The 144,179-nt window shown below is 41.7% G+C and overlaps 1 protein-coding gene across 1 annotated transcript; it reads right to left on the minus strand.

The window, feature by feature from the left end:
* Positions 1–18,830: 18,830 nt before the first annotated feature.
* SRGAP1 (SLIT-ROBO Rho GTPase activating protein 1) lies at positions 18,831–90,793 on the minus strand. The gene is made up of 22 exons (XM_014963329.1): positions 90,703–90,793; positions 90,236–90,431; positions 87,273–87,435; positions 78,894–78,956; positions 70,153–70,335; positions 69,635–69,763; positions 62,910–63,131; positions 62,035–62,136; positions 60,187–60,384; positions 59,983–60,067; positions 55,275–55,302; positions 52,643–52,745; positions 48,120–48,180; positions 47,880–47,957; positions 46,229–46,363; positions 36,509–36,614; positions 33,234–33,458; positions 32,454–32,533; positions 24,843–25,023; positions 24,124–24,258; positions 23,652–23,997; positions 18,831–21,865 (listed from the first exon to the last, which is right to left on the minus strand). Exons 1-22 carry the CDS (start codon positions 90,791–90,793, stop codon positions 21,488–21,490), a joined length of 3,288 nt encoding a protein of 1,095 aa, XP_014818815.1. The 3' UTR covers positions 18,831–21,487.
* Positions 90,794–144,179: the final 53,386 nt, after the last annotated feature.

The following is a 144,179-nucleotide window of genomic DNA, read 5'->3' on the forward strand; positions in this document are numbered from 1 at the left end:
CTGGAGGCTGTCCCCAGTGGTTTTTATGGGGAAAGGAAAAAGGAGGCAACTGTTCAACAGACCTGGTGGTTCACTTCATGCTCCTGCCATGGTTTTTGGCAAGCGTGGGCTCTGGGAATGCGGATGGGATGCTTGGTCATGTTTCTGGGCAGAAGCGGGTGAAACTTGCTTTACCCCTTATCAGTGCTGGGGTGGTTTGCTGCAGTTTTCTTCAAAGGATCTCAGGGAAGAGGCCAGAGGAGCCATCTGACTCACGGGTAAGAATTTCTGAATATTTAGGTTGATGAAGAACTGAAGAGAGCCATAACCAGTGCTCTAGTGGAGTGGAGTGAGAAGGGAGGAAATGAAAGAGATGTCAGACAGATGGTGGGAGAGGAGAGAGACACTTTTGTGGAGCTGTCTCTGGGTTTCAGAGTCCTGTCTGTGGGGCTTTCATTTTAAGATCTCAGCCTTAAATTAATTATAAGGTGGGGAGCAGAAAATCCAGGCCGTAGGAAGTGGCTTGGATGGAAACTGCAGGGGTGAAGCTGAAGAGCAGTAACCACTAGAATCAATAGCAAATAGTTTTGCAGAGTGCTTTGACCAAAAACAAAGTGTGTGTGTGGGTGTGAGTATGTGTGATGAATGAATATTTATAGATTTGTTAGCCCTGTGCAGTTACGGCACAGTTTGGTGCTTTGATGAGTTTGTTTTAAACGACACATGAGGTAATGGGGAGACTGGAGTTATCTACGATGTAAAATTGCCTAGGCCAGTAATGAAAACCTGCATAATTAAGGGGGTTGGTGGGAACATGTCTGTGGAGCAAGTAAAGATGACTAGAAACTCAGTAACTGGAAAAAAAATATTCCATACTAACTTCAGTAGTGGAAAGATTGATCAGTCTCTTTACTGTAAGAACTGGAGGAAAGCTGCACTTTTTGCTGAGCTGGGTGATATCCCACCTGCCAGCTTCTCTCCACCCATTTAGCTAAGCAAGATTGAATGTACTAATGTACTTTAAGAGTCTTGTATAAATGACTGCTTTAAATGCAAGGTGTAGAGATGTTTATGGTAACATAATGAAAGCCACTGCTTCCAGACACACATTAGAGTTTTTAAAACAGGTACTGAGATTTGATATTCTTGGTACCACTCAGATTGCTTAGAATAGCAGTGTGGAAGCTTATCTGTAGCAGATTTCATATACCTCATCACTTACTTGAGTCCATGAGGATTTTGGCAGAACATTTAATTTAGTATCCTTTGCCTGGAATGTGAATTTGACGGCAAATGTATTCTCAGATCTCTTACATATTTTATATTTATGTCTTGTAAGCTGTTTTCTTTCACATGCAGTGTTCAGGTTTTTTCCTTGAATAAAACATCTTTCCTTTTCCCCCCTCTGTGCATGAAGACAACACAGGGAATGGAAACTACTAATATATTTTGTATTGTGTGGCAAAGGACTGCACTATATGCATAATGCACATCTATAGTCAGGTTTTAATGATCTAAAAGCAACGTAAATTCTTGATATTTATTTGACTACTAACACTCAGTGTTTATCTAATTCACTTATTAAAAAAAAAAAAAGTCTTCACTATAAGTGGAAATTATTTTATCTCCCAGTTAATTATTGCTCTGGTCCATATATGGGTCTTTCGAGACACTTGTGATCATTCTAGTGGTTGTTCTTTGTTTGATATCAGTTATCTGAGGATTTCTTGTGTATGTGTCTCGGATACCTGCTGCCTTTTACTGCACTGGGTCCTCACCTTCTCGTAACCATGCTTTGCTTAAAAAAAAAATCAGCAATCTGCCCCTCATCTTGCAGTAGGAAGAGTGTGGCACGGCATGGCTGGTCCTGGGCTCGTGGGTGGCTCTGCGATTGCTTCCAGAAGGGCTGGCACTAAACTGACTAGCTTGGCTGAAACTTTGGTATTTCTGCCCTATTTTCTCCGGAATTCCCGTTTTCAGATTCCCGGAGACATGGGCCAGCCCTGCCCAGGTGGATGCAGCTGAGGCCAAGCACTGCTTGTCTGCTCGGGCTCTGCCTCAGCCTCAACAGTTGGTGTCCTGCCTGCTGGGGACAACTGTTGTGCTGCTCAGCAGGGGTGGCCTCCTGGCTGCAACTGTGCAAAGGCAGGAGCTGCTTGTGGGAAAAGCAGGAGAGGCTCTGGAAACGCAGATGCTGACAACAGACAACAATAGTGTAATGCTTTGCAGAGCAGGCACACAAGATAAAGAAGCCAAATGCAAGATGGAATTGGACTTGGATTTCCTTTTCCTGTTAGTGAAGGATTGATTTAAAGATAAAGTATCCTTTGGAGGATAAAGGTAGTGGATTCTTTTGCCATGAAATTGTTTAACTGCTTGATCATTTTCCTCCAGGAACTGCCTCTTTTCCTCTCCTGTGCATGTGTGCTTTCAACACATTGCCTGACTTATTTTTTAATTGCTATGGAGCTTTTTTGGGAGAATTTGCCTGTTTGAGTTCCATTATCTCCTAACTTTCCACTCAGTGTTGCCGCTGCTGGGTTTAGGGTAGAGTAACAGAGCTCTCCACCTTCCAGCTGGGACCTGACCGTGCCCCAGTAAGAACAGCAAAGTGCAGAAGAGCAGGGGAGTCACTGCCAGATGGGCTGGGGCAGGGGACAGCTCTGGGACAGGCAGGCAGGGAGAAAACAGGCGTGAAAGGACTGCAATGCAGACAGACCCTGAGCCAGAAGGTTTTTGTTGGCCCCTCTGCATCACTGGCCTAATTTTGCAGGAATCTATATAAATTTTATATCCTGCAAAAGCTGTGCTCGACCCCGCCTGCAGTTCCAGCTGCCGGGTGTATGTGACTACTGTAAAATAACTACACTATTTCCAGGACGACAGTGTTTAATCTTTAGGTACCAACAGTCTTGGCAAAGCAACTGGTTTTGGACAGATGCTGAGGAAAGGCTTCACTGTATTCCATTATTAACTGGGATATGCTGCCATGATGTTACGAGCCCTCATCCAAAGCTTCAGGGCCGCGCAATGTTGTCCTTTATTTGTGCAGCTCACTGCTGATCAGATAAAATATTTAGTGGCACTAAATTTTGGCTCTGTGGTGTGTACATCGTTTGCTACAAAAGTACTGAGAAGTGTTTTAGTGTGTGCAAGTCAGATTCACCGTATCACGGAATGATATGGGGTTGGAAGGGACCTCTGGAGATCATCTAGTCCGCCTCCTGTGCCAAAGCAGGTCCACCTAGAGCGGTTGCACGTGTCCAGGTGGTTTTGAATGTCTCCAGAGATGGAGACTCCACCACCTCTTTGGACAGCCTATATTCCTCAGAGTAGAGCCATAAAGAGGCAGCGTCGCCATGCTGGGTTCTTATGATCCCATATGGGGATGTACAACCCTGAGCCAAGACCTTTAAGTGTCCTGTGGAGAGGATGATGTGGTCCTCATTCATACTGGTCAGAGGCAAAAGGGGAGGGCCAGTGGTAGATGCCAAGGGAGACGAGGGGCCACTGTGTCAAACTGAATTCCAAGTCTTTGATTCTGTCTTGGAGTTAGTCCTCTCTGGCAACACAGGCAGAGGAAACATTGTCTCCCACCATATGGACTAGCCCGATGGTCTCTTAAGCATTTACTTAATCAGACCCAGGTTCAATGTTGTCTTTGACCAGGGGAATCCAAGTTGACATCTCCCTTCTCTGCATTTCTGTGCAGGTGTTCAGCAGAGCCTCCAGGTATTTCTCTGCTCTCTCAGGTGAGAGCTGGGTTTCTTCTTCCTGGGCCTGTCACTTCAAAGTTTTGCTGGAGGGTGCCACAGCCTCAGCTGCATGGCAGAGGTTTACATTGAGCACCAGGACACGTTTAGGGCCACTCTCTTGAAAAATGGGGGATGAGAGATTAAACTACCTGAAGAGGAGAAACTCACCTGTTTTCTGGGTGGGCGCAGCCACCACTGGGCTGCTGTGTGAATGGTGAAATGATGCTGTGTGAATGTGAAAGGACCACAGCCTTCAGGAGGTTCAGTGGTGGCTGCTGCAGCTTGGAGTTACGTGTCCTTGCAGTGTACTTGGTGGGTCTGGGAGTGATGCTTCTCCAAGAACAGCTTGGGGCTGCGTGAGACTCCAGATCACCTGGAGATAAAACTCTTGGAAGACGCAAGACTTAGAGTGAAAATTTGTGTATGAAGACCATGCTTTTCATCCGAGGGCTCTACTTTAGACTTGTAGTGGGACAGCTGCGGCTTCTTTTGCTCCCAGCAGTACAGTTGGCCCATGTCCCCACCCTGGGAGATGCCAGCACTTGTCACAGAGATGGAGTGAGGGTTTGGGAGCACTAACAGGTTTAGCCTTCTGCTTTTAACCTGATGCTGTAAATCTGTCCAAACCTTTTAAAAAATTTGCCCAATTAAGCCCCATTCGAGGTGTGAAAGCCTTTTTGTACAGCTTGGCTCCGAGTTAAGGGCCTGGAGCTCTGCTGAAGGCAAGATGTGGAAGCTGAGTAAAAGCTGTCTTCCCCTTCTCTTCATGCATCCCTGTGCAGAGAGAGCAAGAGCAAATTGCTTTCAACTGTCATCAGGTAATAGGTTTTTTGGGAAAAGCCTGTTCTTCATTTATTGTTACAGAAGCAGGGAATGAGCACGATGAATCAAGTCCCCACCCCAACCTCCTAAGCAATTTATCTAAAACCATTTTGCCTGCAAATTCAATGCACTTAGATGTAGTTGATCAGCCATTTCCACGCTGAAGTTACACTCTGCACACAGGCTGGCTTCACTTGGAGAGCTCCAAAATTCCATATGCTGAGTTTTTCCCAACACACTGGTGGCTTCAAGCTGGCTGACCTGCTGGCTGCACCCTGCAGCGAGAAAAGCAGGATGCAAATTTCTGAAGTTGTATGTGACTATATTAGGTATAAAAATAGATGGGGCCAAATCTTGGACCAGCCTAGTGGGATTTGTGGCACTGTCTAGTTTTCTTTGCTATCCCTGTGGACTGAAACGATATCCCAGATCCACTCATCCCTGACCACATAAAGCTCTTAATATTTAGGTATGCCATAGGTGCCTCAGGCCCATCTCTACTTAGGAATGATTTGTTAAAAAGATGGCTGCTAGATTAGGAACAGCTAATTCTAGGTGCTTCTGACTGAAATTGTAAGAAAACAGTAAAAAAAAAAAGTAAACAACCTACCATCACCTTATTGACGAATTTGTAGTATGTCCAAGAAGGAGGTGCACGTCCAGAGACTCAGCAGTCACGAGTTCTTGCCATATCTATCTTTAAAGCTGTCAATAAAAACATCTTTAGGGGGCTGATAAGATAATAATATGTTAAAAGCGCTTGTGTTTCAGAGTGTAATTTGCTCACCAAGCACTGAGGAACTTATCCATCTGGAAGGTTATTCTGCAAGTATGCATTATAGGGACTATTATTTTATGCTTTTCACAGTAGCATTTTCTTAGGCACTTATATTTATAAGTTATGTTTGAAATGAGCCAGATATGGCTTTTTGCAAAGCTGCAGAGATTCAGAGACTGCAGGGTGTGGGCAGTAAATTCAGCGCAGGTAAGCAAATTGCTATTTGCAATTTTTGTACCGATTCTTAATGCGTAAGATCAGTATGTTAAAGTTTTGCTTCAGTAAAGTAGCAAAACTACCACTAGAGGGTGGTATTAATACAAAAAGAAAGGTAGTTTTGGAATTGGTCTCTTTCCAGGATAAAATAATTTATACTCTCTTACACGTTTGTAAACATGGGATGGATTTTACTGCTCTAGACAGAGTTGTTTGAGTCTTGTTGGCTTTTTTCCTCATCAAGTGATTTATGTAGTTCTGTTTCAGCTGTAAACAGCAGTAGCAGGTATCTAGTCTCATACCTTAATGTATATATGAATACTAAAATAATGTTGTTTCATCTTCTTTGCGAGGGACTTCTTTTTATTGAATTGTAAAAAAACCTATAAAAAAAACTTTTATGATTTTTCTGTTGAAAACTACCCCTTCACTTAAAATTGCATTCTGTTTCCTTTTTTTTTTTTTTTCTCCTTGAACAGTGGGAGGACAAAATTAGTTTTTCCCCAGGCAGTGCAGTACGATCCAATGACTGTAAAAGCCCATTTAGGGAGCATTGGACTGGGGTCTAAGCCTCATGCAAAGGAGGAGGGTTTTGATAGTGTAATGTGGGCAGAGCTGCTGTAGGTATGTAACTATATATATATATATCTCTATATGGTATAATCATATGTTTTATGGTTACACAGTACCAACCAAAGTATGGTTATCCCATACCAACCCTGAGCAGTGGAAGACAGGGTGCAGGGATGGGGTGGCTGGTCCTGGGCTGGGTGGTTCAGGTGCCAGGGCTGATGTTGCTGTGCTGCTTTGGGCCATCACAAGCCCTGCAAGGTGTTCCCGGGTGTGCTCGGGCACAAGGGCTGCGGGCAGGTGCCTGTGCCACCCCACCACTGCCCTTCAGTGTTGAGATAGGGGATTTTTTGCCAGTGCTGCAGCCCACGTCAACCCTAGGGAGAAGGTGCAGGAGACAGAGGAGGGGTGCAAGAAATGGAGGGAAAGTGGAGGGGACACAAGGGCCAAAGCAGCGGCAGAGACATTTCCCTCTCTCATCTGTCCTCCAAGAGAACAAGCTAATTTAATGGCATTTCCAGAATGATTAATGCACACAGGGTGGACCTGTGGCACTCAGCAGGGCAGTGGGCTTGCTGTGCCCGGGATCTGGGTGGGAATGGTACCCCTGGGCTGTGGGGGTGTCCCCAGACTCCAGCCACAAACTGCTCCCAGCCTGCTACATCCTTCTGTGCTGATGGCCAAGCTCGTGCGTCACCCGTGCTTCACCCTCTGCCCCCAGGCTGGGTCAAAACCCAGTAATAATTGTATTTATTTTTCCTTCTTCCGTGTTGGAACATAGCTGGATGGAAGATACTATCTAGCCGTGAACTTTTGGGCTTTGATGTGATGTGGAAAGCTTTCGTGTGTGTTTCCCCTGCTGCTGTTTTACATCACCGCACACGATGAGAGCTCTGCCAGGCAGGCAGCCGCCCGGCCAGGGCTGGCGTATGAAAAGGACCATCCCACGGGTTTTGGTGGTGCGGAGCAAACACATTCTTTGGCCATGACGATGTTGAAATCGTGGCTCTTCAGGGGACAGGACGGTGCCTTTGAACTGATATTGCGGCTGCGTGCGTGGGATGCAGGCGCAGGGCGTAAAGCCACCCCGTGGTGCGCCGGTTTAATAGAGCACATTTTCAATGACTCAGCGGGAAGATGAAAATTTTTTGCTCGCGTTTAATCTTAGCCTGATAAATCACTCGGGGGAGGAAAGAAGAAGCAACAGTAAAATGCACAAAATTAGTGCTCTGGCGATGAGGTGGCCTTGGTTTTGGAGAGCCTGTGGTGGTGAGGAGCTTTGCCGGCGGCGTAGGGCTTGGACACATGGAAGAAGGTTGGATTAAACTGTGAAGATGGGTTGGGGTGGGACCGGCTGCAGGGCAGAGTGGTGGTGGCTCCTCCTCGTTGGCACGTTGGCCACTGTGCATGTGGTTAAAAACTAAGGGTGTTCAGCCTGTTACCATGGTAATGATGTAGCATGAGTTGTCATGGCGATGGAGCAGAATTTTTCGTCACGTTCCTGCAGGAGGGTGATGGATGCTGTCTGAGGGGCTCTGGACTTGACTGTTCTCCTCGGACCTTTTCCATGGTAGAAATGCTTGCACCCGCTGCAGTCGGTGAACGTACCTGTCCTCCCAGAACCGGTACCTGATTTTCCATCCGCTGACGCTAAATTTTTCTTTCACATTTAGAAAGTTAAGAGCAGCTCTGGTAAGCCCTAAGTTGCTAAGCCTAACCTAATTATGTGCACTATTATAAAAGATGTGTTACTAAACCACATTTCTGCTAGCGAGGCTGTTTCCAGACACTTCCTTAATCTTGTGTGTGCTCTTCACCTCTGCGTCTGCCCATAATAAAATTCAATAGGCCATTAGGTCCCCATTTGAAAAAATAATTTTAAGCTGCTCTGAAGTAAATTTGCTTCAAATACTCCCTTTTAGTGCAGAATGTATATTCTGCCTTGAAAACGGATCTAAAGAGATGCAGTTTTATGTAAATTGCCTTTGCTTTCTCTTCCTTCTCGGGATTTAAGAGCAATGCACAATCTTTTCCCCTTACTCATGAGCTATGCATCAGTTCCTCCTTGTCAGGGGCTGCTTTTTCATATAGATCATCCACAGGATAAGTACACAATACGTAAATTATCTTTCTTTCAATGGTCCTTTCCTTAGGAGAGCTGGTGTAACTCCTGTTTTACTCCTTTGGAAACTGAGAGCGTACCTATCAGCTATGTTTTTTCCATTGTGCAAGAAAGTAAACTCCTAGAGTGCAGAGTGTGTTCAACCATTTGGTTTTGTGAAGATAAAAGTCTCGTATTCAGCTTGATTCAATATAATGGCTGTTTTTAAAAAACAAAACATTCTGCTCTCAATCTACTTTCAAAAGTCCCTAAACCCTTCATTATATGTAAGTTTCTGTGCTAGGGTATACACCTCAAAATGAAGCCTGAAAAATAGTATTAGTGGTGTTTCCCAACAGGGCGTACACGCTGCTTTCATAAACTGTCATTTGCAGGCACCAGGAGTCTGGAAAACGGAAAATCTGAATTTGGAGCGTAGAGCTTTATAGCACTGATATTTCATATGTGTCTTCAATACTTTTTGTCCTGTGCTTTTTAGCAGATAAGTCTTGGGTGTGCCAGCAGAACTATGTTTATTGCAAGGGAGGATAGGAGCAGTATTGGCTCAGAAACATCTTGGGATTTGGACCTGTACAGTGCTGGGTTGGAATCTGGGTTACACTTGAGGCTGTGTAGCTTTGGATTTAGGAAAATAATCGCTGTGATATGTTTTAAATAATTTTTGCTTTAAAAAGCTCTGAAGGCTGTGTGCTTCAGTATATGGCCAGTGTGAGGAGCTCCCGTTGACTACATGTGCTGGAGTATTTGTTCTGGTTCCTCTAAGCAAAGTCCAGCCCTTACAGCATCACTATTGACATCTACAAAAGAGAATTTATTTCATTTTTTTCCCTTGTTCACAGGTTTATAATTATTTATAATTATTCCCATAAATGATGTTAAACTCATTGACCTAAGAAAGTTTTCAGAAATGCACTGAGCTCTGTGGTTCCCATGTACTAATTGAAGCCAAAAAAAATGCATCCTCTGGGTGCTCTGGTTGGCTTGGTTGGCTTCTTAACACAGGCCACTCAGTCAAGCCTTACTTGGTTGGCTTCTTAACACAGGCCACTCAGAGCCATTAGTTTTACAAGAAACTGTGTAATATATTGTGAAAATGTTGCTCCATCTCATTAAAGATCTTGCAGATGTGACATCTCTGCTGTACCATCTCATCTTCCTACCGTTTTTTACTTTTCATACAAAATATTCTGTGCTTTTACTTGCCTGAGCCTTTTAAGTACTGGACTTAAATCAAGCATCTCCTTGAATTGTCCTATCAACACAAAAAAATAATTGCAAGGTAGGAGGCCAGTGCAGTGCCCATCTTGTTCTTCAGGTGCTGCATCAGCCCTGGAAGCCATTCAGAACCTCCCCAGAGAGTCCCTGCTCTCCGCTAGGATCTGCTCAATCTACTTTTGTTTGGGTTAATGCAAGTCTGCGGTCATAGGGCAATTACAAATAAATGAAGTATGAAAGACTTCATAGGATCTTTATTTGGATATTTATTCAGGCATAAACTGTGATGTGAATCCAGCTGGGTCCCAGATCGGGTGACGCCAGTGAATGAAGATTTGTAAACTGCATTATTGTTCTGCAGGTATATTGTTGTGCATGGTTTTTGGCAAGTGACCTCAAGAAATCTCATACCACCGATTATTATTTTTTTTTAATACCTTATCAGTCTTTCTGATGATAAAAGAAAACTGGCTTTTAAAATTGTGAATAACTCTGGCGTTACACTGGTATAGATTAGAAAATGTATGCCCAGACTTGTTGAGTGCTCCTTCCCCTCTCCCTCCCAAATGAAAGACACAATATCTGTCACTGTATCCCAAGAGAGGTGGATTTAACTGTGTTCAGCTGCTGAAAGACTTTGAAGCTCTCTGAGATGAAGGATACTGTTTGAAGTCACACTAGTAACTTCTTACAGTGGAGGCTGCTCACAGGATTAGAGGACGTGCAAGCCTGCTAATGAGTAAATTTGGGGTTTATTAGCACTAGGAGAACTTTTTCATGATGTTAAACTAACTTTACTAGATAGTCAGACCGCCTCATCTTTTGGGAAAGTGTTTATTTACAGGAACAACATTGGTTCAGAAACACGTTCTCTTGCTAGAAGGAGGGTTTATGAAATTGCTGCTAATATTTTAATGGGAAGCTCTGAGTGAGTGTTTGTCCTAGAGATTTTTCTAAGATGTTCAACAAACTATTACCATTAGTAGATGAGTGGAGGCAATTTTAAACAGCAGTAAAGCTCCTCTGGTATGTACATCACTGCTTCTTTACGTGGCCAGGCGTGTTAATGAGATATTGCAGCATGAAACAAAGAACTACCAGAAGAAACCGGCCTTGTGGCCCAGACTTTTTCCTTCTGTGAACAAAGTCAAGGCACAGCGGATGTGCTCTTGATGCTCTGCCTTGAACATACTGCAGAACACTGCTTGCTAAAATGCAAAGAAAGTCCAGGAGGGAGGAGAAGGTGTCCATCCACATGAAGATAACTGGGTTGCTGGTGAGCTGGTTTTGATGGCGCGCTGCATCACGGAGGATTTCAGCTTGTGACATGGTCCCCTTCAGCCTTCCTAAATAGGTAAATAAATGTATATCCATAAGACACTTGGGGGGTGTTATCCCAACTTGATGCGTCTGTTGGCTGTGGAAAAATGTTAGGGAACTTTCCCAAAGCCTTGGGAGGAGGAAACCTCCTGTCGTCCAGGTTGGGGATGTGAAACCAATTTGTGTCTCTGTGTGTGTGTGTAATGGAGGCTTGGAAGAGAAACCAAGAGCTATTGATCTTATCCTTGCAGGGATCCAAAAGTAATTGGTTGCACAACAAATGGGAGAAATGAAAAATGATGTTGTAGCAGTTTAATCAAGTGGCTGCTAAAAAAAAATATATATATGGGGATTATTTCTCTATAAAACACTCTAAGAGCCTACCAGGGGACACCTGATGTTAACAGGTTCATTTAAAAGAAAGTAGCATAAAAAATGTAATGTCTGTGAAAAGTTGGTGGCCGCAGGACATTTACAAACCATGAATGATTAACAGCTGGAGTTTAAAAGACCACGAATTTCCATTGCTTCCCATGGTGTTTGTGACCTGCAGGAAAGGGGTAGGAAGCAGCTTTAGGTAGGTAAGAGCTGAGACTCTTGAGCTTGGGGTGAGACTTGCTGCTAATAGGAGTGTTACGAAAAACTGAATTCATAGGACTTATATTTCACTGGGTCCTATTATATAGGGCTTACATTTCTTTTCCTTGGGGACCTGCTGAGCCGGAGGAAGGGGGCACAGTCATGTTCCCGTGCCCTCAGACCACTGAGGTGAACTCCCTCGATATAACACCCGGCCACTGAAGTTTTCATCTGTCTCTCTCAAGCAGAGGTTCCTAGTCTGGCAGCTTTTCCTTTGCATTCCTAAATATTACTATTTTTTTAACAATATTTGGCCACCGCACCCCAGCTTGGGATTGGGGGTTTCCCCGTGTGCCCCAGGGGGTTTCTGTGCACAAGGGGGCCAAGGCATCCCCAGAACTGTTTGCCAGAACCGACCAGTAATTTTCCTGTAAGTCATCGTCCCGTCAGGAAATGCTGCTTTGTGAAACCCAGGGTATTTGCTGAAGACATACTTCTTAGCAATATTTCATTCTAGAAAGAGCAGAAAAAAGTATTATGCTTCTGCTAAAGCAGAACTGTGTGTGTAGATGATGTTACAATGAAATGTGTTTATCCTATAAGGATGAAAGAATTGCAGCAGAGCAATTCAATTAATAAAAAAAAAAAAGTCAAAACTTTCACTTAGGAACAAGTTACAGAGATTCTTTTGTCCATTTTTCTTATGGAAAATATATTTAAGCTTGTAGAATTTGCTGTGAAAGGGAAAATCCTGTTACAAGTCAGCTTTGTTTTCTCTCTCTGCGCTGCTTCATTTTGTTTTATGTCTTGTATTAACGAGGTGTTCGGCTGTGCAAGAAATAATGTTTTCTCAGTTTGTGGTTGACCTTTTGATTGCTTAAACTTATTTGCTGTACGATATTTTTACAGTCCAGCCTTCTGTCATTTATAACTTAGGTATACGATACTGTCATAAAGATGCAAAGTAGAGTTAATGTCTAATATACGGAGTGAGATGCAGTTGTAAGTCTTGAGTCTGCTCAAGGGCTGTAGGACCCATTGGGTTGGTATTCAGGTCTGGATGAGAGAGTGTCACTTGGGAAATAATTAGTCAAATTACAGTCAGGGGCTGTTGGACAGTTTGGTTTAGGCCTTTGGGGTTTTTCCTTTATAAAAATCCAAACGATGTATTTTGGAGGCCAAGCCAATAGGCTAAGCCCTGTGTTTCCACCGGGGTTCACATGTTGGGGTGGGCTCTTGCGCAACGTGGTGGGGGCTGCACACCAGCGCTCCTGCCATGAAATAAAGGCTCAGGTCTCCTTAAAAGGGAAAACTTACAGAAAACCCACACAAAATTTTTAGTATTTGGATACCCTGACGTACAAACTGGACCTTAAAATAAATCACTTCATATTTCATACTCCAAAGAGTGCATGTAATGATACACAAAGGGAACTGAAGTTTCCAAAGGACTCTCTACTTTGGGTCGAACGGGGCAGTTTTACAAACAATCATCCTGGAGACAGGTTTGTACCAGATTTGTGCCTGGGGAAATAATCCTGCTTGGTCAAGAGTTCTTGCGTTGCCTTGGTGGCCCCACTGCAGTGTGAGCTGTCTCTTCTGCCTTGAAACAAGGTAACGGGCACAAAAAACCTTGTGATGGATAGGAAGCTTGACAGGAGTTAAAGCATCACTTTTAATCTGAATTACAGTGATGATTTTTTTCCTCCCTGATCTTTTAAGTGCTGAAACATCAGAGAAAATTGGGCTTGAATGTCCTGCAACTTCCCCTGTCATGGCAGAGAAGAGACCCTGATGCAAAGTGGCTCCTGGCACATTGGGTACACAGGATTAAGTCACACCTGGTTCGTTGCCTCTTTGTTCTTTTTTTTATTTTATTTGCTAAAAAATGAAAAATTCTTTCTGAATGAATGTATAGCCACAGAACACCCCGAATGCTTTCATCAAAGTTTTTGTTTCACCTACCATACAAAGCAGAAAAACCTCCCTCTAAGGAAATGCTGAGTGATCAGCAGTAAATCAGCAATGTGGTCTGGAATTTTTATTTTTGTTGTCAGGGCTCCTGTGGCATCAGAGGCCACAGCAGAAACAGGGAGTGGGGTCTGGGTCTTGCGTGAGAGCTGCCTGGGGGGAATGGTTGCTGCAGTGGAAAGCTAAACTGGGCATTGCCCAACATTGCAGCGTTTGAGCATTTTCCATTCATTTTACCTTCCCAGATGTCAGCCAATGTGGGACACAGAGGAGGATGAGGGCAGGGGGGAGAGCAGGGGTGGGCATCCAGCTGGGACCCTGCCCAGGTGCCATTCAGCATTCAGGCTTTCCCATATTGCTGTCCCAAACAGCCGTGTCTCACTGAAAGTGGGTGATTTTGGCTGCAAGATTATAATTTTGGGCTACCTTGTTAGAAAGTGGCTTCTGCTCCCCTTTCTCCAGTCCCTCTCTTTCCTCTTCTCTGAGAAGAGACGTAGCCATTAAAGAGGAAAAATCCTAAACCTCGGTGGAATAAACCAGCATATAGGAAGGGATGGCTTTCACAGTCTTCAGCTTTACCAGCGGGAAGAAATGTGTTTGGGTTTCGGTGCACCTCCCATGCAGATACATTTTGATTCTTTAAATTTTACGTTGATATTTGTACCAGTTGAGGTGCTGTATTTTTGTTTGCACAGATATGTGGGTATTGTCCTGTGAGTTACAGCTTATATTAGTCTCTCTGTGTCTCTAAGGTTTTGTCTGGGGAGAAGCAGAGCTGCTAAAAATAATAGTAGGGCAGGTGGCTGCAGACAGGTACCTGTTTTATTGAATGCTGTAGGAGTGATGTGGAGGAGAAGACCAAGGTGTGGATTGACTCCTACAGCATTTGAATGACGCTTTACTTGGACTGTGCCACGTGGGGTCCAGGCTATATGAGGGGAGATGTATAGATCTGATCACTCTCATGAATATTCTCACTCAGGTTAACAGAGAGGGAAAATGTCCTACGGATGTTGCTATGACCACAGCTGTTGGTGGGGTGGGCGCTGGAGATCATGGTGCAGGGACCAGGGTAGTGCTGCCACCCAGCACAGGCACCTCAAACAGGGCACCTTGCTCAGCTGACATCTGGGGTGGCCAGCAGCTGCTGGCAAGTTGGTAAGGCCTGAGCAGAACGCTTTTATTTTTTTCACCCAAAAAAGGAAATACTGGGAAAAAGTGATATTATCTGCAGGAATTGCTTTTCCATCAATTTTATTTAACTAAGAATGAAAAACCACATTAAGCATAACTGAATTATTCTATGCCTAGCATTGCTAATAGATCACTGGAAAAACTGAGTTTACTTTAGAGTATTAATAAATGTACCTGATATTGGAGATGGAACTGTAGGGCGCACAAAAATTGCATTTAAATATTCGAGCCTGCTGGTATGCCTCTAAAGCAGGACAAAGTAAAGCCAATGAAACAGCAGACACCAACACTGGTGATCCATAAACAGAAAATCAAGTTATTTCTGTAGAGGTCAAACCAGAGCCCCAATATTACAATGCAGGTACAGAGGGAACTTGGGTTTCTATAGAAAAGCTTCTAAATCAGCTGCTGCTTCACTGAACACATACATTTTCATGTGCACACCTCGTGGATGTACACAGATGTGAATAGCATTTGGGTGTACAGTACATAGGAAATTATATTATTCCTAAACTTCTACTATTTGACAAAGTAAGTTCATTTTTAATGCTGGGGACATTTCAAAAGACTGAGGTGTAATAACAGCACTGAGGCGAACGTTGCTCTGGGTCTGGCTGGAGAAACAAAGCAGACAAAGCAAAGATCTGCGGGCAGGACCCGCAGAGCTGCTGTCCTGGGCGTGCAGGGGAGGGGTGGTCCTGTGGGGGGGTGAAAATGGGGGTCCCTCTGACAGGGCTGCACCGTGTCCCCCACGCTGCTGCCTGCCTCCGTGCTCCCCTCTCACCTGCCTGGGGCATTCCCCCCGCAACAGACCGCATGACTGCATTTTCTTAACCATAAATAAAACACACAGCAGGAATTTTGCAATGTATCTGGCTCTGTGCTTTTGAGAAACTATATGGGCTTTTTAAAATGTTTTATTAATTTGTAATTTTGGAAGGGGGATAGAGGAGAGTTCAGAATTAACTACGTGACTTGGAAGCCCCAGATTTGCCACGTTTTAATCCCCAATTGTAATCTTGTCCCTGAACCGATTTTGTTCAGAGTAACTTTGATTTAGCCCTTGTGGTGTGTGTAACAAATGAAAAAAAGGTCTTGACACTAGGTCTGAAATTAAGTTTTGACATGTTCTTGGAACAGTGTTCGGGGAAAAAACATTTAAAGAGCTGAGAGAACCATCCAAATGAAATTCAGCTTAAATCTGCAAGTATTGGTGGGTAACCCTGTCGCGTTCACCTTGGTGCTGGTTACTGGGGCTGCTGGTGTGCTGCTGTAACAGCTGTCTCTGAAAACATGGTAGGCAGGGAACAAAAACAATTAAAATACGTGTTGCACTGAGTCATCTTACAGTACTCAGCAGTTCTTGGTCAAAGTTGTGAAGGATTTTAGGTATTTTCCACCTTTAGCACACTTAAATTCACTGTTCATGGCTCTCATAACAGTCTCCACATTAATGCTATTTCAGGGCGATCAAGAAGTCACTGCCAGAAAAACGACCATATCAATGACCATCTTATTTCCCCCCAGAGCAGCACTGGGCCCTGGGGTTTGTCCCTCCTGGAGGGTAATTCACTCAAATAAGTGTGAACCACTGTTGTGTGCTGTTTGGTCAGTGTTTACAGATGTCAGTGCCCGCTACTGAAAGTGCAGGCGGCAGATATTAAGGGAGGAATCGATGCGCTCCACAGAAATCACACCAGGCAGGGTTTGGGTTTGGGTTTGGTTTCTGTGTGCTGCCCTGCCAAGAGCAGCTGCTATTGATTTCAATCCCACAAGTGTCTGACCTCCTTTGTACAGCCCAACTTCTCTATCTTCACCTTTTGCAGCTGAATTCGTTTCGCCTTGTACTTCCCACTTTTACTCCATTACTATGCTACTTGAAAAAAAGTAAAATCAATACAGTTTGTTAATTAAAAAAAGGAAAAAAAAACAACAAACAATCTCTAACTCTGGACCAAAAAAGCCACCCTCAGGTGTGTGTGGTGATGGGGGTGGCCTGACCCTGCTGGGGGATTCCAGCAGCACCACTGGGGGGGCACAGGCCCAGCTGACCGCAGTTAGGCATAAAAGCTGTGTCTCTGCTGGTTTTGATTTGCAGGTATGTACTGGGAAAGGTGGGAGAAACCCCACCTGATGTGTCGATTCAGCTGAACCTGGTTTATGTTTTTTAACAGGATTTAATCCCTCATTCAGCATCCAATTCGGCATGTCGCCTTCCAGCACGTGGGCCTGATGACTCTCTCCGTAACTGGCTCAGGAGTGAGAAGGTAAGGAAATATATTGCTCTTTTCTCCCTGAAGCCTATCTTAGTGCCACCATACAAGTTTTGTTCTCCCAACCTATTTGGCCTTTCATTATAATATATCATAGAGTTTGTTTCCCCCCACACCCTCAGGGCCAAGATCATGGAACAAACAAGATTCGCACTTACAAGAATGGTACTTTCATCCTGTACCAGCACTAATTAATACTGGGGTCAGTTTCAGTTGTCCCCTATGTATTAGTACCAGCCAGACCAACGTAAAGGCTTGTCCTATGGGGTGGCAGTGATTGAACAAAGTGACCGTGGCTCCATCTGGGCCAGTTAAGTTCCCGTGAGCCTCAGAGTAAGTGATAAATTGTGTGTCTCCACCAAGGGGAACTTAAAACCTGGGCTGAGCCTCTGTGGTTTCCTGACGCTGGCTGAGGAGGTCTCTGTGCAGGCCGGGCAGTGCTGCGTCCTGGAGATGCAGTTGGCTTAAAACAGTGGTTTTCAGCAGTGGCCTGGGAGCTAAACATCCTGCTGCCACTGCTGCTCATCTCCTGTTCAGTTAATAAACTCTTCTCAGCAGAACAACTCATCACCCCTTTGCTTTTCCGAGTGCCAGTAAAGTCAGCGGTTCCCCAGTCACCTGCCAAAACCTTTGGCTGGCTCCATGAGAGCCGGGCTTTCTTCCACTACAAAACCTGGAAGCAAGCTAAGAAGTCAGCGCAGTGCAACACGTTACACAACAGGAGGGGACCCCCCTTCTTGCATTTTCTTATCTATTTTAAGATGGATTAAAAGCCACCAGAGAAGCCTCTCTCCTCAGCGGTGTATGGGCTGTGGGAACTGGGTTATGTGTCCTCTGGGCTGTGCAGGGCCTTGAATGAGGAGTGACCTTTGCTGTCCCCTCCTGCATGTCTTAATCGGCTTTTGTGCAGTACGGGACAAGAAGAAATACCCAAAGTAGGTCACTGGACACTGCAGTACAAAGGCTGCCACCACGGGCTGATGGATGAGCCCAGTAACCAACACTTGCATTATGGCTGCTTTCCCAGCATGAAGAATGAAATCCCTGCTCTGAGCTGGGGTGGCCAGTGTCTCTGTCCCCCTGTAATCGTAGAATGGTTAGAGTTGGAAGGGACCTTAAAGCTCATCTAGTTCCAACCCCCCTGCCATGGGCAGGGACACCTCCCACTAGAGCAGGTTGCTCAAAGCCCCATCCAGCCTGGCCTTGAACATCTCCAGGGATGGGGCAGCCACAACTTCCCTGGGCAACCTGTTCCAGTCTCCCACCACCCTCACAGGAAAGAATTTCTTCCTAATATCTTATCTAAATCTCCCCTCTTTCAGTTTAAAACCGTTATCCCTCATCCTGATAAAGAGTCCCTCCCCATCTCTCCTGTAGACACCCTTCAGGTACTGGAAGGCCATTATAAGGTCTCACCAGAGCCTTCTCCAGGCTGAACAATGCCCAACTCTCTCAGCCTGTCTTCATAGGAGAGGTGCTCTAGCACTGATGCCCTCTAGCACCTAACATCCACCCCCTTTTTCCCCTCTGGGCAGATGGGGGTCCTCAACCCCAACCAGGGATGGCTTTAAAACTGGCCCCTTCAGCTTTTAAGCAAGGATTGGAAATGGGTTTCCATGTAGCTCTTCTTCCCATACATGTGTGTAAGTTGGGCAGCATGGTCAGCTCCTGTGGGGAGTGGGAGGGTGGTGGCGGGGAGGTGGTGGAGCAGGTGGCAGGGTACAGGCAGCAGGAACAGAGTGGCCACCTTCAATGGTTGCTCAGGCAGAACCACACCAGGTTGGTGGCTTTTTGTACGGGGGGTCTTCAGGTATGAAGGGACTTGGGTGAGCTTTCAGGGATGGTGGTCTTAAAGTTAGGTAGCGGCCTGTCTGGGAACATGCACTTCTTCAGGCCAAGATGGTGATGGAACCTGCTGCAGGGTGGAGTGGATGTGGCTGGGGGATGCTGATTGTTTCCCCTTTATGTGGAAGGTAAAGGTAGCTTGACAATCCACGTTAGAAAACACAGTGGTTCACCCAGCAAAACTACACACACAGACAGAACTATCTTCTTTATTATAAAGATACACTATGAGGAACAAACCTGAATGTATACTGAAGCTTGTAATGGTACATGCCAAAAATGTACAGTACTATACATAAAAGTGCATTGTCACAACAGATTAACAGTACATTTCTCTTCCAGAACCGTGAAATTTCCATGTTTTTATTTGTTCTTTGAGAGTGGAAGGAATGCGATGGGAATGCAGCCATACACAAACAGGGAAGGATGCAATGGAAATGCAACAGTACAAGAGCAAGGCTAAAGCTCCTCTAAAATTTAAAGGCACTTTCACATGTACATACTACAGATGTACATTGACACAATTAGGTAACAGTCAACAAGCAGGAAGCTACCAGTACTGCAATTTATCAAACTTGACAGTAAAGGACAATACTGATTGGATTAGGTGTGCAGGAGTTACCCTTTAGTACGTCTGTAGTTGTAGCAGTCTTTCCTGTTACATATCCACTTACTATACTTTTAAGTATCTATAATAACCATCAAACTACACATTTAACTGCGTGAATGCACTAAGTGGATGCATTCACTAAATGCAACTGTTTCTAATATTTTCTTTTGCTAAACAATTTCTAATATAAGCATTATGGAGTCCAGTACAGTTATTTAAACATACAAAATTCCCTATGCAATTTAAAGATACAGGTATCCATCTCAGTTATGCCGGGTGGGTTCATTTAAAAACGCTAGACTAAAACTGCACGGAAATGAAAGCTGAAATTCCAGTTTGTTCCGCTGATTCTACTAAACTGGGGGAGGAGGGAAACTACTGCTTGGAAACATCTCTGGTCCCGACCAGGCGAGCAGCCCCTATGGCCCAGCACCGGCCTGCAGCTGGGGCCAGGCTGGCAGGAGGGCCCGGGGGTCGCTGCGCCGCCGGCCGGGGGGGGATTAAGACTTTGCCTCTAACCCAGATGGGGGTGAAGGCCGTGGCTGGATTGAGATGGGTTTGCCAACGCCAGGAGCTCTTTGACTCTCAGAGGCGGTTCATGGGGTGCTTCTCACACCCGGGGCCTGGCGTCACCTACCCATGGGGTGTAAACCAGAGCAGGAGCAAGTTGCTTCCCAATATCAACAAAAAATTACTCCTGTCGCCTCAGTAGATTTGTCTATCAGTTCCCTCACTTCTCTTCCCCTCCCAAACTCAGTTGTTTCTGTGTAGCGAGTGGTACAACCTCAAGCTTTCCAAGTCAGCTTTTAAAAATAACATGTGGAAAGACAGATATTACTTCAATCCTTGTACCCCTCTAGGTGGACCACAATGGATTTATTCCCCCCACCCACCCCCTGGTCTTCTTCACTGAAACTTATTGTATTGATGGGATGTCGGAAAACATATTGACAGAAATACTATTATGGCTTACTGTTGGGATGTGCAAAGCAGCTGTACATTTAGTTCACGCCGCAGAGAGCGCTAAGCCAAGGCGACAGGCGTCACTCGCAGGGACGTGAGGAAGTGCCGATTTCTGGCATCTAACGGAAAAAGGGGAAGGGGAGCGAGGGGGTGGAAAAAGTGGTTATGGAAAACTTTTAGTCAGCTTGAATCCCGGCGGCAGGAACTCGTCTGCCTGTCCTGCAGGAGACCCCTGCCTGGCTGGTCCCTCGTCACAGTCCCTGTCCTGCTGCCCTCAGCATCGCTGAGGGGGCGACGGAGCCGGGTCAGGGCGGACACTAAAATCGTGTCTTTAATTGGACACGGGGCAATAAAGTCAAAGGGATACTTTGCTGAATTACTGTGTAGTTGATCCTTTTAATCACCTGTCAGCCGGCCTAATGGACTAACAGGTTCAGGCACTCCCCAGAGCCTGGCTCACTCAACGATGAATTTTAAATGGATTTAGCTTTTGTGAAAAATGCGATATCAGGGAATGAAGGTCTAGCTTCACGGGAAAAGGTACACTGTTACAGAGGACAGCAAAAGGAGTTTCTGGAGATGTGCTTTAGCTGTGACCTGGAATGCTGCTTTTTATTGGTGAGAGCCATGTGATCTCCAGATCCGTCCGGCGCTTGTCTCTTGTGAGACTGCCGACAAGAAAGCAAAAACTCGGTGCCAACTGTGAGAGTTGTGAGGGTTTGGTGGTTGGTTGGTTTTTTTTTTTGTGTGTCTTAAGCAATGTGGCCTGAGATGACTTAGACATTCCACACAGACACTTAATCCTCACATGCTAGATTTCAGCTCTTACTAACCTGCTTGAGATTTGGTTTGGTGACCCAGAAATAAGAGGTCCCACCTCCCCTGACCCCCACCCCCACCCCTTAGTTTTGTGCGGGATCTGTTATTGTATAGCTACAGTAAGACTGTGAAGTATGGTACGACGTGGCAAGCTGTTTGTGATCTGTGTTGGTTTTATTACAAATGGTGCAGCATCAAGTTTTCAAGTAAGTCTATGTTTGTTTTTTAAAAGGATGCACAACTGTCCAGTTTTTCTTTTAATTGAAACCATACAAAATACAAATGCCCATGTTAATGTCGCTACTTTCAGACAATACATTCAAAAACACTGAAAAAACAAAGCCTCCTCTCCAGTTACAAACATGAACAAAGGGTGTTATGGAGCCCTGACTTCTATCGTTAATCCATCCCTTCCCCTGGCGTACCCCAGCCGGGCACCGTGGGTGGCTGAGCTGTCTACATTGTGCAAGATTTGTCAGCTGGACCCTGGGAAGGCGGGGAAGGCCCGATGCTCGGGTTTGTTTTTGGAAGAACAATAGGTTTTGGCCTAAGAGCGGGAGGTTTCAGCTGCACTCCCATTCTAGGGGCCACCATGGGCTTGAAAGTACTCATGGTGTCACTGGAAGAACTAGTGCTACGGCGGATCTGAGGCTCGGAGCTCCTTAAAACCACGCTGTGGAGAGGGCTGAGCGACTCGGTGGAGGTGGCAGGGGTGGGGGTGTTTTTCATTTGTTCCAAGGTGTCCAAGACGACATCGGGGGCGTGCTTGGCCGAGCTCTGCCGCTCCAGCTCGCGGAGCTCGTTCAGCGCCGTGTTCATCGTCTCCTCGATGTCCTGGGTCAGAGCACAGAGAGAGCGGCGCGTCACTCCCACTGCTACCCAACGCAAAGCACCAGGGGAGGGGGCGAAAAATGCGCCAGTTAATTTGCCAACCCCCCTCCCTTTAATGAATATTACAGTGCTAAAGCCAATTCCCACCAGATTTATTCGAAAGACACTACGATTGACAAGACGGCAGGTTTGGCTGGACATTACAAATATCTAACTTGTTCACATGAGAGAGTAAAAAGTCAGCTAAAAATGCTACAAAAATTAAGTAAACTAAACCCTGCAAGCTGTTTTATCAAGTGATTCTCAGGACAATGGCTATTTGCTTAGCAGCATTTTTAACGGTGAAGATTTCTGTCATCTCTTGGTACTGACAGCTGTAAAGATTCCAGTCCATTTGCTCTCTCTTAGCTGACTGCCCCCCTCAGCTACTGCCCCAAGGGTTCAGGATCTCTCTTCCCTCACAGGGATTATAAACCAGGTTTTGTAAGGAAATAATGCTTGCGTGTCTGTCCGCTCTGCTCTTCTCCTGTTTCTCTGAGTTAAATTTGATGCAGAAAAACCTGCAAGGCACTGTTCAGTGAGCTTGCCTAAGAAATTTTTTTCATCAGGATTTCTGGCACAAACGCTAAAAGAACGCACCAAGACACTAGTTTACTATTTTTCAGTGGTATTGAGATAAAAAGGGGGTTAAATATCTGGTGTCCCCTGCTTGCTTACAGTAACTCATGCAGTTTCATCAAAGTTTAGGTTCTCTCAGTGCCAAATGACCGCTCGTCTATGCATCAAAAAAACCAGCATAAACCAAACAGCACTGTGTGTGGTTCCAGGAAAGTAAATAAATAACTTACAGTAAAATAAACCAGTAACAACCTTTACACTTTCTAACTCTCTAATACACGGTTCAGCTTTCTAACCCAAACATGGCAGAACCTTCTATCCTTCATCGGAAGCAGAGCTTCAAAGCAAGCATCTACAGTACATTAAATTTTAAAACATGAGTGCCAGCGTTATTGTAAAACACTTGTGCAATCATATTGTACCCTCAGGGTGCCCCTAGCAATCCTGTTACACTCCCCAGACAAAACAGGAGTTCTGAAGACAGTGGTATCTATTTGCTCAAGGGCTGTTACCAGCTCTGTACAACAGACCAATCTGATGGTTGGGGCGATCCCTATTCCATCCTTCCCACCTCTTCCCTGCAAGGAATGAGCCTGGGGAGTGCTCACACAGGGATAAGACAGCCCCTGGCTTACGCAGGTGTAATGTCTCGCACCTCATGTTCTTAGGCAGAACTGCAAGCATCACGTCAACATACGGTGCGAACTACACAAAAACTATGTAAAATGCACAAGACTCTGGAATGTAAATCTGTGCTTAGAATGGCAAAGGGCACTCCTAGCCAGTCAGAGCACTTTTCTGCAAAGCATAATACCAAGAAATAACGGAACACTAATTACATGCAAGTAATTAATTACATGCCAGCCTTCATCAGAACACACAGTTTTACATTGCCGTTGTACTCGTACACTGTCCTAGGGTTCTGGGTGGCAGAGGCAATTTCATTATGGTTTAACAGGAAATAATTGCTTTTTTACTGCTCCTGCAACATCTATCCCCCCCTTGTGCTTCTTCTCTCCAGGATCCTTTAATGCTCCTTCTTTCACATGCACTCTGTTTAAAAAGCTAAGTAGGGTATTCTGCAGCAGTGTACGTGCTCTGTGCTGTGCTATTCACTGAGACTCGCTCCTCAGAAAATCAGAGAGTGATATAAAATAAAAAAGACACAAACCTGAGCTATTGATTCTGGGTCCAGTGGCTTATGGTCATTGAAACCCGTGTACTGACCAGATGATGTAGATCTTCTAATGGGAGGGCTATCGATCTTCTTCAGAGAGTCGTGCCTACTGATGTTAGTGAGACTGCCGTGCCCAGGTCTGCGCCTCCTTTCCGGGCTGTCAGCATTGAGGTTGCGATTTTGAAGGAGGGCTCTGGGGCTGCAGTGAGTTGCCAGGTTGGGGGAACCCAGCTCCATGGACGAGTTGGAGAGAGGGTGAGGTGGGTGTACTGGGCAGTGACCATCACTGCTCCTGCCGGGGCGTCTCAGAGGAGGTGGAGGTTCTGACCTCTTTCTTTGCCTGCACCAATGAACAAGCGGTTAGAGGACATGCTGTAGTGACCCACCATAAGCATGTGGAGAAGCCACTGCTGTGTCACCCGATCTGTGAGCTGTACTACTGAAAACATGTAATGCTCAAGCTTACCTTCCTAAGTACATGTCAGAGTGACGGTCAGTGGGAGAGTTCATGTCCTTTGATGACGACTTGTCCTCAGTTATGGGTCCGCTGCTGGCCTCACTGTCTGCTTTTTGGCTCAGTGTATCTGAGAAAGTATCATCCCTGAACAGAACACACATGGTGAGATGAGAAGTCAGTGAGTTAAGTGTGACAGAGAGCCTCTTGGTACTCCCAGATTTTAATCCCCTTAAGAAAAGCAGGCATGTTATAATGCACTGCAGCCCCTCCACATCTCCAAAAATTGCTTATAATCCTTCTGTTTACTGAGCTCTTTACATTTTGAGTGTAACCTTTCCATAATGTAACAAAGAACTTTGTCATCCTCGGCAAAGCACATCTTAATACTGTAAAACAAGAGTTGAGGGCTGCATTTCTCCAGCCCTTGCTACTCTGAAGTTAAATGTCAGCAATTGCTGCAAAGAGACAGTCAAATTAAAATAGATGCAGCATCATCCATCTCAATGTACTGGGAACATATCCATAAACAAAGTGGCTTAGCCTTGTAGTAGTTTTTGATTAAGAGCCGTCAATTCGGGACAATAAAGACAGAGGCATCCTGCATAGAAAGAAAATGTTTAATCTATCTGAGCCTTCAAACCACTGTCCCATTTGGAAATCACTTTGCTAATTGCTTCAGCATGTATTTACACCCCGCCAAGACCCTTGTCACACCAGCCACTGCTTACATATCCTGCACCACTATGTACTGGTGAGGGACAAGGCCATCGATTCCGTTGTGCCTCCCTTCCCACCAGTCTTCAGATGCTCGGTGATAGAGCAGAAGGGAAGCTCCTTTCTTGAAAGAGAGTTCTCGTGCAGATCTTCCAACGTAGTCAAACTTGGCTATAGCTTCTATGGGCTCGCATTCTGGGTAGGGATGGAAGAAGAACGGATATCAGATTCCACACTGGGCTTATCTGCTCACTTTGGTTTCATAAAACCCATTTATTGCATTTTCTCAGCGCTCATTCATATTGAGCAGAGCTGACAGAGATCAACTGAACTAAGGCAGACTGCAGGCAGTAGTTATGATATGACCCTTGCAAAGAAACATAATCAATCTGTGTCCCAAGTGTGAAACATCTGGGCTGCTTCGCAAACTGCAGAAAACACAACAGCATATTCAAATGCTACAATAGCTGCTGCTGGGAGAGGGGCCTCCGCCTCCTGCTGCAAGGGCTCCCTCTTGGCTGGGGAGTGGGATGGAGGCCAGGCAATGAAGATCTCCGAAAATAAGATGAACAAACCCAGATGAGTAATCCGAGGTCTGAGGAAGCAGTGAGACAAAGGAAAAGTAAATGGGAGTGCCTTTAACTGCTGTGGTGGCAAAGGAAGGAAGACAGGATTTCCCTGTGCACAAGTAGGGATGCGCTGCCTAATTGGGTGAGGGTCCCATCATTCATGTGATGAGTGTGCAGACCTGGTGAAAACCTAGTGTTTTACACAACAGTGAAGCCTAGGGCTTCAATCTGCTTCTTTAACACCCTTTTTGAGTGAGGCAGACAGCTCCAGACAGCCTAAGGATGACTCCTCCACAGGGGCAGTCCCTGTGTGGCCTGAAGCTGCCTAAGGCAGCTCTGCCTGCTCCAACATCCCAAGTTCCTCTGGTTTCTACAGGGGAGGCTGGTATTTTCTGAAGTCACACATTGTTTCCAGCAGTCCTGGCTAATCTTCCCTCGTAAATTCAGCCTTACACTAGTAATGACTCCATCCTGTAATCTATGCTTGGGTCAGAAACCTACTGATGTCAGTGAAGAGCCCCTGCTGAATGTCTGCCTGCAGGTATCTTCAGAGCTGTGCCTAGGCATCGGGGAAACAGCTGTGATTTTAATGACCTCTAGTTTCTTCTGCACAAAACTAAAAGCACCTGAGCTCAAACAGGCTAAAATTCGTTAGCGCAGTCTCAAAACATAAAGAAAAACCTGCAAAATACGGGTTTAAAAGTCACACACTTTGTAGATTCCAATAACCCAGAGTCCCTGAAATGACAAATTTCTTCACATAATTAGAGCAATATTTAGATGGAAATTAACATCTGGGGTAATGACTAGCATAGCAGCTTTCTGTCTGGTGCAAATTAAAATTGCTGAGGTTGTAATTCCCCAAAGAACCAGGCTTGTAATGAAATCCACTGTCCCTTTATGACAACATTTTTTGCAGGAATGTCTTTTTAAAATTAACTTCATCCTGCAGCACGAAAACATAATGATAGCACCTTTATTGAGGTTATAGTTTGCAGCTATTTTTTTTAGTAACTTGCCCAGCCTGCAGAAGGCTGTCTTGCTGTTCGCTGCTTCTGCAGTCACTCTAAGAGCACCCATCAGTGATGAACTGCAGGGTGCTTAGGACTCACAAACTCAGAAACTTTCCAGAGATGGCACACAGTGGGATGGGGAATTCCCTGTTACAAATGCAAAAGTAAGGTACGCTGGCAGAAATGACTTTGATTATATAAAGGCAGATAAGAATCTAGCAAGAAGAGTATTAATCCCTGAAAATGCATCGCTACTGGATGGCTTGCTGGCAGGCATTCCCTGGTGGGTGGGCAGGGGGTGACAGGCTTCTTGGTTTCATGTTTTTAAGCAAAGAAAATGTAAAGATAACATAGAAAGAAACATTCTGGAAGACTAGGAAAACTTCAGTGATACATTCTAATACACAATCTTGTTTTCATTTCTAGATACTCTATCTAGAGTCTATCTCTAATAGAAAAGTACAGATGTGACAAAGCAACTACAGGCACGGAAAGACACTGTTGCCAAACAAAAAGAAATAAAACTAAACACACCTGTTTATCTTGCATGGTGTTTAGGAAGGGGATAGTAAACTGAATGGCAATAATGTCACACTGACAAAAGAACACAGTTTTCACCCGTATCATGCACGTTGCGTGTGGAATTCGTTATAAAAAGGTATTACTGGGATGAGGTAGGATTGAGAAGGAGCAGACGTTTGTATGAGCACACTGTTCCCAGACTGCAGGTAAGTTACGGGCTATGAAAGAGTGGGTCAAGGATTCAGAAGGAAAAGCTCCCAGATTTCAGCTAGCCAGATGCTCACTAATGGGTAATACTTTAAAATTCAAAAAAACCCCCCTCCAATCAAACAAAAAAGCTTTACAGTAAGAAAATCCCAAATTTCCTGTGCATATTTTCCTTTGACATCCTCTGAAGCTAACTGATAATGGGTTTGGGTACTGGATTGATTGATAAACTCCTACACTGATTAGCTATGGGACTGCCCGTTTCTCTGCTAATTTCAACAGACCATATAGTATCCCTCATTTGACTACACAAGTTTTTCTATTTACAAATTAATGGACTAAACTAGAAATAGTTCTCCCTCCCTCAGTGGAATTACACTAATCTAAGTGTGGTGCACGGTGGGAATCTGGTTTTTGTACCCTTCCATCGCCTGGAAGACTCACAGACGTTCCCAGAGGTCTGAAGGCAGTTGCCCCAGTGGAACCAGCTGCATGAATTGGTAATGTACCCGTAATGGATGTGACTTTTAGACATGTTCGTTAGATTGCCTGGGCAACAAATCCTACCTCCTCAGGGAGGGGTGCCCAGTAGATCTCACGCAGTTTTCTTAATGGAACCAGAAATAAGTGCAGACAGGTTTTACTGTTTTGAAAGGGGTATTTTCTTTGCTTGAACGTTGCTTTTACATGGAGAGAACCTTCCTATAGCAAACAGCACTGAGACTGTACTTAAATGGTAATTCACCTTGTTACAGGTCAAGCCTTAACAGTTAAAACCAAAGTACCATGGCAGTTGCTCCTGGAAATAAATGCATTTTGAAAAGCTAAGCCATTTAATATCAAGGTTACCGAATGGCAGACAAGCATTTCCAGAAAAGCAAAGGTGATGAAAGCTAAATTTGGGATCTGTAACTCAAATTCTGTGTGGTACTGAATGTCTAACAGTAAAATTGACAGCTCAGAGGGAAATGTAATTGCACTGCTCTGTCCATACCTGGGGGCATTCACCCACAATAGCAAGAAGTATTTGATGACATACAGGCTCTCACCAGCTATCATCTCTAGTGACTCAGGCAATGGTATGGAAGTGAAAAATTAGGACAAACTGAAGAACTGTGGGAAAAGCTTTCGGGACTCTGTTAATCAGCCAGCTCTGTTTTCACTTTTTTACTCATGACCCCCAAAGTTTGTGATGATTACTACTGCCGTTTGAAGATGCATTATGTTGCAGTGGGCTTAAAAATCAAGGTTTGATGCCAAGTAGAGCTGTCCAGATCCAGATCCAGATCTGGAGCACCAGATGTAGCACCAACCTCCCTCCAGAGGGAGTGCATTGAAGTGGCACTGCGCTGCCCTCCATGCCCCCAGGGCACGAGGAGCTAAGAAAAGAGGGGAGACCATCCCCTGCACTTCTTGGGGGGTTTTGCTGCTGCTCTGCTCTTCCTCAGCTCTCCCGGATGTACCCTGGCTGTCGGGAATACAGTATGTCCTTGAACTCCCTGGGAAGGTGCCACCTCCCGGTGTGTTTATCCTCTTCTGCACCCCATCAGAGAAGAGCAGCTTCACAATTTCTAAGTCCTGTCCTCAGGACAGCAGTGCTCGCAAAGCAAAGCAATGCTGCAAGGTGTTGACAGAAGAGAATTTGGAAAAGTGTTGATCACAGCATGTGCTGCTGAAAAGAAGGAAAATTACTATGTGTTGGGGGCACAATAACTTACAGTCTTACGTGTCCCTGTAATTTTTGTTTCCAGCAGAACTACCACCTCAATTTTTACCCTATGTTTATAAGATATCTATGAACAGTATGATATTAATTGTATGTATGTTTTCCCAGGAGAAACCCATCTGTTTAACTTCCTCAGGAAATTCTCTCTTACTTCCTTTGAAAACAAACATAGTCACCGTTTTCCATATGCCTCCAACAAGAATAAAAAATCTCCATCAAACTGAAGGTAAAGGAAATACTCTAAAAATTGCTTCAGCAAAACATGAACAATATCCTTTGAATCTTTACTGCAGAGGCACTTTCAGGTAAAGGTTCTTCTGCAGCAAAATTACAGATATTATTTTGTGCCCCAGCGTGAGTACAAATGTTCTGAACTTCACAAATCAAATTTCATTTCCAGATTCAGGAGAATGAAGACACTTAAGTGCTTTCCTTAGTAGGAATACTTTCTGCACATTTAAAAAAGACTGAAAACACTACAGTAAAATGAATCTCCTTCCCTTTTCCCTTTCCAGTGATCAACAGAAATAAATGAACACTAGTAACTTTAGAAAGAAACGATTATTTATATGCTTAAAATTAAGCAGTTATGAAGTATTTATATGCTCAGTTATAAGTTCCAGCCTTCTTTTCCCCAAGCTACCAGATTTTACTTCTGCAGACATAATTTCTATTTTAATTTTTAAAAAGTCTTGTTGTTTTCTAAATTGTAATTAGACATTTCTAGTGCTACTGAGCCAGATCCTACAGATGGGTTTATTCTAGTAGGCACAGAGAGATTCACTTGTAGTTTAACTTTATACAAAAAGTAATTCTTATAACAACAATAACTAAAATAAAAAAATAAATTCTTTTGCTTTTGATCATAGCTTCTGGATTATGTTTCAACAACCCTGTAATTCCTATGCTTGGTCTTGCATATGTATACAATGTTTTAGCATAAAATGAACCTGATTTTCAACATTAAAAAAAACAATTTACAGTTATAGAATCTGCTTCTTCCATCTTCTAACAAAGGGAAATACGTAAGTACCACATGTGCGATCAATACAGCAGCAATGCTGCGCCTCCCTTTCTCTCTCTCCACATACAGCTGGCAGTGATGCATCCAGCTTATAATCAATGAATCAATCACATTAAACCCCCAAAGTACTCTTCAGTGGAAACTTTTTGTTTTGTCCACCACAGGTCAATCAGTGACTCTCATAAAGTTCAATATGCAAACTGAAAAATTTTCACCTACTGTCACATTGGTACTAAAAACATTTTATAAAATGAATCGTCTGAAGGACAAACATAAATATATGTGCAAAGAGATGGTGAACGCATGTAATTTAAAGCCTGGAATCTACATTACAAAAATGTGCTACTGTAATGAAAAGCCACATCCATGGAAAAAAAACGGGTTAGAGCTCGCAGGCTGAGAACCAAAGGCTAACACTCTTCTGCACATGATGCAGGCTTCCCAATGTTTATCTCTGCAGCAGTACTTCCCTAGATTACAAATATTTTTGTGCTAACAATTATTTCACTGTAAATACAAATGTAAACACTTCCTTGTGGCACTGAATTAATTAAAAAGGTGTGATAGGGCAACTTGAATTAAATTGCTGGCCAATCTGGTGAACAAAAAGCCAGTTAAATCTTTTAACAGAACTCTGTCCTGTTGACAGCTATTCTCTTTAGGGTTTGTCTCCACCAATGACACAGTCGTAGCACAGGTAGCACCACAACAGGAATGTAAAACTGTTATTAGAACAAGACAGTGATGGGGGAGAGCCCATGATTATCAAGGCACAAGTGATGCACTCTGTGATGCTATGGTCCTGCTCTTCTGGATCCTGCTGATGTTTTAATCTTTCCTGAGCATGGTTTTGAAATAACTGCTTTTGATTGCTGATGAAAAGCTGCACTTCTTTTTCCATGCCCACTTGGGCCTTTATGTCTCAGTTTGGCCATGGGACCCCAAAGTTGGCCCCAGTATATTGAACTGGTGTGTCACCTGCATTTCACTACTTCACTTGTAGTGAAGTAGAGAGACAGACAGATTTCTTCAGCTTCTACTCTTGCTTTGCACCTCCAATGGAAGAAGGAACTCTTATAAAATATAGCTATACTGTCTTGGAAAAATAAAGTGCAATTATGAGTTGTTCACACCATTTAGTGGAGCTGTGTTATAAAAAGACAGTGGATTTAGCTCTACAGAGCTCAGGAAGAGGAACCTACATACAGGCTGACTTGTAAATCTATCAGTATTCCCTGATGCGGGTGCAGGCATGGGTATACATCCCAGAGAGAAGATTTACAATTATTTCTCTCCTATCCTCAGTTTTTCCCCATTTCTGTGATGCCTGCCCACCCAACTGCACTGATAGACTCTGCCTGCCCCTTCTCGCTGCGGTGAAGGGGAAGAGACAGGCAATCTGTCACTGGCAGCTTGTCTACGTGACAAAGCGAACAGGCACAGCTCGAGTGGAACTATTGTTTACATTGTTCTGTGTGCAACGGGACCAGCGTAGCCAGGTTTCCTATAGATACACCTTCCTGTTCCCCTATGGCAACCATCCCAGCTCCTAACCAGTATCCCTTCTGATATCTTTTTTTTAAAAAAAAATAAATTTCCGTCTCTGCTGGAGCTCTTTTCCTCCCCTTTCCCCCTCTCTGCCTCTTCCTCTTCCTCCTTCCACACGTCCTCTGAGATGGACAAGGGGCAGCTTTTGTTTCTGCTTGCGCTAAGCGCACGTGTGCTGGCTTCTCTGTCTGGGTTGCCTGCTGGCCACGTAGGGAGTGAGCTCACACCGCAGCTCTTCTCTACCGATATTCTTAATCCTTCACCTCTAACTGGCTACTAATTGCCAGCAAAATGGTAGTTATTTAGCAATTTTCACACCTCTTTCCATCTGTTACATTTGCTTGAAACCGGGCAGAAGTTATTGGGAGGGACATCTGGAGGATGGTGCAGCTGAAATACGTCACAGTCAAATACACCTTTAGGAAATTTGGCTAAAAAGAATTGATATAATAGGGATATATCAAATTTTTCATGGATATCTGTTGTACCCAGAACTGTCAGAGTATATATGATTAATATTTATAGCAAATGACTATTGTTCAAAAGTTTCACTGTGCTGAGTACACACACGTTTTTCAGCATTTATAAATCCTTTAGACGGAACAGCTTTTAAATTTATATCAAAACACAGCCCACTGAATGGCAAATATCCCTCAGTTGAAATATTTAAAGACATACTTTTGGTAAGTTTAGCTTTTGCAGACAAAAGATAAAGAGTCACTAAAAATGTAACATTATATCAGAAAATAATATGTGCTGACTGAAATAGTTTCTTTCTTGCCCTTCCTGTGACTGGACAAATCAGGAGAGAACAAGGAAACAGCTGGTCAAACACACATGAATCAGAGTGAAAAAGCACACAAACAGAGATTAAAGAAGTCGGCTTTGCTACAGACCACCAGGACTGAAATCCTCTTCTTTCAAATAAGACACAATTAGGAAAGGAAGGAGGTCTCCTGCATGAAACACCTGTAAAACTTATTCTTATCAAAGGCAGAGTAATGTAAGAGACATACCATCTTCACTGGTGTGGGGCTCTGTACTGGCATCCTGGTCCACTTCCTCTAATGTACCATGTTCGCTGTAGGGGCTGTCACTGAGGGAACAAAAGGCCGTGCAGAGAGAGAAACCACAGCATGAAAAGGATGGTTCAGTGGGCATTAAATCCAGAAAAATTAAATTAATCTTTCTTCCCCAGTCCACTGGGGGTAACTGACGTCCTCTATGCATATCAAAAATGTGCCCCCCCCACGAGATTATATAAAGTTATTCTTACAATGTTATAAAGTTATATGCAACATAATTCTCATGACATGCTATGAATACACAACTACTGAAGAAGTATACACACCTCTCTTTCAAGTATTTTCAGTTATTAAGAAGTTCCCAGAACCTTTGAATCTTTTGACTTATGAAAAAGGTCTCTGTGCTGCTAAGATAGGGAAGGAGTAAGGGAAAGGTATCACAAGCTGAGATTTGTTAGGATTGTTCACAGTCAGAAAGCCAGTTTCTGGCTGTGTGCTCTGCATTGTACACCTGGAATTCTGGCTGTGTCTGGCTGAACACAAGGGTAGCTTCCTCCACAAAAAGTTGTAGGGAACCTCATTATAAATGCCTTTGCTTCATGGCTTTTACAGCCAACACTTTCCTCTATGAACCTAAACGTTCTTCTCATTTATCTTCATACTTCTATTGTGTGCAAAAGTCATTCTGTATCATATCTGTATCAGGATTTATCCGGACAACCAGTCTAATGATTTTTGTTAAAGAGACAGAAGGGTAATATTCTGACTTACCAGTAGTCATCTCCAGCCATGCATTTTTCATACACTGGGCCATCAAGTTCTTTAGCATCTGGAAAAATAGCCTCATGATGGATGATGATAGTTTTGATTATCTCATTCACGTGTGCCTGACAAGACACCTGGTCTTGTATGTCTGGAACAGGCATCAGGGTTGGCCCAAAACAAATAGCCAGGTTGTAGGGATCCATCATGTTTTCATCACTGTACTGTGAAAGGCTGTTATAAAAGAAAAATCAAGAAAAAATGACTTTTCCACTGCAACTAACCTTATTCTGAAAATCAGAGAAACTTTATTTTCCATCACAACTTAGAGATTTCCTGTTCCCCTTGACACTTAATCCCAAATAACACAACAAACTAAAAAAAAAGGGGATTTCTTCTATAGGCTATACACATTCTAAAGTGAGCTTACAGCACATGTATGTACGTAGATGGATGTGTTCCTACACTTCTGTGTTTGGTGTACACTGACTTAATGGGCTACTGTAAAATGCATCAACTGCTGCTGCTTCTATCCCATCAGTGCTTATCCTTGGAGGCCCAAGTGGACTGGATCCAAAGTGAATCATGCTTATCATTTCTCATCAGACCCTGATGCATCTCTGCCATCAATCTGCTATATCACTTGGGCAGACTGAACTGTTTTCTGGAGGTAGGTAAGTTCCTGGATCTTGCAAAGGCTCTTGTGACTTCTGGTTTCTGTTTTTCACCATACAACCTAAAATGGCCCAGCACCTTGCCTTCTGCCCGTGAACTTCCACAGGGGTTTCATTTTAGAAGCAACCAAACAAAAAGCTTTGGTTGTTTTTATTAACCAACTTCTACAAGGTATTCTTTCCTCCAGGAAATTCAACATTACTGGTTTTCAATTTTTATTTTAATTGAGAAGTTGCTCCTTATTCACTTGTTAAAAAGCATTAGCATTTCTAGTGGAAATCCTGGCTTTTGAGTGGTTCTGTGCAGGGCCAGTCAAACAGAATCTGAAGCACTTTAGTGCAGTGTTGTTATGCGCTCTGGAGCAGCATATGAATTAGTATGGCTGGTTGTGTTTAAATACAGCATCGCATTCCCTTTAGAAAGGGAATTTTATACAGTGTACATGTACAAACTATACAAACTGAAGAGGCAAACCTTCTAAATGACTCACTTCATAACTAGCTTGTAAAATTAATCATGCTCTCCTCTTTTTTATGGCATGATTTGTTATCATATCTTGTGTGTTAATTGGAGACATTTTGTTCTACTGATTTATAAGGTGGTTCAGCCTTTACTATATTTGTACAAGAATGTGTAAAAAAGATTATCATCCTGAAACATGTGAAGTTCTGCTGGTGGCTGGTAGTACCATGTCATGCTCCTCAGCGCTCAGTATTGGGGCTGATACTACTCAACATCTTCATGAATAGCCCAGACAACAGGAGGGAGTACACACTCAGCCAGCTTACAGATGATGCCACACTGTGAAGGACAGCAGATATGCTAAAGGGCAGGGTTACCACTTAGAAGGACCTTTAGAAGATGGAGGAATGGATGAACAGGGATTTCAACAAGAATGAATGCAAAGTCCTGCCAGTGGAATGAATTAATCCCATGTATTATTACAGTCTGGAGCTGACTCTTAGATATCAGCTCCCAAGGAAAAGCATTGTACTTCTTGGACAAGAACTTGGATATGATTCAGCAGTGTGTCTTCCAGAGATGAAGGCTAGTTACATATGTGTCTGCGTTAGGAAAAGCAAAGCCAGCAGGTCAAGGGAATTGATTATTCCCCGTCCACTTGGTGCTCATGAAATCAAGACTAAGCCTTGAGTGATTTTATCTGACGTTAGAAACTTTGAGCAGTACACTAGACCAGATGAGGTCAAGCCATGAGGTCCAATGACTTCATGTGGCCAAGTTGGCCTAACTGCATATGTGAAAAGCAGAACTGGATTTGTAGAAAGTCCGACTATGGGAATGTTTTTCCTGTGGATGCACATGAGATTTAGCCTGCTTTCTGAATTGCATTCCTGTGGAGAGCACAGATGGAGCTAACATGACCACGTAACAAGTACAGTGTCGCACAACTCTGGCCAATCTGTATGTCTAAGTAGAGGAGAAGCTGCGATATAAGCTTATGAGACATTTACACAGTGTCACTACTGAGGGATGAATTAATGTTTTCAATGAGTGGTTATTTTCATAAAACTTCAGATCTCTGCCCCTCTTTTAAATATTGCTTCAAAGTGGTTCAGAAATTACTAGAAGAAAGGAAAGGGGAGCAGCTGTGAATACAGGCATGCACACGTAACCTGGCTGCAAGGACCTTGTTTCTATAGGAACAGACAGGACGGATGAAATGGGGAAGGTCACAAAGACAGAATGAATCAGCAGAGGGAAAATTTAGAAAAAAAAAGGGGAAAAGGGCAATATGAAAACAGATATAACAGGAAACACACAATATAGCACCAGAAAGAGACAAGCTAGAATCAGGGCAAAGTGCACAAGAAGCAAAATTTGCAGTGAAAATACTGGGGTCAGCAAAACTGGAGAGGGCTGTGAAGGACTAGAGGGAGAAACACAAGCAATTGCCCAACCTGTCCTTTATTGTCTCTTTGAGAATGAAAAAGTTTTTCTGGGTTGACGAAGACACAGACGCCACTTTCCCTTTTTCACACAACCCTCCTTGCAGCAGCTGCCTATGTTTTGCAATGTGAGAACCAAGCTACTTTATACCAAAGCATACACAGGGGATATTGCCAGTATATTCTCTATACTGGTAGCCCTATTACCAGAAAATAGACGCAGCAACACAAAGTCTCACCCTAGCAGTGCCTAGAATCAAATAGGTAGCATGTAGTGCCTGTGCTGCTGGAATATACTGTTTATTTTTCCCATCAGGAGATTAAAATCGGCTTAAGATAAGGAAAAAAAAAATCTACTTTTAAATTACCTAAATTATTTTTAATATAGTTACAGTTTGTATTTGTTACTTTTCTTATCAGCTTATTTTGTTATCAGCTTTAATGCTGTATCATGCACTCCCCATTTCAGACAACACGTTAATCTGTCTTATTACAACCTCGCTCAGTTTTGCACAACTGGAATTTTAATTTGAATGAAAACTGGTGTTTTCCTTCTCTTTTCATTGCCAATTAGAAGATCAGCTTTTGCATGGAGCTTAAATGTAAAGTCTACATAGAGTATGACTAAACCCAAAGAACTTCAACGCCAGCAGAGGAAGGCAGATAAATATACAGTAGCTTGGGGAATGATAAAGGACTTACTGGTTGAGGAAGGCGAAGAGGTATCTCATCACTATAAGGACCGACCTGGGCAAAGTAAGGAGGAGTTTGCGGATGTGAAGAGCCCTCTCATAGAGATTGTCTATTCCTGCAAGCAGAAGAAAGTATGTTAAGTTCCCTTTCATACGATGGTCTAAAATAGCATTCAGTCAGTTTACTCAATTTACTTCAACTCTTTACCATCACATGTCCCTAGCAAATATCTTCTCGCTTTGGCCTATTAGAAAAAAAAGATCTAAAAGATCCCTGTCATTAAAACCACACAGTTTAAAAGCAACATCTTTAAATATAAGAAGTCACAAATCTGCCCAAGTCAAACCCTCTGCCACTTGCTGAGCTACACAGCTCACCAAACCACAATATCAGCACCTAAATCCAAGGAACCAAGGAGAGACGTTTGCCATCAGTTTCATTCATTCTCTTTATTTGAATGTTCATATCAGATATAATATTCCAATCACTGAGCTTCTCTAATGAGTTTTCTTGATCAAATAGACAGCTGTAAGTCTCCAAATGTCAAAGCAGGAGAAAGGCCTTACGTTTTACAGCATGTAAGCAACAAACACAAAGATCACATGTGTTTTCCCAAAAGATTTTATAGTGGTCCACCAAAATTCTTCTGAAGCAGCAAAACAAGGTCAGCTTAATAAAAGCATCAGCTCCTAATGTCTTATAACAAGGATGCATTATCTTCTATGCTGGTCAGAAAGATTGTGTGGCTCCAACTAGTGTAGTGATGGGATAAAAGGATAAATTGTTTTTCAAAATAAGTAATATCTCAATTTTTTACTCAATGTGTTTTCTGTGTAAATGATACTGTTAATAGCAACCTAAAATTTCAGTAGTGCTTTTTACATCAGCCAAGAAAGAATGCTGCAATGAACAAAATCTAGGGGAAATCTTAGCAGACTACAGAAATACTGTCTAGTGGCACTGAAATGGATATTCAAAAATCTGGAAATGAGAAACAGGAACTGATTCCAATAGCTGAAAAGCCATTTGTACCATAAAATGGGATATTTAACAGTGCACATTTAAAGTAATGACTTACATAAAAACATGACCACTGCAAACAGAGTTCCTAGTGTTTATTCCTGCTCTTTGGTATGGCTACTTCTACCAATCAGCATTTATTTGTAGATGCAAAATGTGTGTTGAAGTAGTTTCTTAAAAGAACAACTGGTGTCTAGTAATTAGTATTTTGGTATAACAAGACCTAAGCGTAACAGAGCATGATGGCAGCAAGACTTCTGTTTACCACACAGAAGAGCTGTACTTCATTGAGAAATGCCACTGGAGTAAACTAAGGGGGAAAACCCTGGAAGCGCTGGCAATCCCAACGCTGCAGAAAGCTGGTTGCACCTCCCCTCTCACAGCACGTCTGCTGGAGGCCCTCTTTTCATTACTCTGATTTTCAAGAACTGTCATTAGCCCGACCTCAACGCCCGGTGGGGTATTACCCATTTCTCAGCTAAGAAAACTGAAGTACTGATATTACATGACTTGTCCTAATAATGCAATTAGCTGCCAAGCAGAAATAGAAATCAGGGGATTTGAAAACTGGTTCATTACTCTAATGATACGATGACAGTCACATCCCCAAACACGAGCAACAGGACAAGCCTCTGGCAAGGCCAAGCACACTGAGAACTAACGTGGTTTTTTCTGACTGTGGAGCAAAGGAGGGAAAGGAGATCTGTGTGAAGGACACATGAATATCAATCACAAATCAAGACCACCGTCAGGTAAATACCACAAATATAAATGGTTATTATTTTCTAGTTCCCCGTTCTCAGAGCAGAGCAAAACTTTTGGAGCTCTGGTCTTATACACCTGCCTTCCAGGCACATTTCAGCCATGGGGGTCAAACCCACAAGCAGGAGAGTTTCCTGCCAGCCTGATTAGAAGGTGTCTGGCGTGGGAACACTGTGCTCCTGTCAAAGTGGAGCCACAGTGCACCCTGGAGCACAGGAGACATTTGTGGGGTGAAACAAGAGAAGTGGAAGAGGCCAGCTTCTGGGGCTTCGTGGCTATAGCACTCTGTGGAAGAGCCAGTTACCTGTGCCCAGAACTATTAGTGCATTTTTATCAGACAATAATGGAGCAAATCACCCTAAAAATATAAGGAGCTTGTTCTTCTGTATATCCATAAAATTATCTAGGCATCTAAGCATCAGAGGTGTTTAAGATCTAAGGAGCCTCCACCAGCTTCTACAAAAAATAAAAAAAAAGAGAGCTTGGAGGACTCTTCAGAGATAATTTAAGTCTACAGTCTCACCTTTTAACTTCACCTTAATCACCTCTGAGAAACGTCTGTCCAACCTGTTCATAAAATCCTCCAAAGAAGCAGATCACAACTTCCACAAGGAAATTTGTTGAAAGCAATCTTGCATTGCTCTTGGAAAATATTTATTCATTGATCTCTCACAGACTTCCTCTGCAAACATTCCTTGTCCTTGAACTGGATGAATGAATCCAGCTGAGACTAATGTCATTGCATAAATGAAAGAATTACTTATCAGCCAGCTGTCTCCCTGTCAGCCACAGGCTAAGGACCAGTTTTCAATAGCATGAGATAGGCATAAATCCTAGCTACTCAAGCCTTAAAAGGTGTGATCTTCATCCTTCAAGAATACTGGAACCCATTCTGGAGAAGTGGGGCCGCCTTTCCATACTGCAGAGACACACAGAATCAGTAAATGTCCACTTTTCTCTACCATGAGAAATAACACATTTTTACCACATGGTGACTCACGATGAGATTTTTGCAAAGGCAGACTCTAAACTGAAACAGATCAAAAGTGAACAATCTGCCTTAGAAGAGTAAAGGAAACCTGAGAGGGGAGAGAACACAACCCCCAAATAGAAATAAACCAAAACTAAATTATAAATGAAGACATGGATACATTCATCCTAAATAACACTGGGAAAAGGTAAATTGAAACCTAATTAAGCAATAATCCTGAAGTAGTGGAGCATGTAAAAGGCAATAAATATTCAAATATATAAATACAGCGCTTTGGTGATGGAGAACAAAAGACTTTTGCAAGAGAGCAATTGCTGGTGGTTCTGAAATGTTGTGGGCCAAGTGGACAGCTACATGCCTTTATCACTCTGGTTTAGTTGAAAATGCTACAAAAGCATTGTACTTTTCCTGGTTGTGGTTCTACACACGGCCTCTCCTACACTGGTGGAAAGACATGGCTATCCAACAAGGAGAAGACTCCACCTGGGAGCAGTTAGAGTTCAGAAACATGAGTTCTGGGTTCATAGAATAGTTTGGGTTGGAAGGGACCTTAAAGATCATCTAGTTCCAACCCCCCCTGCCCCATCCAGCCTGGCTGGGTCATATTCTACCACTCTCCGTTAACAGGCAGCCTCCATGGGCTGTTCTCAGAAGTAACAAAAGAAATGTAAACATTTTGCAAAGGGAAGATATTATTGATCAGAACATGTGGAAGGAGAAACCTGGTGTCAGCAATGAATGAATTGTGCTACACTAACAGCTGGTGCTGTGCAAGCTAAGCATATTTGACAGCCAAGGGTAGCACAGAGGAGGAAGAAGAATGCAAACATTGATCTCTCACAGACTTCCTCTGCAAACATTCCTTGTCCTTGAACTGGATGAATGAATCCAGCTGAGACTAATGTCATTGCATAAATGAAAGAATTACTTATCAGCCAGCTGTCTCCCTGTCAGCCACAGGCTAAGGACCAGTTTTCAATAGCATGAGATAGGCATAAATCCTAGCTACTCAAGCCTTAAAAGGTGTGATCTTCATCCTTCAAGAATACTGGAACCCATTCTGGAGAAGTGGGGCCGCCTTTCCATACTGCAGAGACACACAGAATCAGTAAATGTCCACTTTTCTCTACCATGAGAAATAACACATTTTTACCACATGGTGACTCACGATGAGATTTTTGCAAAGGCAGACTCTAAACTGAAACAGATCAAAAGTGAACAATCTGCCTTAGAAGAGTAAAGGAAACCTGAGAGGGGAGAGAACACAACCCCCAAATAGAAATAAACCAAAACTAAATTATAAATGAAGACATGGATACATTCATCCTAAATAACACTGGGAAAAGGTAAATTGAAACCTAATTAAGCAATAATCCTGAAGTAGTGGAGCATGTAAAAGGCAATAAATATTCAAATATATAAATACAGCGCTTTGGTGATGGAGAACAAAAGACTTTTGCAAGAGAGCAATTGCTGGTGGTTCTGAAATGTTGTGGGCCAAGTGGACAGCTACATGCCTTTATCACTCTGGTTTAGTTGAAAATGCTACAAAAGCATTGTACTTTTCCTGGTTGTGGTTCTACACACGGCCTCTCCTACACTGGTGGAAAGACATGGCTATCCAACAAGGAGAAGACTCCACCTGGGAGCAGTTAGAGTTCAGAAACATGAGTTCTGGGTTCATAGAATAGTTTGGGTTGGAAGGGACCTTAAAGATCATCTAGTTCCAACCCCCCCTGCCCCATCCAGCCTGGCTGGGTCATATTCTACCACTCTCCGTTAACAGGCAGCCTCCATGGGCTGTTCTCAGAAGTAACAAAAGAAATGTAAACATTTTGCAAAGGGAAGATATTATTGATCAGAACATGTGGAAGGAGAAACCTGGTGTCAGCAATGAATGAATTGTGCTACACTAACAGCTGGTGCTGTGCAAGCTAAGCATATTTGACAGCCAAGGGTAGCACAGAGGAGGAAGAAGAATGCAAACAACGGCAATGTAAGCTATCTCTCTCCTTTAGGACCACTGTTTGGAAGAATAAAATCCAATGTGGTATCTCTGCGTGGGGGTCACTCACTACTTCCACTTGGAGTGGCGCCTACTAGTAACAGAGTGAATGCCTAATGCATATTTTACACACCCACTGAATGTCAAATGGGGTTGAGTTACACTTGCAGATGTAATTTTTATGGTCAATTTGCAGCTGACAAGTAATCTCCATGAATATGTATTAGTGCTGAAGTTAACAATTTGTGCCTCTTTCCACTTTGGTAGACGGGACCAATCCAACTCAAAGATACATTAACTCAGCAGAGCCACTTAACAACTCTTTCAGATCTATTTAAGAAGGCTTTACAGGAGGGCAAACATAACGGTCTCCACTGTCACTTAGGGAAAGAAACAGTTATCATTTTGTTTAAACTTTTTCAGGAAGATTTGACAATTGAGAATATATGGGGTTTTTTTACTTTTTAAGTAATGGGCAACAGTCTGGAAAAGCAAAAAAATAATTTCCTTTCATAACATTTACGCCTTTAGGTAAACAGGCACTGCTGGCAGCAAGGGACTGAAATGATGAAAATCAGAAGGAAAAAAGATGTAAGTTTTCATCCATCCTGGCACCTTAGTATATCAAATTTAGGGCAAGAGAGATGAAACTGAGAAGAATTATAATGGCCTGAGCAGAAGCTAAGAGGTGTGGGTAGCTGAGATGTGTCTGCTACTGGACTGCACAGCAATGTACGTATAAGTGAACTGTAATTCACACATATAAGAACTCACACCAGGAAGGGAGCTGCAGTCCCCCAGCAGTGAAGGTGAATTACGGCCAGCCCCTAAGCCCAGCTTCAGTACCCTCTGCCTCCAGTTAACTCCTGCTGCAAATATTTCCCTTGTGTTTGGCCCTACCTGTTTCTACAAAGGGGCAGAAAAGAAGTGCAGTGCAACTCTCCTCCCACTTACTCTGCCCTCTGGATTTCTGAGTGCTGCTGGGAGCAACAGTAGCCACTTGTTTTGCTGAGAATGCAGATTTATGGCCCGTAATCAGATGGATTCTTTACGTTCTGTCTTACCTTTCATGCTTGCTCTGCAGAAGTCATAATTTGGCCCAAATTTTATCTAAAACAGTTCATAAGCTCAAACAGAATAACGTTGTTCTCATGAGGCTAATTAATACAAATTGTCCTAAAAGTCACAGTCATTTTACACTGTTTCCACTGTATTTGCAAAAGGAAAAGCATTAAATCACAATGCTCTATTTCATTTGGAAATATATGCATAAATGCAAAGGAATTCCTCAGTGGCCGTACTGAGGAAAGGTTCATTTTGCAGCTGTAGCCTCAATTATGCTTGACATCCATAACTAAGTACTTCAGTTTCAAGGGGTTTTTCACTGGCAACATTACATTTCCATATAAAATGTGTGACATTCTGCCCTTTTACAGTTTTATGAGAACATTAACTTTATGAATTTGCTTTCTCCCTCCCCCCTTTTATAACAATTTCTGCCAACGATTAAAAAAACCACACTGACATTTATCTTGACAAACTATTTGAAAACAACTTAATGTTTATTCCTTTCCTCACTGTTTATCAGACAGTGAATGTAATACGAATTAAGAGTATTTAAACCCTCTCAATTAAAAATATGAAAGCTTTCTGGACTTTACATATCAATTGTGATCTAAAGTTAGAGTAATGTGTGTTCTCACAGAGGAAAGGGAGTCTGACCCTGCTCCCATTAACATGAAGACCAACATGCCTGAAAAAGAAACTCAGGAAACTATGACAGATTCAAAGTTTACAGCGGGGAAAAAATATCTTGCCTATTCTTATTTTTTGCAAAATATACAAAGTCTTAAGGTGAAAACATAGCAATGGAAAGGGTCAGAGAGTTTTTGATAGTACGTGCCGCATAGGTGCTACTTAAACTAAACCGTGACAGGTAGCATATTCTGCAATGCTGATTGTTTTGTTTTTTTTTTTAAAAAAAACAACCTCAATGTCTTATTCCCTGGAAGTGATCTTATTCCCAAGAAGTAGTGTACCACTTAACAAAGCACATAGACTAGGTACACAGCTGTAAAACCACTCCACCTCAGGCTTCTCAGATAATCAGAAGATTTAGACACACTGTTCCCAACATGTGGTTCTGGGGTTGGTTCTGGCTGTTGGTACAAGGCACAAGAGCTGTTCCTTTTTCTCCTCACATCATGTGCAAAACCCCCACTCCGACAAGACAAAGTAAACCCACCTTGAGGTGCTCAAAGAGAAAAGCCCTTTTGTCCTGTCATGTTCCAAATTTACCTCTCCTCCCTCTGCCGAAGGCAGGCATTGAAATGCCATTTCAAAGTGCCCTAAAGATAACCTTGTGGAAACCAAACCAAACAACAACAAAATCATCCTCCCCTGGCTGCCTCCACAACCTGCCAGAAACAGATCTGAGGCACTTACAACACATTATCAGGCAGAAAATCATCTGCTTTCTTCTGTTACAGCAACAGCAGAAGTCAAATCTAGCAAAACTACTCAGTCATTACACCTTGTTTTGACAAGCTGTTGTAGAGATGATAATCCAGACTATGACAGCCTCAGAGAACAGCCAGTCTAAAGCAGGATCAGATGGCAACACCTCTTTCCCAATAGCTGTCCCATTTAAAAATGTGGCTGGGAAAAGCAGTGACTTTGTTCCAGGCTACTGACTGTTACTGATTTCATCTCAGCTGGATGATACTATTATTTAAAAAAACATAGGTTGTCAATTCCTTTGCAAGAAAATAATCCACTGCCTACCTTTAATATGCATAGATGGGTATCCTCTAAGGAAACTGAGGCCTAATGCTAGGGATCTAGTATTCATTGCCACTTTTCTTGAAGTTCTCATGAACAGAAGACCATTTTAGGATAACTAAATTGGATCCCTCTCAGACAGTGATGCTCTGAGAGGCTGGTGAATCTCTCCTGCCTGTGCAGGTGCCAGGGACACATACTCAGTCCATTGAACTTCTACCCCTCCTTCCGAATTCCCCATCCTGTCTTCAGAAGTTACAGTGGTGAACAGAAACTTTTTGAAATCACCCAGGTTCCTCTTCTTGGAACAGATTTAAAAGGTTGCTTTGGGCAAATATTTTTTTGCATTTCCTAAGCACTCACTTTAGCACCTCTGTAAACTGAAAACTCCTTCTTGATATTTTACAATTCTATTTAAAGCTCTCTAACACAGCTGAGTGCAGTACCATCTCCACATACAAGAACCACCTTTTCTATTTTTCTTTATGCTTAGTCAAAATAATGGAGTCATAAAGTGATCCAATGGGCAGAACGTGACAGCAGAAATTTTGAGAAGGAAATCTGGTACAAATGTTTAATGACAAAAGTGATTAATCATTTGAACAGTTTATCCAAGAACATGGTAGATTTTCTGTCAACTGAAGCCATTAAATCAATAAATTTTTCCAGCAGACATCCTTTAATTCATCCAGAAGTTATGGAAATCAGCACAGGATTATTAGGTAAATTTCCATCATCCCTGTCATGCAGAAAATCACTCAGTCAAAACGATCCTTTTTTAGATTTCAATTTCTACGACTTGCAGACATTTTCTGGGCTGTGGCATCACAGTCAGTTAAAGCTGAACTCAGGCAGAACCAAGGTTATGCTTCCTAAAGAGACACTGTCCCCCTCAGCATCCCCCTCTGTGTGGGATCAGACTGTTAAACTGCAGCTTAGAGGTCCTTCAGGAAACCTCAGTACCACTCAGTCTGTAAAAAGCATCCGCTGCCGAAAACCCCGCAAAAAAAAGGAAACACGAAGTATTGCACATAAACCTGGTCACAGCTATCCCGGTATTTGTAGCCTCCAGGCTGAACTACTGCAATCCTCCCTATGTGGAAACCACACAAGTTGGGTTCCCCTGGCCAGGAGCAGAAAAGCCCATCTGCTGGCCAGCCCAGGACACTGTGTACACATCAATCTGCGGTCCTGACTGCTGGGCTGAGACCCTTTTGCCAAAATAGCACAGTTTGAAGAGAGCCTGCCCTAATTGATAGCCCCAAAGGACTGGCCCTCGTTACCTGTGAAACTGCCTCTCTCTCTCCATTCATCTAAATCAGGCAAGTTACAAAGGAAAGGTTGCAAGGAGGAAATTCTTCCACAAAGCCAGCACCTCCGACCACTTCTAATGGACCCACAGGGAACAGTAAGCCTACTGATGGTTGGCTTGGCGTCACCCCTCCTCAACATCTGCAGGGATCTGTGAAGTGGAAGAGGTTTTCTGCATGCCAGAGCAGTTCACTCATCCACCGAGAACTTCCTAAATTACTGCAACCTCTCTGTGCCTGGCTATGAAGACCAGCAGTGCACAGATGTGTGCAACGCTCCTCCTGGGCATCCCATTACAGCGTGGTCATGCTCGTGTGTTGGAAGGCAAACTGGGCTCTTCTGCAGACAACCAGCACTCAGCTGCTCCCCTCTGCTCCTGGGCTGAAGGATTTTCCTGCCGGTTGGATCAGGGGTTTTGAGCTGAGCACAACAAAGGTCCAGAACCACACAATGTTGAGCAGTTGGTTACTTATTCACCAACACTGACTCCAAGCTGCAGGGCATGTAAACCTTTGTGGAAAGTATCGTCCTCTGTTTGCACAGTCATGACTTCATCCTCTTCTATCTGCCCCCGTGCACGGAGGAAAATAATAATAATGCCTTTAAATTTAACTCTCTCTTGTATACAGGAAGATATTCTTCCTGCCCTGTTAAACAAAGGGTTGTACTGTACATTAATCCCACTGGAAAAAGGGAACAAGCACAGCTGCAAGTATGACTAATAACTGACCCAGACTGTTACAGATGGCAATAAAATTGTCTCAGATAAATCGGTGAAGTTAGCTCTTTTTTTTTTCAGGCGCTAATGTATATATGAAAGTAAAATTCGATTAAGAAAGAAATAGAGATTTCTACTTACTGATACAAGAAATAAGATCATTAAATCTTTCCTTAGGAAAGACGGGATTTTCCAGCCCTCGGAAATAGAGCTTCAGTACTCCAGCAACTGAGTTAATGTCATGGTTACTTTGGTCATCTGCCAAAGGATTTTCACCTTAAAAAGTAAATAAAGTGAATGAAACACACAGGCAGGAGCATTCTTACATGTAACAATTTTATGAGTGAGTGACATTTTTGGGGTTTTCTGTTTTTAGTGTGTGGGAGGTGGCAATGCAAGCATTCAAGTAAGATAATAAACACTGATTTAGAAATCCCAGGCTATGATTAAACTAAAAACAGCAGCCTAAATAAAGCTTCCCTTAAATTACATAGCGATCTCTTAGGTCCTGAACTTCCAACTAAGTATTTATGGACACATTATGATTTACACTTAGTAAAAATAAAATAAAAAAAGCCAAATATTCTTATTGGATAGGGTTTCTCAGACTGTTCTTTGGGAGCTTACAGAAAGCAAATCTAGTTAGACAACTCTTTGAAATGGAAATCTGTCTTCATTCTGAAAAACTAAAACATTCAGAAATATGTGCAATCATTTTGTGAAAACACCGTATGGGAATTGAAACCCTAAAGGCCACTGAACTACGTGCAATTTTAAAGACTTAATCTTTATTTTGAAATAGGTTAAAATGTATGTATCTTCCAGAATAACATTAACTAGGAGAAACAGTTAGCAATAAGGCAGATTTTAAAGGCAGAGAATAGAAGGATGTGGTCTCAATTATCATGTAAAGCCAACTACTTCACATATCTTGTCAAAGACAAGTTCAGGTTTAACATGATATATGGGGAGAAAAATACTGTGCATATTTTTTCATGCTTTTAGTCACAAGACTTATTGCTCTAAGGGTTCTCTTATTCACAGATGATCTGCAAAAGGTTTTCCTTTTGCAGGAATTTGCAGGAAGCAAATTAAAACAGCTTGTAAACCCCAAGAAAAGAGAACGTAAGATTTAAAAAAAAATTGTAACTATTTTTGTTTTAACACAATTAGGGGATTGCTGGATCCTGGGTAGCAGAGCAATCCTGGGCTGGGTGTTGCAAGCCACTCATGTTTAAAAAGCTGTTTTCACTTCCTGGGATCTTTCCCATAATTCCCCCTCTGGGAATCAAAAAAGTGGTTGCAAATGGAGTGACCTTTTCACAGCCTGTATTCTCATTGATTGTGATGCCACTTTGGCAGAGAGACCAGAAAGTTGAGCACTCCTATTCCAAAAGATCAAGTAACAGGGTTCTCAAATTGCATTAAGCAGTCTCTTGAATCTAATTAAAAAACATAATCTTTCCTTTCTGAGGGTCTTCAGAATAAAATATAGACAAACTATTATTTGCAGTTTATCATTAACAAAAGACTAAAGTTTACAGTTGATTCAAGAGCGATATGCCTTGTCTAAACAAAATGAAAAACAACCTCAAGCTCCTAGGACATAACGGGGGAAAAACATGCATGTGTCATCATTATACTTTATCTTTAAGCGTATGATGGTGCAAAGTTTTAGGTGCAGCATACAAAGTGCATACACACTGCTTAAAAAGCCAAGAAAATAATTAGAATTTAAAAGATTTTTAAATGTCAGATATTAAGGTGCTTGAATAAATTAAAATGCAATTACCTCTCTCAAATGAATTTTTAATATCATTGACTTCCACCTGGGAACCAGACACTCTAAAAATTCCCTGATGCTGAAGACCTGCAGCAGAGATGGGAGACACTGGTGAGAAATGAATCTAGTTTTTAAAGCATTTTTAATCTCTATTCTAAAAACAAAACTGTGGTGGTAAATGCGTTATGCAAAAGATACACAAAAAAGTCTGGGTAATAATGAAATGACATAGTATGTTTCAGAGCTTACCGTATAAATTGATAAATCTGATACAGCTTTCCACAATGAGAGGAATGACTTGTCCTGAATCCTAGAAAAACAAGAGCAGGAGTGAACTGCAGACCAGAGAGAGGACACCTCCCTACTCTGGACTGAATGTGAAAATGTGTTTTCTTGGTCAATCCAGATGGACATACAGTGCTGGCAAAAAAACACATAAGAAAACATTATTTCTAACAGAGTTGTCTTCCCATGTAGGGAGGGAAAGGAACAGGTGAAGAGAAAAGATTACAGTTCCTCATTAAAATAATTGATTTGGAAAATTCAGAGACTTCATTCTCTACCTCTGCCACTGTAGCTGGCTAACACTGTATGTGACATCTAAGCTCATGCATATGTTTTAGATTTTTGAAGCAAAATGAGTTAAAGCAGTGAATTTGCCTCTTTAAAAGTTTGTTAATAATAATTCTTGATGAAGACGGTCTCTCTGCATCCATTTAACTTACCAACTTACCTTTCTTTTCCAGGTGGAGAAAATCCTACATGGACCTAACTACACAGGACCTAATTTCTCAAGGTGCTTTTTTTTTTTTTTTTTGGGAAAAAAATAGCCCTGATGCTGAAGACCTGCAGCAGAGATGGGAGACACTGGTGAGAAATGAATCTAGTTTTTAAAGCATTTTTAATCTCTATTCTAAAAACAAAACTGTGGTGGTAAATGCGTTATGCAAAAGATACACAAAAAAGTCTGGGTAATAATGAAATGACATAGTATGTTTCAGAGCTTACCGTATAAATTGATAAATCTGATACAGCTTTCCACAATGAGAGGAATGACTTGTCCTGAATCCTAGAAAAACAAGAGCAGGAGTGAACTGCAGACCAGAGAGAGGACACCTCCCTACTCTGGACTGAATGTGAAAATGTGTTTTCTTGGTCAATCCAGATGGACATACAGTGCTGGCAAAAAAACACATAAGAAAACATTATTTCTAACAGAGTTGTCTTCCCATGTAGGGAGGGAAAGGAACAGGTGAAGAGAAAAGATTACAGTTCCTCATTAAAATAATTGATTTGGAAAATTCAGAGACTTCATTCTCTACCTCTGCCACTGTAGCTGGCTAACACTGTATGTGACATCTAAGCTCATGCATATGTTTTAGATTTTTGAAGCAAAATGAGTTAAAGCAGTGAATTTGCCTCTTTAAAAGTTTGTTAATAATAATTCTTGATGAAGACGGTCTCTCTGCATCCATTTAACTTACCAACTTACCTTTCTTTTCCAGGTGGAGAAAATCCTACATGGACCTAACTACACAGGACCTAATTTCTCAAGGTGCTTTTTTTTTTTTTTTTTTAGGTAAAAAATGCTGGGTCACAAACAATTGGTAAGGCCTCTTCTTCTGGACCTCCTGGACTATCAGAAAAGTTAAGCTCTTGGAGAAGAGCCACCAAATGACATTACATGGGGTATACCAGGTGTCTCCCTCCTGACCTGAGTACCCCTACGTGCTCTACTGATTTGCGTGTCCTAACCTAGGGCAGATGATGGCCTGGCACATTGTTTCAGGCTGTGCTAATTAGCTGGTGATACACTGGGTGGTGAACTGCAGTTGCTTGGAGCAGAGCATCTGGTTCAGTTGCCTCTTCTGTAGGCAACAAAGGTATTAGGAAAGGAAGGTCACAGCTTACACCTCCCCACCTGCAGCCGGCAGAGCTCAGGAATCAAAGGTCCTGGTCCCAGCCATGATAGAGCAGCAGGTCTATAGCTACATCTTCAGTTAAGTAGAGGTGTTTTAATAGAGGAGAAAAAAATGCTTGTGATGGTAGGGAGAGACGACTCTACACTAATTTTGAGAGAGTTATTTGTCTTCTTCTTTTAAGCTGCTGATTTTCCAAAAGAACTGTCACAGTCCTTCATCTGTGTGTTTTTAAAAAATGGATGTTTTACCCCAAGCACATTAATGACTACAAGTCATGGAATATCTATTAAGGACACAAATCATATGATTAAAAATTATTTAGAAAAGTTGGTGCTTATGCTGGAAAAAGTACTGTTTCATAAATAATAGGTACCTTTGAAATTCTTGTCTTGTAAGATATAATTTTTCTTTCCAAATGAATCTCAAATATGTAAGTGCTCAGAGAATTGACTAATTCATTTGGAAGTTTAATATAAAACCAGTCTGTATTACAAAACCATTAATTCAAAAGCACTCTGTAACTCAGAATACCCATTTCCTCTTACAAACTAGTCCTTCATTTTCATGCTAAATTACACTAATGGGAAGTTTATGAATTAAGCCCAAGTAGAAGAAAAGCCAACTACTAAAAAAAGTTTGAAAAATAACACACAGTGAGGCAATGAAACAATGCACTTCCTGAGATAACCTAACCCCTGATCTTCTGTGTGCTCCATGTTGTTTCAGTGCGGCTTACAAAAGACTGTATGGCACATTATGCTATTTAAATTGTGACTTGGTTGTCTTTTAGTTTAAAACCTAGCAAAGACTGGCTAGCCAAAAATCAGCAATGTCTGGATAAGCATTTTCTGTTTGAGTTGTGTCATGATTCAGTAACAGCTGCGTAAAAAAATCCCTGTGGGACAGGTCAGTTGCTAAAACCAGGAATACTGTCATCTTCACCAACACTGAGCATCCTGGCCCTCCGAAAAAGCAGAGTATTAGAAAACATGCATCACGTGCACCCATATCTCCTGTTAGTACACTGGTTCATGCAAAGAATATAAAGCCTCGGAAAAGATAATGTTTGCAGTAAGAAATGAAAAAAAACCCGAAAAAACTTTCATACTTGGTTTTGGAGAATCTATTCAGAACCACACACAACTTTGTAGTTAACTAATTCCCTGAAATAATCTAACCTAACAGTTTTGGATTTTGGATCTAATGACAGGAAAATAATTTGAAGTAACAATCTGTGTTGGTGAAGTGTCAAGAACAGTGACCTTACTGCTGCTGTGAATTAAATCTGATGTGTGTAGTCAGTGAATGTATGTTTGGGACTAATTATCACTTCTTATGATGCAAAATGTAACAAAAAGCAATTTGGTGCAGTATTTCTCTAGCTGTAATCCTTTAGAGCCTGTCAAAATGACTCACCCCTATCAGGAATGACATGGCCCTTGGAGAGGGATGCTTTCCTAGGTTAGCTCCCACACGGGCAAATCTGTCACCAGCTTTCTCTTCTCTTCCCTTTTGAAAGACTAACTATGTAGGAATCTCCGCTTCCACGTAAGCCCTGTCACACACACTGCCATGGAGCATAAACCTCTTCTTTGTGAGGGAGAATGACGGGGTACCACTTCTCCTGATTTGTTCTCTGTTTCTCTAATCCAGGGGCTTTTTGTTGTGGGAGTTTCTGCTTCTTAACTTACTTTCATCCTTGAGCAAGAAACTGTTCATGATACTCATCTCTTGCACCATGTGATGATTTCCTCACAAGTCTTTGCACCTCACAGCACTGCCTGCATAATAATAATAATACTTTTCCTTACAGTTGTACTAAGGGTTGCTGAAAGCTTGATTCAAAGACAGCTAAACCGGTATGGTGCCATTGAGCACAGAATTCATTCTGCAAAATAATATGCTGCTAGCCATGTTGCACAGGAATTAAAAAAAAATAACCCCTGTAGCAATCAAACCCAGTTCACAGAGGTTGCAGTCAGGAACTTCATGCACTCTGTTTATAAATGTATTGTTACGCATTTTTTGAAGACTTCTTTCCTTTCACTCTGTCAGCTAGCCTCCAGAGGCACTAATTGACTGTGATGGGCAGGTGCTTGCTAATGAGTAAGGAAATATCCATCATTTAAGACTAAAATCACTCCAGAGTTGTGCTCTGGTTCAGTTTTGCCTGCTGTACTCATACACTTATTTCTTAATGCAAACTTGTCTGTCCAAGTCTTTGAAAGAACTAATTTTGAGCCAGGTGTGAATGCAACCCGAGAGCGAGGCAGAGATGGTTCTCTTGTCACCAGAACTATACCTGATGTCTCGTGTGAGAGTTCCTTCGGCCTCGGCTAGAAGCATTATTAGAAATAAAAGTATGAGAAAGAAGATGATAGTAAATACAGCAAAGATACAAGATCCAGAATAGCAGTGATCACAATTTCACACAATATAATAAATTCCTAAAGTCACAGGAAATCAAAAGCTGGATGTCAAACCCAGGGCAATACTGCTTCTCCACAGTCTTTGAATACTGAATGTAGCAAAAACGGCAAGCAGGAAATCGTGCTAAATCGTGGGATGCTCTACATCCTATCTTCTATACGATGCTAAGTTTCCTAATAAAACCAGGCTGCCAATACTATCCCTACGTGATTAACAAAACCATAAGGAGGCTAACGTGAAAAATGAATCTTTCCCTCTGACTTCAGGAAGTATTATATTGACCAACCGGGAAAGAAAAGAGCCCCAGGACAGACTTAAACATAATGATCTGCCTCAGCTCACGTGAGGTGGTGACGTGAGGTGGTGACCATTATCGTAAGAAGTGTTGAGATCAGCCACTGGGGTGGCTGGTGCCAGTACCTTGATGAATGACTCCAAATCACCATTAAACAACTTAGCACTATACTGTGATCGGGGTCTGGGCTTCCTGTGTTTCTGGGGCTTAGGGGGAAGATTTGGAGGCCTAAGGGAAGGGAATATGATTACTGAGCAAGGTAGAATTAAGTCACACAATAAAACGACATGTCTGTAAGCTCATGGCAAAACAACAGAACATTGTAAGGGGAGAAATAAACACAATACTTAGCAAATAAAGACGTTCCATCAAATTTAAGTGTTACATAGCGATTAAAGAGTGGAGAACTCCTCCATTAAAAATGCATTATTTATGGATGAATATTGACATTCTTTATGAATCCCCGCTTTGCAGTTTTATCGTATACATTTATTCTAAACACTGCATAATCGGAATGGACTTTTTTGTTGCGGTCATGCATGAAATGTGCAGCAACTACTGGAATTCATCCTGCCAGCCGCGGCAGAACACAGGCCACTCAAAGCACCTCTTATCAAGCAGAAAACTTGCTTCATGCTGGAGAAGCTTCAAGTGCAAATTAAAGCTGCTCAGCAGACTCCTAAGGTGCTTCGGAACCAAACCGTCTGCATTTTCAACTAGAGCCAGGAAGGTTAAACAGCTTTAGCCTTCCACATCCAACCATCAACATCTTTGTACAGGAAAAGAAACACCTTGCAAATTAGCTAAAGGAACTAAAAGAAAAACATCAACTTTAAACAAATAACCAAAAGCAGCATAAAGCAAAAAAGAAAAGGAAGAACACACAAAACTTCGGTCTGCAAAACGTTTACCTAGAATGTTACACATGTGATGACTACAACTGAAAGAAATTACAGGAAATAAATATTGTTCTCTAGGTCATAATTCTGTGAATGTCAGGGAAGTCTGCAAGCCAACAGCTTCCCTAGCTCCCCTGCACCAGCAGTCCAATATTTCTAGGGTTTTTTTCTGGAATTAGCAAAAAATCAAATGTTTTAGGGGAAACAGTGAGGAACAACAATGCATAGAACATTATGTAGTAGGACTTTGGTCTGTTTGAGTACTACCTGCTATTTTAAACTCATATTTAAAGATATCCTCTTGCCTTCTACAATTTAACTTTGACCTTGAAGAACACTTCCAATTGTGTGTCTTACAGTTTGGAAACTTAACTTTGGGGCAATAGGCAGGTCCCAGTTGGTGCAGGGGAACTGGTGCCAAGGAACAGACAGGCAGGCCCAGCTACCTCAGACCTTCCCTCTCTAAGTGACCAGCTGTGATACAACAGGATGTAAGACGTCTTCAAGCTGGTCCCCCACTTTATTAAGGTAAAATCATTGCCTAAATCCATCATCTTCTTTCAGCTGCTTACAGAGGAGGGAATTTAGGATGATGTGAGCCTGATGAGTCACCTGCTTTAGAGTCAAGAAATAACGTTTTTTTCATCAGACATAAGCTTGCTGCCTTCCATGCATTCCTGGTAGCATCTGGGGGCAGAGTTAAAGGCACAGGTCTCAAAATTAATGGCAGCAATTGGGAAGAATGCGCTGATTTGTTACTGCTTTTCAACTGGAGTCATGTAAGAAGAAATAAGGTGACTTAAGTCCAGCTTTATAGAGCTATAATGGACCATAGAGTGGTGGGAGAAAGGGAGCTCTGAGTCTGTAGAGATGTCCCCAGGAATATGGAGGCCAGGCATAAGAAATTATACAAAACCAAGTGGTCCAGCAAAAGGCAGAGCCAAAGATGTGCCTTGGCTGGGAGGGCAAGACTTTGTTTGTTTGCATTTTTTTTTCAATGATGAGGGGTGGTGGCAAGGCCATCCTTGTCCAGGAAGTAAAAAGGACAAAGAGAAGGCAAGGATGAGCAATGATGTATTGCATGGAAAGGGAAGAGTGAGACCAGGAAAGCTGGTCTGGATGTTCCTGCTGTCACCAGGAGGGGAAGAGTGATCGCAGTGATGCACACAAGTGGCAGCTGCAAATCCAAACAGTTGCCATTGCTCCCCACAGTCAAATAGCCTGGGGGCTACTGCGTGCCTGTCTGTGTTTGTGTCTGGAGGCAGCTCGCAGGTGTGGCATTACACAACTGAAAAAGTATGTGCTGCACAAAGCAGGGAGATCTAACTCTGATTCCCTTCTCTTCTGGGAATACACAGACCTACTTAAGTATCACACACATGGATGCTGAGGGAGGTGGGCATTCCTGTCCAGAGCCAGGTTATCATAGATGCAGCCTAACCCCTAAATTCACTTCTATATCAGGTTCTTCCCAACTGTGTATCCTGACCAAGCGAATTACAAACCATGAGAGGCAAGGTATCTTTAGCAACTGAAAAAGATTTATTTTCCAGTACCAAAAAGCCCCCTGCAACTTCCATATTTGATGTGTGATTCACAAATAAGGATCTCCCAGCTTGTCCCACCCTTGACACTGGCCTAAGCAGGTCCCAAGAATGAGGAAGACAAACACTCTGATCCTTTATCCATCAGCATGCAGAAACAGAAATGCTGAATGTTAAAGCACCCAGAGTCTGTACATAATTTATGTAACAACAGCCACAACGTTATATACACTTACAAACTTGTTCTAAATTTGTAATTTCTATGATGTTATTACACTTGCAACTCTAAATCAAGTGAAAGAAAAATATCTTACCTTGTTGTCATGTATTCAGCCCTGTGACCTAGAAAAGTTCAATAAACAGGAAACCATCATTTGTAGGTTTTAGGTAGATTTTTTTTGGTATCTAAATTACGCTCAGCAAGTAACTTTTAACCCTAACTTTCATGTTACCAGCAAAAGATATATACTTTGACAACAAACAGGGCAGGGCAGTTATCTATCATCTCCACAGCTACATTTGCAATACAAACACAACCCATGTTACGGAACAACTTTTAAGAAGCCTGCTCATAGATTGAAGAGTCACTTGATACTGTAAATAATTTGAACTAAAACTCCAAACAACATCAATTGTTTGTGCTCATGTGTTTTAGTGGCTAAATCAGTATGGAAATAGAGCTGTGCCAAGATTAGATTACATCTCCCCTTGTGCCTAAACCTGTTCAGTGCTGAAAACACAGAGCTGTAGACACCAACGGCTTGCTATTGAGACTCTTTCCTCTCTTTTGTCTGTGTATTGCAGGAAAAAAATACAATGCTACCACTGGGAAACATCACAGAGAACTGCAAAGAATTGTAAAGAAGCAAATACTGTATTCAAAAAAAATTCCTGCAGAACAACAGACCAGTAAGTTAGGCATGTGCATCCTGTCAACTCATGATAATGAAAAGCAAAATAATGAAACAGTAGGAAGGTCATGGATGATAAGTTCCAACTAGCCTAGTTTTCCCAAAGGGACATTGTGCCCTATTAATTTATTAGAATTCTTTGAACGTATCAGTAAAATACTGTATAAAGGAGAATCACTTGAATTAATTTACTCAGACTTTCAAAGGGGCTCCTGATAAGTTTCTTCACAAGAGGCGACTAAAGCAACTAAACAGCCACGGATTGAGTGGCAAAATATTCTCATTGATCAAAAACTAATGAAGAAAAGGGAAACTGAGTGGAATTAAATGGTCTTTTTTCATCATGACAAAAGTGTAACAGTCATTTTACTCAAGCTTTCCCATTAGGACCATTTACATAATATATAATATATTTATTAAAGTCTTGGGGAGATCACAGCAGCTAAGGAGGCAGAATATTGTGCAGATGACTGAAATACTTTTGTATCAAGTCCTGACAAAACTGTGAAGCCCGTCAGAGACATTTTACACTGTTAAGGAACAAGACACACAATGGCAAATGAAATTCAGTATTGACAGGTTCAATTAAGATATTAGAGGAGAAAGAATTAAACATCTATGCAGCTAACAGAACAACGGATAGTTACACTGACTCTGAAAATCACTCTGAGCATCACTTGGCCTAGGTCTAAGTACACTGCTCAATTCGGAAGTGACACCAAAAAAACTTGTCAGACTGCAGAAAGAATGAAAAATGGCAACATGCAAAACATAATATTATGTGGTGATGTCCAAGTGCACCTGAAATACTTCACAGCACGAAAATCCTAATCTGAAAATATATTTTGCAGTACCAGAAAAGTGGGGATCTGCAGAAGATGGCACGAGGAATAAGCTCTGGGAAAAATTTCTGGCATTAATAAGACACGTAAAGACTGTTGGTATCTATTTTAGAGAGGTGATAAAAGGGATGAAACAAGAGTATGTAGAATAACCTACGACAGAAAAAGGGTAGGCCAGGACTTCTCCCTACTCATGTACCTAAGGAAAATTCACTGAGACTAACAATCCCAATAATAAATGCTAGTAAAACAAACTATGTTACAAATCTGAGTCTGGGGAATTTTAAATGCATCTCTGATATTTAAGAGATTAGGGAAAAAACTATCTGGGACACAGAGGCAATTTCTTTTACAACTGCTTATTCTCTTTCTTGCATTTCCCTTTGCTTTGTTCATTTAGTAGATGAGCCTTGGGTCAGAATTAATATGAGTATCAGTGTGCTTCCTATGTTTAATATCAATTTCATTTGAGTATTTCTCATTTACTTTTCCAAATTTGTAGATGCAGACTCAGCATAGAGCACTTAATCTATCTCTCTTGTGCAGATCATGAATATTTATTGGATGTGGGAGGGAAACATAGTGACAAAGGATGAGGAAAAGGCTGAGGTACTTAATGCCTTCTTTGCCTCAGTCTTTAACAGCAAGACTAGTTGTTGTCTGGGTACCCAGCCCCCTGAGCTGGATGACAGAGAACAGTGAGCAGAGTGAAGTCCCCCATAATCCAAGAGGAAACGGTTAATGACCTGCTACAGCACTTACACACACACACCGGTCTATGGGGCAGGATGAGATCCACTCAAGAGCACTGAGGGAGCTGATGGAAGTGCTCACCAAGCCACTTCCCATCCTTTATCATCATGGTTTAGTGCTGGACTTGGCAGTGTTAACAGCTGGACTTGATGATCTTAAAGGTCTTTTCCAACCTAATAATTCTATGATTCTGTGTATCTGCTGTGTCCATAAACAGCAACAAACTATAGTAGGCAGGTGATGAAGTGGAACAGAAGTCAAAATGCTGTCAACGTTGTGGATCCCAGACTGGAATCTGGATTTATTCAGCCTACATCCTACACTGTACAGGTTTGAATAAAAGCAAGAGTGGGTGCCAAAGGAAAACTCGCAGTTCAGACAATCCTCTCCACTCATTCTCCCCTGCATTACTTGATACAGCACCCTGTGTTACTTGTCTGCTGTCTTGCTGACATGAAAGTTTCTAGAAAAAGCAGTTTGAGTGGAGCAGGGGAGAAGCTAACTCCTTACAAATTGACTTCTATGCTAGCTACAGCAGTAAGGTTCATAGTACCAGTGTAATTCTATTCTTCCAATCATTCCCATTCAAGGAATGTACAGAATCCAGGTTCTCTTTCCCAGGCATGTGCATTTTAATGCAGGACATGCTTCAATAGAAAGAGGTACTTGAACTTTTTAACCTTTAAGAGTGATGGCTTTTGCTTCAAATATCAGCTTTGAATGTAAACATGTATATTTAGGGTACTATTTGTATGTGCTCTGCTATGATGATGTGACAACAACCATGTGCAAAACCACTGTTGGCAACACAGATTAACTATTTGGGGTTACAGCTGGTGGGTCGAAGAGAACTGTTCAAAGAGAACAGTTCAAACATGCCTGAGCATGGCAGAACTGCCCCGAGCCTGACAGCAATCTATCACTTAGGTCACCCGGATAAGAAGTTTTTATTTGGATTTTCTTTCATACAGTTCTTCCTCATTTCTTTCCAATATGCATTAGGCAATAGATTCTGTTGCCTTTTATCTTTCTCCCTTCAGTAAACGATCGTGTGTTTTACTGGGCTTCCAAATAACAAACATTCTCTTTATTTTTCCAAATACATTTTCTGTGAGCCTCTGGAGGAAAATTTTCCTCTTTTTCAACTAACATCAGCTGCACATTGTTTTGCGTGAATAAACTGCTCAACACACACATTAAAAAAAGTGAAAATTTCCATAAGAAAGACCGTAATATAGTTAGTTATCTAGAAAGAGCTACCATCTTCTACAGTTCAGCCTTGCAAGAAAATGCTGTTTATTTCCTACCCCCAATCTCAGTCACTCCCTGGGTAGGGGCTTTGTTTGGGTCATAACCACTGAACTGTTAATGGCTCTATAGGCACCTCCACAATTGGATTTGTGGATCTGGGCTTTTGTATTAAAAGCAAGAAGAGATCTAATTAACAACAGATTTTTGGCAGTAAAAAGAAAATAAATTGACACATCCTTTAGAGACACTCTTTAGAGAAGTTTCTTTTCTTGAGTCTGAACTTTGAATTATAGTCTTTAACCTTCAGGAGAGGATTTTTACTCTTTGTGGTGTAATTCACTTCCTCTCAAATCTGTAGCTCTCTGTGTGGCTAGTCCTCAAGGCTTGCAATGTGATTCTTCTTTTCCCTTTGGGCCATGAAGAAGTGCCTGTTGGGAGTGCTGCTAAATGGTGGGCTGGAATTGTGCATAATATCTAATTCATTACTACCCTAATTCAGCTTTACTTCATTTGATCATGGACATCTGCTGATTTGTTTATATTTTAAGATGTATTTTTAACAATTGTGGAGAGTATTCAGGACAATAATTTTTGTAATGCAATAATTTTATATGCACTCATGATAATCAATAGGTATAGAGCTACTCATTAAGGTTTTATTCATTTCGGTTGACAATATGCAAATACTTTGTAGAAACCTAACATCAAATTAAATCTATAAGGGTCTCACTACTGACAGTAGTGAGGTCAGGATTTCACCTTTTACCTTTCATAAATGCTCCATTGAGTTGTTAGGCTGCAAGAGGACATTCATGTCTACATGTCAGAAATGTTGCACTAGTGAGTCCATTGTCAGAGATGCATCCTGCATAATTCTGTATGCTTAAAAAAACTATCACTCTCCACCAACTCTTAAAGAAACCCCAAGTCAACAGAAACTGTTGGGAAGTAGAAACAGTACATTTGTCACAGCTCTGTGTCACGGCACTGACTGTGTCAGCTCTCCTTTCAGACACGAGATTTTTCATTCAGCAGTTCCATTTCCAAATATAGTAACTTGTCTAAATGTCTGCACAGTGGAAATAAGTATCTCCTGTAGAAATAAAATCAATTTATAGTGCGTAGTCTTAGCACTGCTCGCAAAATTCAAATCTGTGCTTACTGGGAAATTAAGCTTTGTAATTTTTTTCCTGCATACCTTTGGCATTTCAGTGGGTTCATTATATAGACTGGAATAATTTTTCTGTTTATTGTGTGATATTTACCTTCTCCGAGCGTCCTCTGCAGCAAGTCATGTTTTGCTTGAAGTTTTGTGATGAGATTACTACCTTCCAGATATTCTCTGAATTTCTGTAGAGATACAGATAAATCTATTACTATGTATGTGACATAAATTCCAGGAGCTCCCGCATAATGTTTACTTCAGGTGTTTGGTCTGTATCACATGAATGAAGAAGCAACCAACATACCATGAAATAGAATTGCTCTGTTTCCTGCTGGTTAGCTCTTCTTTTTGCAATGCTAGGCTTACTCAGGTATGTCTCGGAGACCGTGGACTTCACGGACTCCGTTGAGCGACTGTGCTGGAAACACTCTGACACATCATAGTCTTCAATGGTGACCATATCTTGTATTGTCTGCAGGGTAGCCTCTGTTGTTTTCTTAACCTGGTGTTAAAAAGCACAAATTTACCAAATGGGAAGATAAATACCTACCAGAATATCTTAGAAGGGAAGCTAATTACTCAAAATAATTCTCTGGCATGCTCTCCTAAATAAGCTGGCGTGTGAATGTGAAAAATTAGGTGTACTATAACAGATACCTATGTAACAGAAAAATGACATGACTGGGATTCCTACCTAGTTCTCTGCTTTACCAGACTACAATCCACAAATATGGACGTACTCTTGTGCTGACTGTATAGCACTCTCAAGCATTTGTTTCCTCAAATTAGGATTGAAATGTCACATGATCTGATTATGGTCCCCAATCTGGGACAAGAGGCCATAGAGATGATACACTCCTCTGAAGGGCCAGCTCTCCCATGTGTGGCCAACATGTTAGATTGAATGTGTACATCCAAGGATGTGGCTGCCAGAACAACATGTTCTTCCGAGATAAAAACCTGTGACACCATTCTGTGGAGTGCTATGGTGCGGAGCACAGTGATGTTTAGACTGCAGAAGTGGAATACACAGCTGGAGGAGGGGGTTGGAGAAAGAACAATTTACATTAGCCTCACAGCACTTCCTAAGAGCTACACAATCGCTCAGAGTGGAAATCAGGCCACAGAGGCAGTGGAACAGGGGATGCAGGATTCACAAGGATGCGATTTACCTCCCAGTTCTGCTTTGGAAGAGCCTCTACTAGAGAGACTGAATCACGTGCACTTCCACCACGCATCTCTAGTGTAGGCAAACACCCTTTCTGTGCCTGTCAACACGATTTCTCCCTCTGTGACCATGCACTTCACTTTACTGAAAGAAATAATCTTTCTCCTTCCTTTTGTCTTTGTTACCTTGAGATACTTTCTGAAGTGGGATTTTTTAAAGACTACTGTACATGTCTCAGGGACATTAATACCTTGTTCTAAGCATTCAGCACATAACATAGAATAAAAAAAAAAACAACCTGGAATCCTGAAAACTTATCAAACTGCACCAAGAAATTAAATTATCCCTATGTTTTAATTTCAGAACAGATTCTCATTTAAACTGAGGGCCTTTAACAATGCCTTAACTTGGATAAAAGTGCAATTTATACTGACTGGAAGGCCTCCTGGCAGAGAACAGGAAAGAGAGCAGCATAGCTTTTCTGTATTTTACCAAAAAAAAAGCATGTTATTTTACTAGGTGAGCTATTCCCATCACAGGCATTCATTACTTGTGTTTATAAATAGCTGTAGCTGAGAGCACAAGAGATTTTGACTCAGCTACCACAAAAGACAGTCCAAACTCCTCTGTACTTCAGAAGTAGCAATTTGGGGACTGGAAAGAGAGTGGTCACAGAAGACAACTGTGCTTGCTGGCTTTCTGCCACAAAAGTTTAAAAATAAGTGCTCTAACAAGTTTTCACTGAAGCATCTGCAAACCACAAAACTCAGTTATGTGAATGTATGGAGAGGTAAAAGAAGTTTCCAAACCTCTATAAAACAGACAAGGATCTACCGTAGCATATTGCTTTGTTTTTAAAATTAAAAGAGCTCATACAGATTGAAGCCTTTTCAGGGTGATTGATGAGCTTTTGACAAAGTAGAAAACACTGCACCTCTCTGAAAATGACGTTCAATGCATAGCCCATGTAGACACAGATCTTACCTCCTCATTTTCGATTTTGAGTGTGGCCAATCGTGACTGCAGTTGCTGATACCTAAGCATAAGCTCTGCTTGCACAGGTTGCTGGGCAGTGACCTGGCAAACCTAACAAAGAAAGGAAGAAAAAAATCCCAGTCAATAGTCTTTGGTTGCTCTCCTTAACACTAGGTGAATTCCTACCAAAGGTATTAAACCTTCATCAAGCAGACAATTAAATGTCTCCATCTAAACTGAGAGCATTTATGTGTTATAAGGCATAGAACTACACACCACATCTTACGACTACAGAGCACAGCCTTGTTGTATGGCTACTTTGCGTTGCTTCTCTGTCACACAGAAATGCAAACCCTGGAGTTACCTTCAAACTATGATGTACACGGACCATTCTGCATTCTGCTTTGCTACTGGCCTTTGGTGTAGCAGAACAGGGCGCAGCTGGGGTACCTAGTGTGCTTGAAATCTCCAGATGATAAAACAGGGGAGGAAGAAGGTGAAAAGGCTGCATTTCAGCATGCAAAATTTGGAGCTGCTCTGCAGCTGCTCTCAAATAGCACCCACAAGCTCTGTTATGTGTGAGGCTGGTAGTAATGAAGACATAAACCACTACTTATACTGGTGCTGGGCTGAGCACAGGTTGGCCAGCAAATCCACAGCAATGTCATTGGGAGTAATACAGAATATAATAACAGTTTGTACTTGAGAACTCTGAAAAAGCTCAGAACAGCGCTGCCAGTTTTACAAAATGTTATTGCTGATGCACTTGCTTTTGCGTAGCAATAACAGCTTTTACCAAACTCTTTGTAAAAGGGGATAAATTCTTTGTGTTGGTATACAGAAACAGAAACAGTCACCGTGGGGATACTTGTCAGTATACAGACCTCATCACCCATATGAGACTGGAACTCAAATTTCATTGGTGGACAAAAAGCGGTGGGGTACATTTCCATGAATCTCTGCTTGTCACTTCGTGGCTCCAAGCTGTCAACTGCATTTTCAATGATGTCTAAGCCCTCATGCCTGGAAGTTTCAAGGTTATACTCTGCAGAAAGGTATGTTCTAAGGGCTCTGTTCAGGCTAGCGTGGTATCCAAGATCACAACACTAAAAACAATAAAGGTAAAAGAAAAAAATATTTAAAAGGAAGAACGTAATTCCAATATTGCAAGCCACAGATTAACACTAAAATTTTCTATACTGAAATTCTTCTACCTTTGGACTATTTTACAAAATACCTTGTAAATTAAAATACAATTTTTACTGGGGTCCAGACAGTAAGTATTTCGTATCCTCATTCTATTGCAAAGATTAAAAGACAGTTTTAGAAAAGAGATCAAGTGTAAAAGTATGGTAATATGCTTGCATTTGTTTATCAGATACAGATTTGCAGTCACTGTATTTACATAGAAAAGGTCTCAGACTCCACACATGAGTGGGCTTTTCAGTATTACTCTCATATGTAAACCTCGGATCAGCTATTTAAACCCACCCTGACATAACTCTACCATCTAAGTCAATGCCAAACTGAAAATGAAGCAACTCCTGCCCACCGTGACTGTTCCCAAACAAAAAAAAACCCCACAACTGCCTCTAGCATTAGTGACCCATCTAAAATGCCTTTTGATGCAACAAGAATGGTTTGATGTCCTTTCCCCGATAGTAAAAATGTATTTACTGTAAAGACCTCATTTCTCATGCTCAGACAGAGTCTACAGTGTACATCATGTTACTAAATGCAGAAAGTTGTAATTTATGTATTTTTTTCTAGGGGTGAGAGTAACACTGGAATGTAATTGAAACCTAATTGGTAGAACATAAAGTTGTGTTTGTTCTTGAATTCTAAGCATCCTCAGTTTGCATTATTCATGATTGGTTAATATTTTAGATGAACAGCTGAATATATTTTTTAAAATGTCACAGCAGTAAGCATATCGAGTGATTGTGTCCATAATTTTTCCCCCCACATTACACAGTAAACAATATCCTCAGCTTCTGCTCAGTGAGCCTTCTACGTAATGGTAGATGTACCGCCAACCTCTCTGTCACCCCAATGGTGGGACATCAGTCTGCTAACAGTTGCATACAAAGCAAGGTTCTTTACTCAAACAGGAGGGATTTGTTCCAGTCAGAGGCCAGTGCCTGGTGAGGGCAGCCAGGGAGCATGATGCTTAGGGGCATCCCTCAGCCACCTGTTCCAGGTGCCCACCCCCAGTTTAAAATCATCCTTCCCTGCAGGACTCACAAATTAAGTGATGCAGTTGGCTAAGGAGGCAATTTAAATTCAGTCCACTGTAGACTATGTTTATATGCATACCTCCCTCATGGCTATTACAAACCCCTGGGACTCATGGAATCACGTTCTCCTTCCTTTCATCTTACTTATTTGAAGAAAGAGAGAAAAAGAGAGAGAGAAAGACAGACAGACAGACAGTCATAAAGTTGGACACACTGCATGGGAAAGAGATTTCAACCTATTTGCCATAAATAAACCCATGTGTAGAAGAGAAAGAAACCCCTCACCTTGCCTTAGGCACACTAATGACTAGTGATGAAATTGCTCTCTGAAATCTGACAACAGAGGGCTGTTTTACTCAGAAGAAAACTTCCAGAAAGGCTAAACTTTCAGTCTTTGTGAGTACTGTGGGTAGTTACTGCAGGTGGGACAGTGCCTATCCAAAACCCAGTTGTTGAACCATTTAAAGAAAACAGAAAAAAGATGCCATGTTCAATCAAACACATTAGGTTAACCTCTCTCTTTTGCATTTATAGAATGGAAATTTTTGTTACACTTACTAAAACAGCCACTCAACTTTTATACTAAAGCACATCCATATTTCAAAGACTTTCAGCCTAAAAAAGTATTGTTTCTAAAAGGAAACGTCTCTTGGTGTTTTTCTCTTGTTCCGTGTCAAATCAGATCTCATATTTAATTCACTATCTTGGATGAAAAAGACAGACTAAAAGTGCTGATAAGAAAGTGGATCAGGACAGCTGTTTTATTTCATGTGCATTAGTTTTAGAGAGACCTCACGGAAGATTAAACTGAGAGGAAATGAGAAATAGAGGGCAATGCCAGGTTTAGCACGGCCAACTATCCATGTGTTACAAAACTACAGGTATCTTGAGCCTGAATTTTGGCTCTAGAGGATTAATCTGAGTATTAAAGGAAAGCCTATTGATTTACAATTAGAGCTGTGTGGGTTTCTGATGCTGATTTTTTGCAAGTTGGAATATAAGATTGCAACTTCTATGCTGTGACCGTACCAAGAACTTAATTGTTTAACCCGTAATCTACTCAGTAACTATCAGCATGGTCCTCTTTCGCAGATGACAACAGCTGAACAGGGTACCAAATAGGGCCTCTCAGCCAAGAAAAAGGATTCTTCAAGTGAAGCAGAATATCCTTCCAGGCTAAGGCATTTTCTTGCCATGCCAATGCCAGCAGAGCAAATGAGAACTAAATCCAGAACCTGAACTAATGCCTTATCACCAGTGGCTCTTTGAATGGAATTTAAAATGCCTGAATGGAATTTAAAATGCCTGAATTTGGAATTTTACTTCAACAATTTCAGTAAAGATAGAATTTGCTATACTATCTTGTTATTTTTTAAAAGCAAAAATGAACACTCAGACATCACGACTTACTTCGACCAGACCATAGTTCACTTCCTCCAAAATTTGTAGACAAAGATAATTTTAACTGGGGAATGGCTCAGTCACAATATCAAGTCATTGCTATTCTGAAAGAAGAGTACTCTTTTAATCTGCTAGTGCTAATGATAGTTTAGAGAGTGAGATGTCTATAATAGAGATGGCACTTTGGGTATTTCTTTATTACTAAGACGGAAAATTTAAGGTGCTGCCACTCAACTGCTGCCCTACCATATCCCATCTGACTAGGCTTGGAAAAAAAATCACCAGCCTTTCTGGTGTTGCCAAAAAGTACATGTGTATAAACACACACACACACACACATGCATGGATGTACACCAGATTTTCAGGAAAAATCTGTAGATCTGCAGAAAGGTTTGTAAAGTTCAACCAAGCAACCACACTGTTAGCCAAAATAAATATGAATCTCTGAGGTTCACTAATCAGCACAAAAGGCTACAGCCTGGGTGGCTAATGAGATCTGCTATCAATCTATGGGCTAGAGAGATGAGATGTCAGTTGATGCAGCAAGACTTGAAGATGAGAAATGAGAGAAAGAAGTCATAGACTATGAGTTTTACTGCATTTCTGGATTCATAAGGACTTTCGGTTGGGCAAAGTGGAGGGAGATGAGTGATGCATTTGGGGTATGTGTGAAGAATTAATTTTGTAATTTGCATTTTATTCTTATTTGGAATTAAATCTGAAGCAGTCTCAAGAGCATTTACTATCTTTATTGCACCCCAGAGTAGATTTAGGCTTGAACAAAACAAACTGCAGTGCTTAGCACAGAGCTTCAACCAAACAACCAAGCTTCATTTCATTTCAGGAATAATAATAAAATTGTAATGCCAATGGAGAGAGAAAGTCATAAAAAAGGCTTAACCTCTGAATAAGTCACTTTCTAATCATCCTGTTACACAGGCATCTACATTCAAATCAAAGGGATCTAGCTGTACATATCATATTTATGAGAACTTATGTAACAGACTGTGAGCTCCACACACTCTAGCCTAGTTTTAAACTTGGTTCTATGAATGATTAACAAAGAACCTTTACAGAATAAATTAAGTTCATAATAGCTAAATGTTCTCTAACTTCCTAACCATCCAAAGCATGCAGACTGCAATTAGAGATTCAGAAACTCCACTCTAAGAAAGACCAACACATGCATATTTTATTTATTCCTGCAGCAGAACTGCAGTCAAATTGTTTTGATTGCTGTTTCCTAGCATTTATCTTAAGATCATATGACTGCACGGTAAGTCTGAGAAAAGGTCCCTACATTCCTCTTATGTCCAGATAAATCTAATAAACTCAATTACATGGAAATCTTCAAGTAAATGAGTAATAGTATGTGCCATATGGACAGATGTTGGTATTGACAGTCAGATTAGCAGGGGTGTGTACCCTGTTGCTTCTCTGAAACGTACAATCTTTAAAAAAATTCTACACACTAGATAAAACTTATTTAATTTAGCTAAAGAATAATCTTTGCTACTTTTTACAGGATACAAATAAAGAAAAAAACTAATCCTGTCCTCCCCTTGAACTAGATCCTACTACATAGTCAGGAGAGAAGAAATTTTTAACAGAAAATTCAAATGCCTCTAGTACAGTATGCAGAGGACAAAAATACACTCTGCCTATCAAATCCTGTTCATCCCTCTACTTCTTTGCAAATGTTGGTCCCAACCCTCCACTCACTAAATGCATTAAAACATCCAGCTAAGACTCCAGCAATATTTTTATCTTGCTATTATCACAAGAGCTTAAGATGAACCACACATCATCATTTTAAGTCAGAAGCTCTGAGTTTTGTTAATGAAATGAAGGAGTTGAACAGTTCAGAACGAGTTCAGCTGAGGAATTGCAATTTAGGATTTTCCATATGAGCCTCAGAAACGGAAAATGCAGTGGAATCCAAATGAAATAACTATAAATATTTTTTGCAAAAAAATTAATATCCCACAACCCTAGCCAATCTGTTACAAAAAAAAAAATAAAATACATTGAACAGTTCACTGCATTCCTTCATATATTTATCCCATTTTTATCAGACATATTTTTCAGTAACGTAGGAAAACATTCATTTTCATTTATGGGCAACACCAACAGCTCTGGGAGATCTAAATCCCTTCCCTGTTAACTGGAATTCAGACACAGAGGAGAAGTAATCCCCTTCTGTACAGGCAAAGAGAGAGTCCAGGCAAGCACGGAAAGGCAGGGAAAGCAGATGGGGACAAAACAGAGAGGGCAAAGAATGAAATCGCCATCACTGCTCTGAAAACTCCGAATTGTACCATGACATTAATAGATTTACAGAATGAGATAGTCTGGATTGCTGCAACATAAGGCCAGTGGGAAGCATGTCTCACATTCCAATGATAAAACCCCAAAATCTTGCCAAGACTCTTGCATTTACAAAAAGCGTTTCCTTTGTCAAATAGTAAACACTCTGTCTAGATACCAGTGCTTTCACAGTGCACCCTGATTAAATACAAATGTCTGAAAGACACTTCATTTAAACAAGCTCACAATCGGATTAAATTGGCTCTGAAGCAAATTCTGGTTGCACATGTTTACAGCCTACTCTTACAAAACAGTGATGAAAAGGGCAGCTAGACTTTCCCATTTAAATTCCTTAGGGAAGAGTCACTTCTAAAGCCATTTTGCCAGAAGAATGTTATTGTCTACACTGGTCCGTGGACTGAAAAAGCCACACAAAGTCGGTATCATTTTTCTGTGCTACTAAATATTGTAGAATGTATACTTCTGTTAAAAACCAGCAGTTAGAAAGCTTCAGTCTTCATGGTTGTGTAAATATCCCTACAAACACTAACTCCAAAGAGTGTTGTCTTTGTATATATATGCACAGACAGCTTGACTTCTCTTCCCCTTGCAATTCTTTGTGAAGCTCCAGCCTAGGGTTTCTCTCCACAGCTTTTACTGCTACGGCAACATCTATGGACATCAATGAAATGGGTAAGAATCAGTGTATTTTCCAACCTGAGAAAGTTTTGACCAAGTAGAAACATGCACTGGAGACATTCACTGAGAAATGTGAGCTCCGAAAGGCAAGGCAGGAGAGAAGACAAAATGAGCATTTTTCCAGCTTCTGAAGGGGTAGATATGCTGGGAACAAAGGGAAAGGGCCCTTTCCTTCCTTCCTTCCTTGCAGCAGTCAAGAACAACTCAAAAAGTTCACAATTATTAGACATGCCCTAACTAGAGGTTAAAAATCCACCCTCTTTTAAGCAGTATTGGGAAGATCATCCATTAGGTAGGGACAACTTCTCAGTTGGGTGGTACCCTGGCAGAGATGCTGCTTGTCCTTAGTTTTCTGTCCTGGTCATCTGTCTATCAGGATCCTGGTAAAAGTTTTCACTGCCTGGGCAGGCCAGGTGGGTGGAGCGGGATGTGTCGGTGAATGGTGCAGTTTAGACAGGGACAATAAACCCAATCAAAATAAAACAGAAGAAATCAGAAGAGAGGTCATGCAACAGTGAGTAGGAAAGAGGAAGAAAAGAGATGTATATTTAATTCAATGACTAGATGAATGAAACTAAATGATTTTGAAGATGCGGAGGAAATACCTTATTTTGAGTTAAATATCTTTATTAGATGCCCACTTAAGAAGTTTATCTTGTAAAAAATATTTGTAGCCCAGAAGTGTTTTCATAATACAAAATGGAAATGTGTACCTTTTTTGTGTTATTCCTGTCATATTTTCTCTTGCCACATGGGGAGAAAACATAATGTTCTAACTTTAAAGGCATTTTATTTTGTGAAATATAAAGCTGGCGGGAAAATCTGCTGATGATACCATATTGCAAATGATAAGCATATTGTGGGCAACTCATATATGACTAACGTATTCCCTTTGAAAATGAAAAAAAAAGAAAAGTATTATTCCTGAACAGATTAAACATAAAAACAAATGTGCCAATACTTACGTCAATTAAATCCGAAAGGTCATGAATATAATACTTGAAAACAGAAGCATTGGTTGCTTCAAGGGTGAGCAGGTATTCATTACGGGCCTTGATAGATTTCAGCTTGTTTTCAGAATACTTTGCTTGACGCTAGGAAAAAGATTGTCTATTAATGTATTTGAATTACTCCATTTTTGGTAGGTAGCAAAAATGGTAACAATTCAAGCACACATTCTTATTAACAAGAAAGAATCTCGGTTGCCAGCCTGTTACAGATATAGCAAATGTAATACGAAGTGACAACTTAGTATTTTGTTTCAAAGGTGACAAATCATATAGTAAGAATTACACCAGGAACAAAGTATTCCCCTCTCTGAACTACAATTAAGTCAAATTATCTATAACCCACTGCTAGTTTATTATGTGTACCTTGTTTAATTTTATTCCCCAGCTGGACTTCTCTGTCTAATATAATGCTAAAGAATGTCAGAAATGCACTGACATTACTTCAAATGAAGCTAAATAAAAGGACTACCTACTTTTTCCTTCATTTTTTCAATCTTTTTCACAGAGCTTCGTCTCTGGTGCCTTTCTTCGAGTCGAATATGAAAAACAGGGTCTCCTGACCTCCCAATCTGTTTTTCTTCTTGCTTCTCTGCCTCCTTCAGTTTGCTTTCTGCACTGATGCTCTCTGCGTGATACATGTGGTATGTTTTCATGACCTGAAAAAGACAAGAGTCAAAAGAGAGTCAGGAGAAAATGAAAATACAAAGGTATCTGGAGAAAAATCCCGGGGTCTTTGAGTAAAATGTTCCCATGTAAACATGGACCTTGGATAAGTTTCTTTGCCAACAGAGACTGAGGATTCCTGGTTGTATTTTTCTTTTCTGATGTATTAAATAGTGTCCCAATAGGTATACTGTGAGCCTATTGGCCTTGTCAATATGCCTGACTTTCAACGAGGCCTTTGGATGATGTCCCAACTGCCACTGTTCACCTTAAAGAAACAGGTATTTCTGTATCTAAAATTCGAAATGTTTGAAGTGCTTTACCAAGCACTAAGAATAAGCAGAAAGGTAGGTGATGGAGAACTAGTCATAATTAAAGCATGTGGGACCATCCCTCATCCAGGCCTCATCTCTGCTCACAAGGGCCTTGCACTGCACTGTCCTACGTTTGGGTAGGCAATGAAGCAGCACGCTATCAAACATTTCAGTCAAAAGTTGCGTAGAAACATTTGGGGGGGCATTTTTTTTTTCATTGCTTTGATAGGAGATAGCAAAATCATTCTTCTCAAACTTCAGGATTCCTGATTTTGAACGAAAACATGAAATAAAAACCAGTAAAATTAAATTTATGCCAGTGCCATATCTATCTGACTTCTTCAGGGCTGTTAACACCTCAGATGTGGAACATCGAATGTCTGGAAGCAGAAGGAGCCCTTCAGCACTGAGGAAAGGGCAAGGAAGAGGAGGCAAAGGGGGGCTTTGGCCTGGGAGCACATCCCCAGCCAGCTGGATGGCTCTCCACGGCCTGGAATGAAGTGGCTCCCACGTGGGCAGCCAGCAGATCGGGTATGACCTAAAACCCAAAGAGAGCTGGAGAAGGAGGTGCCTGATAAATAAGTTGTGGAGACGCTTTCCCCATAGGCCCCCAGTTAATACCATTATCTTTCTTCTACACACACAGCCAAGAGAGCCTGGGCTGCCAGCTTGCAAATACATGCTCACACAGACCTCAAAGAGCGAGAGGGACTGGTTCAGCCCAGTCCTCCCTTCTTCAAGCAAGAAAACCCCCAGCTTGAGGGCAGCAAGCAACCACAAACCACCCACCTCTGCTGGGGAAGGCTGTCTCTGCCCACCTCCAGCACAGAAAGCATCTTTCCACCATCCCCAGCCTTTTTTCTGGTTGGTTTGTTTGGTTTTTGTTGTTCTTGCCTTAAGTTTCAAGCAAGGAACAAAGCATGAAGGCATCCTTGAGCAGCCAGCGGCCTCCTCTCTTCTTCACAGGGTGCCAGAGTGCTCTCTCCAGCAGATGTTATCTTTGGGTTGGGGCCATGCAAGCCATTCACATCTCCTCCAAAGGACACAGCCAGGGAGGAATCAAACGGGCCGTTCCCCCCTCGGCAGAGCTTTGTGTGACCCATGGAAGAGACAGACTACTTTGGGGAGCTGCCTTGAAATGTTCCCCAGGGAGAGGAGTTCTGTTTGTAACTGAATAGTTAGGCCAGCCTGAGGAGCACCCGCAGAGTGGCCAAACTGGGGAAACTAGACCCGGACAGTGCTAATCTGCTGCAGCGTGGCTTAGTGTGGATCGGCACAAACCAACTGCACCCCACGCCAGGCCGTGGCTGAACAGATGCATTTTTAAAGTCTTGTGCAACAGAAAGAAAGAAGCTTTGAGAGAGCTGCAATTTTTGCCTAGCCATGTATGTTACACACATTCCCCAGGCTGGGAAGAGAAGGCAAGCCTGCAGAGCCGAGACCAGCACAGCTCCCAGTTTGACTCTTACCAAAGGCATTGCTAAAGCTGTGGATAATCTGTGCTCAGGGAGGCTAACTCATGCAGCCACACGGAAAGAAAAGAATTACTGCAAAGAGAAGAAATGCCCTTCTTAAAGAAATGATTTATGAAACAAACCTGAGAAGCACAGAAAAGTGATATGGCTCTATTAAAAATGATGGGAAAAGGAAATTAAAAACAAGGTTGTGCCCTTCTCTGTTGGGCTTTCTACTCATTTTTTTGAGTGCTTCTTTACTGAAGTCAACAGGTTGTTGCTTTTATTTTTCATCTTTTGTTCTCTGTCAGCTCTAGAGACTTTTTAGTTGGTGGAACACGGCTAACTCATGTGTCTTACCACCTAGGGAAGTAATTTTCTTTTGTACTCTCTCAGTTCTTCTGCCTGCAGAGGGAACAATAATAATATCTCAGAGTTTCCTAACAGCACATTCAAAGCATCTGACTTAAGTGGTGAAGCAAGGATTTGTTCCGCTTGACAAAAGCAGTAAGCACTGAAGTTTTTGAAGCCTTTTTTCTGAGTGCCGAGTAGCCCAGTGGACTAGGCATAAATGTCTTTCTGCAGCGGCCGTGACATTTCAGCTTGCCTCCTTGTTGAGTGAAGGAGTACAAGTGCATCACTACCAGCTCTCACCAAGAGGCTCAGATGCCTCCAGGCTGACTCCGCTAACCTCACCTCACTGAAGAGCACTTCTTCCTCTCCCTGCCCGCTTACAGCACATGCTGCCTGATCCGGAGGGTCTCACTCTACACTGACTGAAAGCCAAGTTTTGTGCGAGAACGACACGGACCTCACAGTCTCTATGGCGAACCAAGATGTCTACTGGAAATCCATGTTCTTGCAACAAACTCGGCACAAGTTCTCGGTACAAATGATTCCCAAAACTGAAAAAGAAAGCCCTCCCTTTGGCAGTATACTCAGGCACAGACAACAGTCAGAGTCTCTACCACCTGCGCCACACTGGCTTAGAAATCAATACAGACTATGTACAGAGCAGTGATCATCCCGTGCATTTGACCCCTGTTCAGTTTGTTATGTTGATAGCACTGCTTATCTCATGCACTGGTGACATCATTATTTTGCAAGCCGCTCGGGAAAGCTGACAGCTCCAGCCTTTTCCATCATTCGTCAATGTTTTTTCAGAGCTGAGTTAAGCTGCAGCAGCTAACCTTAACTTGAGAAAGCATCAAGACAGACACATATGGAAAATAAATGGGAACAAGCTAGAGAGCTGGGTTCCAAGTATTTCACTGCACTCTTCCTCTACAAATTAGCTTAGAATTTGCCTGCTAAATTGCACATATAACTCTTTCCCTTAACATGATACCATCTTTTCTCCCTGGAGTTTTTAAAAGACTGTTAGGTACTGTAAAAGACAGGAATAGGCTTGCCTAATTCTTGTAAACAGACTGTATGAAGAGTTGTGAGATCCACAGATCTCCAATCTGTGAATATGTAGTAACTCCATAGATCTGTTATTCAAACGAAAAATAATCTGATGAAATAAGCAATACCACTTCTCAAATGTCCACCAAACTGTTGAAATGATAGACTATCCTGTGAGAGTATCTATCACTGAACAGACTTTAATTAGTCCCCAAAGTGCTTATTGATCAGCCATCAAGTATGCACTGAAAAGAGAGAGCAAGGTCATAATTTTGCAGATGCTGAACTGTCATCATGACATATAATGTACTCTCTGCAGTAAGGAACAAGCACTGTTAAATGCATACTAGTCCCTTTCTAAAATTAAATGGTGAGTTTATCTTCTATTAATTTAGCAGGTTTATTCTGCAGATCCAGTGACGCAAAATATAGATTTCTGTCAAATAACAAAGTCAGACTACAAGCAGATGAAAAAGATTATGCTACCCAAACTATGTACTCTCCCACTTGTAGGTGACAGACTGTTCACTTAGTAATATAAATGTCTTGTTTTGTGTGCCAAATTTTCAGCATCATTTATAAGAGCTCAGCAAGTAGGCTTAGGGCAGAAGATAGCACTTATCTCAGGGAAGGGCACATTAGAGTGAACCCTTAGATAATTATTTTATTTAAACCCACAATTGTTATCTGGGCAAATCCATCAACAAGACAGTAATTAGTGCTGTACTTCTGTGGGCTACAAGAGAGGAATGTTCCCGTAGCAAGGTGCTGGCTTTCCTTTTCTACATGCATACTTACTTTTTCAAAAACTTCTTAACCCACTGTACTAAGACTGAATACTATGAAGTTAAAATATATTGGAATTACCATGTGTTACCATGCGCTTTATTTTTATCATAAAACCGCATAATTAAGAGCTTTTTCATAGTGTTTCTCAGGAAACGTATTTAACAGAACAGCAATGTTGCAATTGCTGTTTGTGAATTGTTTCAGAATTGTCTTTGCTAAGTCATGAGCTCTTATTAGAAGGTGGAGCTGCAAGGGATTCATTAAATCAGGTTAGCTAGTACTTTACCCAAGAAATAAGTAAAATCTTATGGCAATTTCAGTACATTGGTGGCCTCTAGCAGTTACGTAGGCTCAGTATTGGCTGTTTCAGCATCCTATTTGCTTCCAAACCAACCTCTGATGTGGTTCCAGGAACTGTCACTGATATATTACTACCAATGTAGAATTACTGATTTCACCTTCTCAGATCTCTGGTGTGCTACAGTAAATTGGACTTAAACCTTTTTATAGAGAATCCAGACTCTGTGTTATTTCAACAAAGAAAAAAGAAAATCTGGCAGCAACTACCTTGAGAAATTAAACAGCCAAAATTTTAAAAGAGTAAGATAAAGCAATGGAAAATGCAAGCGGCAGAGCAGCCCAGTCTTATTTAATATTAAATTGTTTGCTTTGGACTGCCCCTACTTTCTCATTCTTCTGAAAGCCTTTCATTTGTATTGCTTGTGAAAAGTGTGATGCCAGCAGGAGTGATTTGGAAAGCCAAGTGGAAGTCATGAAGACGTATTTTTATGACATACATCACTTTTCTCCACCATTCTCCCTCATCCTTATTACTGGAACAGCTCTGTATTTTTAGCAAACTTGTCACCTCATTGATCCCTCCCTGACTCCTGTAGAGATCATTTACGAATATGCCCTGACCCCTAAATAAATCCAGTGGAGACCTCCCTCCATTGCAAGGAAAGAGTCTGCCTACGTTCTGTTTCTTGCCACTCCCAGTCACTCAGACATTGCTGTCACATTCCAGTACTTGATCTGATACTACAAGATATTTTAGCTTTCCAGAGAAATGGAAGAAGGGTTTGACCAGGGAGCCCTCTCTGTTGCAAAGATGATGTACTGTAAAATCAATACTCTGTTGCCTCTTTAAGTCAACATATGAAAAGATTTCTAAATCTCTCAGTTCACAAAAAACACCAACTCAAACCTTCTACAGCTTTCAGTTTGACCAACTTTTTTTTCCCTGTAATTGCCAGGAAATACACTGCACCCTGTGACCCCACACAACTAACTGGGCTACTCCTTCCACATCCCCACTCACTCAAAAGACATTCCTCACTCTAAGTTTCAACAGCTTATACCCTTACATAAAACATGGGACTAATTACTGGTCTACATTGGCTAAAAGCGTAGTAGAGAGAGGAATAAGAGAGGAAGGCAGCAGCTGGGATGTTGCAGACCTGAAAATACTGACTGGCTGGCACAGCCAGGGAGAAGTCATGCATAATTAAAAGCACTCGCTACTCATAATTTACTGAACTTGCAAAGATACAGAAGCTATTAAATTGATTTTAGCGTGGTGTTTTCATAAAATACTGAGAACTGAAAATATAGTCTTAAAATGCATTTTCACTAGTCAGGTGAGTAACATGTAGAAAACATATAAATATGTAACGTAACGTGTAAGAAAACTTTCCCTATGTAAAAAGATGGAAAATGAAAAAGTGAAGTTTCCTGCTTCCAGGCAAAATAAGCCTGCTTTGCTCACAGGTACACAATTATTTGCTTGTTTTTGTAATTATGGAAGGTGATCTTAATTTACAGGCCTTTTTTCTAAGATAAGGAACAATGATAAGAAGTAAACAGATTATTAGACCCTTCTTCATACACATTAAAAACTCTGATACTTTCCCCTCACTCAAAAGCTTCAGAGGTATTTAAACTCCAATAAGGCTTCACATTTCAACAGTTATACTTCATGAACGTACCATTCTTTAAAAAAACAACAAACCAGAACCAAGTAGTAGTAGGGATAGACTTCAATATTGGTATATTATTCATGGTCTTGAAATTAATTTGCTTTCTTTTGGCCACAAAGGTGTATCTCACAATATTAATGAATTCTGCCCCTCCATCTCTATAAATCATGGGGTAAACAGGAAGCTGACTTCTCTTTCTGTAAGCGACGGAGAAATGTACCCCTCCAGAAACTAAAATCATAGATACTTCTTTTGGTAAAGGCCACTATGATCTTATTCTGTAAACAGTTAATGTCACACAGAATTAAAAACCTGTGCATGAGGTTTCCATCTGCCTACATATTGTTCTACCTTAATACACAGGCAGATATAATACATAGATATGCTGATGATCATTCTAAACAGGCAAGCAGTGGGACAGATGCTACTCTGCACCATACCGTCACTTCCCTAAGCGTGGGTTCTATCTGGGTAAATGAGGACATCTACAACTGACCAAGCCTTTTGCAATCGACAGAAAGCTGGACAATGGAATTAAAAGTGTAGATCATCTCATTTGAAGCAGATCCTTGCATCTGATCTGACAAAGGGGTCTGGTGTTCCCATATTAGATTTCCAGTGAGTATAACTGGAACACAGACGGCAAGCTTAGATATTTGTACCTACACTGCAGATGCCTGAAAGTTAGGTAAATTCCATCCCAAGAAGCCATCCTGCAGCAGTAACCTAATCCAAATTGTGCACATGCTCTGTATTTTATCAAATTCAAAAATCTTCCCATTTTACAAAAACCTTAAATTCTGAGAAAGGAAGCAGCAATCACTGGAATCCGTAACATGGAAGGTAATATCTGAATACATCTGTCGTCATCAGTAGGAAGATACAGCACTAGTGTAAAGAAAAAGAGTGAAAACACCAAGGTCCAGTCTTGCAGATTTTCACTGGTGACTGGCGCTGGAGTTACACAACTGTTTAATTGAAGCAAGGCTGTATCTTCAGGGCTTACTCACCACTGAAGCCCCGCTTGTGCAACGGCTCCTACGGCCACTGATCCCCTGCAGCTGTGCAAATTGTCTGCAGCTATCACTACTTTGCAGAAGCTGATCCCAGAGCACTTCACTGCCTACACGCCTGAGCCAACAAGGTTTTGCAGTATCACACCCCACAAAATCAGTGGCAATTTTAGAAAAAAAAAGCCCTCAAAAAAAAAAAAAAAAAAAAAGAAAATGTTGTTCAGGTAGGTTTTAGGAATCTGTGTCCATAACTACAATCCAAAAGAACCCAGGACAGTAAGACAGGTCTAAATTTCTTTGGACCTTCTTTTTGCCACCTAAGTTGCTCTTGAGTTCAAATGTTCTTCAACCCACCTGCTGATGGGTATACAATTTTCCCCAGGTCAAAAGGAAAACAGACAAGGTACACAAAAGTAATACTTGACTGATGGCTCCCTGAGGAGAGGAGAGCTGGTCTCTGATCTCTTCTTAAACTTCCTTAAAATCACAAACCGTTTCTTGACATAGATATTGTGCATTTTTTCTCCTGGTACCCCAAATATTGAGGGTAGAAAGGGAGCAGTCTAGAGACTTATGCAGAGTACTGGAACATAGATATTTTGGTTCTTCCAGACAGAGGGAGAATTTATATGTACAACTTCCTCAACCATGAGGAATCAACAGATTTTTGTAAAAGGTGGATGTCATCAGTTCCTCTTCATTGCATAGCTATGCTTAAAACAAAGAGTAATTCTTGTTTTGTTCTTTCTCAGAATATATCCTCTCAAAAAATTTTTGGGAAAAGTTTTTTAAGTGGACAAGACCTTATCCTCTAGTAACAAGTTGTATAGATGAGTTTTGAAAAGAAGTTCAGACCTACCTTCTGAATCACTCCCAGAGAAGTGGTTGAGGGACCATCCCTGGAGGTATTTAAAAGACGGGTTGACATAGTGCTTAGTGACATGGTTTAGTGATGGTTTTTATCAGAGTTAGGTTGATGGTTGGACTAGATGATCTTAAAGGTTCCTTCCAACCTAGACAATTCTATGATACCACGATTCTCTCAGATTTTCCAACAGGTTAGCAGCAGTTTGCCAGAACACTTAGAGGGTTTTCATCTTGACCTCTCTGAATGGTATGGAAAGCCTACACAACCCTCTATTTTTCTGTTTTTCTTTTCATTATTTACTTATTCCAGCCAGGGAGAGGGGAGGGCACAGAAGTAACATCTACTGATTTACTGAGCGTAGTCCATGAGTCAAACCAAGCAGATGGCAACATGGACAAAAACAAGGCAGAAAAGGAAGAAGCTTTGCTCTGGTAAACTCTGCATAGAAATGCCTCATTAATAATCAACAACACTTATAATAAACTGGCTTAGCATAGTCTGGGGGGAAAAAGGGTTGAAAATAAAGACTAATCCTGAAAGTATTAGTATATGTACTGTACATAAGTAAGTAATCTTTCCAAAAGTGATAGTGTAGACTTGTGTGAAAAGACAAAAATAAGCATCTCCACTGGGGGGTAACTTGCTAGATAAAGGGACACTTAAAGCTTATAGAAGAAGTCTGATATGGAATTTGTGTAAGATAAGCTAAGTATGAAACTGTACTTACTGTGTAAAGCTCATTAAGAACTTTCATTAAGTCTTCGTGAAGCTGAAACGCAATCTCTTTGCTCTGTAATTAAAAAAAAATCATTAGAAAAAGGCACGCAAAAACTGCAACATACATTTGCTTCTTGATATTTGTACTCATTGTTCATCCTAGATTGCAAATGCAATATTGCCCGCAAACGACACCGTTCTGAGAGAATTACACTGCTCTAAAAATAACAATTTGGGGATGCAGAGGTAGATGGATAGCATCTGGACAGAAGACTTCTCAAAGGAAACCCAGAAGTAATTTGAGAGATTTTCTCATGAGGCATCAGGAAATTAGATGCCAACAGAAAGGGTGAAGTTCAAGATTAATGTTATAAGCCTTTTTCATGGAACAAACCATATACTGTTTTACAACTGCTATGATATATACAAAATCTAAACCACGTGGAATGTGATATTCTAGAGGGACACCCAGCCCAATTTTACATCTAGAAGTAGTCTTTGTTTCTCAGCACACGCAACTATCTAAATATTTATGCAAGAAATAATTGTGGCTCCGCTTTGAAACAGATACCCAATTGCAAAATATTGCACAGAGTGGGCTGCTGAAACAGCTTTGTTTAGCTTTTCTGGACTCTGTCTTTACTTTCATTCTGACCCAGAAAAAAAGAAATGCTTAGCAGTAGTTATTAAAGAAAGCAAGTATGTCAAAATAAGAGTATTTAATTGGAGTCTCATTCAAATATATTCCTTTGTTAGTTGTCCATAGCAGTTCAATCAGATGAAAATTGTGGCAACTGTGCAAGAGGCGTTTGTACCACAGCCTTTGGAAAACAGCTATAGAATAGAGCTACGGGACTTGGCAAACAGCCTGGCTATGTTTCTTCTGCGGTGCTCAGCATTGTAACATCCGTGCTGGAAATGTCAGCTTTTTTTTCCCTGTGAATAAATTGATAACTAGCCCGGTTTCTAAAAAACTCCAACTTCATGATAGATAATGGCCTTCGCTATGGAAGTACTTTGTATTTGTAGAGAAGCCAAAGGAAAATCCTCAGGGACAACTCATCTCCAAAGCTGCTAACACATACTTGGCCATCACTAAAACACCTGCAGGAATAATGGTTTCTGAATGAGAATTTCCAGTGCAACGCCCACGTATGAGGAGGAACCATGCCACGCATCCCACCCACTGTGTCTTCCAGGAGGATGAAACAGAGACAAACAGTAGCTGGAGCAAAAAACTTTGATTTTTTTCTTCTATTCCTACTGTTATACTCCTAACTCTGGGCAGTGTTTTAAGGAACCTGCCATATCACTTACCAGTATTCACTCCAATCCTTACATGCAAGATGATTTTTAACTAACAAGAAGCTAGAAGTGGAAATCACAAAACACTTCAGTGAAATTTTTGTATTCCCAAGGGCATTAGCTGTAGTAACTAAGGCACAGTGAGACAGATGCTCTGAAGCCAAGTTACAAAGAACTACTGTGAAACTTTCCTCATTGCTAATACTTTTCAAAGTCTGGTATTTTTCAAGAGTTATGCTCTACTACTGAAGTATCTAGAACATAAAGCTTACTAATTCCATTTATTTGCAAATATCAGATTATTTTCACCTAACATGAAGGACAAAAATTCATATGCCTAACAGTGCACAGAGTGCTTGTAAAGAATTGGAAAAAGACTGCTGATTTGCAAGCTGCTGTAGGGAAACACAGTAAAAGCTTTAGCAAAAATTCTGAATTGCTTTTCATTGCTTTACATTGGCAGCCTGCCTTTAAAAATCAGCAGTGCAGCTCTGAGACAGCTTACACATCTCAAAGCTCCAAGAAGCAGAGGCCACCTGTTTTCTCTTGGATAGCTGCTTCTACAGTGCTGAATATGAGAGGTCTGGTTTTTAAATTACTTTAGCAGAAAGAAGGACAAAACATACAAATAAGATGGTTGACATTAAGACTGGAGGATGAAAGCATAAACGTGTGGGAAAAAAGCTGTAGATGAACTCCAGCTTCAAGCAATTTATTCCTTTCAGCTGTTGGTCACTACCATCTCGAAGCTGATGACAACTCAAGTGTCTATTTGCATTAAGGTGTAACTGAAGAGCAGAAAAGACACCAGATGAGTTGAGGATTCTGGGAATGATCACTATTTACTAGGACCCATTTTTTCTCTTTGCTCCTGTAGAGCTTTGCCCAGCCTTCAGGTTTTACTGGCTGCCATGCATACATGATCTTTTCCAGGCAACACACTGATCAATGGTAAATTTGAAGGTGAATGAAAGAGATCACAATGTAAAGAAGAGGGAGATGTTTTTAGGAAAGGACAATAGGCTTTAAAATGGGAAGCAAATAGTGAGGGAGGGAAGTGATCAGCAAAGAGAGTAAAAATTAGGAAGAGAGAACCCAGCAATGCCACATAATCACAGATGAGTCATTCTTCCACTAGTTCATCTGGGGACTCCAACCTGCAGAGGGTGCCTATAGTGATGGATAACCTGTCAGTTGCTGCCTCTTTCTGATGAAAGATTTTGTAGGAATTGTCCAATAAAAAATCAGGAAATTTGGTTAACCTTAGCAGTATAAAAGGGATTTATTTTCAAGAACCAACACATTTTACATTAGCATTTAGGATCAAGAAATACTGACTCGAGTGGCAAGCGATACGGCTTTTAGCCTGTAATATATTGGAGCACCAGATAAGAAGTGCATTTATTTTCAGTGGTTAATGGCTCTCCTATTTCTCTTTTATGCTACCTCTTCCCTGCAATAGTTCAGCATGTTTGAAAGCTGTGCTCCTATAGGAGCCTAGCCTCAGGGTAGCCAAACCGCAGAATGTAAGATGCAGCACACATCTTCCTGGAGCTAAGTTGATAGCTCTAATGAGGCCATTAAAACATGACAAACAATCACCGAGGTGCTTCTTTATTCACTATGTCCTACAGAAATTATCAGCATCTATTAAGCAAAAGAACAAAAAACATAATGAAAATGTTAGAGCACATGTAAACTCTTGCTTAAAATATTATATATGTTACTAATCCGGTTCAAAGCATTAAGAGACAGTAGCGCATTTTTTTCACCTCATAGTAGGGTAGACCATGCCCATGCAACAGACAAGTGTACCTAAACCAGCCTTTCAGCATGTGCTCAACCTTCAACACATCAGTGGTCCTACTGACATTATCAAGACTCATATTTATGGATTAATGTCTGAGAAACTTAAAATTTTATTCCACATTAATACCCTTTCATTGACGTCTGTAAGAATTTTTCCATCCATTTCAGTTAGAGCATAATTGGGCACCCCAACTTTACTCTTTTGTGTGCTTGTTTTTTTTTTACCTGAAATTTAATAGTCGGTTCAGTTCTTCCTGGAACTCTTTAGTGTCTGTATTTAGCACACACAATGCTACACTCGGTTACATCATTTAGGGAAAATATTCTGTGACTATTGCTTTTAAATGAATCTGCTGCTGGTCCCTGGGGTAAGTGATGTGCAAACCCTTCTTTTAATGAGCTTTCATGAGCTGCGGTGACACTGACATACCCAACTCATAGTAAAATTTTGTCCCAGATTTGCCAGTCTATAGCAACAAATAGCTTTGCTATCACTTTAAACCTTTAAATGTTTAAGAAAATCATACAAAAGATCTCTATATGTGCTACAATCTTTAAAATGTCAAATAGATTTGGCAGATAGTCATATTCCTTGTTAATAGCCAGATTATGGAACTAAAATATTTATTGTGCTTGGCTTCTCCAGCATCTTTTACTGTAAACACTGGAAGATATGTTCATCTTGGCTCATTATGGTTTCTGTCCAAAGAAAATACATGTTTATTAATTATAAATATACAAATCTGCTTAAGGATTTTGTGGGTATGTGTTTACGCAGTTGATTATTAATGCTGGGGTAACCAGAATCACTGCATGAAATGTTCTGCATAATACTTTTCCCTTCTGCTTGACATTTTTCCTTATTACTTTACTCTTTAATTGTCCCCATGAGGCCATCTACCCCATCTGCCTGAAGAAACATGCAAGTATGCAAGGTTTGAACTCTGCTACTTTATGTTTGTAATTTTATGTGCAGCATGAAGGCCAGGCATGAACAGCAATCTGTACTGCTTTTATATGCCAGCAACTAAAAAGAAGAAGAGCTTAAGTGCCTATCTGGAAGTATGAGACCTGACATAATATCATCAGATAAATGCCACAAATTCTCTGAACTAGGTCCTATCTTTGTCTTGCATTTAGTACGTTTAAACAGATGCTGGTTCCTGACCCCTGGAAAAGAGAATGACAAAGAGCTCCCGGGAGAATAAAAATAATGAATATCTATATGTTAAATGGGTCAGCTTAGACAGGAAAGCCATGTACAATCAGGTACCTGAATGCAATATATCCTGGCCCATGAGAATACGTAAGGTAGAACCAATAGGGATCATTTCACCAAAGCAATCCAGACCAAATGTTTAGGTGCACGCAAAAGGAAGAACCAGAATGAGGGAGAACACAGTGAGACAAGGGCAAGGTAGAAAGACAAAGGGGTACAGACACCCCTCATTACTGTATTTCATATAGATCAACACTGGGTACTGCATACACCTTTTACAGAAGGACTAGAGAAAGGGGTTGCTACAGACTCGTGACTTTGTGCTGTATCCCACACAGGAGACATCAGCAGGACAGGGAACAAAACAATACTCTACCGGTAAGCCAGGAAATGAGGAAATCGTTTGATCTTTTCATTACTACAATTCAAGCTGAAGCCAATCTTAGGATAGCACACAAACTGTATCCCTCTAGAAAATGCTGGGCTTACGTCATGGAAAGGTTTCATTTGAGGACCAACGTGCCCAGCAGTGAGGTGGAAAAATCCAGTAAAGCCACCACTGAGAAGCAAAATGGGCAGCCTCATCCTCTCGGGAGGAGAGAGCGGGAGAAAAAAGAGGGAGCAGAACGAGCCAAGAAGCTCAAAGGGACTTTGCTGCTGTCTCACCATATCTTGCTTGTGAGCAATGTGGCAATCCACTCTGAGACACTTTGCCTGTCTGCAACAGGCAGATTGCAGGTTCAGAGCAGAACAATGGAGATCTGCTCTGATCACAGACTTGGAAGTCTGATCTCCAGGCTTGGAAGTGGAGCTAAAGCATCTCCAAAGATGCAGAAGCTGCTGCTGCAAGACCAAGGGAGAACTAAAGCAAGATGATAACAGTGATGCATAACTCTACTATTTAAATAAACTGGAAGATATATAATTAAATTATTTAATTATTGAATGTAGAGAAGCTTGATTAGCTGGTATTTAGAAATTACTTAGAAAGACATGAAGTGCCCCTATGTGCAATGCTGTGAGAGCCAATGGAGTACAGATATGTCAGATGGGTGTATTTTCTGCTCTTTACCATGGACTGCAGTAAAATATTAAGCATGCACTTGTTAGTCTTTATTTTTGAAATCTTCATATTACTACTGTTCTTATTATTTACATTTATTACTTGTAAGAGAGAGAGTACATATTTCACAGAACAGTATGATCAGACTCCAAAGTAGAAGTATCTGCAGGATATGGTTTGTCTCTATTTTAACCTGAAATCTGAACAGCGAACGGTGAACAAATCCCATATGCTTTCATAGGGATGACACCCACTGAGACTGATTAAACTTTTCTGCGACAGAATTTTATTCCAAATCCAGTCTTTTTCAAAAGTAACCTACAGAAAGTGAAAGAAATTGGTTAAATATTATGTTTGATGTTTACAATTCTCCAACAAATTCTGCACCACTTTCTTTAGGGAGAATACAATTTTGATGGAGGAGTGTGTTGGATATCATCTTTCTCATTCTAAGTGCACCTTCTCTTTGCTCCTGTGTCCTCTTTCCTGCAAGGGGGACTGTAGTACAGGACATGTGTGTTTTGCACCTAATCTCTTTCTGTTGCCTGGAGGATGTCTATTAAGCATTTCTGAGATGATCTGTGACATACCTTAAGTTAGACTGCTCATTCACATCCAACAGAAATTATCACAGAATCATAGAATGGTTTGGGTTGGAAGGGACCTTTAATGACTCTTATGGTTGAAGCTGGCCATTTGGACTAAGCATAGACAGCTCATATTCTTCATCAGTAAAGCAAGACAATTTGCTAACAGCTTCATCTCCTACATCGGTCTTGTTTTTCTCTCTGTCCAATGTTGTTCACTTCATTTTATAACTCCCTTTCCTTTTCAGAGAAGAAAAACTGGAGCTTCATCATTATTCAAGTTATAATCAGTTCTGCAGCTGGAAACTAACAGCAAATAAATCACCAGTGCTCTGCAGCAAGCACCACAGCAAGAACTGTGCACACTGGGACTCAGTGAAATACTAACCTTCTCCAACAAGTATTGATTCCTGACGACTATCCTAAATATGAGTGCTCAGAATCGATACTGGTGAACAACCACCACCACATTCAGGCCACGTGCCCATGAAGCTCACTTAGGCCTTGCTGAGGTGCCATGTGCCTTCTTGCCACCTTTCCCCTCATGTTAGTGGGCCTGGCTCAGATCCCTTCACACAGCCTTGGGTGAGCTCATTCTGCCCGTGTTCCACCTCAGCTAACTGCTGCGTGGTGTGACACTGTCACGATGGGTGTCAGCTGGCAAACCCCACCAAAAGTTTGGACAGGGCTGCTGAGGATCTGGGCTCCACTAGTGTGAGCTCCAGGTTATGAGCTCCAGGTCCAGCAAGACTCCCTCAATTTCCTTTCTCTTCCTTCCCCTGCAGAGGATCCATGTTAGGAATAAAAAAGCAAAAGCAGCTGCTTTCTTTTCTTCAGGGAGCTACGCTAGAAAAAGGAAATTTGAAATGTTGCATGTTCCTTGGCACAATATGGAGAAAAGAGACGAGTCTGTCAGGAAGGTGGGACAATACGCCTCCTGTTAATGCACTGAAAACATCCACACATTTTCCTCCTTCTGACAGTAAGCTGCAGCAATCTCCATTAACAAGTTATGAGTGAATAAAGAAGGACAAAGACTTCCCCACAGAAAGCTTTCTCAGATAGTTTTGTACAGTTCATGTGGAAAAATGGAAGGAAAAGCAAGATTTCCAGTGCTAAAGAGCTGGACTACACTGAAAGCAAACAGGCTAGTCTAATAAGGCACATCTGATAAAGAAGAGTCTTCTGAGATATGACATAAATAACTTAAAAATTATACCAGTTCAATACCAAAAAATTTCTACTGGTCCAAGCGAGTCCACATAGACAGTACTGCAGCATGTTCCAATTGCTTTTCTCATTATCTTTTCAACTTCCACAATAATCTTCCGCATTACTAAGTTTAGTGGTTTGTGAACTACAGTTCCATGCATCAGACATATTACATGAACAGACCATTACTGATTGAGGAACTATACATTTCAACTCTATTACTGTTACAGGTTTTAATGCACACCAATAAATTTGATTCATGTTTTTACTTTTTTTCCTCCAAGTACAACCTATGTGCTCCCTGAATGATTCTTCTCCCCACCCAGTTGCTATCTGTCTAGCATTATATGTGAAATCAGTTCCCTATTTTGAAAACATTAGTCTGGTACCCTTGCCATCACTTAGTCATACACTTTGCATTCTTTAACTTCTATTTTTTTTTAACTTTGTATGATGCTTGCCTACCAGCACCCCACTGTAGCTGACGGATGTGCATTTATAATCTATTTTTACTTTGGAACATTATAACAACAATGATTGCAAACACATTACGTAGATCTCAAACCCAGGCTGCCTAGAGTGCTTGCTTAGCACAAGAGGGATTTACACATTGTATGTGCTATGAAAACACATAACGGGCACATACAAGGACAAACATATACAGAGACAATGCTTAAATGGTCTAACAGAAGTAGTTATGTTTTCAAAAGCTGAAAGGAAAGGGAACACTTTTAGGAGACTCACAGCATATACTACCATCTTTACGCCAAGGCACTACATGGCACACCCTTACTTTGGCTTGAATCCATTTCTCTCATGACAGAGTTTCAAGGAAATACTGTTTTACAAATAATTCATTAATACAGCATTACTATTTTGGGAGCCCTAAGTGAAGACTGTTTCCTTTCTGCATGGGTAGACGAGCGTGCTTTTGAGAGAACAGGCTTTTTTTCCCCTGCCTTTTGGATACTTGTGACTCAGCCCTTAAGGTCACCGGCACATACAGCACATTCCCAGGCATTTCAGCACTAAGGATTTGCTCTGCGAGAACAGTCATGAAGAATTTATATGTGTGCTAAAACAGATTTTATGCTACGTGTGCTGAATCTTCTCCTCAAATGCTACCTATTAGGACACTTTTGCCTCCCTCATGCATCTTACAAGGCAGATGGAGGACTGCAGAAGAGGCATTACCTTCTTGAACATTCTGGTGGAGTCTTCACTTATCTGCATGAACCGCATGATCACGTTGTTCAGGTAGATATCACTCAACGTCGCATGGTCTTTGCTTTCTCTTCTCACTTGGTTCAGGAGTAAGTACCAGCAATTCACTGGTGACAAGAGGTTCTGGTCTTTCCTATGGAGGAGATACACATGTGTGATGTATAGAAATGAAAAAGTTACATTATTAACACAAACATCTCTCAGACATTTGCAGTCACAACTTCTAATGTAAAAACGGCTGCTTCTGAACAATCTGTTCTTGGAATAGTTTGGGTTAGGCAAGCTTCAGATCACTCTTTTAAGACACATTCTACAAATCCCATGAGGCAGGGACACAAAAATATCGGAAAAACGTAAGAATTCAGAACATTGCAAGCCACCTGAGAGTATAAAAAAAATCCTGCCACAAAGCTTACAGGTGGAACCCACGTAAATGTTCAAAATCAACAAAGGTCACTGCTGAAAGCGTAACAGTAATGAATTTTTGAAATTAGAAATAAACTAGCACTGCAAGAGGATCCCAAATCCTTCATGACCAAAATTGCAGGTGTAGCTATTTCAATGCAATGCATTTGTGCAACTGCTGTAAAAATAGAAGGAAATGTCGCATGTGTACATATTCTGTGATCAGCATTCATAAATTCACAGCACTCATAAATACACTGCTACTGCCAGTCCCAGATGGTTCAGTTACAAGACAAGCAGCAGGACTGGACTTTTTCTGCAGCCGTCCAGTTCTGAATTTCCTTGACAGACTTTTTGCATTGTAGGCCCACTCCAAGCTTTTAATATTCCAAAAAGCGGAATCCCAGATAACTTCTTGTTTCTTTTACACAAAGTAAAATAAAAATACATGTAGTTCAATAACTGTTTCACAGGCAACAAAAACCTATTGATAAAATTTGCCTTACGATTTTGTTGAAATTTTCAAGTTTGCCTTGCAACTAAGCGCTCTAGAAACTTGCTGCCCTTTTTTTTCCTCTTGCGCAGGGATTCTCCTATAGTCAAAGGGATCAATCACGTGAAGATAAAACAGCCAAGGGTGGTGATGAATTAAGGGAGAAACTCCTTGAACTCTTGGTAAATTGCTCTAATAATTAACTATTCTCACTGTTAGAAATATGCTCTTTAATTCCTCTTCTAATTATCTACCTTTAGATTTTACTCCCAGAATCAAAGGAACAATGATTGATTACAGACAAAAGCCTTTTCTTAATCATCACTGCTTTGCTTTGCTTTGCTATGAATCAGAAGTGAGTTGAGGAAACTTCCCCATTTTGAGATGGATCTCAACAGTATTACTCACAGCAATGAGCTTCAGGGTTTTGTTAGCCAGGTCTGCCACAACAAGCACCCATGAAGGGCCATGCTGATATTGATCCTCACTGCTTCTGCATGTCCCAAAGCCAGTCCTATAGACCTTCCTGCCTGTTCTGGGGGAAATGTGGGAACAGCATGGGGGACCACCAGTTAAGGTGACTTTTGCTGCAACCTCTTCTCAAAGCACTCAGAGAATTGCAGAACGGAGCCGAAGGCAGGACTCCAGCCATGACCCACGTGCACATCTGCCAGTCTGGATTTAACACATGTTTAAGAATAAGGAAGGATGTTTGCCTGCACAGGGCAAAAAGACTTTGCCACAAGCTGAACAGAAGGCAGGGTGCTCTCTGAAGTGGTGACATATGCACACACTGGTTATTTCAAGGAATCATTGAGTTACTTAACTGAATTTTAAGAAATACATGTTATTGCTCTTTGAACTGTGCAAGCTGTATTTGGATTAACCTTTCCTTTGCCAGATGTGTTTAGAAAAGACTTTTCTCTTTAAACAAAAGCTCTGTCTGTGTATCTATAGCACAGCACTGACTGGACAGTGGAAAAAGGTACTTATTTTTCAGTTTTACAAACACAAATCACAGCATCATAGAAACATTTAGGTTGGAAAGGACCTTTAAGATCATCAAGTCCAACTGTTAACCTAGTACTGTCAAGTCCACCTCTAAACCATGTCCCTCAGCACCACATCTACATGTCTTTTAAATATCTCATGGGATGGTGATGCAACTATTTCCCTAGGCAGCCTGTTTCAATGCTTGACAACCCTTTTGGTGAAGAAATTTTTCTAATATCCAATCTAAACCACCCCTGGTGCAACTTGAGGCTGTTTCCTCTTGTCCTATAACTTGTTACTTGGGAGAAGAGCCAAACCCCCACCATGCTACAACCCCCTTTCAGGTAGTTGTAGAGAATAAGGTCTCTCTTCAGCCTCCTTTTCTCCAGGCTGAGCAACCCCAGCTCCCTCAGCTGCTCCTCATAAGACTTGTGCTCCAGACCCTTCACCAGCTTCATTGCCCTTCTCTGGACCCACTCCAGCACCTCAATGTCTTTCTTGCAGTGAGGGGCCCAAAACTGAACACAGTATTTGAGATGGGGCCTCACCAGTGCCGAGTACAGGGGGATGATCACTTCCCTAGTCCTGCTGGCCACACTATTCCTGATGCAAGCCAGGATGCTGTTGGCCTTCTTGGCCACCTGGGCACACTGCTGGCTCATATAAAGATGGCTGTTGACCACCACTCCCAGGTCCTTTTCCCAAGCCAGCCTTCCAGCCACTCTTCCCCAAGCCTATGGTGTTGTGTGGGGTTGTTGTGACACAAGTGCAGGACCTGACACAAAATACTGTTTTATATGCCTAAGCATAACAGGGCCAGGCAAATGCATTCATTAATCAGCTTAAGTCAGGAAAATAACCACATGAGACTATGCCAACAAGTAATGCATTTGAAACACTTTAGAAAATATGCTGTGCACATGTTTTGCCAGATGTTACCTGACCACTTCTGTTTTGCACACAAATTACTATGCCACGAAAGGGATACATTAATGTAGTAGCAATGGTTAACGTGGGTGAGGGGGAAGGAAATCTCTCTTACTTGTACTGCTGATGGTCCTTTGTACTTCTTGTTTTTGCCATGAACCTCTCCGCCAATTTTTCCAAGTTTCTGGAATACTCCATCTCTATTTCTGACTTCTTGCGGAAGAAATCCTGCAGATCCTGAAGAAGCTGCACTCTCATTTCAGTCTGCTGCTCCAGGCATTTCTGCTGCTCGATGAGTTGAGCTCGGATCTCTAATGAAAGAAGCCATATCCACTCAGATCAGTGAAAGCAAATGAGAATTGAGTGTTACCAACCAAAATTACAAACACTCCACGGTACTGCAGCCTCTGCAGCTACACCAGCTGGATCTGGATTTCAGGTCCTGTGGTGGGATAAGGCAGTGGCAGCTCTCGCTTCTACCACCACACATCCCAGGCCACAGCACCATCCCACCCACTGTCTGTCTCACAAACAGCTATGGCAATGGCTTAGGACTCTGCTGGGCTCCCATGAGCAGAATACCTGCCTCCCCTTTCCTCTCCCATCCTCTTCCTGGCATTAGCACAACATCTGTCTCGGAGTGATCTCCTTGCAGGAGGTAGTGTGCAACCATCTGGGCAGCAGCTCATTCTGTTGCCCTGAAAAACGGCAGGCTGAACAAGCAACCTTTGGGGCCAGGATCAGCTGCTGACTGCCAGGTGGACCATGATGGTTGGTATCATCACATTCACCATGGGAAGAACCTTGTGATAAACTCTGGAGGTGTTATCCACCATAAAACTGTGCAGGGATGAGCTTCCATGTCTGCCCCATCTCTGCCAGGGAGGGCAGAGTTTACTATACAAGCATTCACCAATATTTTACAGCAAATATAGAGGAAAAAGTGTACCTATGTTTAGTGATAGCTATTTGAAAAATTGCTCAATGTTCCAGAGACTGAGGTCTATTTATTAACATTAAAAAAAAAACCAGTCAATTTAGAAGAGAATATATGCTCTCAGTGATTGTGTAGAAGAACAGGCAAAAGCCTCCAGTTTTCTTACCACTGGATCGTATGCTGTTTGCCATATGCACAATTGCTCTGTGGTCAGGTTTTTCCTTTAGGTTTTTGGTTTTGGTACTTTTGTTTCTTGAGAGCTAAGCAGTTAATCACATTCCGGGAACATTTAGTCTAAAAACATCCCTCCGGTTCTTTTGAGAGATTGGTTCATTAGAGTTTTGTCAGCTGCCCAGGCACACTGTAATCCAACATTGTGGAGTAAACACAGGAATAAACATTTTGTGACTGTAATGTATGTATATGTTTTTAAAACAGTTTAATGTTATGACAAGGACTTATCAATAGCAAAATCATATGCCAGAAGTGATGTCCACGTAAATACAATAATGATGGAACCATGCTGTGGGTAAGAGGGTGCTGAAAATCTTAGATGCCCCATTGATTCAAAACAGAAAAGCATTCTAAAACCCAGTGCTAACATCACAGGAAACTGAAACCAGTAAGTAGTAATAGCACCGCAATAAAGTATCTGATGCAGCTAGGGACTAAGGCATGCTTACTGATCTTAAACCAGGTACAGAGGCAGAGATCCACTCTGCTGGGATTCAAGCAATGTGCACACTGAAATAAGGTAGGATGAGCACAGAAATCTGCTAAGCCAATATATTTACTGGAGGAGGGAGACGTTGCAGTGTTTTCTTCCAGCTCTCCTTTGAGCAACCAGCTGCTGGGTTAATCATTAATGAGACCATCCATTTTTATAGTCTGGGAGGTGAACCAAAAAATTCACGGTCTGGTTTTCATTTCATTTCAAATCAGTTCGTTAGAAAAGGACCATGCCTCCAGCAAGGATGAGCCAGTGTAATACAACACTGTATCAATGACATTCATGTACATAGAGAAGAAAATCACAGTGAAGCTGGAAGGTTATTCACAGAAACAAAACCCCAGAGCTGCTTTTTTGGGTGTCCTCTGCTTTTTACTATTGGATTCATGAAAAATTCCTGCATATAGGAAACCAGTTTTAGGGATTCACTGATTGGAAGCAGCAGTTGTGCCCATAAACTGGAGTTTTGACTAAATCAAAATCCATGTACATTGTCCCTGCACTTTGGCCATCTCCCTTCCCCACGATAGATTTTCCGCCAGTTACAACTTTAAAAGCAGAGCTCTGTATAGAGCAACTATGTTCTGACTATTTTGTAGGTCAGTGGATCTTGCTGCTATAATTCTTCCTTTTTAGGCTGGCTTTTACCATAGCAACAGGAGAGAGAAAGATTTTAGAAACAGGAATATATGAATAGAGATATGGGAAACAATGAACAAGGGACGATGGATACAATCTGAGAAATTGCAATAGCTTTCTGATGCTGTCTGGACTTCCAGTGGACGGTAGTGGCTTCCTTCAAACTTGTATATTAGAAAACAAAATTGGAGCATGATCTCTGAAAGTTGATGGTGGCTGGAGGTGTCCAAACTCTGAGTGAGGTGGTAAGTTAGGGGTACAGGGGGATTGCAGCCTTATGAAGGAAGTTCCACAATTTCTGGCTATTTGAATCTCGGTAAGGAGAAAGAATGTGCTGGTTCCAAAAAGCTGAGCCTCTGGCCTCCCGCTGGAGGAGAAAGAGGGGAGATGCACACACCCCTCATGCCAGCTGACCAGAGTCTGTCCAGAAGAGACTTCAGCATAGCAGTTCTCCTTCCAGTCTTTCATGTCCTTCTGCTTCTGCACTTATAAATTCTTCTTTTACTAATAATGTGTGTAATGCCATACTGGCAGTCTGAGGAGATGGCAATGAATAAGAAATCAGATTAGCAAATGTTGTGTTTTTCACTTTCTGATAAGAGAAAGCTGTGGATTTGTAAAAAAACCCCCAAAATAAACCAAAACCAAAAAAAACCCAACCCAACAAACATTGGCATAACAGCCAGCCAGTCTGAATAGCCGTGCTTTACAAGACCATAACTATCCAAGTCCTATTAACTAGCATAGACTACCCATTACCTACTGCTATGGAAAAATGCACCAAGTCAGCACTATCTTCTTTAACCAATCCACATGCGTGATTTCCCTGGGGCTATAAAGATCAGCACGGAAAATTGTTGTACTATATTCAAGGAAATAAATACCCAATACACCAAGAAGGTGCCAAGTTAAAAACTAGTAAAGCCCAAACACCGCAGACATAGAGACAGGTGCAGCAGGCAACAGAAGGGCACCTGTCCTTACTCTATTTTGCTGGTACATTTAAATTCAAAGTCACTCTGATACCAGCTGTAATGGACAATGACATTGTCCTATTCTGCTCTGTGGGGTGGCTGATGTCAAATGATTGCCAGGCTCTTTTGTGCCAGGAACAGGAACGTTTAAACCGTGGATGAATTAACACCTTCTCCTTCTCTGTACAGCAGCTTTGAGTCCCACTCACTGGTTTTCTGGCCAAGGTTCTGGCCAAAGGCTGGTTCAAAGGGAATTCCATCCATTTCCACTGCAGCTTAAACAGGCTGAATTCACATCAAGTGGAAAAAAACCCCTCATCCTTTGTCCAAGATTTGCACACATGAACAACGCAAGGAAGCAGCTAATGTAATTAAACCAATTACCTCTGAGTAAAGTTTTATTTCTAAAGATTCTCATGTTAAAAATTATTTCAAATTTATGCCGTCATTGACACCATCCTCTAGAATTACTGCATTAAGTATAAAATTAGGTTTTGTTTATGGCAGCTTTCAAGATTTAACTCTAACCTTTCAATAAATCTTTATTTTCTTCTGACAAGAGGTTAAATCAGTGCACTATGAAAAACAAAGAGAGAGACAAGAGAAACAAGATTATAGCTGTTTTGAGAGTTAAGTATAGAGTGGATGAAGCTGAACTATTGACATCACCCAAATCATGATCAGAAATAAACTCATCAAGGTCACCTCATTGCACACAGTACGGTATTACAAATAATGACTTAGCACTGCATTAATGCACCATATTACCGTGCAGAAGATATGTGTAACCAGTTACAGGCCAGTGCCCCACCTGCAGGCACTTGTGGTGAGATATACTGCAATGTGACACACAACGATGATGCTGGTCACACACCAGCAAGGAACAAAACTCATCACCTTTGCTTCCACATGCACCAAAGCCCTGGGCTCCATCAAACATTCCAGAAAGCCATGAGAAATCCCTCTCCTGACCTCAGAAGCCATACATTTTGTCAATACGCAGTATTAACCCCCTGCCAGACCAAAACTTTGCATGCAGACTGCCCCCCACTGCAACGCCCACATCCCTGCTCTGCAATGCTACAGGGCTCCTGCCGTGCCACACAAGGCTGTGCCTCATCTTGCCAGCCCTCAGAGACCTCCCAGACCACCACGAACCCTCATTACCAACTCTACACCAAAGCTACACCAATGAGTGCTTCGTGGTGCTGTCATATGCCTGATATGAGCTGCTTCCTGCCCAAGCCACCCCAAGAGCTGTTTCAGCCTGCCACTCTTAACTCCCCTTTAAATGGAAATAACTTTCACGCTCACATGGGTTTTGGTGTTTGCTCCAAGCTCTGGAAAGTGCTGCAGAGTCAGATACCTCTGCTTGGTCACCCCCTCAGCTGCACTGCAAGCCTCCTACCTCCTGCCTCATCCTGCCCAGCAAGGAGCTATATTTAAGTCATGATTACAATATACAAACTATGCAGACACATTAATCCAGTAGTATTACTGGATAATAATACAAACAGCCCCAGGGCCCCATCCTGCAAACGATTACAAAAGCAAGCAGCTCGTCAGAACTATTTGAGAGCACAAATAGGCTCTCACAAGACATAGTTATATTTGCAGGTTTTATCTGCTCGGGTAACTTCAGACAAAGCTGTATTACCTCCCATCTTTATTTAAATGTGTCCTTCACAAATCAATTAAAATTTTAGATTAGTTTTAAAACACTCAGAAATGTCTCCTCAAATGCACTAAGGACATGACAAGCTATCTTAGACTTTTTATTTCCAAACCCTTACAACTGAGTCATTTTTTTACCCCAGTGAGCTACTAACACACATGTCCCTCATTCTCACATTTATGATCATATCCAGATCATATTCCATAGGAAAAGATTCAGACCTTAAAGTCATCTGGTTACTGACATGCACTTGTAATTAAGCAGATATTGGAGCATTAATCATCTTGCAGTTCCTCCTTGAAGGCACTTGTGTCTTACGTGCCTCTCCCTGTGCCTCCGTTACTTAGTGTAGGAACGGCTCATCCCTGAGGCTGCTGCTTGAAGCTGGGGTGCTGCATTGGGGCACTGATCTTTGCACTTTCATCCCAGCCTTCTGCCTTTGTGAGGACCTGCTTTTTGACTTCTCTGTTGAGATGGGCAGAGCTTTGGTCCAGCTGAATTCAGCTGGCGAACATCTGCACTTCAGGTTTCGTTTCAGGAAAGTGCTTAGCTCCAGCCCACCAAGGATGCTGCCAGCAGAGAAACCACAGCAGGAATCACTGAGGGGGCCCTGAAAGTGCCCCTGTGCAGTTAGTAGTCCTTAGTGTCATGTCATCCCCAGGATCAGCACTCCCACACCTGCTGGGGACGTTAAACTGCCTCTCAGCAGACAAGATAAAGATGACGACAAGCATCAGCCCTGTGGTGTGTGCTGTGTCTCAGCCGCTGATACTCCTCTCTGAGACACACAGCCTGAAGGTGCTAGCGCTGGACAAGCTTTTATTTCTCAGAGCCATGGCTAGAAAGCTATTTAAGTGTTTCTATGACAAATGGTGAGGGAAGCTCTGTGGTCAGCAGGGAGTCTGGCTCACGCTCTCTTCCAGGTCCTTGCTGCCATTTTCCCAGACCACAAGCACTTCAAAAGCCAGGAAATTCCACCAGCCTGACAGCTGATGAGAGATGCTAGGGTGAGGATCTCGCAGGCTGCTGCAGAAATGCCTTTAAATAGATCATGAGCCTGTCCCACAATATTAACTTTCTATGACAGACTAGTGGAAATCACTTCCCTGTGTTCAACGTGCAAGTAAGAAGTCTGGCTGCATAGACAGTGATGCCCTTGAGCTTCTGAAGACAGGACTTTTGTGGACTTTCTTCTACCCCGCAGTCAATTTCACTTAGGACATTGAGCATACAGCTTTATGCATGTTCCCACTTAAAGTGAAATCTCTGCAATGCACACCCCAGCTCTAAATTTTCTGTTTGGCTTCGTGCCATTTCCCAGAGAATTCATTTCAGACTTTTTGTTTGTTTGGGGTTTTTTGGGGATACGGTTGAGGTTGCGTTTGACAGAACACATCTCCAGGCTGTGGTAGCCTGTGGAAATGGGTGGGGAGTGAGAATCATGCCTGGTATCTGAAGGGCTGTACAAAGGGTCAGGAATCTGAAGCCCCTGTTGACATCTGTCAACCCCTTTAAAAACTGTAAACATCATTCATTCAAGCACTTTGGACACATAAAGATAAAAACAGTCCTTGTGCAGCCATTAGCAGGAAAGATGGTGTAGAAGCCATTTGCAGGATGAAGACAATTGTTAACAGGTCCCTTCAGAAACAAAGAGAGCAGAGAAAGAACAAATTCTCTCCTTGCAGGTACAAACTTTGTTCTACACATTCAGGCAAACACATTCCTACCTATTGCAGCCACAGACTGAGCAACAACGTGCCCCCCCAGCCAGAACCAGGGGAGGGGATCCAAAAGGGGTGGCTGCATTAGGGCACCTTCCACCTTCTAGTTCCCCTCCCAATGGGGAGACATGCCTGGAAGAGCCAAGAAAACCTCTACACGTAGCTGAAGAAGATCTTCTCCTTGTTATTCTTGGACTAACGCCCTCCTGCTATTCACAGCCACAGCTGCTGGTCACTTGGCTGCCTACAGTCCGAGCCTGAATGGAGGGCAGGGTGCCAGCTCACGACTTGGCAGGACACTTCTTGCCACAGCGCTACTGCCAAGCGACCGTGGGTTGAAGCAGGCAGACTGCCTGCACCACATTTTGAGTGCCACTGCTTCTGTGGCCACTGCTCCTTTGCACCCCTACTTAAGCGCTGGCACTTCGTCCTACCAGAACTTGAGCCTTTGTCCTTCTGGTCACAGGATCTGGGACGCTGAGGACAAACACTTCTTCCCCTTAGAGGAGAGGGGACTTTGTCTTGTTTGACAGTGAAATCCCAGCTCATCCCCAAAGCAGTGCCAACCAGAAGAGAAGAGAGAACAAAGCTCAAGACGCCTCCTCTGCCTCAATGGTCTGATGCAAGGTCTTTCAGCAGCCTGACCCAGCCCTCAGCTCCCGCTGCGGGAGCAGATGCTCTCCTGCAATCCAACCGCCCCACCTCCAGAAGAGCAAATCAGCTCTGCAAACCACCAACACACAAAAGAAGAGCAAAGAATCCACATCAGACAAGCCCCCCAAGACATTTAAGAAGAACAAAACAAACCAGAAGCTACCCCAGCCATGGCATTCATGGCAAAAACCCGTAGCCTCAGAGAGGAAAGAAAAGGAAGAGAGAGAGAGTGTGAGAAAGGAGTCTGTGGGCATCTTTGCCTGCCAAGCAGACAGGCCATCATGCCGTAGGTGTCTAGAAACCCATTTAGGCCATCGAAACTGTCAAGATCTATGTGACAACTTATTCTGAAGGATTTAGACCATCCAGGATTTTTTACGCTTGTTAAAGCTACCACGAAAAGCTGCCTTTCCTTGCAGACTTAAATTTTAGGCACATGAGAAAATGAAAAGGAAACTCAGTGTGCCCAAATCTTTCTCCTCTTCTTACCAATTGAGGTATGTGCCAGTAGAATAGAAAAATGACTCACGGGTCTCCTCTGAGTAATTCTTTGCAGCAATGCCTGGAATGCCAAACTGACAAGAGCACTCTACAAGAAAAAAACATACCCCTTCCTGGCCACAGATTTCTATAAATCTATTATTTAATTTGGTGATTATAGACTGCTGTGATTGCTCTAATCGGTAGATGAAATGTATCCTTCTTTCTGGTTATTTTCTCTGTATAGAAAATTCTTTCTCTGCAGAACACAGACTGTCTCTTAACTACTCAACAGAATTCACCCAGCACATGCTCTATGCCATGTCCTTGTCACATGCTTGCTCTTCTGTGTTTAGATCGTAAATTTTACATTTTAACTAGCACCTAAGGAAATGTTATTTCAGCTACACCACTTCATGAAGTGGAACAAAAGAACCCTTTCATTTCTGGAGCATTAAAAGCAGTTTCAGCATCAACCCATGGTCGAGTTCGCGTCTCCCAGAAAATTCATGTCAGCAGAAGATCAAGGCTTGTAAGTTAAATTCTGACCTCCCTGAAATCAATAGAGATTTGTCACTAACTTTACTCATGCTGGGATTAGTATTTTTACTTAAGCCTACAAGAAGCTTACGCCAATCCAACGGACATACTGCTATCAAAGCAGGCAGCCTTTTTCCCTCTTACGTGCAGGCTACACAACCCTCCCAGGTCACCATGTCTCAGTACCAGGACTTCTGCAGACAGACAGAAAGACTAACCCATAGAGGGAAAAGAAGTGTTTCCTCCCGGTTATGCTCCAAAGGTATTGTCAGGGCAGGGAAGAGAAAGGCAGACGTAGCTCAGACCGCTCATGTCAGTGCCATTAGAGATCAGCCTCAGTCTCTTTCAAAACCTTCCCAAAAGGTGGTAGATATATCAGAGATCATTTCCCAGCAGCAGCTTACACGGGTGAGTGAAATAGTTAAGTTCTCACCAGGCTCAGCAGGAGCGTGCGTGAAGCCTTTGGAGCGGCTGGTGGCCAGGCTGGGGCACAGCAGAGCTTGGCACACACGTGCCACTGCCTCAAGACTGAGACTGGGAGGGAAACGCGGCCTTGAGAACGGGATGATCTTTGGGAATCGGCAGAGAGGCTGCTCTGCAGGGCACACAGCACTGCGGGACAGGTGGGGTGGTTTTACTGCCCCTGAGGTGCTCTATCTGTTTCACAAATTAAATCAAACTGCAAGGTATCATTTCTCTGTGTGACAGTCAATTGTCTTGTTCTTCTGTCGTGTCAGCAGGTTCTACCCCTGCTGGCAACTAAGCACCACCCAGCCGCTTGCTCACTCCCCCCTGGTGGGATGGGGGAGAGAATTAGAAGGGTAAAAGTGAGAAAACCCGTGGGCTGAGATAAAGACAGTTTCATAAGTAAAGCAAAAGCCGTGCACACAAGCAAAGCAAAACAAGGAATTCATTCACTGCTTCCCATGGGCAGGCAGGTGTTCAGCCATCTCCAGGAGAGCAGGGCTCCATCACACCTAACGGTTACTTGGGAAGACAAATGCCATCACCCTGAAAGTCTCCCCCTTCCTTCTGCCTCGCCCAGCTTTATATACTGAGCACCACGTCATATGCTATGGAATAGCCCTTTGGTCAGTTGGAGGTCTGCTGTCCCAGCTGTGTCCCCTCCCAGCTTCTTGCGCACCCCCAGTCTACTCACTGGTGGGGTGGTGTGAGGGACAGAAAAGTCCTTGACTGCTTAAGCACTGCTCAGCAGTAATTAAAACATCCCTGTATTACTAACACTGTTTCCAGCACAAATCCAAAACATAGCCCCATACTGGCTACTGTGAAGAAAGTTAACCCAACCCCAGCCAAACCCAGCACATCTCCATAGACAAACTGATGGCATGTTTTATCTTTCCATATGGATAACACACATCTGCTGTGCTTTTATTTCGGGTCACCTGGAACTTAAAAAAAAAAAAAAAAAAAATATTTACATAGAATTTATTTTCCATAATTTTTTTTGCATAAATTAACCTGCAATTAAGTTGTTTTTGAAAGCTAAGAAATATGCAGGAAAGCCATTTTCATTACTTAGCAAAACCATAAACAGAATAGCATTTTCTTTTTAGCAAACACCCAAAAAAAAAAAAAAAAAAAAAGTATCTCCACAGTTTTGTAAAAATTCTCTACCTGTGAATTCACTATTTTAATGAAGTATTCATAGTATTTGATTTTGAAAAAATAGTATAACTTCTTCTTGGTTTCTGTTTTGTCACTTTCTTTTAAAGCCAGAACAGACTTGAGGACATGGTTCCAAAGTTCCCTGCCGCTCAGGGCACCATTTATAGAGCTAATTACCTCTATGATGAAATAAGCATTATAATGTGAACCACCACCCAGCCTCTGCTAATGTAAGATAACGATGGGAGTGCAAAGAAGTAAAAAAATGTATCTTAATATGCATTCCCCCAAACAGTTTGATTTCAATTAAACGTTCAGGTCCAGTGCCCCACCTCCAGGGGTATTTCTGAGCCCACAGCCCTAAGCTCCTCAGTTACTAGATGCAGTGGCCAACTGGCCATGGAGTCTCCTTACAGTGGGGTGCAGGATGCTGCCCTCCGAAGGGCTCCTCTGAGAAGAGTGACGTACCCATCAGACTACAGCGACAAATGGCAAGAAATGGAGAACAAAAGGAGGGAGCGGCAGCTGGTAATCCTAAAGTTGATGGTTCAGTGTAAAAACAAATGCTGGGTGTGCGCAGGTTTACAGACCCCGTTGACTTTGCACTAAAATGCAGGCAAGCTTGTTAAACAAACCCATTCTTGCCATGGAGGACTTCTGAGGAACCATTTTTTCCCCCATGCAACCATATTTGGTCACTGCTATACTGGTTTTAGCAATTTCCCCTGTTAGCAGGGAAATTGTAAGGTAGATGGGGAATGCAGCAGTCCCCTCCCGCTTCAATCTGCACTTTGGAGATGGTGTTCTGAGCGCGCAGGAGCTGCTGAAGTGCTGGGTAACCTTGAGTCCTGTTTCAACACTGCTTAATTATCTCAACATGGCAGATTTAGGTCCACTTTTTCCACCCCTCTCTAGCACTCAGAAATTATTGCAGTGTTATTATTAACTCATGACTCTAATTAAATTTAGATGGTAAAAAAAAATTCTAAAACTGATTTCAGACTTCCATAAGTGCTACGATTTTCAGATTAATATCCAAGTGCCGGTTAGAAAATAAGATCTGTAATGAAAGCAAGTTCCCAGTTACCCTGGAAATACTTCAAGGCAACTCCACTCCTTCAGCATTCCAATTTTAGATGCCCTTTCTGCTCCCTGTTTCCCCAAACTCTGAGAGTTTATTTTCTTGAAAGATGTAACCTGACAATTCAAAGAACACTTCACATCATTCTGCCCTAGCTGAGACTACACAGAAACAAGTAGTCAACTACCAGGTGCTGCACCAGTACTTCAACAAGCGGTGTATGCATGTCCTCGCTGAAGAGTACGTGCACTAAGCACAAGATATTTGGTAGCTGCAGCACCTGCTTTCAAAGGGCTCTTCTGAAGTTTCTTTAAAGTGCAGAACACAGTATAAAGGCAAGTATACAGCAGAAAAAAAATAATCTGTTTGTCACGATCAGAACAGTAACGAAAAACTAATGATCTTAATCAGCTTCCTTACTTGTAAGCTGGGTGAAGCGAGGTTAAGTTCCTGCTTGGGCTGCCACAAGGCTGAGGATGGAACCAACTCTGGGCAGTGTCCACTCTCTGACAGACACTACATCAACCCATCTGCTGATGCCTCCCCAGAATGACCCCAGGCTTGGTGCAGGCACACGTCCTTCATATCCGGAGAAGCAGAAACCTCCCTACTACACAGACGTGAACACCATTTCATTACGTGAAGTTCTGCCGCAATAAAACCCTTCCTTCTTAATATCTCGGGTGGACAGCTGACAAGTAAAAATGTCCGAAGGCTTCTTCTATAAATGAAATGTTAAGAGATGTGTCTTTTCTTGACAAAAAATACATTATTCTGAACCTCCGGTAGATGACAGAGCTGTTAAGAACTCCCGAGCGGCAGGACAAGCGGGAAAGCCATGAAATCTGTGCATCAATCAGACACTGGCTCTCCTGTACACTGACAACTATCACTGCAATAAGACTCGGGAATTAATAACTATAGAAGATGCTCTCCCCACATCCTGCGAAAATGATTCTCCATGCATGGCACATCTTTAAGAGGTCAGTAAAACATTTTTAGTACGACAGACACCCCACCACACGCCATAAATAAGAGCATGCATTTGACCCAGTCATGACTTCCAGTGACAGCTTTTTAAGTCCCAAGGTGAAGTCACAGTCCAGCTAAGGACAAAAAGGAAACCGCAATTTGTGGTCTGTGCACCACATCCCTTTTCAGCCCAACCTGCCTAACATGCAGCAAAATGCTTGCACCATTGCTCATTTACCTTTTACATATTTAAATCCTAAAACCGGCAAATATAACATATAGAGCACTTTTGTGGTTTTCCTCTAAAACACAACTTTGCATTTTTTGGCTGCTGATCCACGATGCTCCTCTTCTTCACTGAGACAAACAGCCACGGCGCTGTGATGCCTTTAACACTGGTTTTAAAACTTGGTGTTCGCATCCTGTGCTAATTACTCACCCAAGTACATCCTTGTAGTTGCATAAGGTCCTGTCTACTGTAGTCAACCAAGTGGGGCACAGACACTGTCTGGGTGACACACCAGAGCTGCACAGTCTGGTTTAGTTGCTGGCACACTTCTGGGCACAGTGTTAGTCCCTGCCCATGAGCACCCTCCTTGCCGGTACCGGCTGCGCAGGGCTGAGGGGACAGCATGGACCAGGGACTGTCCCCATCACCCCGCGTTGGCAAGGTGTCCCTGTGGCAGTGGGGGACTGGAGCTCCTCCCTCACCCACTCAGCACTGAGCGAAGGATGGTGTCTGCCACCCAGTAAATCTCTGAACTAAATCATATCACCTCTCCTTCCACGCTTCATACTCCTCATACAGATTTATCCCCCAGCCTTGCTGGGGAATATGTCTGTCACACCAGATGGACCTTGATATGCATCATTTTTTAGTAGAGACATGGCCTGAGTCTGTGAAAAGAAAGTCCCAGTGTATGATGACCAGTCCTCTGAGCATGACTATGACATTATCTAAAAATACATTTCAGTGTCTTATCTCAATTTCACACAGCAACTAATACTTAATTTGCCTCTACAGATGATTTAAGAAACACGACAAAATCACATTCTGGGAATGAAAAAAAAAGTTCTGTATGCCAAACTTTGAGCAGAATAATTTAGTATTTTTACTAATTAAACAAAACATTAATCCCTATCATGATGGAAGAACTTCTGTCTGTGGGGATCCTAAAAAATGTAAAATGATAATCATCATGTTGGTTAATAGTAATAGCCAGGTATTTTTATATGTCACTGAATAAATAGGATGATATAAATTCTGTCAAGCTTCAAATACATTTGTCTATGTGCTACTCTGATTTGGTAAAAGATGTAATTTCTAAGTGAGAAAATAAAAAGTCTATCTCAAAGGAAGGTTTTCTGACAAGTTTGAACCCAATTACTCAGAGCCCGAAATTCCACTAACAGCAGCTGGGAAAAAACAAATCCTTCAGTGTCACAGAGCAGATTCTTTGTTCCATCTTCCGGCTATGGGGAAGTATTAATTGGATTGTGGACCGCATTTAATTCAATTTAGCTTCAGTTGTTACAGCAGGAAGAAAAGAAAGTATCGTTCCCCCCACCCACCTCGACATTCCCGCTAATGGGAATAGGAAAAAAAATAATCTACTGTGAGACTATTAGTAGGTAACTATCGCTTCCAGTTAAGTTCTCAACAGTAAGATGAAGAATCGTATCTGCTAGTAAGTGAACTCTGGACTAAAATCATTTGCATATTTCCAGATCCCCTGGAAATAACCTTCAATCTGTTAGAAGTTAAAACAAAAAAAAATAAAATCATGCTTTTTTTTAATGAGATGAAGTATCAGCATCAAAAAAAGTTAAAGTTGATGATTTGTAGAGCCCACCAAATGCATTGTCTTCCTGCATTAATTCACTGGTTTGTCTACTCTGCAAATGACTCTCCAAGAGACATATGGGTGGTTGGTGTTTCCAGCAAGGCTCAGATGACTTCTCTATGGAAGCAAAGACACCAAGAACAGTTGCAGGAAACAGATGTGCCACAATGGGCACTTTCAGTGAATGGCCAAGGGATGAATCCTTCCTGTACTACTTGAGGATCCCTTTATGAAAAAAGGCTGTAAAAAATGCTGTTATTGTCTATGTTTTTTAGCCTAGCTCCACTTGGAAGTAGACATTCTGGCAGTCAAAGCCCAGTTGAAGCGAGTAAAGGAGAAGGGTTGCAGTGGGCAGGGCAGGGCAGGAACAGTAGGTCCTTTCCAGGGCTAAACTGAAATTGAACTTGAGCCACTTAATTATCAAACATCTAAAGTGCTAGATCTGAGAAGGACATCAGCAGCCATAGCAGCTGGATGGCAAAGTGGTAACCTGCAGAAGTAGTTATTCTGGGAAAAAAATGTAGTCTGGCAATTCACAGAAAAAAGTGCACAACTTAGTGAAAAAATCAAATGACACCTATGACAGAGAAATCTCCATCCTATAAGAAGCCCATCCTCCAGACACGAGCAAAAAACTAGAGGAACTTTTGGAAAGAATAAATGCAGTGAACACAGATACCAACTGGGGAAAAAAGCAAGGGTACTCAAAAGGACAAACCAGTCAGGCCAGCAAGCAATCTGAGCCTCAGAGGCTTCTGACAGCTTGCCAAAGGAGGTTTTATCCTCAGTTAAGGATGACAGGAAGACTCTGAATACTCCTGATACTGGTTTTACAACAGTGCTAAATTTCCGTATGTTTACCTTAGGCCTGCTCTTTTTTCCTGAAACAAAGATGAGGTAGAGTCAGTTTGGAGTACTGGGAAAAAAGCTGAAACAAAAGGATTAACTAAGAAGCAAAAAGTCATGAGGTGTGGACAGCCACTCAGCCTGGACGAACCCAGGGGTGCAACGGCCAAACTGTTGAAAAGAACGTGTCCCCCCTCCCTGAAAGTGGCTGCTGCTACCAACGGGCTGGAAAGGGGCAGGGGGAGCAGAAAGAGATGCCAGTGCATTGTAGGCAAGAGAATCACTACTTCTGCATCAAGTAAATTACTGAAGCTCTCATCAGAAATACTTATAAAACAAAAGCAGATGGAGAGATAAGGAGAAACCAGAGCAGTTTCTGGAAAAGAAAACTGTACAGTGGCAAGCTATTAGAGTTACTCGACCTTATCAACAGACAGTGGATAACTAAAACCCAATTGACCTTCAGTTTCAAGTTACCTGCGGTTCTTAGCCTCAAAATATTCTATTCCCATTCCATTTAAAATCTATCAACAAACCTTAAAGGGCACAAAAATAGAGATAACCCTGTTAAAAAGAATTTAACCTTTCCAGTTGCTACAAAACCTGCATTTTGGCCACAGTTTACTTTCTGAACCTAGTCTGTCAAAGTACAGAATGTTTACTGAAGGATCAGTTCTATCCTTTCTACCTGGATATACATTTTCACCTTTGTGCTATTCTCCTGCTTTACCACTTTGGTGGTAATCTGTCGTAATCCAGCCACGTGGAAGTGTTCCTTCACATCCCTAGAAGTGTTCAAGGCCAAGCTGGATGGGGCTTTGAGCAGCCTGGTCTAGTGGAAGGTGTCCCTACCCATGGCAGAGGGGTTGGAACTCGATGATCTTTAAGGTCCCTTCCAACTCTAACCATTCTCTGATTCCATGATTCATGTAAAAATCATGAAGAATTGAAGACTACAGTTGAATAAAGTTCAAGGCATCTTAGTTGACTCCATACATGGATCACAGACATTCGACAAGTCTACAGCTGTAGATTAGTCATTTCCAAACTGGAGGTATCTGAAAGACCTCCTTGGTAGCGTCTCTATGCAACAACCACCAGTTCACAACTAGCTGCAGCTGCATCCTTCTCGGGACAGTCATCTGTAACCCAGCATCTACTTTCACTTTACCGTATGCCTGTGCAATGCTGAACAAAGTACCAAGCCCAGATGTGGCTGTAACATGACTCACATCAAACACTAATGGTGAAGCCATGGCAGTCTTTAGTGGACTCGCCACTATCCAGGTGGCATTACCTGTTTGTCAGCACATGCACAAATACCGTTCAGAAAGGTACAAAACTATTACTGTAAATTTTGTTCCACCTTGACACAGGGCTGGAAACTGTATGATCTTGGTGTTCCACACTGTATTTCTAAATGCTACTGTATTACAAATAGCAAGGTCCAAATGTCTGAAGTCCAAAGGCAAGTCACAAATTCTAGACCAAGCAGTCTCATCAAAAAGTTTGGAGATATATTTTTACCTTACACAGACTTTCAGGTTATGAAGAACATGAGTAAGGTAGCCAGGAGATACTAAGAAGGGTTTTGAACACAATTTGCTTTTATCTACTTTAAAGGAACAAACTGCTGATAAGGGGCGGGGGGGAAAGAACTCTTTATCTAGAATGGAAAGCAAAGACAATAAGTGCTCAGATGATAGTATTTAAGCATCCTGCAAGTCAAGTCTTTCTGACATGCTGTTCCAGGTAACACTTCTTTTCTGTAAAACCCAGTTTCATCTAAATTAGCGTTTGTTTTGACCCATGAGAAAACAAATTAACTTCATGCATGAAGAAAGGCTGGTCAAAAACTCAACAGAACTGTAACACCTTGATCATGCTGCAGATGAGCCCAGCTAACCTTGCCAGGAACATCTTCTCCCTACCTCCAAACAGTAAATTTGCTTGGAGAACAGACCACCACCTCTAAAACTGTAGCAATCACCCTGAAATTATTTGCAAATATAACTGAAATGTACAGAGAAGTTACAACTAGCCATTCTCCCCCCATCCTCACCGCCTAACAGCTGGATTTACAAAATTGCTTGAGAGGCAGGAGCTGGCAAAAGCCTCCCTTGGTCCAGGAGCTCACAGCGTGTGGCCTCCAGCCAGGCTGCTGAGCTCAGTCTCCTCCTCTGCTCCACTGAGCCAAGCGAGAGAGTCCCCTAACCACACACAGGTATATGGCACTCTTGAAGGAGACATTCACATCAGAAGAGCCAGTAGCTCAAATAGAAAAAGCTGGTTGTAAGCCAACTTGCCAGGATAAAGTTTTCCAGCAGACCTGCAAGCAGTTGATGCTTGAGCCAAACAAGCTGCTTGAGCTCCTCAGAGTGGGCAGAAAAGCCACCCAGAATTAAGGTAGTCTCCAAATGAAGCAATGTGAGGAGATGATGACTGGAGACCTATCTCATGTCCTTTGAGTGAGAAGCACATCTGCAACAGCTTAACTCTTTCTAATAATTGTTTCTTGACTCATCATTAAAGCTAGATGTAAAAACTGCATTTTGACAGAAAGGTACCAGATTTCAGTTTCAGGGTAAGGCATAAGTTTGAAAAAGGATCTTTCCTCTAAAAAAAAAACCCTCATTGCCATCCTACCAAGGTTGCTGCTCATCCTGACCTGCCTCTGTCCCTCAGGAGTCTCGCTGGGAACAGAGCTGGAGAGCCTTCTCCTCCCGGGCTCACTCCTGCCCACAGCACCATTGCCAGCGCTGCAGACCCACCAGGTTTGCAGAATAAAAGGATTATCTCAACCCATGAGAGTGTACGGACAGTGTAGGCAGAGGTGATTTAATGAATAAATAAATAAATCTAAGCAAATCAGTAAAGCCCTTAAGCATTCCAATCTAGCAAAGGAGAACAAACATATTTCAGTTCTAAAGCACCTAAAGGATTTTAATTAAAACTTCCCTCCCCTGCAAAGTTTCAGTCTTCTGATTTATTAAAAGCTTGTAATTAAGATGTAAACAACAGTTCAAAACATTCCCATTTCCTGCAGGAGGGAAATTCTGATATTTTTTTTTATGTCATTAGTCAGTATGATTTAGATAGAAACTTTATAATTTAAATCTCCAAGTAAAAAGAACTAAACAACGGCTGCCAAAGGAAATTTAAGGGAAGAAATAAAAGTTTTCAGTGACATAACAGCAACGGATCTAGGAGAAGCAGCAACCTTGCAGAGGCTGCATCTGGCAGGGGAATACCTGACAAACTTGTCAGCATTCTCACGAGTCCCAGACTTCTTCCAGTTTCCACCTTCAGATCTATGCATTTGTTCACCAAAATAAAATAAGAAAAAGTACTGTCCTTGTTCCTTGTGCTGTCACTCAGCACGTCCTCTGTCAGCTCAGTGCTGTGGCACATCTCAGACACTTGGCCTTATTAGAAACCTGCACTCGTTCACATCTTAGCTATGCAAGGGAACACACTGTCTGGCTTGGCGCTGCTCGTATAATGCCAAATATATCTGCCTCTGCCGTGGGCTGGATCCACCACCACTTATGTCCTTCCTCTGATCTGACCGGCGCACGGGTGACTTCAGTACGGTGCTCCCAAGCAAATGAATCCCAAACTATCTTGGTATCAGTTGCAGGTCTTCTTTCAGAAATGGGGGTTTGGATGCTGTCCCTGTATTCCCCCTGCCCTAGGATGACATCCCAACACCTTCTGCCATCGCCCAAGAACCTCCGTTGATGTTCTCTGAACACAGGGAGGGAGGGACAGCAAGAACCTTAAGCGCTTAGGGACAAAAGGAAATCCTTTCATTATCTTTTCACACAGGCACTAGACAGACATGTGAAACACACTGATTTGCAGGATGCTCCTCTCTATTTACCAAGATGTTTTACTTTGCAGGCATATGCTCCCTCTGTATTCCCCATATGTTTTGGGGTTTTTAAAAAAATAAATTTGGAGGAGTGGAATCATTTGCTCCGTTGCAGGCAGTTTATATGAGAAACATTTGAAAGTGCAGGAGAGGACAGAAAAATCTACTTGATGAATTCATGAGAAGATTTTTAATCTTTCATTTCAAAAATTCTTCTGCAAAAATACAGAACAAGGTTTGGCGATGTTAAGGACATTCCTTATTAAAGCCTGTAGACATAAACATCTAAATAGTGATGTGCTACTTAAGAAAAAAATACAGTAAAGGTCAGCTCAGAAAGCCGTACAAAACAATAGAATATTGCACCCTCTTCAATACGAAACATCTTTTGTTAAGATCTGGTCAAGGAAGCCATTTACTGCTCACAACAGCAGCTCTATTGATCAAGTGAACGGATGCGCAGTTGTGCTTTTCTTGTGCGTCACATAATGGTGACCTTTCTATCAACCATGTCCATCGAAATCTCAAACCACTGTTTGACAAACGCCGCACATACAGGAACAATGCGTTTTTCACGCGGCATTAAATATCCCATGCCAGAACCCACAAAGGCAAGACAGGAGCTGCCTGGTGGAGGAGAAGACGATACAAACACAACACCAGGGAAATGGATTTTATTCTCAGCTTCCACTAAATGCTTGTGTGATATAAGGTGTTCCACCATCTTCTCCGATTGAATTCGTGGTGGCCCTGCAACTTACTCATCCTTTTCAAGAATTTTTTGTACCCTAAATTTTTAAAGTTCTGTAAAGAAAAAAAAAGAAAAATAAAGTCTGGTGTTTGGTGCTTTTTAATAAGCAGAAGGGCATGCCACTACCAAGTTAGATTGTTACAAAGAACCTAAAGCAGGCAATCACCTACTTTCATGCTGTTGGCTTTTTTTTAAAAAGTACTTTTAAATGAAGTAGCATTATCTCAAGATGAAGCTGTCTAGGAGTGGTCATTGTGAATAAATGCAAAAAACTTCAGTTTGACAGGGCTGTATTTGGCCATGCCTTGTCTACCATGGGCAGCGGGGGACAGCGGGGAAGCAAACCCAAGCTCTGCCACTCAAACAAAGCAACGGAGGGGGAGGATGAGGCCACCTTTGTGTTCTGAAAGCAAGACCTAAGCGATACTTTGAGGAAAAAGGAAATCCAGCAGAACAAAAACCCAGCAGGCATCCTATCTACCGCAGGTACTATCAAAAGCAGAATTGTTAGTACCATTATATCAAATGTGGTGTTATGAGATAGGGGAAACCTTATTGCCCATCTTTGCACTTGCTGTTAAGCAACTGTCTCCATCTGAGTCTCCCTCTGTGCACTGCAGAGCTGCAACTGCAGCTGACCTAAGCTGGACCTAGAGCAGGGCATCTGCGCCAACATGTGTTATGCCTGCTCAGGGTGTTGATCTCGCTTTAAAATTAACGAGGTGAAAAAAGATTATCCTTCATATCAGCTCTCACTCAAACCACACCGCTGCCAGTTTGAGGAGGCAAGAAAATACGATGGGGGCCGAGGTGGCTATTGCAAACCAGGCTGGTCACGGGACCTGAAGCGCAGAGGGACTGCAGCCTCGGCTGATCTCTGTGAGCCGATTAGCTGCAGGCTGCTGAGGGAATCTATGCTCCCACCTTTCCTCCTCTCCCTGGCCCCTAACCCCCCACCCAGCCTCCTTCCTTCTACTCCCTCCAGAGATAAGACGCCTCTGGCCGCATGATCTGTCAGACCAAGGCCTGAATCCAACCAGAAAAAAAAAAAAAAAAGCAGGTGAGGGAATTGAATCCATGCCAGCGCCCTTATAATAGGGTTGCATTATCCCTCTGGCCTAGGAAAGTTCATCTTCCTCCCTGCTTCTTATGAGGAAAGGCTGAGAGACCTGGATCTGTTTAGCCTGGAGAAGAGAAGACTGAGAGGGGATCTCATCAATGCTGATAAATATCTAAAGGGTGGGTGTCAAGAGGATGGGGTCACGCTCTTCTCAGTGGTGCCCAATGACAGGACAAGGGACAACCGATTCAAGCTGGAACACAGGAAGTTCCACCTCAACATGAGGATGAACTTCTTTACTTTGAGGGTGGCAGAGCACTGGAACCGGCTGCCCAAAGAGGTGGTGGAGTCTCCTTCTCTGGAGACATTCAAAACCTGGCTGGATGCATTTCTGTCCAACCTGCTCCAGGTGAACCTGCTTTGGCAGGGGGGTTGGACTTCAGATGATCTCTGAAGGTCCCTTCAAACCCCTACAATTCTGTGATTCTCTTTCAGCAGCCAAGTACCACGTGCTCTGGTCTGCTCCCTGGGAGAGCTGCTCCTCTCTCTATTGCTGACAGAGGCAACCCAGAGAAACCAGACCCTTTCCAAAAAGATTTGTTGACTATAAACCACTCCATATAATCCGTTTTTACATTGGCGAACAGATCTGTAGCACCTGAAACGGCACCCCCCACGCCAGCGAGTCAGGGAGGGGTAGAAAGAACCACTGTGCACAGGTGCCAGTGGCACACGGACAAGAATTCACTTAAATTATTCAGACGTGAGGTCACACATGTCAATAAAAAACAGGTCAAGCAAAGCCCTCTTTGCCCTGCGTGGTACATCATCGTCTCATGGCGCGCTCTACCCTTCCCCGCAGTGCCTGGCACAGGAGCTGCCTTACCCGCCAGCCGTGCGTTAGGCAGCCTGGCGAGGTACTTGCAAGGATACATTTCCCTAAAAACGATGCTCCGATGCCTTGGCAATAGTAATGGCACTCATGCTAAGAGCTCGCTGGCTTCTAGTCCAAATCCTGCAGCACGGGGGGCGATTTCTATTACTGTCAGCCATAAAGTACAATGGATATTGTCAAGCACTTGAGTAAAAATGCATGTGTAAAGCATTAACAAGAAGGATGATATAGCTTCCTCCTTGATAAATGACTCTCTTGCCTAAAGCCTGCAGCAGACACAACCACGTATTTCACCTCGTTTCCTGTGGAAGAATTTCCTTTTGGTTTTGCGGATCAGACCATCATTTAACACGTCCACCCCACTACTGGGTTTGCAGCAGTACACAGCAGCAATCCACAGGACGCCCTGCCGTAGGAGGGTCAGCACCCATGTTTTATCTAAGATATAGATATATGTACCTGTGTTCAAGAACCTAATTATAGCTCATTTAGTCAATTGCAAAAGGAGTCCTCCCATATGAAATTCAGAGCAGGTACAATGCCCAGAGTCAACATCTCTTTCACCACCTTTGCGCAGGTTGTTGGTCCCAAGGGTCCTGGACACCTACGACAGGGACAGGTCAACCAGTGCTGAGAGTACATGGGAATGTGAAGCAACTGAATCATGGAGGAAGCTAGGGAGGAAACAGTCTGTCATATAATTGCTTCTTCATGTGTGCATTAATCCTGAGGCATGAAGGTGTTCAGGATGTTATTCACTTGTGAGGAAAAGGAAATACCTTATCCTGTAGGTCTGGTTATTTTTATTGGGGAGCAAGACAAGACTCCCATGGCAGGAGTTGGCTGTCTAAACCAGCCAGTCCTAGAGAGGCAGGACATGGATCTATGGCATTGCTCAGGACTTCTCCCTTTTGCAAAGGGCTGGATGTAACATTAGCTTGTACATCAATGCCTGAAAGGGACAGACTTGCCAAGCAGGAACTTGGCCAGGTCACCAGTTGGCCAATACACACATGCTAGACAGGGACACACACTGCTCTTCACACACTACTCCTTCTACTCTGAAGGAGTAGAAACATGCCTCCTTGCTGTGCACCACAGCAGAGTGACTTGAGTCAACCTCTCCTGCACCGGTGGGATGCCTTTTGTAACTATAGCAACGCTTCCCTTATTGCTACTGATCTTTCCAGCTCATTTTTTTTTCTGTTAGGAAGATAGGATGCAATATATTTGATGTCTCAAGGCAACTGCTGATGTAAGAGCTCCATGGAAGACATTATCCAGCACATATTATGGATCAGAGGCACTTAGTAAGGACCTCTAAGTCCAGATGTTGGAAAGCTAGCACAAAAGAAGTTATGAATACCCACAAACATACAAGTCAGGAAAGAGTATAGTTATAACAATTGAGTAAGGAACAAAAACAAATATCTCTTTGTTCAAAGGGACTTAAAACTATAAAGCAAATATATCAGAAAGGAAATGCTATGGCAAAAAAACCATTCACAAGAACAAAACAAGGATTTGTCTCAGGAGGAAGGAACTATAATTATTATAAATGTCAGATCAAATGAAAAAAGATAACTTACTTCCACAAACAAATGCATTTGAGGGAATTCTACAAGGAACTGAATCCTGTGTTAATGCTTTCCAGGTGTAAGATGATAGCTAGAAAACCACAGCAATGACAAGCCCATAACTGTGGCAGAATGAGAAGCTCTAATGGTGCGATTATCTTCCCAGAACTGCCTCTCTGCAGAACTCAGCTGGCCTGCCTTTATTTCCCTTATCATTTCCAATCTTAAAGGCGTACCACCAACTTCAACTCAGCCAATCTCCAAGCCACCAGAAGGAGTCACACAGGCTGTGTGACTTTTATGTTTTCGGGGTTTTTTTGCTGACATGTTAAAAAAATCCTCCACAACAAAAACCAGAAAAGCTCCGGGGAATCAATACTATAGGAGAAAATACTAAAATTAGCTAGGTGTGAAATGCACAGGGATCAAAACCCAAGGGAATGAAAAGCATTTCCCCCTCTAACCTCTTCCCTCAAGGATTCACTGTTGCTGTTCCCAGGTGTCCTCCATGACCTTGCACCAGCTGCTGGTCCTCAAAGCAGAACATGTGATAAACCTCACCTCAAATCAGCCCTATTCCACACAGCTAAGTGCCAGGGATGCTGCTCCCATCTCAGTGTTATTCTTCCTGTCCCTCATGTCCTCTCCTTCCTGTGTGGCCCAAAGGTGCAGTTGTCTATCTCTCTCAAAAGTTCCCCCCATTTTTTTCTACTCAGCTTTCTTGGGCTACTGAGGATGGAGAGAGCATGGGAGAAGACTTATACATCTCATCACTTCCTGCCTGCCTGCTGCCATGGAGTGAAAAAGAGATGACAGGGTCTCTTTCCTCTTGCTACCATCATATGCTAAGGAAGAGTGTAGTTGCCACTCCACACATAGTGCAGTGAGGGAGGAAAGGTGTTGAGATGCATCTCCTTTCCTTCTCCTGACCTTAATGAAGTCAGGCACAAGGGACCTAAGAGCTACAGAGGTTATCATACATCTCATTGTCAGAGTCTGCAATCAATTCTCCTTCCTCACCTGCTCCCTCCCATCATGACTCTATTCTAGTCCCCTGCGGTTGACACGAGCCTCCAAGCTACAGGTGCTCATCTGCCGTGACTCACAGAGGCAGCCCTCATTAAAACAGCTTACAGTTAATTCTGCAGTGAACAGGCCACACTGTCTTTATCAAAGCTGTATAAAGTGAGGCAGCTATCGGTACGCTGGTGCAGTGCCTGGGGAACTAAGATGGGCACGGGCAGGAGGACGTGTGTGAGGTCCCAGAGGAGGAAACAAGCACAGCACTGAAGAAACGGCAGAGTAGCAGGAAAAGGAGCTGTGAGTAAGAGCAGATTTCTGAGACCAAAACCACCTCCTCCTGCTGGCTACAGGCTTGACCCTGTAGCACACTGACAGACACAACGCCTGGCATTGATGGAAAAGGAAATCCAGGAGGAGTGAACAATTTGCGTACAGAGAGAATGCGAGACACATTTACCCACATACTAGTACTTTTGAAATAGCTCATTTGAAAGCTCTGCTGCAGGTTTGCATACTAATAACTTCCTCCTGCTTCCTAAGGAAAACATTTTGTTCTAGGTGTCAAGAAGCCCATTTCTGCAATTCAAATATGCAGACATCTGTAGGATGAAGAGAGGAAATTGTGTGCAACGCCGCTTTCAGCGTGCAAACCAAACATCTGCGTAGCCACAAGCAATTTATTGTCCAAGTTCAAAAGCAAGAGAGCCCCCCAGCTGTCTACATCTACTTCCAGCAGCTGAGCCTACAAGAGGAAATAAGTGCTACTGTTGAGCAGAGTGCAAGAGGTTCCATTACAGAAGGCAAAATGCTCAGAAACATGACAGAAATTAAAAAAAAAAAAAAAGGAATGACACAACTAGACCATAGTCATGTAAAAATATCTGAAGTATGAAAAGCTGTTCTAAATTGTCTGGCAACATTTCAACCAATCTACATTTACAGTGAGATTTACTCATAATTTGTAACTTCACTCATCTTTGAAGGCTTCAAAATGAAGTTGTAGCTATTCTGCATTATCTTGGCTGCAAGTCTAAAATTCTGACTCAAGAAATTTAAATGGTGCTTTTTGAATAGTAAGAAGTTACTTTATCATTTTCTGTTTCCTGTCTGAAAAATGTTATCTGATCCGGAAAATAATTGATGCATACATTAGTGAGATGAAAACCAGCAGCTAAAGCCAATTCTGGTTTACAAATAAAATTTATTATTCAACTGTCCTCATGAAACTTTTCAACTTGTTTGAAGAAACTCAGCACAGTGACTGCTTTTTACAGAGTGGAGAAAGTATTGTGGAAAATCCCTAAGTTGAAAGCTCAAATCCTCAGACACAAAGAAATCAAGTCTCTTGTGACTCTTGATTAAAAAGTGCCTGTAAAATGTAGGGCAACAGTCTCATTGCCTCCTCAAAAGGAAAAAGGTATTTGCTTCAAAAGTAAAAGGACGTTTTTCTGATGACAAGCCTGCCTGGTGCCTTGTGCTGCAGCAGAGCTGCAGGGTTAGCTCCTAGGTCATTGTGTCTCTTAATAAGAGTGCTGTTGGACAACTAAGCTTCCAGTTCACTTAGTTTCAAGTCCATTACATCTTTAAATCCTAAAACTCATCTGTATCTTTTCAACCATCAGGGTATCCAATAAGAGTTATTACCACAGAAAACCAACCTCATTTTAGACACTGCTATTTTTTCCAAGAGAACCCCAATTTAAAGCTAGGCAAAGCTCAGCAAGAGTGTTGGAGCAACAGACAAAAGCCAAGGTGGTCGAAAAGAGATTGGAATACATTTTCTTGTAGAAAACCTTGACCTCACTAAACATAGCCCAGGAGAAGGCCGGTTCAGTCAGAGCTTTTTAGAAGACATTATCAAAATGTTGTGGTTTTAAATCTTTCAAATTTTATGTTGAAGTCTGATCAACTGTACAAAGATCCTGTTCAATACAATACAAGGCAGAACTGCCTGATCTTCTAGCAGTGTGGACATTCATTTCTACAGATGCTGATATGACGAACAAGAAAGGGAAAACATCCAGAATTCCAGACTCCTTTGTAGTAAAACTAGGATCATGCTAGGATCAACTAGATCAAAATTTATCTCAATTTTTAGAGGCATCGAGCCAAATAAATTCCATGTTTTTTTAAGAATTACATCCTCTACAGCTGCATATGTGATATCCAAATCTATCAGTTTTGGACATCATTATGGGCCCACTTGCCTTAACCTGTACCTGTACCATGGCAGCAGTGCTCTAAATCTTGATAATTTCAGTAAGAGAAGAGTCACGTTCCCTCTAGCTTCTCTTAAAGGAAGCTGCCCTGGATTTCCAGAGAGAGAATCAATCAGATAAACACCTTTCACCATACAGCCTAGACACAAGGACATGAAGGTTTACCTATAAATTCCCCCTTCCGAAAGTAATGTTGTTGTTCATCATTTGACTGAGACACTTCCTGCCCTTTCCTCTTCTACCTCCACAAAAAAGGTAAAAGCTTTTCCATAAATTTTTTTTTGCATATAAATGTTGTGAAGCATCTGTGAATCCTCCATGGTGAAAGCTATTATATAGTGCTCTGACAGATGTCTTCAGGAAAGGTAAAGCCAGGAAGCATTATTAACAGTTCAGAAGCACAGGAGTTTTATGGATTTACAGTGTGTAAAAACTAGATTCTTTAATATCTTTAGCCAACATACTTTCAATTACCTAATATACAGGGTACTGAAAGTGACAGTGGAAGAAGTAAGTCAGTTAATGTGGAGTAAGGATTCTGATTTAGCTCATTATCAGCATGTAGCACTTTCTAGGAGGCTGGCTAGGAGAAAGTGTGAGGGGAAAACTCTCTAATTAAGAGGCTGAAGAACATCTATTTAACTATCAGTCAGCTGGGAAGAATTAAACAGCTAACCCTGTCAGAAAAGAGGAGATGATGGTCGGCACAAGGCTTTTCAGACAGGCTTGAGAGCAGTGGTCTGATACTTAAACTTCTGTCAGGTTCCCAGCGTAGGGCAGGGCTGGCTGGAGACCCCGAGGTGCCAAAAAGCTCATTCTTGTCTATGACTTCTGTTTCTTTGGTTTTGCAATACTCCAATCACACAGCTTAAGTTCCAGAAGCTTTTTCATTTCTGCAATGCTTGAACCGTCTAAACTGAAAATGTCACCTCCAGATTTCTCTTTTAGCTGTAGCAGAAGTTTTGGGAACAGCAAGGCCACCCCACGCTGGCTGGTACAGCCAGCCAAAGCCAAACCAAAGGTACAGCCTGGGTGCCTACTTGCCTGCGGGCACTCATACGGCTGCAGGGAAGTGCTGTGTGCTCGGCTGCAGTGGAACAAGCCAGTTTTAGGTCTTTTTCCAGGAAGTAAATGCTACGGAAGACATCTGACAATCCTGAGAAGCGGAGCCAGGATTTTAATTAAAAACCCTTGGGCCTTTCACCCCAGAAGGGTCCAAACTCTGCATTATCAGCATTTTACTAATAGCATTTCTGCTGGAGGATGAGCAAATCCTGTTGGTGGAACAATGCAATTAACCTGAGAGTGAAAACATAAAATCTACTTTTCAGACCAAGAGAAGCAGGAATGGGTAAATGCAAACTTGCTGAAAGCCACCCATCTGGAGTGTGATATTTGCTGGTGTGTAACTTATGTTTTACAATAATACACTTAGAAAAATTGAGTTCTATTTTTATGTTGCTACTCTTGCAATGAGACTGTAACAGCTACATCAGAAATTCAGGGTTCAGCACGGAAAAGAACTAGCTCTTCAATGAACTAACGTTGTAGCCAAAACTAAGCCACCACATTTCCTAGGAACCATTAAATATTTATATGTATCGCTAATATATTGCACCTGGAAGCAGCAATCTCAGCCCCAATCTAGAGTAAAATTGCATTTTTTCCAGTCAAGTGAAAATAATGTACAGTCACTGCTACGATAACAGGTCTAATCATTTCCTTAGGCTGCCTCCATTCTCCGTATGTCGGCTGTGCATAATTCATAGGTTGTGCCATATGTTGTCTGAAACAAGCGTCCCTATAAGTGTTCCTGGTTTGACTCGAAGGCATGTCTTCATAAATTACACTGTGATATATTTGACATTTTAAAAAAACAAACAGGGAAAACAATTCAGTGAAACATAATCTGCTTAAAGTTTACCACTTAGCCATTTGTTGAACGTTCAAGTGATTAACTCACCGAAGTACATTGGTTTTTCAGCACACGCAGACTGCTTCTGCTGGCACCGATTTCAAAGGCAAGCAACAATTTAGCTGGCTCTCAAAATAAGGACTCGGTCCAGCAACTCCTTACACACATGGATAGCCTTTGCTGACTTCCCGGAGCCTGAGCACACAAACTAGGATTAGTCACTTGAGCAAAGGAGGGCAGGATTAGACTTTCCGCTGGTCACAGCCTTGCAGTTGAGAACCTCCCCCCCCCCTCCCAGCCTTACAACTTGGGTTTCCTGTTTCCTGGCAGACCTCGCAGCTCCGATGGCTTTTGTGACTCCCAGCTGGCCTCCCTGCAGCATCTCCAATAATTTTTTAGGCAAGCAAAGTTCAAAAGATAAGCAGCTGTGGAGCAAAGACAAGAGTATTGGTCAAAATAACAGGATGACAAACAACAGGATCTCCCAAGAGAGCAGCATTGTTCGGAGAGGGGAAGCAAAGGGCAAAAAGTATAGACAAGGGCAGAGGAAAGGAAAAAATAAAAGCGGAAGTGATGAAACCTGTTTGCTTCTGTCTCCTGATAGCTAATGAAAGATGAGCTAATTAGCACATCCCTCAGCTGGAATGGGAATAAAACCTCCCTCCTACAGACAGCTACGCATATTGTGAAGGCTCGCAGGAGCATCCTGTCTCTCAGGCTGCAGATCCCTCGGCTCCAAAGGTGCTGGAGAGAGGAGGGCAGGCAGCTGGGCGGACGGATGGATGGACACTGCAGGGCCTCGTGGTACACGTTTCCTTGGGAAAACAGGGTAAAAATCTGAAGCATAAATTAATACAAGCAAGCACGTTCCTCTTGCACTGAGAGAAAAAGACACTATCTTCTGAGGCTTTAAAGAGGGAAATGGGAACAGGCTTGAAAAGAGGCAAACTGGAATGGTGATGGGTAGCTTTGTGTATTTAAGAACTCAAAATTTTAAGATAGCTTCTTAAAATGTCAGCACAACTGTCTTAGTGAAATCCCAATATACTGAGCATGTCAGAAAAGCAAACGTGAACTTAAACTCTGAAGCGATGCACATTTTCTAAAACACAATTTATTTCTCCTGCTCATGGCAGTAGTGTCACCAAGACCCGCTTGCAGTTACCACAACAAGAACTTTCATGCATAATATAAAAATTTCTTACACAGCCATGACCCTGTGAAGAGTCATATATTTCCAGCATGAATAACACAAGCAGTCACATCAGTATCAGCAGGACTACAGGCACTTACAGCGAAACCTAAGTTCACTCTTCAGGTAGTCAATGACTCAGAAAAGGCTGACCCCCACAAAAATGAGAAGACCATGTCCTCAAACTGGAATATTTGGGTATTAACAGAACCATGTGTCAATATGATGCAATGACATCAAAAAGGGGCAGATGTCCAAGTGCCCCAGGCAGCACTGTGTTTACTTCTTCATATAAGAAGTCAAGTAAATGAAACAAGAAAAATTAAAAAAGTAATGGTTTCTCTCCTTCAAAGTTTACCTTTCGGAAGAGGAAACTTTCCCATGCATTGGGTTTTAGTTAATCTCAGACAGATCACCTAAACCTCTCAGTTTTCATGTATGCAAAAACTATTGGGAGATCCAAGATAAGCAAATCAGAGACACAACACAGTCTTGCAACAGAAACCACCGACCCTTCAGTACAAATCCAGTGTACAATTTCTTCAATATTTCAAGAATGGTTACAGTTCTTTTTTTTTTAAACAGCCCTATGAATTATTATTAGATTAAAAATTTAAAGTTAAGAAAACAATAAAAACTAAAGCCAAGACAAACATGTAAGAACGAAGAGAACACTGTTCACTTAAGATCCAGTTTTGCATCAATGAAACCAAAGTAAGTTTTACTGCTGACTCTGTTGAAGAGTCCTCATTTGTGGTTCTTCACCTTCAAGCCTTGTAGAGAAAGAAGTTGAACTTACATAAGGGGTAATAACACCGAGAACTATCTCTTGCCTCTGGCCACTGACACGACAATTGTGATTACCTTTTTTTCCCTAGTAAAAAGTAATGAGAAAGGAGATTCAGTATCAACAGATGTGAAGGCAATAGTTATCATCAACCAACAGTATGCTCTTTGCAAGTTGCTAAAAGACAGAATACACTTACACTTGAACATTTGCCCTCCAATAAATGCAAGTTGAACTGTTTAAATTAGGCACCTGATATCAGCAACTTGAAAAAAACCTCATATAAACAACAGCCCTATTCCTGTGGTTACCGCCTCAGGTGCGAGGAAGCAGCACAGCCACAGCCACCTTAGGGACAACTGTTGAATTCAATCAGAGCTATTAAAACTGGAAAAGGAAGCAGACTCAAATAACTTCTAGATGTCACTATGATTTTTACCAGGTAGGAGCTGATATTACACAGGAAATGCCTGACATATTTCAAAGGGTTCAGCCACAACTGGAGATTCATGAAGCCCATCACAGAAGCTTTATTAAAGTATGGTGCTAGGTAACAGCATAGTAGATCCCACTCCTCTTGCTGTGGTGGGCCACACAGCCTTCAACAGGGGAGAAGGGTGAAACATGGTGGTCTCCACCTTACAGCAAGCTCAGCCATTCATGTGTCTGCAGAATATGTCACCTTCATCTGTGCTACAGATCATTCCCTGTGAGCACTGAAGTTAAAGGGCACACATGACTCTGGGCACAAATGCATGCTTCTGCCATTAAATCCATAACTTCTCCTTGCCTGGGGCTGGAGAGCTTCAGGAGGGAGCCTGAGCATGAACAGCCTGTTGCCATCAGAGTAGCTGCCTCCCAGCTGCGTTTTTCCTGAGCATCCTGCAGTTATGTGCAGTTTTCATGGAAATGTGCTCCCCGTCACCTTCTTTCCTGAGGCATCTATGGTTCTTTTCCCTTCCATATCATCAGGACATCAGGACAAATTCAAACTGGATGTTAGGAATAAATTCTTCACTGAGAGGGTGGTCAAGCACTGTAACAAGCTCCTCATGGAAGTGGTGATGGCCTCAAGCTTGTTGGTGGTCAAGAAGCATTTGGACAATGCACTTAGATATATGGTTTAACTTTTAGGTTGCCCTGTGTGGAGTCAGGAGTTAAGACTCAGTGATCCCTGTGGGTCCCTTCCAACTCAGGATGTTCTGTGACTTTATAAATGGCAACAATGCATGAGGGCTGTCTTTATTTCTGATGGAGGCAGAGCTGGTTGCTTTCATCAGAACAGCTAATCCAGCCTGCACTATGCTCCTGGCTTGACTGATAAAGTGGGTAGAAGAGAATATACAACAGCAACCTCATGAAGAAGATACAGGACTTCTATGGTACTGTAGAACTTGATAACTCATTTATTAAATTACAGACAAGAAGACCTGGGCTTTCTTGATGCAAATCAGCAAAAGGCTTTTCTAGAGGATGCTAATACCAACACAAGAAGCTTGTTTTCACTGGAATTCTTTGGAAGATTTCTACTGCGTTTTGTAATTAGACAGACATTTTTGCCTAGTTCTGTCAACTGGAAAAAAAGATAGCTCACCTGAATTCTCAGTGCCCCCTGCAAAGAACATCTTTGATGGGAGCACTTGGGGAGTGCACTGATACTGACAGCATCTTGACTTCATTTTTTTAATGAGCTCTGTGAATATCATTTAATAGCCTACCTCTTTCCCTATTAGAGGACTGTGAACTCTTTTTCTTTCAAAGCAGGTTTTGAGTGTAAAAGATTTGGAGGAATGTTTTTGTTCAAGGTTAGTTCTTCAATATCAAGTGTATATCTAAATGAGTAAGAAAGCTAAGTGTATTAAGTTTTTTCCAAAAATAGTTAGCTGTCATCTTAATTTTTTTGAAGATGCACACTGTTTAATAATTGAAGTAGATAAAATTATTTTATTCCTTAAGCATAAAATCTCCCAGAAACCCCAGCTGAGAAGGAACCCCACTGTGCTAAATGATGTGCAAATACAGCATAACACACAAGACTGTCCTAAAGTTTACCATCAGCAGGATGGCAAAGAAAGTACCATTCCTGCTTTACATTGTGGAAGCAGATCTAAAAGAAACAAAGAGTCTTGTTCAAGTCATGCAGGAAAGCTGAGAATGGAATCCAGATCTGCGGAGATCTGATACAACGGACTTAACCACGACACGATGTCTGCTCCCAGCCACGGTCTGGATCAAATTGGGGTGTTCCCTCAGTGCACTAGTAACTCTCACAACGTATGATCTCCTTCACCCCTTTTCCACTTGTACTACAGCCCATTTTTTTTAAAAAAAAAACAAACTTGTAGCCCATTCATTATTTGTCATTTTGGAGTCACCAGTAGTTCAACTCAAAGCAGCCACGTGCCTCATTAAATTCTTCCCTACTTACCATCAACATATCATAGATTTCACTAGGGTTTTGTCATGTTCTGTTCTAGCTGCATTTATGCTTTTGTTCCGAGTGGCTTATTTTAATGGTTACCAATGTACATTTCATTGGGGATGACGGAAGGAGTTTACCCTTAGAGATATGCCTTTAAAAAAATCCAGTAGATGCACAGAGATCACTCTTTGCTTTTTTGAAGCAGAATATCAGAATATTTTGAAGCAGATACAGAAGTATCAGGTATTTTGCAAAGCAGCTATAAAGAAAAACATATTGTGTTGTTTGAGTGCTCCAGCACACTAGCTAGAAATGCAATGATAGGACCATATTCTGCCCCTGGAGTAACAAACATATGAATATACCAGCCATGATTTAAAAGACGGATGGAATAAGCTGTGAAATAGAAGTGATTCACAATAAAGCTATGAATACTAAAAAAGCTAAAAAGCTGCTATGCAAAAAAATGGTTAAGGCATTGCAGCATAAGCTGGCTGTTGAGACTCCATAACTGAGAATTGCGTAATAGACCACTTATTGTATGTCTTAATGCTGAAACTCAAGAGGGCTGTGGGAAGAGCAAACATGGAAGCAACACAATGGGTTCCCAGATAAGAACATTTAAGCATACTGCTGAAACACAATGGGCCAAGCTGTTAGCTTCAAGGAATTGATTTCCTCTGCCTCCAATTAGGTGCAAATCTTGCTTTGCAAGAGCTGGCACAACCAGACCAAAGACTTACCCAACAGGATAAACAGCACCTTTGCCGCAAAGGCTGGATGAGCTGCCAGGGGCTCCCCAAAGAGTCAGCACTTCCAGACACAAGGTAGCAAAGAGGGAAGCTCCGAAGAAGGATCTGAGCTCGGCCAAAGTTGGCTAAACATCTAGTAAACATGCACTGCATTTAAACCACTGTTTTCAAAGCAAAAGCTTATTTTGTGGGGGTTTTGTTCTAAAACCAGCGTGTCCTTGCTCCAAAAAGAACAAAATTACACGGTCTAGGGAATAAATTAGGCCTGACAAGGAAACCACAACCTATATGGGGAGGACTGAAACTCAGAGTACCACCTAAGAGTGGGAGAGCTGCACACTTCCTCCCCAAAACGGGAGGGCTCAAGGTCCCCTGCCCAGACGGGGCGTAGCTGGAGATGCCAGGAAGGCACGGGGGATCTGCTACCCACCCAGCAATCAAAGCACTGGCTACAGCAAGGATTTTTGGGATGTGCATTCCGTGGCAGGCACTGCATCCTACAGTATCATCTGAGGCAAGCAAAATTACATACAAACTAAAGTCTGCTATAAATACGTGTGGAGGCAAACTGACCAGCGAGATTTCAGGGTAAGCCCACGTGAAGAAAAGTGCTTGAGATCACGGCTTGTAAGTCCCAACAAAAGCGATCTTCCAAAGTCAACCCCACCCCTGCTGTCATCAGAATTGGGAACATACACATCATTTATGTAATCACTTCCATTAAGTAATTTATAATGCTTTTAAATGATCCAATAAGGTGATGCTGCCAGTCCAGTCCTTTGAAAGTGCAGAATTACCATGTTCTCCCCATTAAGAAGCAAGGCAGTAACGAATCAATTACTTAAAAGGTGAAGTTAACTAACCAACCCTTTTTTTTTTTTTGATCTTGAGATTGATTCTCTGAATCTTATAACCCTGTTAAACAAACTGATGGCTTATGAGCAAATTAGTGAAACGAAAAATTTATTTTCCTATGTTCTATGAGAAGACTGTCGTCTCCCAGCACATACTTCCACCACCACCATCAGTAAAAATAAAAAATGTCTCTAAAGTCACAAGTATTTCCTCCTATTATTGAGAGCAAACAGCATATTCTTACGCAATTCTGCATTTTTTCATGAGCATTTTGTTATGAAGCTAAAATATTAAATGGTACAGGATGTATTTCTGAGCAAATGCCATGATATTTATTTGCCCAGAATAGGCAGGGATATAATTATTAAAGGTGTATTACAGGCTTTTATAGAAGTCCAATAAAAAGATATTTCCTACTCTTGTGCTTTGCAATTCTACTATGAATATCCAGCCAAATCAAACAATCCACCCCCCTCATCCAAACCCCAAAGCTCTGCAATTACATAAAACATATTGAAAAGTCAGATTTTTTTTTTTCCGATTACATAAATCAAAATGTAAGGTGAAATAAATTTTTTTCATATAGTACGAAAGTGCAGTATTAAAAACATTTTCATTTCCAGAACAAAATCAATCCCTTCCCTGCAAACTTTCCAATCCTTTCTAAAACTTGAATTAAGGTGACGTATATGGAAGAGCATCGTTAACTTCAGTGAGAAGTTTCAGCCTTGTTCTAAGCTGAAACTAAGATCAGCACAGAGGCAGCTTGGGATATCATGTGACACAACTTGGACGGTGCCAGCAGCAGCTGGAAGCCAGAGAATTATGAGTTTTAAGGCAAAACTTAAAATGCTAGGGACAGTTCGCTAATTCAAAACTCAGACATCCCTTGTAAACAATGACAGCTCTTAACTATTCTGATTTCTTTTTTAATTCCAAAGCAAGATGAATGCTTCAGCAGCATAAGTATGCACTCCAGTAGAAAATGCCATAAATACTTAATCCTTTGCCATTTTCCTTGCAACAGCAGACATCCCCAGGCAAAGTTCTTAAAACAGTTACTTTTTTCTCTCTGGTGCTACACCTTATCCTGACACTGGGCGAGTGATACAACGCCAGACATTTGATCTAGTCTGTTCTATCAAGAAAGCATTCTGCTTTCCTTTGTTGTTTTCTGCTGCTTACAGTCACCATCCCAAGGAAAGCAGATCTATTCCAGCCTTCTAGGAGCACATCACCAGCAGTCACACAGACAGACCTTCACCCCCCTCCGCCATCCTCTTCGCAACCTCACCACCACTCCTACAGTGAGGTCTGACTGATTCCAGGCTTTAAAGGACGCCCCGGCCCCAGAACAAACCCCAGTGACTGTTCTACCCGTTTGTTTTATGCAGAGCTGGTCGGCTGACAGACCAGCGAAGCCAGTTACAACACCACCAGCCACCACCTCCTTCCCACCACCGCTAAGTCCCATCAACACAAGCCAGAGCCACCGGTCGGGGCTGCAGCCCGAAGAGGCTCCTTTGGAAACGTTACGTAAGAAACGAGCTGCTGGCCCAGCTACTTCGTTTTTGTTTACCCACACAAATTAAAAAGTGTGGCCATGCGTAAGTTAATCAATAGCAGCAAACAGCTATCCCCACTTCTCAACGCTGGATGGCCTATTTATTGCTCTCAGCTTTAAAAGCGGCAATAAAAAGGCCACAGAGGAGAAGATGTGTCAGATGAGTGGAGGATGGTGACTGGCTGGAGAGGGAGCCAGGCCGTGCCACCCACCAGCCTGCATTTCCCAGAGCCCCAATATAAACTTGACAAAAATTACAGATAAACCTCAAGCCAGCAATATGCACGAAGATGAGTTACAATGCAACAGAGTGAAGCCCTGGACACAGCAAAATAAACTTGAAAAATAGGAGGCAACTAAGAGGAATGAAGTACTCTCTTTCAAGAAAGCACTGTAAGAAAATAAAAACAAATGGAAAACCTCTGACAGTGGCACCAAGGATGCCACACCCACTACTTAAGTGCTTCTAGAGAAACGGGGCATTGGGATCTAGCAGTCATCCTTTCAAAAATCATGGAAAAATTCTCCCAGAATTTGCCAGTTACACGCTTTGAATTTCCAATATCCTTTTTTACTTAATATTTGTAAGAATATTGTGAAATATACAAGCTAAGCATAAACCAAACACAAACAACACATCCCTCAGTGTATCTCCAAGCTTTGCATCTAACAACTTTGTTTCATGGTACTCAAACCAGAAGTTTGTTGAGATGCTACCTAAAATTTCCCATTAGGTTTAAAAAAAAAAAAAAAAGGAAAAGGCAGTGCCTGCAGTAGGTGGCCATTTATACTTTAAAAATGTAAAGAAGCTGCAAGCTGTTAGACTGTGGACTGATGCCTCATATGCATTCAGTGTGTCCATCACAACTCCTCTTCACAGCCATTTGGTGTCCTGACAGCTCGCTCGGAGGCCCGAGATCATTACGATGCCAGCCCCACGCTGCCCTTATGTAACGCCGTCTGCGGCTGTATTAACTTTTTTCAGCAATGAAGAACTACTTTATTCTAAAGCACGGTGCTCTTCAGCCATTTAGAAAATGTTAAAATGGTGGAGGGGGAGGGAAGGGATTGCTCAGCCCAAAGCCCAGTTAATCGAAATGGAATGTCTCCTGGTGCTTACATCTGACCTTAGGATTTTTCAGCATTTCACTGGTCTCCCAGGTGATAGTTGCTACGAGGACTTTCAGTGTGTGTCATGAGAAATACTTGAAAAGAAATTTTCAGTGCTTTCACACAGTCCTTCTAACCTTAGCTGTGTTAACTTTTACCAATGTTGCTACCCCTAAAAAAAAAGTTGTAAAATTCTTTTCAGTTTTCTTTTAATCCCCTTGGGAATCCAAGCCCAAGCCACGGACAGGGTTTGCCCTTGCCTGCAGCAATTAAAACCTTCCAAGATGAAAAGACTTTTTCAAAACTTGCCCTCCAAGGAATGAACTTGAGAAAGTGAGGGCTCAAACCAGGTCAGATACATCAAGGTGTGATACAAACTTAATTAAAGCCATGGGCTTTATCAACTTCAAACATTGGGCCCTAAGAATCTCATTGTATTTTATGCATCTGGACAAGTTGAGTTACACTGTTTGAGAGACCACAATAAATCATATCCCATTCTCTTTTCTTTTTACTAATTTTAAAATACCAGCATTTTGTATGTTTTAAAGCATATAAGCCTCCAACCAAGGAAATGCTTCTTTATAAACTATAGAAGATAAAAAATTGTCTCATTTCACATTTATTCCATAATACCAAGGCAGTAAGATCCTGTTGCTAACGTACTGCAGTGTTTTGAGCAGTTAAATGTGTTTAAATCAATACATCAGAACCAAACATCACAGTTCAATACAGCAACTTCTCCTGCCTTCTTGTTTTGTTTTGTTTTCTGGATGTTCCAAGGGAAGTTCAAATTTAATATTTGAAAATCACAAAAACTACACTGATTTTATGCTTCTCAGTGTAGTAGTAAAAAAAAATAAATTAGTTGGTTATTAAAAAAGAGTCAACAATTCCAACAAAATCAAAATTGTTTGGAACATCAGAAACTGCCACAACTTAGAATACACCAAAGATGAGCTTTCAGAGGGTTTTGAAAACACGATTAAGTCCGTAATTTTCAGAAAACATTAGGGTACAATTCCTTTGGCAGCAGCAGAAATGCATCCAGATATACTAGATGTATTAAACATCTGCTTAAAAGCTTTTTGGCAAAATGAAGTCTAAACCAAATTTTATATTGAATAGCAAAGCTCAAGTTTTTCCTATAAAAGATTGCTTTACACACACAAGATTTTGATATTTTGTTGGAAGAGAGCCTGAAAGAACAAAACACTTCAAGCTGAAAATATCTGGATTCAAAATGGAACTGTAATTCTCAGAGAGATGTAATTCAAGTGCTTTATACTTTCCACTACCATCTAATGGACAAGTTCAACTGGGCTACGCTCCCTTAAAAAGGGAGGGGAAAAATTCTTGTAATTAGAAAATTCAGCTAACAGAGGACTTGTGAGGCAAAAGGCTTCCATATTATGATTCCCACAGAAAAAATGAAATGGCAGCTGGAATGCTTTTACACTTTCAATCATTAGCTACCAGTGCTGTCCTCAACTACCTCATGGGAAGGCATAGAGAAGACAGACCAAACTATTCTCAAAGGTGCAGAGTGGGAGACATTAATTGCATGACAGGAAATTATGATTAGCTGTAAGGAAAAATCATGTGACGATTTCTTTGTGATGGTGGTCAAACAAGGGAAGTTTGCCTAGACAGGCTGTGAAATTGCCATCCTTGGACATATGCAAAGCTCAAGTGGGAACAGCCCTGGGCAACCTGATGTAAGGGGCTGCTTGGAGCAGGCTGGACTAGATGGCCTCCAGATGTGCCTCCCAACCTAAATTATACCATGATTCTATACAGCCACTGAAAGGATAATATGCATGTTCACCAGCAAAGTGAATGTACATATTCTTCTCCATGTACACCTACTTCTCAATAAATAAATTTTGCGACACAATAATGGTTAAAGAAAACTTAACTGGACTGAACTCTTCCTTGCATTGTAGACAGTCCCCTAGACGAGGAAGATACTTTGTTCTTGGAAACAAGAAAAATTATTCTCAAAATAAAAATATTTGATATTGTTGTTAACACAATCTGCCTGGATCAGGAAGAGATCTAGACCTCCCTGAGAGAATACGATGAGTTCTGTAAAGGCAGTGACTGTTAAATAACTTTTTTGCCATGCACCAGGGTAGATTAAAAGCTCTTTCAAACATTTTTAATATGACAAGGTCAATAGCCACTGACTCATGCTGCTATATGCATTACCTTTTAGAAGAAGTGTCATCCAAAAATGTAAATGTGATCAGATCAGCCTAACAAAATTCAGAGACCTGCATCTCTTCATGTAACTCAATGTCCATGCAGGAATATAAGACAATTTCAGGATGTAAGAAAATTCTTCAGGAATAAAAATGTCAAGGTATTCATGTTTAAGTGATATGTATTCTAAGTTTTACTATTTCAGTCCGTAATTGTCATACTGGAAATACCAGAGACATTACTTAATGGAGACCAAATTTAAAAAAAAAGTTTAAAAGAAAGCCCAGCTGCTCCCAGAAGATCTATCCTAGGAGGTCCAGAACAAGTTCCTTCACATCTCTCTTAGAAAGCAATATTTGCAGACAATTTGGTGAAGTGCTAACAACTATCAAAGGAAAGTCATTCTAAGCAACATGTCAAACAAATGACTTACCCAAAGTACAGAAAGACTGAGAAAACCCACTCTCTTGAAAAAAAAAAAAAAATTTAGCCTTTGAATTGATGCATTTTTCATAGTACAAGGCTTTCAAACATCCCAAATAATTGTTTTCATCTTTGAACTGAATATTCTCTTCTTAGTAAGGAATTAAACAGCAAGACAGAACTACATCCCATTCATAGAACACAGAAGCATTTTTTTCAGTTGTCAGTGAGAAGGTATTTCCACCTACTTAATACTGAATTAAGAGTTTTTTAACAAAGAAATTTCCATCAGCCAGAAATTTGTGCCTGTGAATTGCAATGCTTCATGTCCCCAGGCTACAGGAACCAAGGTTATCCATATGAAACTCAACGTTATGAACACTATCTAAAAATAGATGAACAGCCACAACAACTCAGTCCGAAAGTCCATACAGACCCAGTACATTACCTCTAACAAAATCCAGGGTAAGCAGACAAACAGCAAATGCAGATTAACTCCAATATGTGATACTAATCTCTAACCACTGGTGGCTGAAGAACTTGCAAGTTGGCAGTTGCTTCCCATATTAGATATCACCACCTTTACCTTTCACAGTGGACACTCCTAATGAGGGCTAATAATTGTCTAATTCCTTCTCAACCCGATGCATGCTCTGTACTCACGATCTTCATGAAGAATGTATTCCAGAATGTCACCGTGGCAGTTACTCCTAGTCATCTTCTCCGTGACCTTCATTATCTTGCTGACTTCAGTTACACACAACTTCCCCTTTCCCTCCCCAGCCATTTCTTCCCAGGCTATCTGGAATCATCGTTTCACCAAAGTGGCTCCATATTTCTGATTGTCTTCTATACATTTTTAGTTACGCTACCTTCTTTCTGAGATAAAGTGCCTACAATCACATATAGAGCTCAAAAAGTCCTGCACCATGGATTTATATAGCAGACTCTCTCTGATGTGTAGGATACTATTAATTTGAAACACTTAAAGACAACACATTTAACTATAGCCATGGTTTAATAGCTTAATCCATGGTTTAATCCATAGTCTATTAAGTATTTTACCCTTTCGGCTGTTCCTTTTAATATGCCTTTGATTGTTTCCTCATTTTTATCTACTTCCTTTCTGAAACATATTGGGAAGTGGGGTTTTTTTTTGGAGGCCTTTTCATTTTTAATGAGGAAACTGAATCAAAACAGATTACATTGTCTATTACAACTCTTCAGCCTATAAATTGTGAATGAAGCCCTGGGACAAAATTAGAATTTTTCTTGTGGGCTCTCCAAGTCATTGATACTTGACCATTATTTCCACATCATACCTTTTGTGATTTCTCCCTTGTGTATGTAGAAGTAACTGAAGTCACTGGTCATTAGTGTTTTCTAACATCACAGCAGTCTTCATGCTCCTCTGTATTCTGCATCATTAACAGCAGCCAGTGTTATAACTGCCAGTGTATTTCCAGGATCGTTTCTATCTATTCACTGAATTTCTATCCACGTAGACTGAATCACTTGTTGATATATTTGGCTTATTAATGCTATCCAGTTTCACTTTCCTTAAAGCACAAAGCCATTACCCTCACAGTGTAACCTACTCGTACTCTGACATACAGCCCAATATTACCACTTCTGGGACATTCACTGTGAAAGTATCGTAACTGAAATCCAGACTTTCCAGTCCATCTGCCTTAGCTTGTAAGGGTTTGACATTTGTATAGAAGCTCTTGCAGGCTGCGTCTTGGCTCGATTACCTGTTTTTATGTACTCTGTTTAAATGAGACTGTCAGTTAGAAGGAATCTTTACAGTTTGTTTCTTGGTAAGACCTGCTAACACTTCTACCTGTTCTTCACAGATAATTTTTTATACTTTCTACAGTAGAAGAAATGTCATCCCAAAGTGCACATTTGTTTGCATTCATTTATTTTTCCAGGTCTTTAAGGCTGGGAGAGGACTGGGTAGAGAGGCAAGAGTTACTTGCTCCACATAGTACCATGCAAATGCGATTCTGTTGCTTCCAGACCCCAGGATGAAGATTTCTGCCTTCTGCTGTGACACTGAAGGGACTTTGTAGATTCTACCTCTGGCTCAGAAACAGCTCCCTGCATTGAGATACACACACCTCAGGCACTCACTTTGAGAGAGGATTCAAAATTCTAACTTTTCCTTGAAAAAAAGACAGACAAAAGAGGATATTCAAAAGCCTGTTGGGAAAAGCAGTCACCAAGCATGACAGTCTGGGTTGAAGTTGTTCTTCTATCTGAAAGGAGAGCTAAACTGTCCCAAAATGTCAGAAGGCAAGAGGAGGCTCTCACCCTAAAACGGGCATTTGTCTGATGATGAGGCCATTCTCATGAAGGAAGGGAACTATCAGACTGAGCCTCTTCAGCTGGAGGCAACAATAACCATGCTCAACTCTGCTATGTCTTTGACTTATGAACTAAAACACCCAGAAAACTTGAAGAACTTCCACGAACTCCTGCAACGTGCAGAATGAATAAATAGTTTACCAAGGACCAGGTCCTTCTCAAGTGCCAAGAACATGTATTTCTCTCCCATAATTTGATTCACTAAGCAAAGCCAGATATTTTTGAAGAATGTCGTTATAGTTTCATAGTCTTCATCAAAAATAGAGAATACATTTTCAACCCTATGTTTAACATGTTAAAAATAATAGGATGCAATGGTATTTTGATATCAGGAGTTCAGGTAAAACTCAAAGTTCAGTAGATCCTCTTCATCTCTCTGATCTATTCAAGTGCCTAGAACAAGGCTGTTTCTGTTTAGTTCAGGGTTCCTCCCCCTCTCCTTAAACCTGATTCTGTTTGCCCCAGAGACTGCAATAGCTACCTTTATCATTTTAAAGGTGAGAAACTAAACATGAGACTGAAGGCCAGACAAAAAGGATTCAAGGCTAGAAGACATTAAAAGCCTGCTTTAGGTCAATATACAAAAAGTAATTCAATGTGATAATGAAATAGCTTCTGTGACTTCTGTTCTTCAAAGTTCCTTAAAAATTGCTGTAGCTGTTTAACTGATGTAGCAACAAATAACGGTTAATGAAAGAAAATGAACACTTGTATTACAAGAGTTTATTTTCTTTTTCCAGGATATCTCCAACTTTTTGTCTCTAGATATTCTTTCACTGGGGAAAACCTTCTGGAGAAACAAGTTCTATAGCTTGCGGGGCATTCCTGTATCAGGATACACAGCAGCCACGGCAGGAGGTGCAGTTGCCCGTAATTACCACATGCCCAAATGCAGGTGTCTAGCACATATATCTAGTCCTGTGATAAGATGTGTGTCTAGCACATAATAGGAGAGCCTTAGCATTTTGGTGGCAGCAGAAGGGAAACGGGTCCCCTGGGACTGAAGGAACCACAGCGTGATCCATGATGAGTAACTGTGGTCTGCAGCTTACCCTCTGCCTTGTCCAAAAGAGAAGGTGAAAAATGCATGTTGTGGACTCTCGGAATTACTTTGATAAAATGACTACTCCTAAACCAGAGCATTTCTAGAAGAAAGTTTTGCATGTCTCTTAAACAAGCAATCTACCAGAAAATGCAGTCCTCCCTGAATGTATATTACTACTTTCTCTTCTCTCGGGCGCCCACGTCCAGCTTTGTGACTCCAGCTTGCCAAAGAAGTTTTGGCATCTGACAGGCATGAGCTCTCTGAAGAGGCACAGGGAACACTCCATGTCATGGCTTCAAAGTAACATCATCAATCTGACCAGACAGCCAAATCTGGTAACATCTGTGACCAGCAGCACCTGCTGTTTGTAATTTATCCAAGTGTGAGCGTGTGGAGAACTTTGCAGAATTTATTGGGGCACCCAATGGTAAAACTGGAAAGTGGCATAAGGAGATGATCCTGGTCTATTTAAACAAACCAAAACTAATGACTCTCTAGACAGATTAGCAACTGTTTTCATTGACAGTAGCAATAAAGATTTAGTAGAGTGCAAAGAATACACAATGCATTAATACAAAGAAGTCCTGAAATCCTTATCAGATGCTTCCACATCAAGGATTTTCTGTTCAATGGTACATCTTTTCCTACTCTGCACGTGGACAACACACACATTATGGTGCATACACAAAAAGATTCCTCCTTCCTCCCTTCAACTATTATTCTACAATATATTCTTCAGTTTTAATTCTGGCAATGTGTCCTTTCTAAATCCTATATGCCAATTCAGGGATATTTTCTTATCTTCCTTTTATAAGTACCTGTACAAAACACAAATGCAGTTGCTAGTAGACCAACTCATGTTTATTGATGAATCTTTCTGTTTACAGGCAACATGCAACAATCATTGCCACTACAAAGGAAAAGCAATGATTTTATATTTTCAAATTAAAAATACTTAAAATGAAATTTAAAATACTTCCTGTCTTCTTTCCACTGTGTCTATTCTACTGACAAATGCTTCTTTCCTTTGCAGATAACCGTGCTCGTGTACCTTTCCCAGATGGGCAGGAGCGATAAACTCTTTAACAAGCAAGCTGACAAGTCCCTGTCAGACTGGCGTCTTGGGCTTCCACCAAAATTTCTTTTGTCTTCGAACAAGTGACGGAAAAAACACACAAGCTGGAATAATCTTCAGTATCTGCCCTTCAGCGTCTTCACAGCAAGCATCAAACATTATCACCCAGTAACAGTCTGTCTGATACCCAGAAAGGCCAGTACACGTCCCACCTTCCCCTTCGCAGCCTTTGGGCTTGCAGCCTTCAGCAGACACCCACATAAATAGAGTCAGGAAAGCGCTGATGCAGCGGGGTTGCAGTACCATCCTCAAGCATGCTAGATAATTTTTTTTAAACTGGTTTTCTGGGTTACCACAAGCATAGTAAAAGAAGACCACATGCAATTAAAACGCTGCCCTCATACGATATATCTCAAATACATATACACACACGCAAACGTATGTATGTATTTAAATTAGGTATCAAAAGGAAGTGTGGTTAGTGGCTCTGAGCAAGCAAAATGCCACACAGGAAGGCCATCATGTTAATATGCAATCCAATGATTCATTCACAACCTGCAGATGCAAGGATGTTCTTCATAACTCATTCATTAAGGAACATTGAAAGAAAGGCTAACGACCACAGTAATGAGCACTGATGTCTTACTTATATAAATTTAGCACATGTGGTAAGCAATATACAGCAGAATTTACCTCTAAGCCAGAAAGACACACACAGGCTTGTACACGCTGTGTAGTTTCAGATACCTCCCTTTTGGTTTTATCAACTCCAGGACCTTATCTGATTGTTGCTAACAGCAAATTATCACTTTAAAACTACTTTTACTTCCTTAAAGGCAGTTACAGAGCATAATTATCACAATATCTTAGTACATAGCTGCAGAACTTTACAATAAAGTCAAACTGTAATTCAGATAAGAGTATGCCAAGCTGTGCCTGCCATCGCTTGCAGAATTTCAAAAGAATTGTCAGGTAGAAGCCCAGGAGCCATAAATTGAAACGTGGGCTGCTTGTGTTTTCTTAGCACAGCTAAGTTTCTGTTAAATGGAAAGGTTCAGAAAATACAGCATATACGCACTAGTGCTTTCCTGCAGGCCAGGTAAAACCCTTTACTGGAACTTAGCTGCATTATAATAGCTGGCTGGCAAGCAAAAGAAATTGTAGGCTAAGATAAGCAGTGCATGGGAGATCCATGTATACTGGATTTTAGTTTTGGTTGTGCTATGCAAATCCAAACTTTTTGTTTAGAAGAGAAAATTCACCTGATGAATCATAGAATGGTTAGAGTTGGAAGGGACCTTAAAGATCGCCGAGTTCCAACCCCTCTGCCATGGGCAGGGACACCTCCCACTAGAGCAGGTTGCTCGAAGAATGATGAATAAAAGTGTGGTTTGTTTTGGGGACCAAAGAAACAGGAAGCTTGGAAATGGTGCTAAAACTTGGAAGAATTAAGAAAACTTTGTTCCTTTCAATAAAAATACATCTAGGATTTACCCTGAGATGCCAAACTATTCCTGCTTGGCCAACACTCCTACAGTCTTGCTCAGACCGAACAGCATATGCTACTATCCTCACCTAGAATACAACATACAGTACACTATGAAAAATAAAGGTGAACAATACTTACTTTTGGCTAAAAAAAGATATTATTACCTCAATTTTCAAATGTGTTACAAGATATACAGTATTTTAACATTACTGTCACTTTAAAAACCTGTGATACCTTGTCTTCTCAGAAAAATACATTTTTAAAAGCTATGCTGCTTTTTCCTGCTGGAACTCAAAATGTTTTATAATGAACTCAGAATAAAAAAGATCAAATCCCCTCTTTAACTATCCAATTCCAATTATTAAGCAGAAGGCTCGTTAAACCAACTATCCAGGGAGGAGCTGGGGGTTGGTAGAAGAGAGAGAGAGGAAAAATCTCACCATATTTTGTTTAGTGGTGCCTTTAAATTCTGCCTTATTTAACAGATCATCCAGTTGAGTGGAAATGTTCTGATCTACAAGTTCTATTTACTTCTGCAAACTGTTTACATACCCATCTGTCTGTAGTGGCTCCAGGGTACTCTTCTGCTCTTTCAAGATAAATACACAACCAAAATACATGTAAAGTGGCACAGAAGGAAGTCCACATGTACAACACACACAAAAGTGGCTTAAAAGTTTGCTTCTTATAATTTTGCTTTCAGATTAAAATATTTAATCAATCGAGACATACAAGATCCAAGTATCCCCTCAGTAACATACAAATGGAAATTCTGACTTAAGTAAAATCTGAACTGCAGAGACATCGTATAGAAACAGCTGATGTGCTCAGTTAGTCTGTGTAACATGAAAACATGTCAAGTGGGACTGTGCCAAAAAGCAGGTTGAGTCCATACATCCAGGCCTTTTGCATATACCATTCGTTGGCTCTCATGACACTGAGGGACTGCAGGACCTGGATATGAATACTTTGGAAGAAAATGAAGAAGTACAGACACCCTACCAAGCAGAAGTGTTTTAGGTGTGCCATGAGATAACTTTTTCCCATTCGAAAATAAGCTCTTTAAGACAGATCTCAGAATTGCTAGAGAGAAGCAAAACCGTTCCAGGTGTAAGAAAACTTTTGCTTCTCAGGGAAAAAATAAATAAATAGATTTGCTTGGGGATGAGCTCAACCAAATCCAGAAGACACTGAACTAATATAAAACACATCACTTCAGTAAAAGTAAAAACTACAGATGAACTAATCACTTTTCACTGTGAATGCTGTAGCTGGGGAGAAGACTTGAACAGAGTACACACAAGCAACTGGAGTCAGTAAACACACTCCTACCCATATTCCAGGATGACACCAGACCACAATTTGGACTAAGGAAGAGTATAAATGTGTTAGCTACTTAAAAGCACTGAACTCAAGTCAAGAAGTACCAAGGAGCCTCTGGGTTCACCCTCAAGACAGCATACTCAGGAGGCAGTCTGGTCAGCTTGGCCCTGGAGTCACTACACAGCGTGACCATGTCTAGATGACTTCTCACGAAGCACAGGCAGGACATGAGAAAAAGGCACAGGCTGTTAGCTCACTCTCTGAAGGCCTACTGCAAACAGGGTGATTATTTTTTAAACGGGATTAAAAATGTATGTGCTCTGTCCTATCAAAATCACTTGCGTAACTCCAGACTTCACTGTGGTTATGGCAGGAAGCTCCGATTTTACCAGTCAAACCCAATGAAACACTACCAGGAAGATAGTGTTGCAAACCAGCAGCAGGCAGGAGAAGCACTGGGAATTTTATTTAACTAAAGTATTACAAAGTGAAGTTTAATTTAAGGAAAAATAAGCATTTTTAACCCTCTTCAGCTTCAGTAACATTGTTAGAGTCAAAATCCAAGTGTTGTTCTGTGTCTTCCACAAGCTTATCAATAGCTTAATTCATTCTGATTAGAGAGAAGTGTACTACTAAAAGACACTGAAGTCTAATTCAACAACATGTATTATTTTTTCTCATTTTCAGCGAGATGGCATTTTTAACTGCGCAACTCTGCTCTTACCAGAGTGTAAAAGTGTAATTAGGGACATGTGTAGGCTTTATTGTCTTAAAGGGAAACAATTTTGCCTTGCAGTCCTGTTGGCATCACAACGTATCCATTAGGCAATTGCTGATTTTAGCTTTTAACAGCGACTGCAGCCGTATCAATTCATGAGGCTGACCTCTATTTTTCTGAATGAATTAAGAGGAAGAGAAAAACATGGCTTCCACTAAGCTTCCATTCCAGCACAGGAAATCCTGTGTGGTTAGATACAGTATGTGTCGTGCTCAGAGATTTCATTCTACTCCCCTTTAAAAGCCAACACGAGCAGCATGTCACAGGAAATTCTTCCTTATTTTCAGTAGTTCATAGGACAAGGCTTCTTTGGAAACAAGGTCAGCATGAATAGAGCATTGCTTCCTTATCGCTGTGAAGCAGCTGTGTTGAGGATGCAAGACACAACACTGCACCCTGAATACCTCTTTTCATAAACTTTAAGCATATGCAGCTCAAGCAGTTAGAAGTTCCTTTGTGCTTTTTTATTTTGAGAGTTTTATACCACACGCTTTCCAAAAATATTTCTTTAAAAATGTACTGAGTAGCTTTAAGGTTAAACTACACCCAAAAAAAAAAAATTTAAGAAATCAAACTTTGGCTACTTTCAAACAGACAGCACCACACAGCAAGGTGAAGAAAGAAATTATTTCTTTCCTGAGCCAAGGTGACGAAAGAGGAACTTAAATCACAGAGTTTTGGCCAACCCTTCGGGAAGTATGGGGCCCAATTCTAGCTCCCATTGCAAGGCACCACTTTCAAGGTATTACTGGAAGTCTCTGCCACTCCTCAGTTTTATGTAAAGCTCCAGCGGTAATTAGTCTTTAACTTAATAAGCAACTTATGAAGGAATTATACGCTTAAAGAGTGAAAGCAAATTCCAGTTCTTCCTGATATAAACCCCTCATAAATCATGCAAACAGTTTTCCCCATGCTTTCTACAGGAACACAAAGTAACCAAACAACAACAGCAACCCAACCCAGCCAGACTACTGTCAAGCACACTGATGAATAAGGTGTTGCTAATTTCCCTCAGGAGAATGCCTTGAAAGGTTTGCATTGATAATAACAGCAGTAGCTGAAATATTTGCATTTATTTTTTGCATATTTTTGAAAGGAAGTGAAGGGATGGAGGGAAAGGAGCTTTAAGAGTAGCAGCAGTTTGTAAGGCAGAACTATCTAACTGGTAACCAACACCCCCAAAACATAGGAAGATCTTTAAAACTAAGACATTTAACCCTCCCATGGCCAGAGAGACAGAAAGGGCAAGGTCCAGCCACCACAGAAAGACAAACACATCAGTTCAGTGCTCTTGGCAGGTGAGACGTGGAGGCAGCAAGCCTGCTCTCAGGGTGCAGGCTGTTCGATTAAGAATTTAATGGAAGAGCTCAGAGGTGAGACTCTGCCAGCATTCCTCAGGCAAAAGAGTAGTAACAGACATCTTTGAGACATGGGATGCAAAAGCAGTGAACACAAAAGCAGGGAAGCGTCGCAGAGCAGAGAAAAATGGTCCCAGCAGTTACAGTAAATCACAGGCTGATGCATGCAGCAATATGCAACACCCTGGCTGTGCTGCATTTCAATCCCATTTGAGTCAAGCAACTCCACAGGAACTTTCCAGAAGAGGTACATAGGCAGCAAATATAAGCCTATTATCAACAGGTTTGTCTTCAGTTTTCTGGCTGCAGACCCCCTCAGAAGTAGTTCACAAACTCCCAAGTGTCCTCACACTGAAAGCTCTCATCTAGTGACAGCCCCAAGCTGATGAGTTCTAGGATTTTACATCCTCCTGCCAGGCTGGAATGTTAAAACATCCCTCAGGCTCCTAGACAGGGTGAAAATGGTCTGGGTGAACGCAATTACCTGGAGTAGAACCTCTCCTTTTCTTCTGCGGAAAAGGCGTAACGCAGGTCATTGGGAATAGGTGTCTTGAAGGAAACGACAATGGTAATAATCAGCATACAGAGCACTTGTCAGACATTGTAATTCTGTCATAGAACGTGATACCTCTCTAAAGATGATGGAGATGCTTTCAGCTATATCATCAGGTAAGGTAAAAAGTCCTATACTGTTCTGGGTTTTGTGAACATCCAGAAGCCGTTTTACAACCTACAAAAAAGTTACAGCAGAGTTTGCTGTGTGTGGAATTGCAAACTTGATTTTACAAGTATCTTCTAAAAGAAGTGGCATAGGATAAGAAAGTAACATTTTCAAACGCTAGAATAGTAAGGAAGTGCATACAGAATCACTGTGGGCATTTAAGCAGCTAATCGGCAGAATATTCCTATGACACCAGGACAATTTAAATGAGGATAATTTTGCACTGGAAACAGCAACACGTTGGCTCTGCCTTAAAGCGCAGAGTAGCAACTCCTCATGAAGGAGGAAGGTTTCTCTTCATGCATCTAAAGCTTAAGCCTGCCCATTTGTTTCAGGTTGCTGCTGTTACCTTAAACCTCAAACCTCAATATTTATGCAGCCAGCATATTTTAATAACTTAACTCCTGTGGGATAACTAATAGGACAGATTTCCCCTTAATGGTTGTATAAGGCTAAAAAGAAAAAAAAAAGAAAATTCCACCACACTAACTACACTACATTAACAGTGGTTTTGGATTTGCTGTTCCATCTGAGAAGATAAAAGAAGGTACAACCAGCCTAAACATACCAAGAACTACTCCCTCAGCAGCGCATATTATACTTTTATTGTACATGGCTTTTCCTTTAGATGTATTTATCCTTAGGAACTTGACTCCACATGCAAAGCCAGAAAATAGCATCTTAAAATGAAACTCAGCAAGTACTTGTGTTGGTACAACTCATGGACACATCAATAAGATCCTGTTTGCCAGCAGTGCATTTGACAGGGTAAGACCTTGATTTCTTTCTGGACGTGAAGTTAAACTGAAGCTGAAAAGGGGGCTGAAGTGGTATTTCTGTTCTGACAGCAACTACAGAAAATCTGGAGCAGTTCTTTTTCAGTATTACTCAAACTAGTAATCAAACCTGACCAGTGCCTGACCGGTTCACTGATGGGCTGTTTATCTGGAAGTTGTAGGGTCCCCGAACACTGAACTGATGGAGTCAGAGGAGCCTTTCCACGTACCAAGTGGGTGCAGGAGGTGCCAGGACTGCCTGGCAGAGGGGCTGCTGAAGCAGTTACAGCCGTTCCCAGTGCTTGCCCAGCCTGGTTCCACCTCACAGTGGAGGGACCAGGCTCTGGCCCATGTCACCTGAGTGTCACCCCCAGCACTCCCCACTCCCAGACCTCAGAGCAGTAGCCCACAGCCTGCAGAGGCTCGTGGTTTTTACACAAGGCTTTCAATTCATGGAATCTGTGCTGCTTGCCTCAAGTATATTTATTGCTTAGTCCACCAGCACCTGTTAAATCAGAAACAACAGGGAAAAGCTTCTGGCTGAATGATATGCAGCTTGAACTAGGCTGACATCAGGATAAACGCAGGCTAGCTATGCAAAAGGAAACCACTGGCCCCCAAACAGGACACAGCTTCCAGGAAGTCACTATTGACAAATTTTAATAATTCACATTATGTTTGTTTAGAGATTATTTGCATGTAGTATACTGTAAGGTAGAAAGGGGAGAAATAATACTAGAGCTGAGTCCAAGCAAGACAGCAGAAAGCATGACTGTAAAAGCAAGGGGACAATGACTGAAGTCATTAAGGAGGACTAGTCTCTCAAGTGACTCAGCTTTAGGTCAGTGTCAAATTCCTTTTGGTTCTTTCAGAATCATGAAAGTCATCAATATTCATCTCTTTCCTGGCCAGAAGTCTCATTCTTTAGATTCCCCTCTTAACAGAGTAAGTTAAGCAGAAGAAAGTTTAAAGGTCTGGAACAGTCAGACCCATCCCTCTGCAAAGTATTTTCACCTTATGGGAAAAATATTCCTCTTTTTCAGTTCCATCTTTGGCACAGAGGATTTATTTCTAGTGACTGCAAGCTGTAGTACATTACTGGGTTCATTACCTCTCACACGTAGAAATATACTCTTCTGTAACTTATACCTGTCTGGCTAAAACATTTCATGTAGCAACGGACTCCCAGGCCAGAGGAAGGGACAAAATAAACAAACAAACAAGCAAGCAAATAAAAATTCACCCACTTGGAGAGCTACAAAATTCCTGGGACAACAGGCCACTCAAGAAATTACAGAGAGCCTGGGGAGGGGGCTGAAAAATTCCACTACAGCACAGGAGGGTAACCATCAGACAGCTTCAGTGGGATAAGAGTGGTCAAAAAAACTCCCCCAAAACCCAAAAAACAACTCCACACCTTAAATAGTAAAGTACAAATTTTAAACATTATAGGGCGAATAATTCAGTCGGTCTCCACAGAGGCCTGATATTGCCTGTCCAGGAACAAGCATCCATTTCATCACTGTGGTCACTTGAATTTTAAGGGTTCCCTTGCCAATTGATCTGTCAGAGGCCACAAAGGACCCCATACAGCAGGAGTCAGCTTTATTGCTTTTTTTATTGTTCTTTCAGGCAAGAACTATTTTAATTTCACCAGAACCTTTGTCAGGTGGCTAACAAACAGGCAGGTCATTTGTGCAGAGGCTCTCACCCCTCCGTACCAGAAAAGGAGGAAAATCATAGTTAACACTTAGAAGAAGCAGTTCTTTTTAAAGACAAAACAACACACAAAGCACATTCATGTTGTCAATAAGGAGGACTTGGAAGATTTACTTACTAACTCTAAAACCTTACATTTTTATAGCATGAAGAACAAGATATTTGGTACTTGGTTAATCAAATTTCATAACTCAGGGAGACAACTGCCCGAGCTCCTTCTGTCTACGTAAGGGCACTTTAACATTTGAGGATTAAACATAAAAACACAGCAATTAATGCCCCCGATGTTTTTAACAGTGTTCAGCCAAAGAGATTTTCCTCTAATGGAATTACGAAACAGAAGCATGCCTTGTTTAGCACGTTAACAAGCTTGCATTTACTGCTGTCAGCATTAGACCTCCCAGCACAGCCGTCATCCACATAATCAATGAAAATAGTTCGCAAAATGCCACTCTGGTATTAGTCAGACAATGTTATTCACCCAAGGAAAGATCTCTAAGTTTAGGAATAAGAGTAGCCTTTTTTCGGCATGGAAACTGGTTTGTCAACAGCCATTCTTCTCCTGCACAAAACCTCTGACAATGCCAGCTCAGAGCAACAGTAGCCTCATTTATTGGCGGGAAAAAAGGCGTCCCTTTGTACCATCAGTTTTGTGCCCTTTCAATAGCAGCTCCGGTGGTAGACTGGTGTGGACAATCGCAGTGACCATCTGTGACTACGAGACAGTTTGATAGCCGCAAGACTAACTTAGGTTCAACATCACCACATCTTGCCCCGCTGAGTCTTTCACATGGCTTTGAAAAACTTAATGAAAATGGATACATTCAAAGCTGAATAAAAAGAGGTCTCAACAGGCTTGACCCTAAACCTAAACAATGGAACTGTAATGCCGGCACCATTGTAGCGACACGACAGATGTAGGTCGTGCTAGCTTTCATCTGTGGCTGTGACTGATAGCTTACAATTTGCAGACAACATGTATCAAGTTTCCATTTTCATTTGGTTTGTAGGCACGAATTTCGAGGGTTCAATTAAGATGGAAGATACAGTTGGGTGTTGGTTTTTTTTTTTTCGATTGTTCACAGAGAAAATTCTTGCAAAGACTTCAATCAGCATGTGTCACTGACGTAGGGACATTCTTGTCCTAAATCAACCCTGCAGAACTTACTCTAGAATCATTTCACACATGACCGGTTTAAAAAGTTTACAGAGGAGTATCACTGCTTAACCAAAGAGGTTAACTCACAGAATCTTTAGTATCAGTCCAGACTTTAATAGCTACGTACTAGTATTTTTCTGATTAATTATGTAATCTAAGTTGTATTAAATTTAGTTAATTAGCTCCATAAATCCATTCCATCATAAGCCCACGTTCACCACCGGCTACCACGTGTTCCGTCCTATTTGGATCAAAGTGAGGAACTGGTTTTAAATTTGAGCTAGGGAAAAACAAATGAACAAAATCTCCTAATCTACACAGATGACCTGAAGAGCAGTCACAGGGAGTTTTACAAGCAACACATTCTTCTCTGTTCTTTCTGGACAGAGCGGTTTTGGGAATTACCCAACAGCAGCAGAGCCTTCTCATGTTCAAGCTGCCCTGGTATGACAAAATGTCTCTGGAAGAGCAACACAAAAAGCTATCAAGACATGACAGCAATCGATTCCCAAGTTCCCCTGAATTTGTAGGCCACCCCCTTTCTCTGTACCTCGTATGTCTGGGGAAGAGTTGGCAGACCTTAAATTGGTAGATACAGAAGGACATCAGGAAAGCTTCCTGGGTCTTCCTCTTTCTCCTGTAGGTAGAGTAAGCGGTGCCATTTTGCACAGAAACCTCTTCCAGCTGAAGGCAAGCTTCAGGACAGCTGCTAGAAGACTCGGGCAATCTTTAATTGGTTAGGATCGTGGAAAGATATTTGTATTTCTCCAAAGAAAGTGCTTCTTAAAAACCAAAACACACATTCAAGCAAAAAGTACCACCATTTTTATTTCCCACTGCTTGTCCAGAAAGCAGGGGAGTGAACGAAGTAGGAATCTGCGTGAGATGGCTAGGAGA

The sequence above is a fragment of the Calidris pugnax genome, unplaced genomic scaffold (assembly GCF_001431845.1).
Source record: "Calidris pugnax isolate Ruff unplaced genomic scaffold, ASM143184v1 scaffold44, whole genome shotgun sequence".
In the NCBI taxonomy this organism is placed as follows: Eukaryota; Metazoa; Chordata; class Aves; order Charadriiformes; family Scolopacidae; genus Calidris; species Calidris pugnax.

Excerpts from the sequence above, each read along its gene's own strand:
- SRGAP1 (XM_014963329.1), bottom strand. The coding sequence starts at position 90,793 with ATGGTTGCACACTACCTCCTGCAAGGAGATCACTCCGAGACAGATGTT. Across the intron at positions 62,137-62,909 it reads AGTCTCATATGGGTGATGAG|GTTTGCCAGGTCACTGCCCA; the intron begins GTCTGTATACTG and ends TTTCTTTGTTAG. Across the intron at positions 32,534-33,233 it reads ATGGCTGGAGATGACTACTG|TGACAGCCCCTACAGCGAAC; the intron begins GTAAGTCAGAAT and ends TTGTTCCCTCAG.